The sequence below is a fragment of the Mustela putorius genome, unplaced genomic scaffold, assembly GCF_011764305.1.
Source record: "Mustela putorius furo isolate JIRA1106 unplaced genomic scaffold, ASM1176430v1.1 tig00000680_pilon_pilon_pilon, whole genome shotgun sequence".
NCBI classification, from domain to species: Eukaryota; Metazoa; Chordata; class Mammalia; order Carnivora; family Mustelidae; genus Mustela; species Mustela putorius.
The window spans coordinates 1436829-1561765 of NW_025421442.1; the positions used below are offsets into that span (position 1 = coordinate 1436829).

The 124937-nt window shown below is 55.5% G+C and overlaps 1 protein-coding gene across 4 annotated transcripts; it reads right to left on the minus strand.

Moving 5' to 3' along the window:
• Positions 1 to 3262: 3262 nt before the first annotated feature.
• SYK (spleen associated tyrosine kinase) lies at positions 3263 to 70887 on the minus strand. 4 transcript variants are annotated; one of them, XR_006607570.1, is made up of 14 exons: positions 69992 to 70305; positions 41954 to 42413; positions 40204 to 40364; positions 31022 to 31160; positions 29028 to 29109; positions 28638 to 28687; positions 27166 to 27234; positions 19686 to 19773; positions 19054 to 19231; positions 16465 to 16674; positions 15385 to 15574; positions 8980 to 9073; positions 8202 to 8314; positions 3263 to 5437 (listed from the first exon to the last, which is right to left on the minus strand). XR_006607570.1 is itself a non-coding variant. In XM_045083012.1 (14 exons), the coding sequence occupies exons 2-14, from the start codon at positions 42365 to 42367 to the stop codon at positions 5365 to 5367; spliced, it is 1908 nt and encodes a 635-aa protein (XP_044938947.1). In that variant the 5' UTR covers positions 42368 to 42413; positions 70739 to 70887; the 3' UTR covers positions 3263 to 5364. The 4 variants fall into 4 exon arrangements, 3 of the variants coding, with proteins under 3 accessions (XP_044938947.1, XP_044938946.1, XP_044938948.1); XM_045083012.1 differs by lacking the exon at positions 69992 to 70305 and adding an exon at positions 70739 to 70887 and having other exon boundaries at positions 8933 to 9073; XM_045083011.1 differs by having other exon boundaries at positions 8933 to 9073; positions 69992 to 70300.
• Positions 70888 to 124937: the final 54050 nt, after the last annotated feature.

Here is a 124937-nt window from a genome sequence, read left to right on the forward strand (position 1 = left end):
TTTCCAGTCTGATCCCTGACCTGCCGAGCCAGCACGAATAGGCCGGTCGTGACACTGAGCTTTCCGTACTGCAGGTTTCTTGTTCTTCCATGAAATGGTGGAAACTGAATCAGAGGGAGCGATGAGGTTTAGCAGCAAAACCAGGTGAGTCAGATTTCTATCATGGGAGAGCACTCAGGACCCTAACTCATCCCTGAGCCACTGTGGGACAGCTGGGCCCCCACTCAGTGACCCATCATGAAGATATTGGGGTTGACGCCACTCGGCCTCCAACAGGGAAGCCCAACCTGCCGGAACTCAGGTCTGGCCGCGACCCTCGCCTACTTGTCCCAGATTCTGAGCGGCTCCGTGTGCCCAGGGTCAGAGCCCCAAGGAGCAAACCTACCTCCGGGCACACCTGTACAGACCGTGAATGCCGGGGGCCCTCCAGGCCAGGAGGCCGTGCTCTGGGAATCAAGCCTGGGCACCTGCATTCTGAAAGCGCCATTGAAGATTCTCTAGGAGGTCAGGCCCAAGAGCCAGGGCATGAGGGAAGAAGCCGGGGACTGCCCCGTTTCTGCTGCTCTTTTCCGAATCCTGGCCTTCCGTTTGTAAAATGAGGCATTGATAATGACAGCTGTCTCAGAAGTTGCTCATTTTTAGACTTAAAATGGACTTAAAACAGCGTTTTATACCTGAAAACACGTTGCCAGCCTTGAAACGAGCAAGTGAACGATCGGCAGCAGAGCCCTCGATGCCGAGTCCCAGGGTCTGGCGTGCGAGGCCGGCTCGCTGTTTGCGCGTGTGGGCAACGCCGTGGCGTCCCACCGTGTGCGCTGGTGGCCGCATGCAGCCCTCTGCACGCCCGTCTGCCGGTCAGGGCAGGGCCGAAGCTGCCGGAGGGTATCACGTAGGCGTCCGCATTTCTGGGCCCTGAGGCTCAGCTGGGAGCTTTCCCGAGAGCCGAGAGCGGGGAGAGGGAGGAGGACCCCACGGAGCCTCGTGCTAGTCTCGTGTCGCGGACGTTCTCTCCTGCGGGCCTCCAAGAACCGCCGGTGGCCTAGGGCCCAGGGGCCCAGGCCGGGGAGGCCTCCCTCAGCAGTGCAGGGAGTCGCCTCGGGGATGAAGTGTTCGTTGTCAATCTTGCTCTGCCAGTTAGGCTCGTTTCTCAAGGGCAGGAGGACTGGTCTGGGTAGCAAAAATCCAATGCCACAATTCCACTCTACAGGTGTGCAGAGAACGGCCCAGATCTTGGGCCTCTGCTTCCGGCACCCTCCCTGGGAGCCAGGGCGGGCGGGCAGTCCCGGAGGGGCCCAGGACAGACAAACCCGTCATGGGGAGGTGAAGGAGGAAGGCGTGCCCCAGGCCCAGCCCCGCGCGGAGGACGTGGGGAGCAGGGTTAACTCTGGAGGGCCGGGGATGGGAGCCCAGGGTGCACACCGCGGGGGGATCTGGGAAGATGGTGACCAAGGAGGTGAATGACAGAATGTGGTTTTCATGTTGAAAGGAGTATTAGGACGACAGGAGGCTCAGGAACAAAGAGGCAGACACTGTTTAACAGGGTCACACACACACACACTCTCTCTCTACAGGACAGGGGGCCCCTGGGCCAGCTTGGGGCCCCGGGTTTGCCGACAGTGTGTGCAGCTGTAGGGACCGGCCGGCGCTCAGAGGCCCCCGGGGTGAGAGCCGTGAATCCTACTCACTTTCAGCAGAAGAGTGTCCCGGAGTGACAAATGACGACATGCTTTGAGGGCAGGAGTAAGTCGACTAAAACGGTACGTGCTCCCTGCCAGCCTGGAGCTGCGCCGCGCTTCTCTCCGGAGGAGTCTCCCCGGCGTAGTCCTGCCCGTCCCGGAGGCCGGCCTGGCAGCTGAGTCATCCCGGATGGCGGTGGGCTGAGAGCCTGTGTGTGCGTGTGTCCACATGTGTGTGCATGTCCACGCGTGTGCGTGTGCGTGTGCACGTGTGTGGGCTCAGTCCTTTCTGTCTGCACCCTCGCGCCGTGTGCACTGTTGCACACGCACAGAGATGACCAGCAAGCGTCTTGTTTCCTCCTCCTGTGGGGTGGGGGTGGTCGGTGGTGCACGTCCCGCAGCCGCGACAGTGGCCGGGGGACAGTGCGCAGCTGTGTGAGCCTGCGCACGCGGCAGCTCGGGGAACACGCGCGGTGAGCATGTGGGCCACTGTCTGTGCAGCCCCGGGAGCACGAAGGCCAGGAGACTCACAGCCTGGGGGCCGGTGACTCACCTCCTCTGTGAAAACCACTCTGACTGGCACAGACACGCGGCGAGGGCCCATGTAGCAAGAACAGTTCCCCTCCCGTCCCCGTGTGCGCGGCCACGGCCTCAGCGGTGCCCCCCGTCCTGAGGGAAGGCTTCCGGCAGCCGGGCCTGAGCGGGGAGTGGTCCCAGCCCCGATGTCCCCCGCGCTCCGGCATCGTCAGCGGCTCAGGGAAGCACCTGCTACCAGCCACGGACCGTGCCCAGCCCCAGACGTGGGCGCTTAATTTCCACGAACGAGGAAGAGCTGTTTATGAGCAACAGGGCTCTCTCCCCCACTGTTCCGCAGCGTCGTGACGTGCATGGAAAACTGAGTCATTCCGAGACCTCAGGGACGGCGAGGCCTTGGCTTGTGACTCACGGCTTTGGTCGAGTAAGAGCTCGCTGATGAGGTCGCTCCCGCAGCCGTCCCCGGCCGAGCGGTGTGTGCGCCAAGCGCGACCCGCAGTCCGCTGACCCCTGCAAGGGGGCTGTGACCGGCCATGACCGGCAGCCCCCGGCCAGACAGACGGCCGGCCGGCAAGCAGACGTGTGCCGTGGGCTCAGGGCGTGCCGGGCGACCAGGTGGATGTCACCAGTGGACGAGGCGGCTCCAGGGACGAGCTTTCACGAGGTGAGGCTCCCCTGACATGCTCAGAGTTGGGCCCCCAGCCTGGGAGTCCGCACGCACAGGCGTCCACACCGGTTGGTGGGCGAGCCTCCCCCCCCGCGTGGGGGACCCGCCACGGCTGGTGCCAGGGAGCAGCGGACCAGTGCACTCCACTGCCACTTGGCACTCCGTGCTGTGGGGGTTCCCAGCATCGTCACCCCCTTCGGAGGGTGTGAGGTGGGCTATCGGGCCCTCCCTGGGCAGACCCCCTGCCCCCGGAATTCCTCAGCAGGCCTTTGCCCAGGAGAAGCCCCAGACCCACTACCAGGTATCTCTGTGCAGCCGCTCTTAGGACTCAACGGGGCACTTAGCATTTTTTTTTTTTTTAAACACCACATTTCACATTTCACGATGCTGCTTCACACTGTTTATTTGACGTTACAACCTCCAGTATTCCGTGAAAATCATCACAAAGCTAGTTTGAAGTTTTTATTAAAAAGTCAGTTAAAGAAAAAAGAAAAGGCCAGTGACAAAAGGTCATTCTTCTGAAGTGGTGGCGTGTGCTCTGGGGTGGGGAGTGCCCAGCAGGAGGACCCACATCACCTGTGCGTGTGGACGTCCAGGCCGGGGCGGCCGTCGTGGGGCTGGGGCAACCGTGACGCTGCCGTCCAGTAGGAAAACCAAGGCCGGCGACGGCCCGCGTGGGGACACACTCACATGAGAGCCACAAGCGGTCCCGTCACCACAGACTGGGTTATGGTTGTTACGGAAACCCCCAGTCCCGTGGTGGGGACACGGGGTGTGCACGTGGCACCAGACGTGACTGGCTCTGCCCTGAGCCGTGTGTCTGTCCATGAAGCTGCCTTGTTCCCGCTGAACGAGGACCAGAAGGGCAGCACGAGGAGGGGCTCAGGCCTGGGGAGGGAGAACCGGGCGGAGGGCGGCCGCCCGTGAGGTCCAGCCCCGCAGGGCCTGGTGAGGACCCTCCCCTCCCAGACGGCGCGCGGCCGCCTCACGGAGCCTTCCACGCGCGGCCTCCTGCTCAGAGGGCCCCACGCTCCGTCCAGCCCTTCCAAATCCACGAGGGGCCCCACCGCTCGGTCGTGTCCCACAGCGTGTTGACGTCAGGGGCTCCGATGCGTGCTGCCCCTGTTCTGAGTATCTGCTCAGCACGCCAGGACCTGCTCTTCAACAACATGATTAATCCACCAGCGGCACAATTCCAAAAACAAAACAAAACAAAACAAAACAAAACAAACACAGCACAGGTGGGTTCTAAACGCATCTCCCTACCAGGTCGAAGAGGGGCTCCTGTCTGCTTCGGGCTGAGCAAGCGTGCCGACGGCTGCGTCCCCCGGGACTCCTCCCTGGTTACCGGAAGGGACAACCCTCCTGGCCAGACGCCAGACGGACACTCTAAAATGTCTCGGGGTCTTATGTCTTATGGGTCTCAGCTGACCTAGGAAGCACAGCTAATTCCCTCTGACTTCCGAACGGCACAGATGGGCTGATGATCTGCGTGAGCTCGCACGTGACTCCAGCACGACCAGAGAGCGAGCAGAGAATCCCCGGCGCCATGTCTCTGAGCCAAGGTCACACTCAGGCGTGCTTGTGGCGAGGCTCAGGGTCTGGCTTTATTCTGAATTAATACAATCTTGGGAAACTCATGCGTAGATGACCTTGGCCCCCGCATTGTCCCCACCCCCTCCACGCCATGAACACAGAGAAAGTCAGGGCTTCTGGGGGCTCCATCTCTCTAGGGGAGGGGGGCTCGGACCTCCCTGCGGAGAGGACAGCCCCTGCACACCGCCGTCTGTCCTCGCTCAGGCCCAAGGGGACAGGCACCCGCCATCTCCATGTAAGCAGCCTCTCGGGATGGTGTGCAGGGGAGAGGCTCACGGGGGGCGAGGGGCAGCCGGGTCAGCTCATGCCGCAGCCCTGCCTTTCCCGAGGATCTGGGTCTCGTGTCTCCGAACGCACAGAGCAAATAGAACATACAGACTTTTTTTCCCCCTTAACTGGCTACAAGCTTAGGAGCTAGACTGGTCCAGCTTGATTTTTTTTCTTCTTCCTTTTGTAAAGCCTCGAAGCACACTCATCGCCGGGAAAGCTTTTCCGGGCAGGGCCCAGTCTGGGGACCTGTGGGAGCCAGGTTCTGGAGGCAGCAGAGCCCCGGGCCGTGCGGGGCCGCCTCCGGGCTGCTGGACGGTCGGAGGCCGACCCGGGTGCTGGCGGGACCTGCCCCACACGCTGCGCAGACGGGAAACACGAAGGAACCCGCGGCCCCCGAGCCTGCGGTCCTTCTCCCGGGCTCTGGGGGAGGGTGCGCTCTGCGGAGGGCGTGTTCTCAGGCGGGCTCCGGGGGACAGCCACGCGGGGGACAGTCGCAGCACGGCCTGCGCGAGGCTGGCTCCCCGACGGCGGAGAGAGGCGGACGCTGTCCCGATCCAGGCGCTGGGGGGGCTTCGTGGCCCGGCTCCCCAGTCCCCCGGAGGCCGCGGAGGGCCCGGGGCCTTAGTTCACCACGTCGTAGTAATAATTGCGCAGCCGCAGCTCCACGTTTTCGAAACTCGGCCTCTTCTCCACCCTGCGAAGGGGAGACCCGTTACTGTTTGTCCCGCGCGCCCGTCCCGGGACAGGTGCCTGTGGCCGCGCCCCCCGGGGCCCTCCCCCACCGCCGTCCGACTGCCCGGGACTTTGTGAACACCTGCCGTTGATGTGCGTTAAACTCCAAGCGTGTCCTAGACCTCTCTTCCCCCGACACGGCAGCATCAGCAGGAAGGAAGCTTTCTGAGAACTGTGGGAACCTGCCCCGAAGCAGAACTTATTTTGCTTCCATTTGGGGCTGCCCTGCCTGCAGGCAGAGTCGCCCCGGAAGTGAACTTGAGGTCACCTGGGTGACGTGTCCACGTTCAGACTGGAATTTCGAGAAGTTCCCTGCGGGTCTGGCGGGGCAGGCTCCCAGGGACCCAGAATCACTGACCCCCACAAGAGAGCACAGTTTCCACAGAACCCGCACAGGTTTTGTCAGCCGGCACCCGAGTAAACGGCTTCTCCTACAGCCTTCAAGACAAGGAAAAGCTGTAATGGACTCCTGGAATTCAGCGGCCGTCTGTGCTCATGGCTGGGGACACAGGCCACCTCGGGGGTCATGGTAAGAGCCACGTCTCTGGCTCCAAGCCACGGTCAAGGAGGCTGGCGGCCAAGCCCGGGTGCAGGAGTGTGGGTTGAGTGTCTGTGACGTAGACGGACAGCCCCCTCCTTCTACATGGAGCACACCTCCTCGTCTTTCCAAAACCCAACCTTCTCCTCCAGCTCTGGACACCCAAATGCTTGGAGCCCCCGAGTCTCTGTCCACCGGCAGCCGGGCACTCGGGAAGTATTCGAAGACCCCAGTCCCTCGTACAACACCCCCTGGGCCGTGTCATCAGCACTGAAATGCCATCGGACTCCTCACCTTCTGAGAGCACACGGGTTCCTAACCTTGGTTATAGCCTGTCTGCCCCTCCCCCGGGCCTATGGGCTCTTGCTGGGCAGGGTCTGGGCCTTCCGTGTGGGTCCCCGATCCCTGCCCCGGGTGTTGGGATGGAGGCTTGCACACAGCACCTCTAGTGGTGAGTGCGGGCCGTGTGAATCCTGGGGCGCTCAGGACGGGGCGCCCAGAGGGAGCAGACCTGGTACTAAGCAGGGAGCCGGGGGTAGGCGTGGAGATGGTCCAGGCAACGTCACCCCGTTGCTCAGGTTTAATGATTTTTTTTTTAAAGATTTTATTTACTTATTTGACAGACAGAGATTACAAGCAGGCAGAGAGGCAGGCAGAGAGAGAGAGAGGAGGAAGCAGGCTCCCCACTGAGCAGAGAGCCCGATGCGGGACTCGATCCCAGGACCCTGGGACCATGACCTGAGCCAAAGGCAGAGGCCACCCAGGCGCCCCTGTTTAATGATCTTAAGAAGCACCTTGAGCTCCTCTAGATCGTTCCCGACAGCAGGGATCCTCAGTATCCTGGGCTCTTCTCCATCAGGCAGAAGCCCATTTTTCAGGGTGCAGAGACCCCAGTTCTCCTAATTCGCAAGTGTTTTTCCCATCGGCATCCCTAATTACAGGCAGGCACTGACTGTAAACACACTGAGGCCCCCAGCCCCCGCTCCCCATCTTCCTCAGGGACCATCTTCTAGAAGCTTGCTTACTTCTAGTGAGTGCCCTCCCCAGGACTGCGCCTCGCCCTGCTGCTGGGGGTCACCTGACCCAGTGTCCTTGGGAAGAGGTTGCACAGACCAGAGCCTGGGACCCAAGTGCACGGAGGGAAGGCACCAACCTGGGGGCTCAGCTCCCAGTGAGTCCTCACCGCCTGGGGGGTCTCCAGAGCCAAGCGGGGAGCGCGGTGCCTGCTGGAGGCCGGGACGAGCCTGCGCTGTTCCCAGCGGCTCCACTGGACCCCCGCCAAAGGCCCTTTCCTTGGGCCGTGTCCATGGCGTCAGCATGACAGCATTCTTCCCCTCCCAGCCGTGGGGGACGATGGCCCTCCGGGAGTTACAGCATCCCGAGGGGCATCTGAAAGCACCTGGAGTATTCCTCACCCTCCAGATGCTCTGCTGCCTCAGCCCATGTCGCTGACCACAAACCGGACCGCGAGTGTTACAGCCACGGTCGGGCAAGCACGCGGCTCCCATAGATCACAGGTCCACGGCACCTCGGAGCTCCGAGGGCTCACAGACACACCCCTGGGTCAGGGTATCCCCACAGCCCACTCACAGGCCTCCGATCCGGGCAAGGTCAGAGGCCGCGTCCCTGCCTGTCCGCAGTGATGCATGTCTCTGGTCTGGGGAGCTGCCCTGAACACCATCCCCTACAGCACCTCGTGCATGCTCAGGCACAATGCCTGACGGCACTCGGCCAACGCTGAGAGCCACAGTCCCGGGTCTGAGTCCCTTCTGGGGAAGTGCTTCCTGCGGCCTGGACAACGCCCCTGGTCTTGCCAGGAAAGGTGGTTGGGAATCAGGCAAGTATGACATCCATGGCCCTGCTGAGTACTTCCGCTGTCCAGTACTGCCAAAGAGGGGACACAGCGCCAGCCCGGACTCCCACCGACACCTTCTACACCGGCCACCCTTCCCCCCAGATGACAGCATCTACACTTAAATTCTGACACCTGGATTAGAGCTCATTGTCTAAACTGCTTCTTTATACCGAAGAGTACGAGAGCCTGGCCCAGGAAGCCAGCCACTCACAGCTCTTCGGTTAGAAGGGAGCACAGCCCCGGTTCATGGAAAGGCAGAGGGGCTGCTTCTCTCCAGGGCCTTCCCATGTGCCTCAGGGCCTTTGCATAAACTGGGGCATGCAGGGTACTCACTCGTACGTCCAGCACAGCTTCATGAGCTCGTACATCTCCCTCGGGCACCCCGCGGGGCACCCCATCCTCTCTCCTTTCTCCAGCATAGCCGAGACTTCACTCCCTTTCATGCCCTAAAATGCAAAACATGCCCAGACTCACTAAAGACGGCATCTGGCAAAACACAGCGCAACAACAGGTTAAGTCCTACCCCGGCCCAAAGAGGTAAAAAGTACAGGTTGCACTATTTCATAACCCGTGGTCTACAAGTCCGACGGGGCTGTCCCTGGGGGACAGCTTGTGCCTTCGGAGGGCGCGGGGGCCTCCTGTTTCGTCATCTGGGGGCTCGTTTCACGGACACACCCACTTGTGAGAATTTATAAGCTGTATTCTAGCCCATGTGCCCTTCCTGGCATACATATTTTGACTTTAAAAAATCTAAAATATTTAACTGAACTGTCAGTTTAACCCTGGAGATAGCCAGGATTAAATATCTCTTTCCACTCCAATTACGATGTTGACGTGGGCGTCTCTCATGCGTACTTATTATGTGTAAAGCCCAGGAGACTAAGTCCGCTGCTCCGTCCATGTCACGTGTCCGGTCAGAGTGAACTGAGGTCGTCCCCGTGGCTCCCTGTCATTGACAGGAGCCCAGACTTTTAGAGTTCATGATTTTCACCGTCCTGTGACATCATCCGGGCCTTGTCTGTTCCGCGAGCCACGCAGCTAGAACCGAAACGGCAGGGGCTCACCCGGTAGGGCTTCTGCCCGTAGGAGAACGCCTCCCACATCAACACACCGAAGCTCCAGACGTCGCTCTTGCTGGAGAACTTGTAGTAGTTGATGCACTCGGGAGCGTACCACTTCACCGGCCACTTCCCGTGCGTCTGGGCCTGAAAGCAAAGCAGACGGAGACTCGGTAAAACAGGACGGAGGGCGCCTGGCGGGAGACGGTGTGCACCACGCAAGCGTCCGCGCCACGGAGGGTCGTCGGGCGTCGGACAGGAAGGCTCCGTGCACTCAGCCAGCCGAGTCCCTGCAGCAGCGACAGTGCGTGAACGCAGTCACCCGAGGCCCCGAGAGGGTTCGTGTCACAGAGGTGGCTGCCGGGGACGGGGGAGGCTGTGTAAGGAAGACTGAGTTTCGGAGAATCCGAGGGAGCTTGTGCACACTCAAAAATGGTTCAGACGGGGATTTCTGTCGACAAAGAAAAGTAACGTGTGTTCGCCAAAGTAAAAAAAAAAAAAAAAAGGAATGAAAGGACGTGTGCGCGTGTGTGCGTGTGCGTGTGTGTGCGTGCGCGCGCGCGTGTGTGTGCGTGTGTGTGCGTGCGTGTGCGCGCGCGCGTGTGTGCGTGTGCGTGCGTGCGCGTGTGTGCGTGTGTGTGCGTGCGTGTGCGCGTGCGCGTGTGTGCGTGCGTGTGCGCGCGTGTGTGTGTGCGTGTGTGTGTGCGTACGTACATATTTGGTCTGAATCTTAAAAAAATAGGTCTTAAATCTTAAAGAATTAAAACATTCAAGATTTAACCACAGTTTTAAGATTCAGGCTGTATTTCTTGTATCCTTTTGTCTTTTTCTACTCACAGCTTCATGGAGCTTCTTGTGACAATGCAAGAGTCAAGCCTGAGTTTTTAGCTTCCTGGATGTGCTCCAAGTTCTGGGCTATTCCCGAGAACAGTTAACTTTTACTAGGTGCCTAGCTATGGCTTTAAGCCAATGTTAATCATTTTGTCACAGACCGCTAGTATTGGTCAAAAAATGTTTTAAACAGTTCTTTTTTTTAAGATTTTATTTTTAAGTGATCTCTACACCCAACATGAGGCTCAAACTCACAACCCTGAGATCAAGTGTCACGCTCTCCACCGACTGAGACAGCCAAGTGCTCCAAAAATGTTTTCAACTTTCTAATTTAAAAAAGTAAGGGGGTAGTAAAGAGATCAAAATTGTGCCCAATGGAAACCCCTTCCTCTGGGGCTTGGTGTTCAATGCGTAAGTCAGTCCTGCTGCCTCCTGGGTGAGTGGTCACCCTAACAAGCACCCTTGTGGGGAGGGAGGGAGATGCGCTGCCCTACAGTGGGTCAGCAGGGGGCCAGCCCGGGACATCGCTGTGAGACCAAAGGCACCGTGGGTGTCTCTAAGACACTCTGATTACACTTCCGACTCAGTCATGTGATGCATTACTTCGAGATTCGGATTTCCAAAGCTCGGAACAATATAGTTACAGGTGTTATTTCCATTAGAATTTGAATTTCGAGGTGATACAAAGATAACCCTTTGACGTATCTTAAATATGTCGAAAAGTGAGGTCTCTCTCCACCAACTTCAAATCTTCCTCCATAGAGATGGGCACATTTGATCATTTTTCCAGAATCTTTGCAGAAAATCTACATCCAAGTACAGATGGATAATATATCCTCCCTTTGGGTAGGTAGAAGAGCTCAGGACATATGTTCTGCACTTTACACTTTAAGTCTCTCCTTAACCCCATGCTGTGGGCATCACTGCTATAAATATGCGGGTGCAGGTGCCCCTTTGAATCACTATTTTTGTGTCCTTTGGATAAACACTCAGTAGTGCAACATGCTGGCTCGTGGAGTAGCTCCATCTCTAACTTTCTGAGGAACCTCCATGCCGTAGGAGGGTATGAGTGGACATCCTTCCCTTGTTCCTGATCTTAGACCAAGAGCTTTTGATCTTTCTCCATTGAGTCCGGTGGGAGAAGTGGGCTTGTCCTCATGGCTCTGCGGGTTGAGGCCTGTTCCTTCTATACCCACTTTGTTGAAAGTACTCATCACGAAAGGATGCCGAAATTTGTCAAATGCTTTTCCTGCATCCATTGAGATGACCATGTGACTGTTTCCGCTCATCCAATCAGTGCAGCGCACCGCGTGAACCGCTTTGTGGAGCTTGAACCATTGTTGCATGTGGGGGTAAATCCCACTTGATCGTGGTGTATGATCCTTGTAATGCGTTGTTGGATTCAGTTTGCTAGTACTTTTATTTTAAGATTTTTAAATTTATTTGACAGAGAGAGAGCATGAGAGAGCATGAGCAGGGGCAGATGGAGAGGGAGAAGCAGGCCTCTCGCAGAGCAGGGAGCCCAAGGTGGGGCTCAATCCCAGGACCCTGGGATCATGACCTGAGCTGAAGGCGGATGATTAATGACTGAGCCACCCAGGCACCTCTCGTTTGCTAGAATTTTATCGAGAATTTCTGCATGTATGTTCATCAGGGATTTGGGCCTATAGTTTTATTTTGTGATACTATCTTTATCTGGCCTTGGGATCAGAGTAATGCTGGCTTTATAAAATGTGTTGGAGCATATTTCCTCTTCTTCCATTTTTTGGAAGAGCCTGAGAAGGACTGGTGTTAATTCTCCTGTAAATGGTAGAATCACCTGCAAGTTCCGTTAAGGTGCATTTGGCCTAAAGTTTAGTTCAAGTCCAATGTTTCTTTATCCATTTTCTGTCTGGTCGACTTATCCGTCCTGAAAACCCTTAGTACCACTGTATAATGGTTAGTTCTCCCTTCAGATGTGTTGGTACCTGTTTACTCAGTTATATTCAGAAAGTTCCCCAATGTTGGGTACATATATATTTAGAATTGTTAAATCCTCTTAATGAATCGACTCCATCATTAATACAATGATGTTCTTTGTTTCTTATTGCAGATTTTGACCTAAAGTCTGTTTCATCTGACTAAATATAGCTACATCTGCTACTATTTGGTTTCCATTTTCAAAGGAATATCTTTATCCCTTCGTCTTAAAGTATGTGTGTTCTTAAAGCTAAAGTGAGTCTCTTGCAGGCAGCATGTAGTTTGGGTCATTTTTAAAAAAAAATTTTTCTGCCACCCTGTATTTCTGGTTGAAGAATTTAATCCATTTGCAATTAATTATTGATAGGTAAAAACTTACAAATGCCCTCTTATTGTATTCTGGCTGCTTTATAGTTCCTTTCTTCTTTTATTCCTCTCTTGCTGTCTTCCTTTGTGATTTGATGGTTTTCCAAAACAGTTTGCCTAGAATCTCTTCCATCCTGAGTGTATTTCCTGTAGGCTTTTGCTTTCTGATTACCCTGAGGCTTACATAAAACATCTAGTAAATATAAGTTTGTTTTAAGGTGATAACTTCACTTTGTATACAAAAATTCTACCCTTTCATTTCTTCCCAACATATTTTATGGTTTTGATGTCACAATTCATATCTTTTTACACTATTATCCGCTACAAGTTATTGTAGCTATGGGGATCTTTAATACCCCGTCCTTTAATCTTTCTACTAGTTAAGCGATCAACACAACACTGTGTTGTGGGACTGGGATATTTTGGATCTGACCGTAGACTTACTTCCACCAGTGTGCCGCATATTGTCGTTTTACTAAACTGTATCCTTCCATTTCAGCCTGAAGAACTTTCAGCTTTCTTCTAAGTGAGGTCTAGCGGTGATGGACTCCCTCCACTTCTGTTTATCTAGAAACGTCTGTATTTTATTCACTTCTAGAGGACAACTTTGATGCATGAAAGTAACCTTTGCCGGATCTTTCTTTTCAGCAGGTGGAATACATCCTCCCGCCCCCTCCTGGCCTGTACGGTTTCTGCATAATCTTTGCAGAAGATCCATCTGAACTTAATTTGTTTGGAGACCAATGAGCTTCATGAACCTGGATGTCCAGATCTCTCCCCAGATTTGGGAATTCTCAGTCATTATTTCTTAAAAGTAAGGTTTTGCCTCTCTCTCCCTCTCTCCTCCCCTTGGGAATCCAATCATGTGGGACTTTTTTCTCTTAATGGCGTCCCATAGGTCGTGGAGGCTTTCCCCATCTCATTTTCTGTGTGCACCTCTGACGGGATCATATCAAATGACCTGTCCTTGGGTTCACTGATGCTTCCTTGTGCTTGGTCTAGTCTGCAACTGAAACTCTCCATGGTCTTCTTCAGTTCGATGGTCGTATTTTCTAGCTCCAAAATTTCTTTTGATTTTTTATGATCTTCATCTCTTTGTTGAACTTCTCTTTTTGTTCTTGTATCATTTTCCTGATTTTTAAAAAAAATTGTTTATCTGTGTTCTGTGCAGCTCTCTGCTCATTTTTAGAAGACGCTTTTGAATTTCTTGTCAGTTCATGCATCTCCACTTCTTTGGGGTCAGTTACTGGCAGTTTACTGCGATGCTCTCGAGTTTCCCTGATCCTTCATGATCCTTGAGTTGGCCGTCCGTGTGCGCTCCCACAGCTGCACAGGCTCATTCCAAGCACAGGCACAGTGGGGAGGGCAGCGAGGGGAGGCGGGCTGGCAGCGTGCAGGGGTGCAGAGGCGGGCGAGAGCAACGAGGGTGAGCCTGGGGGTGCAGGTCAGCTGTGGGTGTCTGGGCTGGTGTTCTGCGTAGCTGCTGTCCTGGGTTCTAGGAAGTGGGGGTGGGGAGCAGGGAGGGACTCAGGCCTCCGCTCTCTGTGAGCGTGGAATCATCTGTGGTGAAAACCTATAAAATGCAGTTGGCAAAGAGTCTGCAAAGACCGTGCTTTTGGTGGTTTGCACAGCACTGAACACCTCGGGTTCTCTGTGGTGCAGTCCACGGGGGTCCATAGCAGGATGTTCGGTGACAGAAGCTGGGGGCGTCCACAGCAGCCACAGGTCCTCAGTGGCGAAGGCTGCCAGGGGGCCTCTGCACAGGAGGTCACTGGGAACCATGGTGGCTCCCGCCGAGGGGCCGACAGTGGCAGCCCCAGCATTCCTCCTGGTTCTTAGCTGTCTCTAGGTGTCCAAGCTTTGCTGATCTCTTGGGGGTCCCATGCAGTGGATCCTTCGTGCCGTGTCCCGTAGCAGGCGGTGGGTGTGACTCTAGCCAGCTCGTGGGTCCTGGCCTTAGGAGCCCGGCAGCCTCTCTTCCTGCCTCCTGAGTCACCTGCCCTCAGGACCCATCTGCTGTGAGCAAGCCAAGGCCACACGGAGAGGCCATGTGCAGGGGAACCAGGCTGCCTGGGTACGCCCCAGTGGAGGTCCCGGACCCCAGCCCACAGGAGATCAGGCTCTAGCCGTGCAAGTGAGCAGAGTGGGAGCCGATCCTCCCGCCCGCTGGGGACCGCCCCTGAGGCACCGTGAGCAGCAGAGACGCGCCAACCCCCACGCCCCACCCGCAGCGCAGAACTGCGGGTCAATTAACACTTGGTATTGTGTTAACGCACTAAGTTTGGGGACGATTTGTTAAGCCAACTTCCCCGCATCCTCCTCGAGTCCTGGTCTCAGTCTCGATTTTCTTCTCTCTTTAATCATCACAACAAAATGTATGTTCCAAAGTGCCTCCGATGGAAGGCCTGCTTTTCTCTGGCGTGTGCGTGGGGCTCTCCCTCCGGGCGGCTGCTTCCTCCGAGTCACTTTCCATCCGTGTCCGTAAAGGGCTCACTCGGTGCTTTTTGAACGGTGGCTCTTCTCTGAAGGGGCTCTGCTCTGGCACCGGCTTCTGCGGGGCAGCTCCGCTCCTGCTGCCTGTCCTTTGTGCCGACCCCTCGCTGACCAAGACGCGCTGTGCCCATCTGCCACCCGCAGGGTGGCCGTGCCAGAGAGAAGCGAGTGGGTGGGTGGGGGACCAGGCGCTCCAGGGTGTGGAGCTCAGGGCAACCCCGAGGCCCCCACCGTGCCACCCACAAGTGCGAACTCGGACGCGCTGTCTGTTTCCGAGAACGCTGAACACCGCCGGGCACCCGGAGCGTTGGAGATCTGGTTTTGGCCGCTCTTTCGCTATCTGGGTTCCATTTCCGTGCGTTTTCCAGTTGATCAGCCTAGACTGTACATCCACAGTGTGGCTGAGTTCACATGAGGCTTTCTTGTGTGTTTCCCTTCCTCGAGCTGCTATCAGTTCATCTGGGGGGTCGGGGACGGGCTCTGAGAAATTCTACAAGAATCAACCTGTCCAACACGTTTTCTGAAGTAAGCTAAGGAGGCAAGTCTATGCTGTTTTGTTTTTTAATGAGTTATCAATTAATACCTTGATTCCTTTTGGTTCTCAGGAATATAGTTTGGAAGTTACTATTTGGAATAAAGTCAAGTTGTGATATATAAATATTTCCATTTTTTAAAACAATACAATCAAAGCTTAACAAGAACATTTCTTAAATAGGGAAGTTGCTTCCTGAAACCCTGAAACATAATCAAATAAAGGACACAAACACTTGCATTTCAGATTCTCACCATACGGGTGAAGTCATTCCTACCTTATAGTAGTTTTCGTCAGCGCGGAGTGCTTTGGAAAGCCCGAAATCACTGATCTTGGCGTAATGTTGCGTCACCAGCAGTACGTTTCTTGCTGCCAGATCCCTGTGCACGAAGTTGCACTCCTCCAAGTACTTCATCCCCATAGAAACCTGGTGAACCAGTTCTATGATGTTCTTGTCCTTGACGTGCCTGAAAGTCACACACGGGTCATTAGTGACGGCGGACCACAGTGCACCGGGGACCGGCCAGCCGGGCTCTCAGGCAGGCAGAGATCCCCTCATGTCCGACTCTTCCTAAGAGCAGCAGGTGGCGGCAGACACCCTTGTTCACTTACAGCCGCTCCCCACCGAGCCCCGTGAGCCTGGTGTTGCACAACCAGGACGTTCAAGGTGCGCTGCGACTGGGGTGGACAGGCCAGGTTTGCCTGGAATCCTCGTTCCCACACTGGACAGGGAACAAAACCAAATCTGACTGTTTGTCACCTGCAAAGTGGGGTAATGGCACCTTCCTCCTGTGCTGATCAGAGACACAATCAAAGCAGAGCACACGTGTAACGTAACGTACGGGACAATGTACCCAGAGGCTCCGGTTAGGACTTATTCCATGGGAGTCCCTCGGCCTCAGCAGCGGCTTCAGACGGACACAGTGTCAGTCCCCCACCTGCGGCCGCAGCCCGTCAGCAGCAACAGTTTTCAGCGTTACTCGTGGGGACACAGAGCTCGGTCAGACGTGTAAGACGTCAATCACTGGTACCTTCTCTTAAAATGTTTGTTTTAATATTTCTCTGCCTCGGTAGGGCGTGCTCTGCCGAGTGAGCAGAGACGGACGGCCGAGGTATTGTAAGGCTGATTCTACAGCTGGGCCGTACAGCGTGGGAAAGCAGAAGGGGAACCAAACCGTTCGGCCGGAGTCCTGAGCACCGGAGGAGCCGCAGGAGCATCCGACGCAAAGACTACAGCTCTCTTCCCTCCTCCCTCAAGGGCCCCGAGCGTGGGGCCAGCAGAGCCCCGAGGCGACGACGTACACTGGGCGGGCGGGCCCTGCCCGGCACAGTGTCAGCTGCCGGGACCTCAAGGTACCTGTTCTGCTGTAAGTATTTGTTGAGCGGACCGAGCTCGGCCATCTCCATGACCAGCATCCAGGACTCGGCCTCACATATCCCGATCATGCGCACGATGTACGGGTTATCCAGCTGCTGCATGACGTTCGCTTCTGCTAACAGCTCGTCTTTAAGGGCGGGATCGTTAGCCTCGTTCTTGAGAATCTTCACAGCCACCGTCTTCACGACTCTGCGGAAGAAACCAGAGCGCATAAGAAACTCGGAGCGGCTGTGTTCTACGGACTCACCTTCCGGGAAGCACAACTGCTGCGCCAGAAACCGTGTAATCGCGATGTCCGCAGCCGTGTTCTCCCATGTTGTAGACAGGGCAGCCCCGCGTTAGCTACAGATCATGAGGAGCTGCTGGAAGACGCCCGGCCAAGCAGAGCCTGAACAGTACAAGACACGCAAATAATTTTCAAATAAACCTCAGAAACCGCAACACGCACGGATTCCTGCAACCTCTGCGGGTCCATCTCCGACATCTGTAACGTGGGTGAGTAGAATGTTCCTTTGATACATGTCAAAGCGAATCTCCGGAGGCAGAACTAAAAAGGCTACACTGTTAAAGCTCGTGGTTTACAAAACACCTTTTAAAATGGAGCATTGATAATTTTAAGCAAGCTGCAACAAGTTTGCAAAAAAAACGCCCCGATTTTCACTTGCTCATAAAAGCATCCCATAGATCCTGTCTGACCTGAAAGTTTTCGGATAGCGCGGGATGTAAACAAATGGACGACGTTCACTCTGCATGATCTGAAAAAGGGCATTTCTCTGGCATGGGACCCCCCTCCCCACAGGAAGTACTTCTTTGCTGAACTCCGAAAGTGGAGAATAAAAGCAGAACCGTCCAATAAGACGGTGAAATAAGAGAACGGTGGAGTAAATCCAACCTCCGTTCACAAAAACCCAGACCACGTCGGTGTAGAGTTTACCAAGTGTTTCCGCGCAGACTGCAAGCTGTCGGTCCTGCACGAGTGCCCCCGGAGCCTTCCTGCACCTCCTGCTGTCCTGGAATGCTTCCCTGTGCTTCTCTCGTCAGGCCTCGTGGTGCCTTTCCACGGCTCCGTCTACCGTCCCCCCGGAACTGCTCGGTGCACGGCGCGAGGTCGGGGCCGAGACGAACAAGAGAATCCTCGCGATCCTTCACAGTAGTGAAGGACGAAAGAACACCCGCCGCCTCTTCCAGAGAACAGAAGCGGTGGGAACCCTCCCACGTTACTCTGAGGCCAGCAGTAACCCCGATGCCAAAACCGGACAAAGAAACTTCCGAGAAAATCATTTACGGGTATTGCTCGTGAACATAAATGCAAATATTCTAAGAGAAGTATAAGTAAATTCAGTTCGGTGATTTATGAAAAAGGATGAATTCTGATTCATGAGCAAGAGGGGTTTATCCCAGGAAGTCGCGGTGGCTTTTAACATCTAAGAGTCAGTGGCCTTCACCACATAAACGCAAGAAAGGAGAAAAAACATAAGGTCATCTTAGCAGAAGAAAACGAGAACTCAGTAAATAGTAATCAGAACATCTATCCTCTCCCCAAACCCTCCCGCTGACATTACATATCCGTAGTTATGTCTCCTTTAATATATGTACTTAATTAAGTGAGGAATTTAAGTGTCATGAACGAGTTGAAGAAATTCCTGCTTTAATACAGAGTAATTTATATTCACTTCACAACCGACTGTGACGTGCCTGCATGGATTTTCAAACGAGCCCATCGGTCGGTCACATGCATCCAGAGACACGGGACGGCAAGCGCGGGTTTCTGTGCAGGTTCTTCCTATGTTCTTGACACTTGAGTCCCATAAATTCACCCACTCAGGACAAAACATCTATAAAATGTCGTAACTCAAAATGACACCAAACAACTAAACCCAACTCTACTCGTATCAGTAATGTACTCATTCAAACACACACACTCAGAGACAGGGTCTGTTTCGAAGGACTATACTGACTCTGCTGACCCTTGTACTGGACACTCTTCGGGACCCCTTCTACAGAGCAAGTGAGGGGCAGAAATTTCAGTGACATGGGAATTGTAGTTATTGTACAGTATGGATTATTATCTGAAATTATAGGAAAAAGCAGATAAATAGTTACACTGATGATGTCTGTAATCAGGAATTTTCTGGGCGAAAGAAATGATTTGAAAAATAAAATACTTAAAAATGCTGTGTTGTTGTCACAGCTGAGTAATTTAACTGAACAGTACCTGCGTGTATGTATGCTTAAAAAGGCCCCAAAGTAAGACACTACTGTTGGTTACGGGTGGTAACAAGAGGATGTTCTCGTTTTACGACGTTTCGCGGATTCCTACGTTCTAATGCACACCTCCCACGAGCGGACTATATCGCCAGCATCTGCAGAGTTAACGTACACAAGGAATGCCTTCGCCGTAGCCGCACCGGGGAGGGAGAACCACACACCGTTCACGAAGAAGGATCCGGCCCTGCTGGGTTAGACTCTGTGTTTGGGGCCGAATGCCCGGGATGCGTGTTGTGTGGCAGTTTCTAGAACGTCAGCTGGGGGGAGGGCGAGCCGTGCGGAGGCGTCGCCGTGACTTACTTTTTCATTTGGTAGTAGCCCTTCTTCACGGTCCCGAAGTTGCCGGAGCCCAGCTCACTGTCCTCCAGGGTCAGCAGCTTGCGGTCCAGGTAGACCTCCTTGGGCCGGATCTCCTCAGGGTCCGCGTAGGGGCTCTCGTACACCTCGGTGTCCATGGGCATGGCTTCTCTCTGGGCATCTGCGGTGCAGTCAAGCAACAGGAGACCCGGGGCTGGGTCCCTGCTGAAAATCCCAGCATCACTTGCTCCTGCCCCCCACGGTCACACCTCGCCTTTTCCAGACCTTGGTCTCCCCTGACGGCTGTGACGCCGCTGAGCACTCAGGGTACAGTGTCTCCCGGTGTGTTGGGGGTTAGCAAACACGCCCCTGTCCCCAGGGGACTCACCCCCGGTCTTGCATGGGTGTGCCCAGAAAGGGGCCTTCCGTGCCAGAGGTGAAGATGGAGGCCGCAAAGACCACGTCAGGCCCAAGGGCACCGTGGCACACACAGGGGACCTCTGCCACCTGTCCCCAAGAGCAGCGGCACCCACCAGGCACCTTCTAGGCCTCCGTGTGGGGCTGAGTTAGCGAGCCCGCTCCGGGCGGTGCTGCTGTGCGGCAAATGGCCCGGGATGGAAGCGCGCGTGTCTCACCTCTGTCCGTGGCCCAGGGTCCCCGGTCTGGCTCGTAAGGATTGAAGGTCACGGAGCTCTCGGGCCGGCTCCCGGCGGACGAGGAGGCCTGAAGCACACAGAGGACAGCGGGTCACTTGCCTTCCCAGACACACTGCCGGGCTGATCTGCACAATGACTTTTGTTTTCAGACAATCACATTACGAGGGACGCGGGAAGACAAAGGAAAGCATCAGGAGAGACAAAAAAGCCCCCGTGGCTTCTCTCATGCTTCAGGCGACTGCTTGGACCCTGTGGGGGCTAGACGGAGCTCGGGCCCCTGTGGTTTGAGGGGCTGCCGGGTCTCAGAGAGGCCCCGGACACAGACCCGTTCAAACCCCATTTCTGCCTACACACGACCCCCCGACTTCTCCCTCCGTCAACCCTCTCTGCTCAGTTTAATGTCATATGAAGTTATGCAAGAAAAACACGGAGTGCCCACTGGCTGCTGCCCCATCCCGACTCCAGAACGTCTGTGTGGTCCTGGTTTCCGCCTGAACTTAACCTTCCCTGTAGATCTAGCTCCGTGGATGGGGTGCCCGAGGGCGGCGACCTTCCTGATGACTGATCTGATTCACACCCATTTGCACGATGAGCTGACGGAGTGGGGGACGGATGTCCTCCTCACGTCCCTACAACCTACAACCTTGCCCTTCTGGAAGTCTCTGTCTCGAGTCTTCCCGCCTACCTTCGCCCCTTCCTCTTAAAACGAGGGTGTGGCTACACTTGGTTTGTGAAAAAGAATCACAATCAAACCTTCGGTGTGTTTGTTAGTTCGTATAGTTGACCGGAAGGGTCAGCCGGCCGTTTCCCATAGCAGGGCCCAAGCACTGGCCAGGAAGCCACGAGATACCGCCAGGGTTTGGACGAATGTGAAGACGCAGAGACATCAAGCTTCGCCGCACACATGACCTAACTCACGGCACACACGGGGTCCCCGTCTGCCTGCCTGACGTCCCCGGCTCTGGAACCAGAAGGACAATGATAGGTCACACGGCACCACGGCCACCACCATCTCCACACAGCACCACGGCCGCCACCATCTCCAGAACCTGGCCCTCCGTCTTCACCCGACTGCGGAGCGCCACCGAGCTGCTGCTCCCGGCGTGACAACCCCGGGGTTGGGGCCACGGACGTCCGCTCTCCCGGTGCGCTCGCTCCGCGCTCTCCGCCTCTCCTGGCTCCCCTTCCCCCTTCCTCCCCCGCGCCATCCGAGGGGCCGGACGCACCAGGAGCAAAAACCGCGTCAGGCCCGGGGCCCAGTGGCGCCCTCCCTGTGTCTGAACTTCGCCTGGCCCACCGCCGGACCGCGATGAAATCGTGCCGAACAGACCGGCGAGTGACTGAATGAATGATCGTGAATGAACGAATGGAGATCGTGTCTCAGCACCGGCAGCTCTCTCCAGCCTTACGCTAACGGAGGGAAACAGGCGTGGGTAATCCCAGGGACGACCCGGTGGCGACCCGCCTCTGTTAAGAACTGGCCTGAGATTGCAGGTGACGGGGCGTCCTGTGGGCCCACTTGTCTAGGCCACAACCACCCTGTCTCGACAGAACTGTCCTCGGAGAGACGGGGGACCCCAGGCCTCCCATTAGCCCTGGGCTCAGCTGCAGTCGAACTCCAGAGTGGAAACAGTATTCAATAAAAAAATAAAAAATAAAAAGAAGCCTGTGGGGAGATTCTAAAGCAGAGGGACAAGTGTACAAATGGACAAGGGCACATATACAGTCATGTCACTGTCTCTGATCTTCCCTGTAGGCAGGAAACTCCGAGATCCAAAGACATGACTTCAGGACGCCAGGGCCGGCTGTCCCAGACAAGGAGACACCAGGACGCCTCCTCCTGACCCCGAGATCTGCCTCTCCACGGGCCGGCGCTCCGTCCTGAGCTAACGCTCTTCGGAACAGCACAACGTCACAGACCAGGCCGGAGTGCACGGAGCTGCCACCGCGAGCCTAATGCAGAGGGACAAGCGCACAAATGCAAGACAAGGATGCCAGGGCATCAGGAGTGAGGGAGAGCTGGTGGTCCTGGACACACCGAGCCCACGCCCACCCGGGTGGGCAGAAGGTCACGCAGGCCCCGGGGCATTGCTAGCCTTCCCAGCCTGGCCGAGCCCCGCGAGTCCCTCAGTCACTGCATCCGCCCCCTGCCCGGGCCCTGGATCACCTCCCTGGGACAGAGGTCGGCACGGCCCTGGAGGGAATGTTCTTCCGAAGAAATGGGACATTTCCTGTCGTGTCGGTTGTTGGGGCATGTGAGGAGATGATGAAGGTCGAGTCACAACACAGCCCCATCTTTCCTGCGGCGGCCGATGGGTATGCCGCGGAGCAGGACACCCAACACCCTCTGGGATCGAGTGCTCGGCCAGAAAGAATTCGGACTTTGCAGAGAACAATGCTAACTTACAAACGTACAGATTCGCGTTAGAACTTGGAGGAAAACACACTGCTGGCCCCTTCTCTCCGCGTTACATCTGGTGATTCTTCTCTGCCCTGATCAAGACCATCACCTGGGTCCCGCCTAGAGCACGAGGTGTCCCGGCCAGCCCGCCGGCCACCACTAGGTGGCACTCGCTACCTGCGTGTTCGCCCTCCGAGGACCTAGGTGTGCTCGTCAAGTTAGGAAAGGAGGTCAGACACGGGTCGCTCCCCAGTCATAACAACTAGGCCAGATTAGGCCTTAAATTACCATCCCTGACCTCTTACCGGCCAGGCTTAGCTGCAGACCGACCTGTGTTGGCCCGCGATCCTCTGGGGGCAGAAGCGCACGCGGTGCACGTGCACTGCTCTCCCGGTGACCTGGGAGCATCACGCCGTGTCCTAACGTCCATTCCTAGACCTTCACGTTTAGGCTTCCGGACAGGCGTCTCCCGATCAGGCACGGCATTAGGAAAGAGGACCACAGACGTGTCCCAGCCGCTTCGGAATGCGGGCTTCTGTGGCGGGCACGGCTCCGGTCTCTGTGGGAGCAGCCGTGGTCCCAAGGGGGATCAAGACCCCAGAGCCCAGGGCAGCCCCTCCCCGGCCGTGTGACCACATCTGCTTCGGGTGCCCGCAAACCAACCCCTGACCTCCCCCATCCATCCTCCCGACCGCAGGAGCGGAGGGCTGCGGGGTGGCCCCTGATAACCCCAGGGCAACACGTCTTCTCCAGGGTCTGTCCCCGCACCTCACCGTGACCTCCTGCCGGGGGGACTTCACAGCCGTTTCCCTGTTTGGCTCTTCTAGCTCAACCCTAGTGAACTGCGTATTCTAACAGAGCCTTCCAGGGGTCCAGTCACCAGGGCAGGTGCTGGAATAAAGCATGAGCAAAGGGTCTGAACGCACGTCCACCTCGGAGCCACAGGTGACGGCTAGGTCGTGTGTGGGGAGCTGGAGGCCGGCCCGTGAGGACGCTGTTGTCACAGTCAGCCCGTTCACAAAGCACGGGCATCTGTGCCTAAAGCACCAGGCAAATATTTTGGCTCTAGGTGCGGGAAGGACTTCACTCGTTTAAGGACATCCAGCCTTTCTGGCGGGGAGGGGAGAGGGTCAATCATACTGACACTCGCCCGTTAGCTTCATCTTTAGATTTGCAACGGCCAAGTGTCTCTAATATCGAAGGAAACTATAAAACAGTTTTGATTATGGAGGACAAAGAGAAGGATGAATCATATCTACATTTGTACTTAATTTCATTTGCATTTTTTAGGACGAAAGTATTCCCAGTCTCTAAGGAAAAAATTTAAATTAGACTGTTCTTAAGTTTTTATTATGGAATCTCTAATATCTAATTAACAGTCCTCTTCAAGTCAAAGCATACTTTTCAGTAACTACCCACATGCCTGAATTAATTCAAGTTCTGACATGTCCTTTTGGGGCTAGAATTATTAAAAAGAAAAACACAACTGTGTATACTGATCAAATTAACAAACTCAAGAAAGTCATGTGTACCTTATCTAAACAGATGGGATATCTGACATAATTCCTGTAAGTCCTTCCCCGTGACTGCCTAATTAATAGAAAATTCTTCCTCCATTTGCGAAAACATAAATACCAGCTCTTCTAGAAATATTTCTGATGAGCAATTAAAATACATTTAATCCATAACTTAAACCACCCAATCCTTCTTTATTGATATTTTTGGCATCTATGAAAATTCAATGCCTATTTCCAAGTTGTTATAAATTTAAATAGGCAATAGCTTTTTTTTTTTTTTTTTTTGCCAGAAAAGTATTTTCACAGTCTTTATCAGATTCATTACTTTATAATATTTAATTCTTTTTTAAAAAATTGATTAAATTGGAGAGGTATGAATTTACCCAGGCACACGGGGTTTACGGTGGAACGGGAGTCTCCCTGACATCCCTATTTTGTGCTCCCACAGTAACTACTTCCACGGCTGTGTTTCTGTATTTCTTCCAGAATATTTTACTTTCTATCAGCACATATCCCTTGTTTGTCATTTACACTGGATTTTGGAAGTAATTCTAGACCTCAGCTGCCTCTCACCCTATGGCTTTGGTTGTAACTGGTTTATTTCCCAAAGCCAGACTTCTAGTTTGTTTCCAGACTGTGTCAGTTACACTGTGCTGGAATAGACACTTTCATGGACACATAGTTACACCTAGAGGGAAGGATAATACATACCTAGAAACAAAATTGCAAGTAAGAAGCCCTATGTGGTTTTATTTTGGATGGATGTTGTGAACTTGCCTTCTTTGAAGGCCTCATATCTCACACTTCTCCAGTTGTGTGGGAGGGCTTACTCACCCACTGCACATCCTGTCCGTTTTTACGTGGGTCCATTTCACAGGTGAACTTAACAGAGCACCCAGTTTTCACTTGCATTTCTCTTTTTATGAAACAGAACAGCTTTTTCTACGTTTATGTTTTCCTAAGTAGGTACTCTATCTGCTTTACTACAAACTACCTCCTGACATCCTTTGCCATGTGCCCACTAGTTCAAACTTTTACTGACTTACAGAATTTCTTTATATATTAAATATCTTAACCTTGCCAGTGTATCATCATGACTCATATGGATTCCCAGTTTATTATTTCCTTTGATGACACGTCTTTATTTTCAGGTAGTCTTACTGATATTTTGGTGGTCTTTCTGATATTTCGATAGTGTAAGATACAGACACATGCTCTCCCTTGGGCTTCTTTTCTGGGAATTTCCTTAGTTGCTGCAAGTGAAACAAGCTGGCTCCAACCTACTTAGCTGTGAGTCTCGCCTTCTCACCAGGCTGGGTTCCTGGCTTTTTGACGGGTCCGCATGACTAGTCTGAGCTCCAGTCCTCCGTGATCTGATCAAAGTGTCATTTGGCTTCTGCTGTGGAGGGATTCTGTAGATATAACTGCAATCCCTAATTAGCTGACTTAAATTCATGAGATTACGCTGGGGGGTCCTGGCTTAATCAGTCGAGAACCCTCTTTCCTGATGGTCTGCCCTGCAGATACGGGATTTGCCTAGTTAGCCTCTCTCACTGTGTAAGGCCAGTCCTTGTGCTACACCTGTACGTGTGTGTGCAGGTACATGCACGCAGAGGTGTGTGTGTTTCTAAACATGTACATGTGACTGACATATGTGTACTTAGATAAGTCTGTGTGTGTGTGTTTTACATACAAATCTCTCAGTGGTCACACTTCCTCAAAGGATCCTGGAATGCTGCACTGAGAGCCCCAGAACTAAGCCACACACGGCATGTGGTCCGTGCACAGTGAGACCGTCCATCTCTGGGCCCGCACGTGGGTGGGAGGCTGTGTGTTGGCACGTCATAAAGGGAATAGCGACTGAACGGTCAGTGGCAATCAGTGGCGTGGCCCACATCCACAGGGCTTCCTCCACGGCTGCCATGCAGGCCCTGGGCGTGGGAAGGCCACGGGAGCCGGCAAGTAAGGGTTCCTGGCACTGTGGAGGCCACATGTCCCACACTGAGCTGTTCCCTAAAGGGCTGTCCATGCTGCGTTTGGCCAAACGCCCTTGTGTCCCATGTTTGACCGCCAAAACACAGCCGCGCAGTCGCTAGCTGGAGCTCAGTCCGTGATTACGGCCTCAAAAAGAGGCCTCTGGATTGGAAAGCTCCCTGAATCCGAAGACGCTTTGTATCCCTGTGGCTATTTCCTGCTGGGCTACGGGCCCGTGCGATGCTGTCCCAGTGGTCCCTGCGGAGCCCTCTCCCAAGAGAAGGGACGCATGTCCACAGGGGTCCCAGGCCACGTGGGTCGGAAAGGGGGCAGCTGGACAGACTGTTCTGCATTGGTGGCCGCTGACCTTTTCCACGCCACAGCCTCAGTCACCTGCTGGGTCTGGTGGTTTCTGGCCAACCCCAAGCAGTGGGACAAAGAGGCACCAGACACAGAGAATGTGTCCCCTTAACAACCTGGTCACCATCTCCTCACACGCCCACCCTGGTATGGGCAGCCCTGACTGTAGCTCCCACAAAACAATGCCACATCCTAGCTGAGGCTCCGTGGGCTGGTCCGCAGCGCCTGGCCTGCGGCGTTCAGACGGACAGCCACTCCGTTCCGTTTATCAGAGAACTCGTTCCCCGACCATCCCACGAAACTCTCTTCTCTGATCTATCGTCAGCAGGACTGGGAGCACCTGGGGTCTGACTGCCCACCTGGAAAATTCTCCCTAAACAAAACCTCAGATTTTATGCTTTTTTATTTCCATTGTTTCTAGAAAGTCCTTTCAGCAACTTGCTTCACGAGTCTAGACCCACCTGTACGGTTGAAAGGTTTGGAAAAAAATTGGTAAGAAAGTGAAAAGAATTATTAACAAAAGAATCAACTTTCTACCACCAATGAAAAAATACAAACAAAAATAAGGAAACAAAAAAAAGTCATACACCCATTCATATATGGAGATGATTCATTATAAATAAAAATCATTAAAAAACAAAACAAAACAAAAAAAAAAAACTTCGCTTTTACCCTTGCAATTCAATCACGCAACCAAACCCCAAAATACACCCCAGGTTGAACTGAACTGCCTCATGAAGAAACAGGAACTTCTAACCCTTGAATTCCAGACTTTTTCTACGTGTTCTACAGCCTCGATGCAGGGGCCGTGGCCCTGGGAAGCCACGCCATAAACAGCCCGAGACGCTCCCTGTCCGGCCCCCACAAGCCCCCGGCCCCCCTTCTTCCATCAGCACATACTTGACACAATCGACCACCGTGCTCCGCAGCTCGCGATTTCGGCAACAGATCCCTCGGCTTGCTCGGAGCAGGTTCTGGACACGAGGCTCCCCCTCCCGGGCCGACCGCAGGACGTTCAAGCGCACACGGAGCGGGGAGGGCACGCTCGCAGGGGCGCCCGGGGCGGCAGGGCTGCGACCCACACACGGCAGGCGGGAGAGCACAGCAGCGGGACGGGGGGCGCAGCACACACGGAGGGCAGCGGGGAGGGAGCGCGCGGCTCCGTCCCGCCACGTCGGGGGGTAGCAAGCAGGGGACACGTCAGCACCTTTCTGTGGCCAGGCTTGGGGAAGGAGTACGATTTGATTCTGGAAATTATTCCTCCCGCCGACCACGTCTAGAAACCATAACGGCAAAGAGGGGAGAGTCAATGTTTCAGAAACCAAACACACGACATGCTGTTCCGTCCGGCTTTGGGTCCACACCACCAGCCCCCGCCGTGCCCCGCAGGGGTGCTGCCAGCCACACCTGGTCATGGGGGAGGTAAGAGGGAAAGCCTGCACCCTGAGCGGAAGGATCTGGAAAAATACCTTGGTTCGTATTTCCCATGGAAAGCTCTAGAACCAGGGCTGTCCCATTCAGCAGCCCCGTCTCCTATAGATACTACATCTCGAATGAGACAGATCATTCTAAAGAAACCAGAAGCAAGTGCCCAATTGTGTTATACATCCGCGGGGGCTGGTCCCGTGGTTGGTGGGAATTCCCTGATTTGGACACGTGGGGCAGGCGCATTTTTCCTGTCTGCGTCGACACGCAGTCAGTAAAAGATTTTTCGAGATATCCAACTTCTTGAAGCTACTGGGGGTGACGCACAGCTCCACGCAGGGGCTCCATTTGAGGCGCTGGTGCTGAAGTTGTCTGGTATTTTAGCAACTTCCATCCCTCCCTGCCAATCTGGGGACAGGGGCTGCCCCAAGAGCCTCCCTGCTTTTATGTGGGTGCGGCCCGGGGGCGGTCAACCATGCTTACTGTGGGCAGGAGAGACGTTCTGCTTTCTGCCGGTGGTTTTTTAAGGATTAACAGGCAAAAAGGGGGATGTGATGCACACAGCTCGTGGGAGGGGGTTTTTATGCTTTAGAGACGGCATTAAAGGACACTGAAGGTCCACACCGAGCTCCCCGGAAAGGAGCAGGAGCTGATTCCTCCTCTGGGTATAAACCTGTGTGTCGGCTTGGAAGAGTCGGGAGGGGCCGGAAGGCGGGATTCTCCCCGCAGGTGCGTGTGCTGGGCAAGCCCACGTGGAGATGCGGGGACCGGCCACACTCACCTCCTACGGATGCAGACAGAGAGGTGCCTTCTGGCCTTTCTAGAGGCTTCTCTCCGCTGATGCTGCTGAACACCCCGTCCCCACCCAAGCCTCCATTAAGCTACTGCCAAACCAGCTCTCAGGAAAGGTCGAGGCCTCTGCTAACGATGATCTCACCAAAAGAGCCGGGCGGACAAGCTCAGTGAGACATCTTGGGCGGCAGACCGTGTGCACGGTCTCCTGCGTCCTGCCCCTCATTTCCCAAAGGCGCCAGGAGGCATATTTCCGATTTAATACAGGCGTCCCGGTCTAACCTACGAAGAAATGAACCTGGCCGGCCCAGAGCTAGAAGTCGGCCAAGTCCAGCTGACGTCCCCAGCCCTAGGCTATCAAGGGTGGCAGGAACAGTCACGGCTGATCCCGTGGGCTGACCCACGCCTCTCCTGGCGCTAGCATCCGGCCGCTCCCCCGCGGGCCCCGCTCTCGTCACTTACGGCAGGATGGGCTCCCGGGAGGGGCGCGCGGGCTCCGAAGTTGATGTTTCCTGGGTGGAAAGAGCGTGGACAGTTACGGCTACGACCCCCACACCCAGCGGCTCCCACCTCCCCCTGGGGGGAGGGCGCTCAGCCTGACCATCAGCCAGCCTGGCCCCGAGGCAGTGTCTCCTGCTTCACTGGGCGTCCTCACCCACGAAGTAGGACCAACCCGCTTTCTCCAGTGAAAGCTACCGGCTACGTGCGATTCGCTGGAGTGACCCGAGCTCATCTGTTATCAACCAGGAAGAAGCAGCCCACTCCCCACCGTGACGGGGGACAGGCCGACCGTGAAGCCTGCCCGGTCGCTGTCGAGATCGTAGGGACTGAGGCTCCCGGGCAGGGACCCACCTGTCTGCCCGCCGATCTTCTGGCACGGAACTGTGAGAACTCTCAGCAGTCCATCGGGTTTGTAAGAGTAATGCTCCACCAGCTGAAAGAGAGGAGGACAGAGCCATAAACACCAGACGCAGGAGATGGGGGAATCCTTCCTGGAACAGCCGACGCCCCCTGCATCCCTGAAACGCGCCTGGAGGACAGCCCTGGACAGCGAAATGTGCTTCCTTGGGAGGTCGTCCTGGTCCGTCCTCACGCCTCCCCCTCAGAACACTCCCATCCTGGACAGGAGCCCACCCACCACCGTCCCTCTGGACTGCGGCACCCCCATCCACACCCCCCGTCCCTTCCGTTTTTGGTACCAAGTTCCATTTATTTGTTTGTTTTTCTTACACTTAAGTAATGTTATAAAAACATATTCAGCATGTCAATACTTATTCCTTCATATAGTCATTCAACAAACAGCCTGGGCCCCAAGACAGGACTGAAGGCAAAGTAAGGTGAACAAGACACATTTCCTACCCCCGAGGCACTTCCTCTCTTGAAGGAGGGGCAGGTCAAGGAATCCCAATCTGCTATTACTATCAATTTCTGCTCTGTGAGGGCTGTGGGCAACGGCTTTGGAGGGACCAAGTCACTGACCCCAAGACTTCTGGGGAGAAGACAGCGGAGCTGGGACGTGGGGAGGGGGCAGGAGGCCTGCGGACAGAATGCAGCCGTCCTTGGCTAATGGCTCCCGGAAACTGTGACTCACGGCGTCCAACTGGCCCATTAGAAAATTAATGAACAGCAAGTAGACCCTGAGATCAAGGTCATGTGCTCTACGTACTGAGCTGGCAGGCGCCCTTGAATGAATCTATTTTATCTTTCCTGCAGCGCCGTCTTCTTTACGGTGTCTTTTACTGTGTGAGATCGACCCGCTGACCAGACGCTGCCGTGGGACGAGCCCTACCACGCTTGATGCAGGAGCTGCACCTGCTCTGGTGAACGCAAGAGCTGCTCTCGGGCTGGGGGACCGGGGTCGCTAAGGCAGGGACGTTGGGGGACCGGGGTCCCTAAGGCAGGGAGGCATCCCCCCCCAGCTCTCCAGTGTCACTCCAATATCTGGTGCTTCCTGACAATGTGCTGGACGAAGGTGCCCGCAGGTGGGGATACCTGTCAGGGTTCTCTCTCGGGCAGGGGTGAGCAAACTTATTCTAGAATGGGCCGGAAGGCAGTATTTCAGGCTTGCACATCCTTTGCTTTTTTTTTTTTTTTTCTTCTTTAAAGGACTCTTCGAGTCTTTGAAGTGGCGGGGGGGAACCCACTTCTTGAAGAATTGCACAAAAACAGGCAGGGGCCAGGCTGGGCTCAGGGTTCATGGACTCCCCCAGAACAGGCAATCCACTGAGCGCAGCGATGGGGAACGGGAAACCGGCCCCGCTGGGCCCAGCTGTTTAAAGGGGCTTGGCTGAGAGGGTGCGAACACACAGCCCCGGCACGGCCACGTGGGGCTGTGAGGCACGTGAAGGTGCGTGGCGTGTGCCCACCTCGGTCCACGAGGGAGTCTGACGGCATTTGTTTCCTGCCTATGTGCCCCCGGATTAGGTGCCACTTGGGGGGTTTCCTGACAGTGGGGTCAAGAATAAACCCTTCTCAGACCAGAGCTGGAAACATCCTGAGCACGGGCAGCGGGTGCCGACCCGCTTTCTACGCCGCCTTAATTTCGCGGGGATTCCTTCCGCGGTGGCCGAGGCACTGGCCCCTTGGTGCTCAGTGTGGACGGCAGACAAAAGTGCTCCCCGTGCCCCTGCAGGGCTGTCTGTGCACCTGCCAGTGCCGCTGTCCCCAGACACTGGGGTGCGGACAGCTGAGCGGCCCTGGACCTTCCGGAGCCTCGGCCCGTCCCGCCCTGTCCGTGTCCCCGCCTGGGGCTGACTTCAGGGCACCTGAGGGCTGAGAGGGCCCTGCTGGGCGGGCATCGGGCAGGGACCTGGGTGGGCTTTCTCCGCCCCGCGGACGGCCCCTACCTGCCAGAGCGTGTCGAACTTCTTCCCGTCGGGGATGGACAGCTTGCCCGTCTTGTCTTTGTCGATCCGGTAGTGAAGCACTTTCCCCTCATGCAGCACGCACAGGGCGTACGACCCGTTGTCGTTCCTGTCCCTGATCCTGTGAGAGGACACCACGCATCATGTTCGCACCCCGCAGGTAGCAGCGGCCTTCCTGACCTGGGCTCTGAGGCTCAGCCCCTGGGTCCCGACAGGCCCAACTGGCAGCTCGGTGACCCTGGCAGCTCCTGACGAGGAAATGCTGTGTGGCGGGTGGGCCACAGCCACGGCCCGGGGGTACCCCTGGGTGGACAGCGGGGGAGCCCGGGCTCAGCTCACCCAGAGAGGCTGCACGGTCAGGCCACCAGCACAGGGACCCACAGCACAGGGACAGTCTCTGCACTCACCTCTCTTCCCCGAGGTCACAATCCAGCCACTACGGCTCCACTGGCTGCCAGAGCGTGGTGTGGGGCATTTGGTAAGCACTCTACTCAGGAAATGCCAGACCACAGGTGGACCACGGACCGCAGCCCTGCTCCCCAGGGCCCGACTGCATCCGCTCACACTCTCCCATTGCCTGGAGGACAGGGCTGCCCTGGGCCGTGCCGACCCCCAGGCTCTGCTTTCGTGCTCCCGGGGGCTCTCCACCCCTGCCCTGTGAACAGGACTTCAGAGACCAATAGCGAGCCGAGTGCTTGCCCGCTGCCCCACAGGGAGGAGTGGGCCTGTGGGATTTTGGGGGGGGCAGATCCAGGCGGTGGGGACTGCAAAGCAAGACCTGGCCACAAGCCCCTCCCCCAGTGCAGCTCCTTAGATCTCCCCCAACTCTCCCCTGCAGCAACTCAATCCGTCGGAATCAGGAGCTCGGGGAGCCAGTGAGGCAGGAGGCTTCCCGAAAGCCTTTCTGGCCCTGAGGAAACGGAGACGCCCAGATGTTTAGCATGGGCCCCGATGCACCACATTTTGGAGAGCATTCAGAAGTGCCAAGCTACACTGAATTTCCATGTTTGGGGGATTTCTGAGGAGTCCTCCGTGTGGCAAGAGGTCACACCCCCGAGATGTGTCCGTGCTGCCCCTGCCTGTGGATTCGTCTCCAAAGGCCGCCTGACATTGAGGGCTGAGCTGGGTCCTGTGGGACTGGGACTGTTTTAAGAATAAATTTCCTGGGGTGCCTCAGAGGCTCTGTGGGGGAAGCCTCTGCCTTCGGCTCAGGTCCCGATCTCGGGGTCCTGGGATCAAGTCCTGCATTGGGTTCTCTGCTCAGCGGGGAGCCTGCTTCTCCCTCTGCCTGCTGCTCCCCCTGCTTGTGTGCGTGCGCGTGCTCTCTCTCTGACAAATAAGTAAGTAAAATCTTCAAAAATAAGAATAAAGTTCTTGTGGGGTCACGCTTGGATGGGTCCCTTGTCCAGACCCCTGCTCTGGCAGCTGGTGCTGGTGGATCGACATGCCCAGACCCTCAGCGTCCTTGGCATGACCACTTCTGAAACCGTCCGCACCTTGCAAACAGCTCCCTCCTCCCCACCCAGGCCACCAGCACCCCAGGCGTGAACCTGTCTTCACAGTCCAACCACCCATTGAGGCCTGCTGCTTGCCATCAAATAAAAAACCACCACCCAGAAAAGGTAAAACCTATTTTCAGAGAGGAGGGGAACTCGGCCTACTGGATAGGAAGCTGTCTTATAATGCGGGACGTGGGGCTACTTGTATTTCGCTTATCTCATAAGCATCAATACTGCCCACAAGGTGCAGTTAGGAGATATGAGAACTGCACAAAACGGAGACTGAGCATTGAGAATTTGGACGGCGAGACAATGCTATCCGGGGGCTGTTCCAAAGGGTCACTCTCCATGATTGACAGCCTTTCCCCTCTTTGACCTCATGGTCCTGGAAACAAGGAAAAGTAATCCAAATTGAGGTTTTCTGAATTCCTGTCTAACCCCCCCCCCACTCTACCTTGCGTTAGCCCCCATGGACCTTTTCTTGTTAAGACAGACCGAGGACTGCAGGTGGCCCCGCGAGCTCCTGCCACGAGCTCTTCAGAAAGCTGAGAAAGGTCCAAGTATGACCGCAGTGCAAACACCCTCCGCACCAGCAAGAATCCAAAAGGCCGCTAGTGCTCTCGGGCGGCAGGGCGACGGGTCCCTCTGCGCTGCGCCAAGAGTGTGAGTCGGACCATTTCGGGAGACCGTCTGGAATTCTCTGGGGAGAGCACACCACGGAGAGCACACCACTTCGATCCTGGTGAGGCAGAAATCCACACTCTGCCTGCATCTGTCTCTGCGTCTGTTGTAAGACACACGCGCTTACGCCCTCCGCGCCCAGAAAGGGGCGTGTTAACCAGCAGCTTTATCTGTGACTGCAGGAAACCCGCACAGAGCGGCCTGTGAATCATAGATGCTGGGACACGGGTGTGACAGCACAGCACAGAACCAGGACGCACAGACAGCCGCGACACAGATCCAGGACGCACAGACACAGTTCCACGATTTCATGTGCGCAGGGTCCTGAGCAGGCGAAAGCAAAGGGTTTGTTTAGAGAGGAGCACCGAGGTCCTAGGTGATAAAACCAAAACAGAAGAAAAACACCCAAAGCGTCCGCCGGACAGGAGCACCCAGGAAGTGGTGTCCTGGGGTGTGAGTGGGCGGGCGTCCTGCGGGGGGGCTTGCTGTCTCCACCCCGCGGCTGCCGCCTCCCTCGCACGTGTCAGATTTCACGACAAGGGCGGGATAAGGAGAATCTGGTGCAAGGCGGAAAGACAGTGTGTCTGGCCTCTGGACACGGGACGTCCGCGACAGCGCACGCCTCCGTCGGCTCTCCCTGTCCCCGGGGCTCAGGTACCGGAGGGGAGCCCCTCTCTCCTGGGGCTCCAGCCGGGCAGCCGGCAGGAAACGAGGGGAGAGAAGAGAAAGCCACGGGCCCAGCCTCTGTAGGTGGCGAAGACCAAAGCCCTGGTGACATGAACGGCCAGCCGCGGGGACCGGTCTGCTGGCTTCAGGTGGCTCCCGGGCAGAGGGGCTGTTCTTAAACCAGCGCACTAGGAATACAGCTCTGGAAGCCGAGGTGACCTCCTCCTGGCCCCCTCCTGCCCCTCCGAGTGCTCCCTGGGCCCTGGCACGCCACCACACAGACCCCAGCAAGGGGAAGAGGCAGTCTTTTTCCTGCCCCCAGGCTCAGCCAGCCTCGGGAACGCTCACAGAAGCCCTCGCGGAGTTCTTCTCCGTGAGGCTCTTGGATGGCGCAAGCTCACAGCGCGGTGTGGTTTGCTATCACGGAGGATGAGATTTCTGTGCTTTGGACCACGGCTGCGCCTCGATGCTGCAAGGCACAGCGGCTCTGCAGGGTCAGTGGGCAGCCACCGGCCACCGCGGGTGGAGGTCTTGGGCTCATGGCCTTGCACCGCACAGATGCCGAAGCCCTTGGCCTGTGAGGTGAGGGAGCGTCCGTCCTGCCATGCCCAGCCTGCAGGACCTGAACCCTGGTCTACACTCCTCCCGGGCCTCCTAGGTCAGAGCTACTGTGCACGGGTGAGGCCCAGGCCCTGGTGGGGCAGGGAGACCCGGGTGGTAGAGGCGTTCTCACGTCCCCCCACCTCCTCCCCGGTCCTGGGACACTGGGCGAGGTGTGCTGCAGACAGGACACAGGAGCAGGGCCCAGGCCCGCCACCCCGCCCTTCTCACGGTCCCGGGTGTGGTTTCCGCGGCGCCACAGAGCCTGGCTGGCCAGAGCGGAACGAGGGCTGGGGGGGCAAGGGACAGTCACCGCGGCTGGGTGGGCTGGACGGATACACCCGAGGGCTCCCACGGGCCTGCCCTTCCCGTCCAGGGTGGACATTGCCCTGCATGGGGCCTTGGGCCAGTCCTCGGCCAACCGTCTGTAGAAGGATGGCTTCTGGGGAGCAGAGCTGCAGGGCCGGGAGGGAACGTATGTAGGGTCCCTAAAGATCCATGAAAGAGAAAAGGAAACCCCTCCTGGGCCCCACTGCAAAGCGTGATCAGCACAGAACACGGGTCCCCACCCGAGGCCTTGGTCTCTGCTCTGGTTCACGAAGTGGAGCTGGGCTACATGTGCCCTCGTCTGGCCTCACGGGGGCCTCAGGCAGGTCACTGAGCTCATACTGACATCAGTCCACAAGCACCTCAAACTCTCACTTCAGACAGGCTGTGCCTCAGCCTGACCCGGGCCCCCAGAACCACACACGTCCGATAACGTGGCATCCTCTGACCAGCGATGGCGCCGGTGGCCTTCATCGCGGCACAAAGGGCTCCGGCCAGCCACACGTCATCTCACACGCCAGTGAGCACCGGGAAGGGCTTTTCTAAACCCACACTTTGCTTTTGGAATTTAAGTATATTTAAAAAAGGGAGTTGATGCTGGAGCAGGGGGAAAGCGAGTGGAAAATAAGAACCAAGAAATAGCGTCCGTCCGGTCTCACGAGAGACACCTGATCTCCACGGGAGAACACGGCTCTCCCGCTCCGACGCCCCCACGCCGGCAAGGACTCGGAAAACATGCGTGCGCCACTGCTGCCGAGTGCGGAGCCCAGAGGGAGGACCAGGTTTTCTTTTCTCCGTACGTAGGAAGTCATATCACCACGTCACTGTCCGTGGAAGAGGTGGTCAAGCGTCACAGTTGAAAAATAGAGAAAATAAAAGGTCCTGTTGGGAAGGCTCGGGCAGTTCGCTCAAAGATCACGCCACTGCTTTCTGAATGTTGTGTGCTTGTTACCTTATTTCCCAGCTTTAAAAAAGTATATGTTGCAATTCTTTTCTTATCCTAAAAATATACTTTGCACATAACTTTGTGTTATTTTAAAAAAAAGGGTCTCCAAGCTGTGTGTTTTGGAGCCCACCAATCCTGGGTCCTTCCTCGGGAGGGGGATACGTAACTTTTGGAAAATAAGTTGTTTACCTTTTCTAAGAAATTCACTTTTCAGCCCCACCTGACCTAGTTTCTCAAGGTTGCACACCGTGTCACTGTGGGGGGCTTTGGGGAGTCAAGCGGCTGCCCCCCAGCAGAGCCCAGGTCCCTGGGGTCACCAGGAAGGCAGAGCTCGGACCCCCACCTGCAGGACCGTGGCTGGGGGTGTCCGGGCGAGTCCCTGTCCTCACGTGTGGCTGGCCAGACCCCAGACCTGCACAGGTGTCTTAGTCAAAATACCAGCTTCAATGCTGACATCGCTTCCTCACGGCGGTGGAGGCCAGAAGTCCCAGATCAAGGTGCGGTGGATTCCAAGTCCGGTGAGAGCCCGATTCCCGGGCGGTCGGTGCCCTCATCTGGCTGTGCGCTCACAGGGCCAGGCCCGGTGCCAGCTCACACGGACGCCTCCAGCCTCCTGCTCCCACTACCCCATCACGTCGCCCTCATGACCTCCTCTGACCCCGCCCACCCTCAGAGGCCCACCTCAGAGGGTTTACCGTAGGAATTTGGGGAGGACATGAACATCCAGCCCGTGACAGCAGGTGGGGAGTAATCATCTCTAGAAACACCGCAGACGACACGCCGAGGGTCTGTCGACCCACCCCGTCCATCTCCGCGGTAAAGACCCTTCACGCCTGCACGCTTCATTCTTCCAGCATAGTATGAAGACCCTGATACCTGCCTCTTCCAGCTCACCGCCGTGTGGTCCTGGCAGGCTGTGTGGACGGGAGACAGACGGGGGATAGCGGACACTTCCCAAGGACATGCCCTGGCGCCATGCCCGGCGTGGGGAGCTGCGGGTGGGCACGCCCTGCCCTGGTCTAAGCCCGGACCCCTCAGGACCCTGGGTCCAGGCTCTCATCTCCTAGTTCCCTGAACATTGTGAGCAAGCTCCCTTGTGCCTGAGTCCCCCTTAGAAAGTCCCCCTTAGAACGAGCCATAAGGTCCCTTTTGGCCCAAGGCTTCTGCCTCCACACGTGGACTTCACACCCCAATCCACGAGTGGGCCGGAGTCGGCCAGCATCCCCCGACGCAACCCTGGTGGCTGGGGGTTTCTTGATTTACGTCCTGCATCTTGAGCCGTACGGGTGAAGATTCACAGCCTCACGCGGGTCTCGCACATTTCGAGATAGGCCGACCTTCCTTCCATGTCCTCTGCGGTGGCAGGGGCGTGTGCTCGCCCCAGAGAGGGGCCTTGCCACACTGAACCGTAAATGCAAATCAGAGGTTCCGGAATGAACGCGCACAACGTCCCCATTCGGTCCTCCACGTTGTTCTCTGCACGGAAACAGCCAAGCCTCCCGCGCTGCCCAACGGTGTCCCCTGGGCTCCAGGACCCCAAACCAGCTTGCACACGGAGTCCCCGTTCACGATTCGGTTCGCCTTGTGATTTTCCAACGTCGCGGCCGTGGAGAGAAAGCGCTACGCGTTCCGTAGAAGCTGAACTTCGGGTATGAACGTGGACCCTCTCCCGGGTGGGCGATGTGTGTCATGCGACCCCCGCCACGACGCCGGGCAGGGCGGCCGCAGCCCCCAGGCAGCCACGCCGTCGGGGGCAGAAAACGGACCGTTTCGTCGCTTCCCACGCAGCGTTTCATGACTCAACGTGAGAGAGTCAACACTTGACTCTCAGACAGGCTTCGCGGCGATGATTTAGCCTGACCGTACGCCCAAGTGAGGGGCTCTGAGTGCATTCGTGGGGCTGGGCTCAGTCATGCTGTCTGTCCCAGAGTGCTGGGGCATGAGCGTCTGTCCCGGGGTGCAGGGGCATGACATGCATCTTTGACTTGTGATATTTCCCACCTACTTGGGTTTGTCGGAACGTAACCCCATCGCATGTCAAGGAAGATCTGTATTAAGCATCTGCGGGGCACTGGACATGATGCTGGCATGCGACACGCATCGGATTATCTCAAACCGAGTCCACGAAGCCCAGAATTCGGAACCACAAAGATGAGGCTCTTTTCCGGATCTGAGAGCCTCCTTGGTTCTTATCATTCTGACGGGGGCTCTGGGGGGCCTGGGGAGGGCAGGCTGGCCTTGACGGGTCTCAGACAGGGTCATGCCGGAAACAAGTGCCCTGCGAGAGGCAATGCAGAGGGATCGGGGGTGGGGAGCACACAGCAGGCCGCCGACTGCAGCCACACCGTGTCCTAGAAGGGCTGGGACCAGACCAGTGTAGGAAACCCGCAGTGCAGACCGAGAAACCCACATGGCTGTCCCCACCCCAAATCCTGCTTTCCTCCTCAGCGGAGCATGTGCCAGGGATCCCAGAAGACACAGAGGAGCGACGGCACATCTGCAGCGAAGAGACCCAGAGCCCTGGCCCCGACCAGAGCCAGGTGCACAGAGCACAGCGCAGGGCCACAGTGTAGGGCCACGGTGCAGGACCACGGAGCAGAGCCATAGTACAAAGCCATGCAGCAGGACCACGGAGCAGAGCCACGATACAGAGCCCTGGGGCTGGGCCACGAAAGCACAGGGCCACGGAGCAGAGCCATGAGGCACGGGGCCATGAGGCAGGAAGACAGCACAAGAGCTACACGCCAGCACCACGCCACTCGGTCTTCCAACAAGCATCCCACACAGCTCCTGCACTCAGGCTCGAGAAGGCGGAGGCCCTGAAATGTGCAGAAAGCACACACGGCGCTTTGGTTCCAGTGTGCATGAACGCACCCCGTGTGGCCTCCGAGCGTGCTCACTCTGGCAGGCCTGCAGGACTCTCCGACGCCAGACGAGCCCACGAACAGCAGCTCTCTCTGCCCTGACACCTTCCCCAGGTGCACGGACTGACTGCCCAGCGCACACGCCCTTCCCCGCCGGAGGCTTCCCATGGTCCTCAAGTTCTTCTGCTCAGCGTCTCCCTGAAGAAAGGCCCCTCGTCTCGGCACAGAACAGAACCTGCTACCCCCACTGCGGCGTGTCCATCCCTTTCCTTCTGTGCCCGTGGCCACTGTACGGCTTCTGTTCAATTCCTCAGTGTCCCCCAGAGATGTTAGCTCAGGAAGCAACCGGCCGTGTGGCTTGGTCTCTACTGTGCAGAATGGTGCTGGCAGCCCTCACAGTGTGGGTTCTAGGGGACACTGGGTCAGGGACCAGTGAGCCAACTCCCGTGACCGGAAAGAGTGCAGGAGGGACATTCTACAGGACAGCGGGGACGAGGCGTGAGAACGCTGCTGGGGAAGGAGCCTGTGGCTGAGCCTTCGGCTGCCCGGGGTCCCCGTGTGAGCGGGGAGCAGGCTCTGACCACAGCTGGTCCCCAGCGAGCCTGGGAGCAGGTGTCTGAACCATCGAGAAGGCAAGAGGCCTCGATCACTCTTTGGAATAGACCACTCGGGGCTGACTTCACGCACCAAGATGCTACGTGCACAGGACCGTGACTTTTGTGTTGGGAATTAGTCCTAAGAAGACAGTAAAAGTCTGAACCTCAGGGGCAGACGAGCAGACAGGTGCCCCAAGAGGAAAACCGTCCCCGCTGCGGGATTTCTGTTGGAGGCTGCGCTGTGCCCTTTAAATCCCCACCTGGGCTCCCACCATGGGCTGACCCACTACTCTCCGGAGCGTCACCGAGCAGGGACGAACGGAGGCCCGCGCCCCCTGCCGGCCACACTGGGGTGTCAGCTGGGCCACAGCTCCGGGGGTACGGCCCACACCCGCCCGAGACAGCCGGTGCCATCCGCGACCATGGACCTGCCCCGAGGGGGCCGGCATCCCCAAGATCTCGAGGACTGAGGTCCATTGGGCGTCGGGTGACAGTGAGCAGAGCGGGACCCATGCTTCCTTTCTGAGTTTGTAAGGCCGACGTCCACACACCCGCATGGGATCCCGTCACAGGAAACCGCTCTAACACTCAGCACATTTTGTTATCTGTCCTGCTGGCACTTGGTTCCCAGTGACACAAGAGACGGTAAAGCCCGACATCTGGGGGGCTGTGAGTGAACGGGCCGCGGTGCTGACAGCCACAGGGACCGCTACGCGTTCGTCTTTGCCACGAAAAGCAAAACACGTGGCGGAATAACATTTCTTTAAAGGTTATGTCCCTCAGTCCCCGAAAAGAGGGTTGACCTTGGGGTTGGACTGGGCAAGACACAAGGTGAATGACAAGGAACAGCTTTGGCACGTCCGGCCTTCACGGCAGGCCCACGGGCGTGTGGGCTCATGAAGCTCCGTGACGGGGAAGCTGAGTCACCCCGTCCCTCCGAGCGGGCCCGGCCGTGGCAGGTGAGGGGGAGAGATCCCATACTTACAAAAACTTTCCATTTGTCTTGGATCCTATCATGACGATCTGCTCAGATTCAACCCTTGAGATTTTCCCGTGGAACCAAGGCATCTTCTCGTGGGCCGTGGTGGCGATCAGCTTCTCCAGCTGCGGCTTCTGGCTGATGATGGCCTGCTCCAGGGCCTGGCCCTGCCACGAGAAGGGAGCAGAGAGGGACAATGCACGAGTGAGAACAAGACGCAGGAACCTTCCTCGTCTGTCCCGGGTCCTGGCGTGCGAATTCATTCATCACAGATAAAGCCGTAACATCCGTACATGTGATCTAGTACCATCCGGTAGATATCTACCCGTGCAGGCTCCAGAGGCCTTCTGAAGCTGGCACGACCCCCAGGTCCTGAGACCAGGCCTCCTGGCCCCTGTGGATCACGGCCCTGCACCAACCCGACAGATCTGGATCAGAACCCGACTCCTCGCCCCAGTGACTCCGCAGCCCCGGGTGCAGGCCACGAAGGAGACGCGGTTTTCCCGGCTGCCCACCGAGGCCACCTCCCAGCGCTCACGCTGCTGCCTGTACGTGTAAATGTGGCCACGGGACACGGAGGACATGAGCTGTGACAATGTGGAAAACAAAATCGGGGGGGGCGGTGCTGGCAGCCGGCTGAGTTCCCTTCCCAGACTCGTTTAGTGGGAGACACAGTGGTGTTCTCTGTAGCCGTAAATGGGGACCCCACGCTGGGTTACTGGACGGTGTAAAGAGGGCAAGAAAAAGTAAAAATAAAAATATAATGAATCCAAATGAGGGGACGTGTGGGTCCCTTCACATAGGACGTTCTGGAAGAGGCAGCACTGTAGGAACAGAATGCAGGTGGGGGCTGCTGGGGGCCGGGGTAGGGGCTGCTCATCTTGGTTTTAGTGGGACCTACGGGGTGCTCTGTGTTGGTCAAAAATCACAGAACTGTAGGCCTAAAAAGCTTAGTTTTACTGTGTGTAAAGTACAGCTCCACACGTCTGATCGGGTTCAAAACCGTAAGAAGATGGTCTGAGGCGTAGCTCGCGCTGCTAACAACCGGCGCTGACCAGGGAGCTGCTCTCTGTCTGCGAGGCCGGATCCACAGAGATCCCATTCGAGGACAGAAAGCAGTCACCGTGTAGAGTCCCCCAAAACCCTGTCCCGTCACACGTCCGTGGGCGTCGGAGGCCGCTGCCACCCGTGGTGCAAGGCCCCGGGAAACGCAAGAGAGATGTCCCGACACCCATATCTGAGCGGGAGACCCTCAGCCAGCCCGCTAGCTCCGGACACCGGGGGCTGGGAAGAGCGTGGCGGGAGCTGAGCTGTGTCCCTGCCCCGCCCTGGGGCCTTTGTGGACGGCGTGTCACTGCGTACTCATTAAACACACACATGTCCCTGTGGACGACCCGACTGGCTGGGGGTCTTCCTTCCCAGAAGCTGGGAACAACAGGCAGAGGGAAGTTCCGAGTGGTACTGAGGGCCCGTCACTAGGCACAGGATTGGGGCAGGACAGGGCGCTCGGGGAACGCCAGGCGGCCAGCCAGGGCCGCTGCACCCCCGCCTGCTCGCCTGGAATGTTCTGCCCGAGACACCTGGGAAGCTACAGAATCACGAGCCCAACCGCTTGAACAGGGTGACCCCCTGCTGACTCCCGGGCGGACTGGGGGCGGGGAGCATGCGGGCAGCTGGGTGACCCGTGCGGCCGGCAGACGGGGCGCCCTCCCCACGGGACCCCCAGGGAGTCGGCTGCCAGCCGGCCCGGACGCACCTGCAGGTTCCAGGTCTGCTTCACGTACTCGCGGATGAGGCTCTCCTTCAGGTCCTCGAAGGGGCCGGTCTTGGGCTGCACCCCGGGCGGCCGGTGGAAGGGCTTGGTGAGGAGGCAGACCAGGCCGTCGGACTCCTGCGAGTGGTAGTGGCAGAGCTCGGCCGGGCTGCCGTGCGTCCTGCCGCCGGCGATGGCGTAGGTGCCGTTCATCTCGCGCTCGATGGTGTAGTGGTGCGCCTTCCTGCCGTGCGCCACTGACAGCGCGAAGCCGCCCAGGTAGTTGCGGCTCTGCCGCAGCAGGTACAGCCCGTCGCTCATGCCACCCTGGACCAGGTAGTCCTCCGCCTCCTCCCGCGTGATGTTGCCGAAGAAGAAGGGCAGGTGGTTGGCGCTGTCGGCCGCGCTCCCCGCCATGCCGGCGCCTCCCCGTCAGCGACCACGGCACACGGCGCGGGGCTTCCTGGCAGGGGGAGAGAGGACGGGACGTGGGTCAGGCCCCGGGCCGCGAGCGCAGGGGCTGGACCGCTGACCCTCGGAACGCCGGACCAGGTCCGCCGACCGGCCAGAAGCCCCCGGCAAGGACAGGGAGGGCTCAGTGGGGGCTATTTGGTTTGGGGCGTGAACACTGTGAGGCCGGGTCGTGCTCCCTCCAGCACCCTGCCAGGGGGCCTTCTGCCGGGTGTCCCCCGGCTCATCACCACACGCCGTCCTCCCCTGCCTTCCAGACACCAGCGCCGGCTCGCCATGGTGAGTCCCGGGCGGTGGGGCCTCCGTCTGGGCCGCTCCCGCCCTGACCCAGGGACCCAGGGCACTGCTGTGCCCTCTGTGCCCCTCCTTCCCCATGCCCGTGGACGCAGCCCCACTCCGTCCCCACCTGCCACTTGCCTTCAGGCCAGCTCTGCCTTCTCCTCCGACCCCGGGGAAAGTCTGTTGCTTGCACTGGGCTTAACACCCACGGGGAGAATGTGCTGCCTGAGTTTGGCCTATTTGAACATTCCCTGTGATTTTTCTCCACGCCGAAAACCACTTTATTCAAAAGCTCGAAACTGACAAACAGAGGGGTCCCCTGGACCCCACAGAGTGGACCCACGCCCCGCACCTCGGCCGGAATGTGCGTGCACAGCCCGCTTTCCAGGGAGCTGGGGCTGCGGGACGGTGCGGGCTGAGCTCCTCCAGGCAGGCAGCGTCCCTGCCTCCTCCGGGGCCTTCTTACAACCCAGGTTTGATGCGCAGCTCATAACAGAACACGTTTTAGGACACGGAATCGTGTTTTGTGACACCTGGGGCAGCGTCTCGCGTTCGCTGTCTCTCTCACGCCCCTACACACCCCACCAAGCTCATCGCCACAGACCACAGGCCCTTCCTACGCGGGGACCTCCGGAGAGCGCGATGCCCGCCTCGGACCCCACCCTCAGGCCGCCTTTGGGACCAACACGGAGATGCCGGCACCCACGGCCCCATGTGGGTGCCCAGAACGGTTCCGGGCACGCGGCAGGCGCCCACAGACACCGGCTGATGAATAAAAGCGTATTTCAAAGTAAGGCATCCAGAAGGAGGTTCTGTTCTCAGAAGCTGATGCCACGCACATAGGTTCAACGTGCCCTCGTCAGGCTGGTGCAGAGAGACGGGCTGTGGCCCACGGGCACCTTACCCCCCTGGGCTCCGTAGCTGCCGAAACCCCGCTCCGTCTCGGCTCTGCCACCGGTGATCTCTGTACGCTCTTGCCCGTCACCAATGGCCAAACCCAAGGCCAGCCCCTACCCACCTTATCCGGCTTGAGCATTGGGAGCACTGGACGCATCCCAGCGGCCCTGCCTCGGTGGGTCAGTCTCTCTTCGGCCGTGGCTCCTTCCTCACTTACTCTGCAAGCTGGGGCTGGGGCCGGGGCTCCAGCCTCATCCGCCCCCTGCACACGCCCCTCCCCGCCACGGGCAATGCTCGCCGACCCCACACCCTGCCGTGCCCACTGAGCTCCTGACGAAACGCTGCTCACCTGAGGTTCCCACCTGGCTGTCCAACAGGCACATCAATGTCACGTGCCTGCAGGTGCCTCCCTCTGTCCTAACTCGGGAAGGATGAGACCCCAGGGTTGGCGGACCCCTCCCTGTCACAGCTCACTAACCTCCGCAGTCAGCAGACCGCACGCCCGCTCTTGGGGGCATCTGAGCTCCGTGCAGGAGACGGGACCAGGAGCTCTCCCGGGATCTCTCATGAGTTTCGTCCAAGTATGTCCCAAAGCCGTGGCGTCTCGCCATCTGCCCCGATGTCACCCTCTCGCACACGTCGATGCGTCTTACCCAGCTCTCCCTGCCTACCGCCCCCCACGGCCCCTCCCTACTCGGCAGGCAGGCGATGTCCGCCAGCCCCTCCTTGTCCCCGTCACACTATTTCTAGAGCATTCCCCATCCTGGGCACTTTGCCCACACGGTTCCATTTCACCCAAGACCTTCTCCAAAGTGAGGTCAGCTTCAGTGCCACCAGAGTGGGGACCTAAACAAGCAGGGGCACAGGCCACTCCTGGATCTGCACTTGGTGTCCCCCAGTCGTGACCGTGAGTGGTCTCAGCACCCCGGTATTCACGTTGGGCTTCTAGCTAATGAATGCTGCCTTTTCCACGGTGGCCAACGCATGTCCCCGCCTCGCTGTGCACAGAAACACTGCGGCTCACCTTCCTTCTGTCGCCCCCGCCCCCCGTTATCACCCGACATTACCCTAGCTCAGGGTTTCCCAACGTCTGGGCTGCACCTTCTGTCACGGGGGCTGTCTTGTCCATGACCAGTCGGCCTCTACTGACCACCCCCCAAATCTCCACGGGGACAGCGCGAACCATCTCCAGATGTTTTCAAACCCCCCCGGAGGCAACAACCCCCAGGCTGCCTGATCGGAAACCGCCGTGCTCACGGTCCAGCTGCCCGCAAATCTGACACGTTCCTCCCACTGCATTCAAGCAGGACAATGTCAGCACCAGATTTGACGCTCCAATGTCCCCCGGTGAAATTCAGTATCGCCGTCACTGTGAGCGAAGGGTGGGGAGGGTCGGAAGTGAGCCGAGTCCCGTGGAGGGAACCGGACCCCGTCACCACGTCACCGCGGCTGGCTGGCACTAAGCCTGGGCACATTCTCAACACTGTCACCAGCCAAAGCACAAAGAAGCATAAAAAACCCGGCAGTAAGTAGACCCCGGAGAGGACACCTGTTTGCAGTGTGAGCCCGGACGGGACAAGGAGGCCGAGTGCAGCCCCCGGGGCCCCGGCTGGCCAGGAACGGGCGTGGGAGCAGACGACCGCTTCGCTGCTCTGCGCACGTCCACAGCTGACCACACGGGCCAGGTGAGCGCTGGCTGTGGGCTGCGGAAACATTTTGGCGAGAAGGTGACTTCATAATCGTGACATCTGTGGATAAGGGGGGTGGACCACCGACGTGGCCCCCTGTCCCAGGCAGAGACCCTCCCTCGTGGCTGGAGATGCACGACCCTGCCTTGGGTAAGACACGTTCTCGACAGTGTTATTCTGGTTCCCGAGATCCTTGTCTGTTTCTGTGCTTTAACCTCAGCCGTGAAGGGGGCCGGCTGTGTCTTTGTACTTCCGTTTCTGCTTAAGCCCTGTCTGTCCCTGTTGTCAGAGGCCGTGACCGGTGCTTGGAGACTTCTGCTTTTCTTACGAGCCGCGAAGCGTGGTTCCTGCAGGTGCGGCCCCTTCACTTCCTGCAGAGGACCTCTCCGTCCGCGCTCAGCAGGCTAAGGGGGCTGACACTGGGTCACTGGGCCCCAGAGCCTCCCCACAGAATCCGGACCGAGGTGACAGTGGCAGAAATGAATGGGACTCTGGGCAAAATCTGGGGATGCTCTCTGCCAGAGCCCTGCCACTGAGGGGAACTAAAGATACCTTGGCTTAGGACCCTTGGAGCCACACAGCCATGTCGATGCAAAGCAGCCCTGATAAAAATTCACGTGGGAATTCCCTCCGCAGCTCGAAGACGAGAGACATCCGTGTGGGGCTGTTGTGAACGGAACCGCCCAGTCTGTGGGTTTCACTCATTTTCATAAGAAAGAGGAAAGAGCCCGGTCTACAGGGGCCATAAGGTTTCCTGGGCTGGTCAGGGGCCGGCCGGCTGGTTACAGTGACGAGGTCAGGGCCGGCGCAGGGGGCCCGCCCCAGCATCCCCCGTACTCAGATGACCACCCTGGGCCACTCTGCAGAGGACGGCAGGCACTGTCTCCCGCAGGGGACCCGCTGCTTGGGAGGTACCACGTGGACACAGATGCTGCTGGGCCGCCCATGGAGACCCAAGTCGCCCGGCACCTGGCCTAAGCCAGCCCTGTGTCCACCGGCTTCCTGAGCGATACGGGGTTGTCCTCCGGGAGACACGCCTCCCCTGGCGCTGTCCCCAGCCTCCGAGAGGCCACCGGCAGGCCATGCCGCTGCGGACCCGGCCCCCCGGGGAAGATCGTACAACCCCATCTCTACCTAGCGTCCCCCCTTCTGCATTTGGGGGAAAGCACAGCTTCTCAGAAGACGGAGACACATGTTTCAGAAACAAACAGTAAATCTAAGGCCAGAGAAAGTGATTTTTTTTTTTTCACTAACACTTAGAATTAGAGGAGAAGTTTCAATACTTGAACCTATCCCTGAACCTTCAGACCTGAGTTCTTCCGATGCTTCCAGAACTCGGGGGCCCGGACAGCGCACCGAGGACAGACAGACGCCTCTCAGGCAGCGCCTGGATTTTCAGACTCCACAGAATCCTGCTTCGTACCTGCCTGATCTCTCTCCCGTGCGTATCAGCACAGATCACAGATACTAAGCTTTGATGTCAACATAAATGTTCGCTCTCAACATACTTGCTTACGAGTAAGTGACCAGCCCATCCTAAGCGAAGTCAACATGAAAACAGCCATGCATTCCTCACGCTCCCTGAGCAGCTACTATGTGCAAGTGATTTTGCTCGGTGCCGTGTGGGAAGGAGAGTGAGTGCCTTTCCTCCAGGAAAGAGCAACGGGCGAGGCTCAGGGGAGGGTCCGCGGCAGGGGCCCAGCGTTTACCACAGGGCTGTGACCCCAGGGCCTCTGCTGTCTACACCACTCCTGCCTCCCGGTGGGACTGGCAAAGCGGCTGCCGGTCCTGCTTCTCACCAGCAGCTCCTGCTCACTTACACCCTGAGCCTGCCCAGTGTGGCCCTCAGGCCCGGCCCAGACTCGGCCCCGGGAGGTGGGGTCCCAGGGGACCCGCCCAGCTCAGGACTCGCACAGAGAGGGTGAGTCTGGATTGCAAACAGCTTCCCTGTGGAGAGTGTTGGGGACGAACCAGCATTTCATCCTGCACGTGGGGTGAGCAGAGAGATGAGCAGGCCGCGTCCTCCCCCGGGGCCGGGGAGGATGGGAGGTGGCCAGCGGGCCGAGACAGGACTGGGGACACAGGGCTGCATCTGCACGGCCACTCCCGGGGGTCCCGGCGCACACGAACATGCACAGCCCCGGCAGGACTGAGGCGCGAAGACGTGCTTGCGACGTGAGCTGGGTTAGCGGAGACTCCGTGAGCACAGGATGACATCCAAGGCATCACCGGGTCACGTCCCCATCCTGCTGTCCTGGAGGGGATGGGGCTGCTGCCAGCAGGGCCCCGGACACCCAGCCACGGAGTCCCCAAAGCAGGAGAAATGAAGACAATGATGTGACAAACGAGAACACACTGAGCGTGACCGGTGCTTCTCTCTGGGCTCCTCACGGGGCAGACCACGCAGGGAAGCAGGACGGGCCACAAAACAGCCTTGTTTCCTTTGTCCTGCTCTAGGCGACACTCCAGGGAAGACCTGGTCACCCCACGGAGACTCGGCTCCTCCTGTGCCATCCCGAGAGGCCTGGCTGAAATTTCCAGCTTCTGGATACTATTTTTGGGGTCCCCGTCCCTGCCCCTCATTTACACAAACCACAGGGAGCCAGTGCCTGCAGGAGAAGCCAAACCACCGGATTTCAACCTGTAGGGACATGCTCGTGTGGGTTGAGACATCGACAGCAAGCGTTGCTCCGTGTCAGTTAAAAGTCACTACCCCGCACCGTCTCCTCGTCCGTGCAAGCGCGTTTGTGGGGGACTCGGGACGGCGTCACATGCCGGAAGCTGAGGACGGTGCTCGTGGATGTCATAAACCCGTGACACAAGCACGCCCCATGCTTGAGTCGGGGGCCAAAGTTATATGACGGGAAGAAGGGTGGTGTGGCCACGTGACGGCCACAGGCGAGCAGCGGCGTTGGGCTGGACGGTGCTGGGCAGGAGAGCGTGGGCTGCGGCAGGAAGACGGCACAGACCTGGCCTTGCTGAAACCCGAGTGCAGCCCCTTCCTGCAGACCCCGCAGGAGACTGGAAAGCGGGAGGCCGGGCTGCCGGACGTGCTTGCGTCCACACGCTCGACCTTCCTCCCTTTCCTGGACTCAAACGCGCGTCTGGAATCAGGAGCCCGGGACAGCGAGGGCGTGGGCGAGCTGGAAAAGCCCCCAAAGCCGGAGAGAAGCTCTGCGAGGGAGAACAGCGGAAGCCACGCAGAGCAGAGGACAAGCCCCCACGAGCCGAGTCCTTCCTGCGGCTGCACGGTGTCTGGCAGTAGGGAAGTGGGCCCACGCCTCCAGCCTCAGCACCAAGCCAGCGGAGAGCCGAAGTGCCGATCACCCTGGCCGCGGGCTCCCTTCAGGGGCGCCTTCAGATGAATTCAACCCCAAGGACACGGACCCGCTGGACAGACTCAGCACCGCGAACCTGTCCCCAAGTCCCAGGGACCTAAGTGCCGAGCGGCGTCTACCAAAAAATTCACGGGTATTTTATATATATTAAAAAAAACCCTAGACATTATAAGTATCAAACTCTCTTATAAAACTATATCAAGTAGAGAGAGACCCTAGAGAATCTTCTCAGCAGCTCCTGGCCGGGGCTGGCGAGGCTGAGCAGACACGCTCTTCATGTCTACGTGCCAAGCTGGGTCGACCAAAACTTTTGTGGCGCTCACACTCCGGGCACCGCTGTCCCCCACACTTGGGAGAGCCGGGAGAGGCCAGACTCCACGCGGAAACACCACAGGAGGCACAACACGGAGAGACACCCTCTCCACGCACTGAAGCTTCCAGAACTCTGGCGGAAGGTCTACTTCGATGTGTCCAGGAGACTCGCAAGGATGTGTTCCGGGAAGTAACGGACGGCATCCTGCATCCTGCCTCCCGGGCCCACAGAAGAGACGGGTCTGTGCAAGCTCCACACCATCTTACGGACGACAGACCGAGCCGCCAGGAGGACAGGTGCACCTTCAGGGCCCGCCTGGCGACAGTGGATGGTGACCCGGATGACGGAATGACAGAGGGGAGCTCCCAGGCGCTGGCTCCCAGGGCATCAGCTGACTTGCCCGCATCCCTGAAGGTGGTGGTACCCAGGTTCATCAGGCCTGGCACTGAGCCCAGGACATCGGTTACCTCCCAAAGGACACACAGGCAGTCGTGGGACAAGCAGTGCTAGAGGCCAGCCCTTCCTTAGCTACAGCCTTCGGAGGCCCTCGGGGGCATGGCGACAGGTCCCTCAGCCCGCACATCCTAATGCAAGCACAGGCCTTTCTGACCAAACTCGGAGCTCCCTCCTTGGTCCCGCGCAGCCGAGGCTGGCCATGTGCGACCCTAAGACCGGCAACACCGGCATCACACGGAGCTTTCGAGATATGCGAATGGAAACCTCCAGGCCCCACGTGGCTTGCAGAATCAGAAGCCGTGGGGGTGGGGTCCGGCCGTCTGTGATTTCCCGGGCTCAGGTCGGAGGACGTGCACCCACAATGTCATCTGTGTGGCTCTTCGAGACAAGTCTATGTCCTCCTAGGAAGCTCTCTTCTCCGCGCTGCTGGGTCTCCAGTCCTACCCATCTTAGCTCCACCCTTCCAACAAAGCCTGGTCACACCGCTTCTCTGCTAACGGGACTTCCGCCCTCTGATCTCAGGGTCACTCGCCACCCGCCCCACCGCTCCCCGTGGGCTCTCTGAGCACAGCACCCTCGGATGCTTCCAGACCAGCGAGGGCCCCTCGAGGTACCCTGCTCCTTCCTTCGCACCACTGACCAGAGTTCTGACTTAATTTTAATGTATCTCTACTTGGATGAGTGTGTTTGACGCACGCTTGCCTCCAGGAGGGCAGAGAGGGCATCGATCCTTCTCTTTCTCTTTTAGTTTGTAAATGAACTTAACATTTTAGGATATACTTAGATTTTCAGAAAAATCGCAGCGATAGTACAGAACGTCCATACACTCCATGCTCAGTTTCCCTGTTCGTAACATCCTACAGGACATGGTACGTCCCTCATAACTAGTGAACCAACAGTGACCCACTATTCTTAACTAAAGCCCCTCATTTATTACTTTGTCTGGATTTCCTTAGTTTTTTACCTAATGCCTTCTTTTTATGTCCCTAAACCCCAGCCCAGATACCACACGGTACTGAGCTCTCACGCCTCCTTGGGCACCTGCTGGTTGTGACGGGTCCTCAGACTTTCCTTGTCCTGCACGGCCTCGACGGTTCTGAAGGAGACTGTTCTGGCCGTTTGTAGAAGGTCCCTCACCCGGGTTGTCTGATGTCTTTCCCATGGTTAGACTGAAGCTACGTGTTTGGGGGAGAAAGACCCCCCAGGGAAAGTGCCATCTGCCTCACATCAGATCAAGGGTGTGCGCTCTCGACGTGACTTACCACCGTTAGGGTTCCTCTTCGACACGGGCCGAGCTGGCGTTTGGCGGGCTTCTCCACTGTGAAGGTGATCTCCCCCATCCCCGCCTCTTCCCGTCCGCCCCGTCTGGAAGGAAGAAACTCGGTGCCGTCCATCCATCAGGAGAGGGGAGGAGTGTCCCGGCCGCTGGAGCGCAGAGATCTACATACATTGTCTGGAATTCTTCCGCAGAGTCGATGGGTCTGTCCCCTCCTCTTATTTATGGGTTCAGTCCTATTTTATCTAAGTATGGATTCAAGGTTATTTCATTCATGCATCAGGTTTTAATGAAATATTGCTTTACTCTGTTGCTCTGACAGTGCTTGTGTGGCCACTGGGATCCCTTCCAGCGGTTCCTGTGCCCTGGGCTACTGGCCCCGTCATTGTGGTTTGCGTCGTGTTTGGGGGTCACTGCCCTGAAGATGCTGAGGGTGTCTCAGGTATGCGCCTCGGTCTACTCCTCCACACTCTCGTTTCCCTGTTCCCTGTGATGGGCGGTGGGTGGTATCAGAGACCAGGATCTGAGCACAAGGTGCGTTCGCGGCTAGCAGATGCCACTGCCTCTAGACCCCTCCGACGACGGAGAACGTGTGCATACAAGCACACTTCAGCTGTGTGTGCGGCACCTGACATCTCTCTCTGTCCGTCTGGGTCTACAGTAACCTGAACGTGAGGGCGCGCTCATGTCTCCATCCCTCTGCCCCTATTTTCTGGAAGAGAAAATTATTGAAAATTGCTAACTTCCTCCTTCAATGAATGTTATAATCCATCAGTGAAACCGTTGGAGCATGGACCTCCCCCGGCCCTGGCAGGGAGGAGCTTATTACATTATTGACTTAAACTGAGGAGACAAGACGATTCAGGCTCTTTTTCCTTCTGCGAGTCCTGGTGGTTTGTGTCTTTCAGGAACTAGTCTGGTTCACGTTTGCCATCACATTTGTGAGGACAGAGTCTTCCACACTATCTGGTCACTGGTTTGTGAGGTCATGGTATCGGCACCGATGTCTCCTACTTCTGATACCAGTGATTGTCTCTTCTCTGGCGTTTCCCTGTTTTCAACTTCAAGGATTTCTACTCTCATTTTAATTATGTCTTTTCTTCTTGCTTTAGGCTTTTTCTGCTCTTTTAGTTTGCAGCTTTCTAAGGTGGAACACAGGTTATGGATTTTATAAATATTCCTTTTATCTAATATTTGCACTTAACTCCATAAATTCCCTTTAAAGCACAATTTTTGCTAAATCCCATAAATTTGTTGTTGTATTTTTATTCTGTTCAACATACTTTTGTAGTTCTCTTCACACTTCTTTGACCTACAGTGTATTTAGAACTCTGTTGTTTAATTTTAAAAATTGGGGGGAATTTAGCTATCCTTCTGTTACTGATTTCTAGGTTAATTCCCTTATATTCTGAGAACATAATTTATGTTATTTTTTATTCATGTAAGTATGGGTACCTACGTTTTCCAAGAATGTGCTGTCTTGATGAGCGTTCTAGGTGAGTCTGAGAAGAACGTGTGTTTTCCTGTTGTTGGGCCGAACAGTTTACGAGTGTCGAGCAGACCAGTGGGGTCGACGGTGCTGCTCCGGTCTCGCGACCCCGTCAGCCCTCGGTCTACTTGGTCAGTGACCGACAGGAGGCGGTGGGGTCTCCAGCTGCAGCCGTGGGTGTGCCCACTCTCCCTCCAGTCCCATCCGTGTTCGCGTTGTGTATTCTGACGCTGACATGCGCCGACGTGCCGAAGGCTGTTCCGTCTCCTTGGGCAACTGATCCCTTTACGGCCACGTAACACTCTTCTTTATCCCTGATAGTCTTCTACTTTTCTCAAGTCTGTTTTAGCTAAAATTGATGTACCTATTCCATCTTTTATTTTGATTGGTGGGGCTATCTTTCTGCATTCCTGTATTGATCTGTAGGTGTCTTTACATCTGACATAGGTCTTTTGTAGACAATATAGGTTTGGGTCATGTTTTTGGTCCGCTCCTATAAACGCCGTACTTTAACTGGTATAGTTAGACCATCTGCTTTGAAAGTGATTATTTAGGGGTGCCTGGGTGGCTCAGTGGGTTAAAGCCTCTGCCTTCGGCTCAGGTCATGATCCCAGGGTCCTGGGATCGAGTCCCGCATCAGGCTCTCTGCTCAGCAGGGAGCCTGCTTCCCATCCCCCACTCCCTCTCTCTGCCTGCAGCTCCGCCTACTTGTGATCTCTCTCTTTCTTGTCAAATGAGTAGGTAAAATCTTAAAAAAAAAGAAAGTAATTATTTAGTTGGATTGATATCTGATACATTTGTAACTTTTTTTTCATTGCATTTGTTCTTTCTCTCTCTGTTCTCTGCTTTTTCTGCTTTCTCTGGTTTTACTCAAGCATCTTATTACATTTTGCTTTTCTGTTTTTCTCTGGTTTTACTACAAGCATTCCATTATAGATCTTTCCAGCATAACTTTAAAAAATTTTTAGTGGTTTCCTTGGAGTTTACAATATACATTTAAAATCTAAATTTTCTTTTTTTAAAAAAAGATTATAATTATTTATTTGACAGACAGAGCTCACAAGGATGCAGAGCAATAGGCAGAGAGGGCAGGGAAGCAGACTTCCTGCTGTGCAGAGAGCCCGATGCGGGACTCGATCCCAGGACCCTGAGATCATGACCTGAGCCAAAGGCAGCGGCTTAATCCACTGAGCCACCCAGGCGCCCCAAAACCCAAGTTTTCAATCGAACTTTCAAATGACAGTACCCACTCCACATACAATACTCTGCCTCCTCAGTGTTCCTATCTTCCATTTCAGCATCTGTGACAGCCCTGCCTTCTTTCCACGTACAGACACGTAAGAATCACTAGTACACTGTTACTTCTATTGATTTAAATGAACGATTGCCTTTTGGAGCAATTAAAAATAAGAAAAGTGGGACGCCTGGGTGGCTCAGTTGGTTAAGCAGCTGCCTTCGGCTCAGGTCATGATCCCAGCGTCCTGGGATCGAGTCCCACATCGGGCTCCTTGCTCCGCAGGGGGCCTGCTTCTCCCGCTGCCTCTGCCTGCCACTTTGTCTGCCTGTGCTCACTCTCTCTCCCTCTCTTTCTCTCTGATAAATAAATAAAATCTTAAAAAAGAAGATTTAAAAATAAGAAAAGTGAAGTATCTTATTTTACCTTCCCTTTTTCCTTCTCTGATGTTCTTCCTTTCTTCAGGCAGATCCGAGATCACTCTTCCTTCTGAGAAACTTCTTTTAATACTTTCTGTAGGGCCAGGCAGCTAGTGGGAAATGTTCCTTGTATGTGTTTGTTCAAGAAAGTCTTGATTTCTCCTTCACATTTGAAGGACACTTGAGTGAGACAGAGGATTCTAGGTCAGCACTTGTGTCTTCTTCCCCCTCAGTTCTTCAGATATTTCACAACTTCAGTTCTGGTTTGCAGTTCATGACGGGAAGTCTGCCAACAATAACTCCTCTCGTTCCTCTGTGCGTGGGGTCTCCATCCCTCTCTGGCTTTCTCTTCTTTCTCTGGGTTTCCTGGATCCTTGCTGCGTTGACTGTATTTTCGCTTCCCCTTTAGCACGCTTGTCATTCTTTCTATCGAAACCTGGAAGGGTTTGGTTTTCTTGTTTTGTTTTTGGTTTTTGTTGTTGTTGCTGTTGGAAACATGGCCGGGTTGAACCAGACAGAAGGAACCGAGGACTGAGGTTTTCCTTCACTGCACTAGGATCCCACGTTTTCTGTAGCCACAGGGGCAAGACTTCACGGTCTTCTGGTCTCATTCCGTGTCCTTCCCCAGCTACTCCTTCTCAGAGGCGTGTTTGGGTAGCTGCCGCCGCGGCTACCCTGTGCCTATCCCTGTGCAGGCGAGACATGCGGAAGGCGCACTTCCCGTACGTTGCCATTAACTCTCGGGCTCTCAGTGCCCCGCGGTCACAGAGCGTTGACCTTCCCAGTGTTTATCCAGTGGTCCAGCTTGTTTTTCTCCCAGACCCACACTCCCTTTCCTGTCTGCTGTGTTCCAATCCGTTTACTTGAAGCCTTACCCCCATTAATGATGGGTCTGTATCGTCCCCTCCACAAGGAGGGGAACAGAATACGAGGAATCTTTTTGCTGGGACACGGCGGTGACCAGGTCCTCTCCCTGGAGGGGAGCCTCTTGTGGAGAAGGCCCCGGGTGCATTCCGCCCACTACCAGTCATGAGGGGCTCGTTCCCAGCCGTCACCATGAGAACCGCGTGAGGCTCGTATACATCATTTCTCTCATTACTTCTTCTTATTTTCTGTATTTCTGATGTTTTGTTGTCTGGATCTAGTGGATCCCAGGGAGACTGCCCCTCGCAGCGTTGGACAGTTTCTGTCGACAGTAAAGGCTCTCCTACGAGGGACCCTTTCTCATCCCAACCAACCAACCAACCAACCCCCATCCACCTCCTCCCCTGGGCTCTCACACCCCCGGGCCAGGAATCAGGCCATGGTGAACAGCGCTGACACCCGAGAACCTAATGAAATTTTCCAGAGGAACGGACCTCAGGCCTGTATACCCTGCCTCCCCTTTCCTGCAGAAACCACAAGGCGTGCTCTGTTTTCCCATTTCCCTCTGCCTCCTGACAGGCCCCAGTGCTTCCTCCCTGGGGGAGGGGGTGTGTACAGTCCCGCCTGTTTCTAGGGATCTGTGAGCGCAAACACTTCTTCCTTCACGACAATCATTTCCGCATCTGCGTGTCTTACCACACCTGAGCAAAATGCTTTCCAGGTATCCTCAGAATGAGACTTTTATAGATACGAGCCAAACAAGTGAAGGCCTTAAGACTACAACCCATGGCGGTTTCTCTATCAAATGAGTCCTCACTCAGTTCCGGAAGTTCACCAAAATGGCCTTTACGAGCTCCTGTCCTGACCCCTAGTTTATAAATTGCATGTGCATTGCAGGAACTCAAAAACATGTTAAAAAACAAAGCTTTGGTTCAGTGTCTGGTGGGGTCGTGGGCCTGTGGCAGGGGCCGACCCCTCCCCTTGCATCCAAGCTGGACGACGCAGTCCACAGCCACCGAAGGCTAATGCTCACTGCCTTCCTCACGCGCCCCGAGGATCTCTGCCCTCCGCCTTCCAAGTCAGCCTGTGTGGAACGTGAGCTCCGAGGACCGGGGGGTCTGAACGGTGGGAGCCATAGGGACCCCCCCAGGGGCTGTGCGTGTTACGACATCACCGGTCACCGCTTGTACATCTGGAAGTCAGTCTGCCATAAAGTCACTCCCTGGTTATAAGAAACACATTTCCTTAGAGATACTGGCTGTGAGGGCGCCTGGGGGCTCCGTCGCTTAAGCGTCTGCCTTCAGCCCAGGTCGTGATCCCAGGGTCCCAGGATCGAGCCCCAGGTGGGACTCCATGCTTAGCAAGGAGCCTGCTTCTCTCACTTCTCCTTAGCTCGCTCTCTAGCTCAGATAAATAAAATCTTTAAAAGCACTATTTCCCTGCTTTGTACAAGAAGGAAACAAAATACAATCAGTTGTGCCCGTGTGTGGTATTCACTTCCTGAAGCGTTACCTTGAAGACAGAGTTAGTGAATACGGGACCGCTGCTTTGAGGGGAAGCACAGGCTTGTTTGGGGGGAGGGGGGTGCGGTGATCCCACACGTCCAAGCACCAGTTAATGCAGTCTTGACCCTGGGGTGTTTCTGTTTAAAAATACCTGATTTAACGTATATCGTTGATTAATTAACACAGAGCCTGTGAGCAGCAACGTCGCAACTCCTGCCCAAGGAAAGCCCATCGAACATGGCGTTCCTCCAGAAGGGGCCGCGCAGCCTCGTGCACCGCGGGACCCCACACCATACTCTAGCTTCAAACTCCAAAGTCACCCACAAAAAGCAGAAAAATTAAAAAAAGAGAAAAGATGTGGGACTTGCTCGACGCCAAGATGACACGTGGGCAGAGGGCGTCCGTCCACCGGAGCCGGAGGCAAGCACAGCCCATTGAGTCGACCCCTGCCGCTCTCGGCACGTCAAGGCCCGTGAGGGCACCACGAGCTCCGGGCTTACGGTCTCAAATGAATTTCAGCAAGTGGGTGGGTGAATTCGCAGACACAGACCCCGCGGGCCCTGGGGACAGAGAGCACGTCGTCTCGGAGAAGGAGCTGAAGGCAAGTCGCAGGTTCATCCCCCTCCCCCTCCGAGAGGCCTCCTGAGTATTTACACGGGCTTCCGTGCCGCAGGAATGAGACGGGGACAGTTACCGTGACACGCATACCGCGGTAAGTGGACCGTCGTAGGGGCCAGACTCACGCCTGGATTCGTCTCAGCCCCTGACAGCCCCGCCTTGCCGTGTCTGCAGGCTCTGCAAACGTTCCTGGCACCCGCGAAAACACAGGCTTTACATACGCGCATCAGACATCAGTCCACTGCGAACGAGTCAGTCTGCGCCACTACTGCGGACGCCGACACCTGCCGTGGGCGAGCCACTCAACGTCGTGTGCGTAAAACAGCGCGGCCGCGTGCAAAGTAAACCAGACGAAGAGAGACTTTGCCCCCACAGGGACCTGACCTTGAGCGTCAGTCCGGCTGCTCTCCGGCTCTCTGGTGTTGGGCAAATTGCTCTCCGCAAAATGGATGTAGCTTTCACTCTATTCAGAATGTTCTTTTAGGAGAAATAGGGGCAAAAAGAAAAAAAAAGAAAAGAAGAAAAAAGGTAAAGTGGTGATATTTGTTAATTATGAGAATGGTTGCACTTTTCTGTATTTTTAAAACTTCCCTTAAAAAGACGGCTGCCATGAGGAACAAATGAGGTCCTGTGCGATCGCCCCTGCTCTTCCTCAGTCTGGCCGGAAGCAGGCGGCGCGCGGGGAAGGATCTTGGCTACTGCTAAAGCCCCAGCACCCAGCACTATTCTGGCTGGTGGAACTTGGCCCATAAATCAAGGTACTGAAGAGAACAGAGAGCCAGTGAGGAGACAGCCCTGCCTGCCCGCATGGATCGGGGCGGCCGGCAGAAGCAGAGTGCCTGACCATGAACTTTCCTGGTCATTCTGACTGTATTTTGTTTATTCTTAACTGTTCCTCAAGAAATTTAGTTGTTTAATGAAAATGACAAATGCTCTTCAAGGTAAATACCAAAACCTCAGATAGCTTGCGTGTTGGCAGATAAAGATGTCACGACTGCGTCCTCTCTGAAGTGACCTCGCAAGAACCAGAAAGAGAAGTGCCAGGAATCACCCAGACAGGCTGTGGGAGCAGAACCCAACGCAGCAAAGCTCCCCCTGGCAGGAAACATGGGGGCCGCTGCAGACCTCGGGCCAAGCCCACAGAGCTGGGGTCCCACTGAGAAGTGGGGAATCAACCATATTTTGAGGTCAGAGAAGATTCTGAATGGCAGGGAGGCTCCTCAGGGAGAAATAAATATTAACGCAATTCCCTCTCTCTCTCTCTCTCTCTCTGACACACACACACACACACACACACACACACTGCGTTACTGAGAATGAGGAAAGCACTGTGCAGGCCGAGACCCACCCTGGGCCACTCCCTAGCATGACTCATGTCCGAGAGGAGGGGCCTGCCCTGGGTCTGTGCAGGGACACGAACACAATCCAAGGAGAGAAGTGGTGACAGAGACAGGTGGGACCTAGGGACCGTCACCAGAAGCCTGTCCCGAGGGGCAGATGAGGCCAAGGCCACACACACACACACACACACGCACACACACACTCGCACACACACGCACACACACACTCACACACACAGCCGTGGGATCCAAGCACTCACCAGATCCACCGCTTGGTAGAAACAGCAGCTCCAACCGCAGCACGGCGTGAACGGGAGGGGAGGGGAGTCGTGAGCAGGCGGCAGAGGTGGGGGGGGGGCAGAGAGCGAGCAAGTGCTCAGGCATGGAGCACGGGGTGGACGGAGGAGCTTTAGGACCATGGGAGGGAATCCACCAGGGATTCAGCCCAGAAACACGAGGAAGACAAAGGAGACCCCGGTCTACGAGGTCCCCGAGGCAGAGAAGTTCAAGGCAGGAACGGACAGGTGATCAGAGCTTCGGTGAAAGTCGCTTTTCAGAAGCCAGAGGACTTCTCCCCTGGATTCTCTAGCCCGGGAGCCTGTCGGGGAGCGCGAATGACAGACCTCAGACTTGTCCCCGGCCACCCGCCAGGACGGGAGCCCGTCGACCCAGGGCCCAGCATGAGCCAGACCGTCCAGCGGGCTCAGGCCGGCAGGGGGCAGTGCCATTTCAGCTCGGGGACCACAGTGCTACGGGGGGTGGGAAGGCTCGGACTGTCGGCCAAGAATCGGCAGGCTGGAGCAGGGCTATCCCCCTTCCCGACGCTCAGCAGCCCCGCAGACCCCGTGACTGTGCCCACCCCCACCACCGTGTCGGGGCCCAGGCCACCTGCTGCTGGAGGCAGGCATCCTCAGAGGTCTGCATTCCTGAGCAAGCTCAATGAGCAAGCAGAAGAAAGTTCTAGAGCGCAGCAACGCCCCATCCCCATGCCTACAGCTTAGAAGAGCCTGGGTGATGCACTGTTCAGAGTGCTGGGTGATGGGGTTCCAGCCCCAAAGGGCTCAAAGCCTCCCAGGGCGTGGCCGGCCCTGTGGGGGTTTGGAGGCTCTCCAGGCGACAGGTACGGCCCAGGGGGGCTTGGGGGCTGCAGAACCGCTGCTGCGCGCTGGCCACCCTGCACCAAAGGTTCTGGGCCTCTCTGTCGACCCAGACAGAGCTGGCTCCGGGCGGCGGGCAGTCACCCGGCTGCGGAAGAAGCCGCAGTGTTCCGGGAACCCCCATCCTGACGGGACCCTCACGCCGGATCCTCAGACGCAGTCCTGCAGGTGAGAGCGTCGCGCCCCTGCTGCCTTGTCAGTGCTGCCGGCGGGCCCCCAGCTACGCGTAGGAAGCCCGTGTTGCCACACTTCCTGACAACGGGCTGAATCATGAAAGAAAGTTCCAGAATTCCCAAACCCTTCAGCACTGTTGCTCTTGGGCTGCCTTATCTCTCGCCCAAATAAGCAGCACAGAAATTCCAGAAACAGGCAAACTGCAGGCTGCAGGGAGAGGTAGGGCTGGAGCCTCAGGGAGAGGGACGCTTGCCCAGCTGGGGGTCCCACCTGGCGACATGGGCCTCTGTGTCCGGTGTCACAGGCCCCCACAGCCATGGCCTCTCCGGGACACCCTCCCCTCCGTTCCCCGCACGGGAGCCCACGGTGCGCCCTCCAGGACCGCACAGCGGGGACACAGCACGTCATGAAATCTGCGTGATTTCCTTCCTTCTGCCTCCGTAGGAGCGTTCCCGCTTCAGACGGCCCTTTCTACATGGACAGGATCTCAGATCCCAAATATCTTGAGAAAACGATGTTGGATTTATTTTTATTATTGCAGAGAAATGAACAAGTATTAACTTTTTCTCCATGACCTCAAAATCCTCCTGAACGAGACACTAGCTGATTCTTCCAGAAACCAAACCGAACCAAGTAGCTAACCCAAGACTAACTCTCTCCAAGGCTGCTCCCTCGGGACCACCGCCGGGCGACACCTGGACACCACTCCAGTGTCTCAGGCTCACCCCTGACCCGTCACTGGGCTGGACCACCCTGGTGTGTGTGGCGTGTGTGCACGTGCCCCTGGGTGTGGTGTGCACATTTACACACACGTGTGTGATGGGTGTGACGTGTGCACATGCGTGCGTCGGGGAAGGCTGTCGTGTTGAGTCGGTGTCACGACTGCAGATGAAAGCGCTGAGCCAGTTTCCGTCGACAAGACTTGGGTCTCCTCTGACCTTGAGGCCAGACCCCTTTAAGGAAACGGGAGGCACCCGGGTCCACGTGCGGAAAAGCACCAAGCGTTAAAGGCCACTCTCCACAGATGGGGTTTTGGGGGCAGGGGTAGAAGCCCGTGTCTCCTGACTCCGGGAGGGAACCCGTGGGACTAGACTGTGCCACCACGAGGGAAAGGCTGTTCCACTCTCCGTCCCACACGGAGCCACGAGCCACAGGTGGCCTTGAATGTGTGGCTTGAAGTGTGGCAGAGAACCGACTTTGAAATTTGTTTCCCTTTAAGTACCAGGAATGTACATGACCACACGTGGCTGCTGGCCCTATACAGAACCACACGGTTCTCGATCCTTGCCCCTGAAGGACCCTCTTTTTCACTCCCTGGACGAACAGGGGCTAACATGCAAGCTCCTGGATTTCATGCACGAGCCACGACCACGCTGCAGGCGGCCTCTTCTTTGCAAGCCAGACCGCTGGTGCTCTGCGGGGTGCGTCTGTGAACCCCAGACGTGCACCTGCGGGCCCCCGAGCTCTGCACCGGACCAGCACTTCCAGCCTCGCCCTGCAGATGAGCAAGAAAGAGGGTGGACGCCAGACTCTGTGCGGGCTCTGTCTCTGCCCCCCATGCCGACCCCAGACAGGGGCTGGAGGAGCACTTCTGGGAACTGGGCATTCATGGGTGAAAACCGTGGTCCTAAAAGTTCTGTTACAAAGGACAAGAAGCTTGGGCATGTCGGAGGAGTCCTGGGGGCTCCCCGGGCGAGCACAGCGCTCTGCCCTGTGTGGGTGCGTGGATGGACAGGGTCAGCACTGTGGAGGGCACAGCCACAGATGGTCCCCAAATGGCCCACAGCGACAGCAGTCCCCATGTCACCATCCACAGCAACCGGCGAGGCCCCAAGCCATAGACACCAAGAAACGATGGCCCAGCTCTCAACCCGGAGCAACATGTGTGTGTCCTTCTCATGAGAAAATAACCATCTCACGTGTGTACGGGGGAGCCAGAGTCAACTACAGATGGGAATGCCCTCGGGTGGAAAACGCGACAGGCCAGTCTTTCTATCAGACGACGCTGCACATTCTGTCCCGGAGAATCATTCCGCGTGCTCGTACCCGCTAGCAGTCGGCCGCTGGTGCAGAGAACGCGCTGACGTCGGCCTCACAGTCCTTCTTCCCCAACTTCAGACATCCAGACCTCATGACGCAAGTGCAAAAGGAGGGCGTGAAGACGAGTGAACCCTCTCAGTTTCTCACATCCATGCATGCACGCACGCACGTCCGTGCACCGTGGGGATGGATCAGAGTCTTTGCAAAGAAAGGCATGCGTGGCTGCCATGATGCCCAGTGCCCCAGTACAGTCCACCTTGATGGCAACGGGGCCAGGCTTTAAAGACGTGCCATGTGCTCTGCAGTCCCGCTCACCTGTTCTCAGCCTCAGCTGCTGCACTTGTGGGGAAAGTCCAGAGGCGAGCCGCCCGCCAGACCACATCCGAACGTGTGGAGACAGCCTGAGCATGTGGGGGCGCACCAAGCCTGGGCGGTGGCCAGGGGCACGCGGGAGGACCCCAGCCGAAGCACCTCGGGCAAGCCGGCTAACCTCTGGAGGACCCCCTCCCCCTGCGGGGACCAACGTCCAGTCACAGGATGCTGTCCTGCCCAGCTCTCCTCCGGTCTCAGCCCAGCAAACCTCCCCATTCCCCCCTGCTCACTCTAAATCCAGAAACGTCTCTGGGCAGAGTCCAAAGGTGCATCTCGCTTTTTCTCTAAACTGAAGTTACTGCCCCTCCACCACCCCCCCCAACCCCCCCGCCGCCCGCCAGGGAAATGCTGCTCATAGTCGGTGACTTGGCTTCCGGACCCGGCTGCGTGTTTGCACGTGGGCCGCGCACCCCCACCTGCAGACGGTGAGTTCTCAGTGTGGCCCTGTTGTCGCGTGCACGCATGTGTTTTAGCAAACGCATGGAGATACACTACATCTCACTGTTTCACCAACTATAGCTTGGACCTCCTTCCACTGTGGTTACAAAGAGCCCACATTTTTTGAAAAGACCACCGCGTGGGATTCGGCCGTGCGGACAGAACACGCGTGAGTCGACCAAGCCCTCTCCTGATATGCGCTTCCTTTTTCCTGTGCTTTCCTGTCGCTCCCCCGCTCCGGGGTATTACAAAGTGAAATGTTGCAGTGAATTACCATATGCATATACATTGTTTCACTTTTGTGACTCTATAGGTGTAAGGAGTTCCTGAAAGTGAAACTATCTAGGGAAAGCGCATGCGCGTTTTAAATTCCAGAAGACGACCCTGCCAGTGCCCACCGCGTGAGGGTCCGCCTTCCCCAGGCCTGGTCACAGAGCCGGCGCTGCGACCAACGCGCACTGCACAGACGCAGGCCGTGTCCACGCACGGGGGCTCGTTCGCCTTCTCAGCACTTGTCCGTGTGCTCCGTGGAGGCTTCTATCGGCTGTGTTCATGTTTCTCACCGATCTGAAAATAGTCCCTGCACGTCAAGACCGAGTCCTCACTACGGACGCTGAAAGTAAGCGTCTTTCACGGGGGTTTGCCACTTGTTTATACATTCTTTATCCTTTGTATAGAGACTTGCTTAAAATGCTGGGACATGATACTCGCCTCTCTATTTCTTGGTTTTGTATTGTCTGTTATATTTAAGAAAGGCCTTCTTCACACCGTAATTCCTTAAAAACTCACCTGAGCTTTTCTTGTATGATCTTGCTGTTACGTTTTCATTTTCTGCTCAGCCTGGAGCTTATTGCGGTCTAAGAAGTAAAGCTTTTCCGAGGTGGCTAATAGCCCACGCCTGTTCCCTGACGGACGGGAGCGTCCCCGCCTGGCTCGTGCTGACGTTCCGCACGTGGGGCCGGTTTCTGCACGACCCGCTGCATTTCTGCTTCAAGGTCCCGGGGGTCCTGTCTCCCCTCACCTGCCCTGTGTTCCATCATGTCCCCGGGTCTTTCGTGGTGAGGCCCAGAGAGTCCCCTCATGCTCTGGATGGCAGTGCAGACGGCCACCACGAGGAGGGGACAGGCTGACCCACCATGTCCCACAGATTCCTGTGTTGAAGTCCTAACTTCTCAGGCCCTCAGAATGCGATTTTATGTGGAAAGAGAGTTTTCACCGAGGTGATTAAGCTTAAACGAGGCCATTATGGTGGGTCCTAATCCAGCACGACGGCCACCCGCGTGGGAAGGGGGAAGACACGACACCGAGACGCACACAGACGGAAGAAGGTGTGAGGACAGAGGGAGGAGACCACAAGCCGGAGAGAGTGGCCTCCCTGCGGACAGCTGATCTCAGACCTCCGGCCTCCAGAACCATTAGTTAACCCCCGAGTCTCTGGTCCTCCGTTCCAGCACTCCTGGCAAACCAGTACCATTCCTCTGCGGAAGGATATGCACGCGGTTTCCAGAGTTTCCAGAAGAGACGAGTGGGAAGGGTTAACTGCCAGGTGTGTCTCTGCCAACACCGGGGCAACTTGGTGGGGAGCCCGCGTGGCTTTCTGCCTTCCTTCCAGAGCACGGCCTTTCCCGGCAGCGCTCGACTGGCCTTCCTCCGGCCGGACCACTCTAGTCCCACGGGAAAATTCTCCATTCCATGGGTTCCCTCCCAGCCCTGGTGGCAGGAACGCCCATGGGGAGCAACCACTCTTCCCCTCACGGGGCAGCCTGTGGTGTAGACAGTGCCTTGGGGCACCCTCTCCAACTAGCTTGCAAGTGGCTCTGCTTCGCTCTGGTGGTGAGCTTGGAAGTAAGCTTAACGTGTGTTGAAAGGAGACAAAAACATGAAAGCATTGATGTTCTCATATTAACCTGTCATTGATTCAAGACTGGTTGTCCAATTCCGACTGAATTAGCTAGATTTCCCCAGACAAAGCTATAAAGATAGTAACCACACGGTGCACGGAGCTCATGCCCGGTCCCCCTGCCTCCTTGGGCCTCCCTGTGTCGCGGGCAGGACTCTGCACCTCCTGGCCACCCACTCCTTGTCAGAGCGGAAGCTAAGAATCATGGGTCCAGATGAGCCACACAGGTCTGAGGCTTTGGGACCCTGCCACACCCTTTAGCTGCTGGACAAGTCACTTGACCTTCTCAGGAGGTGAACTGGAAGGTCCCCGGGGTCCCTTCCACACACGTGCTTCTGAGCAAGTTATGCTCCTGGGCTGGCCACGTCCCAATTGTCAGCACGGACACGGCAGGGCAGCCCTTTCCTCGGACACACGTCCTGCCCGAGCCCCAGGGCGGCCGGCACAGCTGCCAGGACCCAGCGAACCCCAAAGCAGCTCCCGGCCTGTAATCCAGCCTGCTCCGGCGGGCTCACCCCCCTTCCTCCTCGCTGTCACAACCTCACACAGCCATGACCATCAGCTGATCGGGTTGGTAAGAAAAGGAAGTGGTGGCGTTCCTCTCCAAGCCTGTGCAGCAGCTATAAATGCAGAGAAAGGCCGGAGGAGGCATTCCAACAGGAGACAGACTGTGAGTCCGTAACCGTGACGGGAAGCGAGGGAGGCTGTGGCCCAGGGGCTGCAAACTGCTGCCGACCCGGGAAGACAAAGGGATGGGCTCAGCCCGGTGAGGGGGACAGGGTGGCGCTGAGAGGTGGGAGTGGGCTCCAGGGAGTGGTGCCCTGGGAACGCCAGAGGCCTGGGGGGCGTTCACCGCAGCTTAGTTCATACAAAGTAGGTGGCTGGTTAGCTCGCTTGGTGAGAGGCGTGCGTTAGCATAGTAACAGAAATTGGCGGGGCGGGGGCCGGGGAGAGCTGAATGTCCGTGGGTTAATGAGCTTATTTTCGAGTCTGCAGAACAGAACGCAGTGACCTCGGGTGGGAAGACCTCCCTCCATTCCAGGCTTGTGGTTGATTAGAAAAAGAAAGTCGCAGAATGATAGTGGTGTTAAGGAAACACACACACAGGCGCTGAGGTGAAAGAAACACACCTTCCTGCCACAGAGGGTGGGCTGGGGCACGGGGGCCGGCCACGGAGAGTGCCAGGGTGCCCATCAAATCCGAATTCTTCCTTAATGGACACGTACCAGGGCATGCCATGCATTTAACACATTAAAAAAAAAAACAAAAAACAAATGGTACAAGGTTCTTCCAAATTGGAGGTTAGAGAAACTTGCTTTAGAAATAGTACTTACTGGCCTGTGACCTGTTTGGGAGTGCGAATACCAGCCTCCCCCAAGACTGCGGGAGCAGACTCCCAGAGCCACTCGTGTAGGGGAGGCAGAGATGGCCATAGGCCAGGAGTGGGCACTGCACGCGGGGTCCCTGTGGTGAGTCTCCGTGGAACCCCGTGGACGTTCCATTCCCAAAGACAGAAATGGAAACTTCAATACAGAATGGGACTTGAACCCAAAGGAGCTCTGGGCCCCTACTCGCAACCACTGCTGATGAAGATACTCAGGAGCCTTCCTGAGTATCTTCACGTAGCAATCAAACCACTCAAATTTCCTTAGCATTTAAGATGAAAATACCTCCACCCAAGCAGCACCCAACGGTCTCACACAGGGGCCGCAGGAGGTCACCGCTCATTCCACAAAGTGGACTTCAGGATCCCTATCCCAAGACGCTCTAAGAACCTACACACCTCATGGCCATGGACGTGGGAGTGCTTTGACAGGTCCACACCCCATCTCCCCCTGTCACCTGCCCCCCGGGTCCCCCCCAAACCCCCACCAGCAACTACCTGCTCACACAACCTGATTCCCTCTAGCACCTTGTGATTTGGGCAAGGAAAGCTTCCCTGGAATATGACTTAAAAATCACACAGCACATGCTTCAGGACCAAGAGATCCAGGCCAGGCATCCTGAAAAAAAGCACCATGGGCTCCCCATTCCCGGGAAAATATGCATCCCCATTGACTGGATAAGAAAACACAGGGTCACAGCAAATACAGAGGCGACACTTAAACTGGTATAAAATGCAGCGGCCAAAACTGGAGTCACTACACTGTATCTAATGTAGTATAATATCATACACGGTACAGTAAGTTTATACATAATGTATTTATTATATTATGTAATTGATACAATTAGTATAGTAAAAATGTAAGTAACACGTGTATGTGTATATAATATACATATAATACCTAACAGAAATAAAAAGGTTTGAGGGAACGTTCTCAAAATATTACCGTGGCCTTACAATGGGCGCACCGCACGTGTGCGCTGCTGATCAGACGTATGTTAAGACTCCAACGGGTAGAGCAACTCTGAGAGGCACTTTGCAAAAGCATCTTTAGTGAAGCCGTTCCCCTGGACGGGCTTCCCTCACTAATACGTGGGCAGTAAGACAGGGAAAGGCATCAGACTTGAGCAAGGAGACAAGGGTTCCAGAAAAAGAAGGGAAAATCGGAACAGATCGATCTCCTGGTGTATCTGGTGCAGCGGGAAAGTTGGGGAGTTGGTTTTGCGTCAGAGAGTTAGGGAGATGTCGTCACAGGCGCAGAAGCCAGTGTTTACCCAGGAAAAACAGCAGAAGTCTCCCAGAAGTAAACTGGAACCACATGACACCCCTCGCTCTACAATCACTAACATCACGATCAACACCACACGGCTTCCCAGCCCCAAAGGACGTCATGATGGCCGTGGGGGGTGCGGGTCTGGGACTGCCAAGGGCTCCTTTGTCAGAGCAGGAAGTTGACAGACACGGTTGAACGCGGACACATCAAAACCCACAAACGAGCACATTACCAGCAATAAGGTGGAGAATTCCACAAGAAGCAGCTAAAAGGAGGCAAAGGTGGCTTAGGGGAGCAGCCCCGGAGCGTGGGAAGGCATTGCTATAAATGAGAATGTCATAAAAGCAAAACTCAACTCTGGCCACAGCAGAACGCTTCCCCGACAAGTCAGCAGAAGCAGGCAGCTTAAAAAGTTATCAGACTGGCCAGAACGCAATGCAGATTTATCAGTTAAGACAAACAGCTGTCGTGGGAAAGCAGAAGGTCACGTGCTGGACAATTAAATGCTCTTTGGAGCCCCCACAGAACATAGATAAACAAGCCAATATCTAAGTTGTGGGTTTTCCTAAAACTGGGTCCTGGGCCCACGGCCATCCTTCCCCACCCCCACTCTCGCTGTTGACCATGCCGGGGCCGTGCCTCACTCACCCTCCCGCCCTGGGTCCCCTCCTGTCCTCCGGCACAGCCCTGAGAAGGGGGTAGCGCCCTCTCGAGCCTCAGGAGCCTGGACCCCAGTGTCAGAGGGAGGACCCCAGGACAGAGGATGCTCGGACCAGATACCATCCGTCATGAAAGCTGCCAGTTCACCCTCCGTAGTAACTGGGGTGTCGCTGCTCTTTGTTCAATCCTCACTTCCTCCCCTCACCATCAGCCTTTGGCGGCCTCCGGAGCCCATTTCTGGTGGTTTCCAGAAATGGACAGATCAAGAGAGAGCCGTTCTTGATTCTTTAAGCCTACCGTAATGCAACCTCAATATTCTTTCCTGTACTGGTGTCTTTGGCCTGCATGTAAGATTCTAATTCAACCCCCTTTTAAGACCCATAGGGCAAAGCCGACATACTCAATTTTTAAAGGCAAACAATTTCCAAATGGAAACTGTAAGCTCATAGGAAGTGAGCCACTTACAGGACGCCCAAATGAATGAATGAGCTTCTCCTTTCAAAACCACTCAGTCTAGCTTCGTCCTGGCCTCAGCCCCACACAAAACAAAACAAAACAAAACAAAAAAAAAATGGCTTTTCTAAGTGAAAAAGAACCAGCTTGTTGAAATGCAAGGCAGAAGAGCAAGAGAAGAGACACAGTTAATTCAGGGAGCTTGATTCCAGTCTCTCAGGAAGACTCTGCCTTTTGATCTCAGTCAATTTGAAAGAAAATAAATTAATGTTCAGTGCAGGACTATTTAAAAAATAACTCTCCCCCAAGGGCCCAACTCCACTGTATACCGAAACCAATCCAAAAAGGGAAGAAAATGTTAAAACTTGCAAATAGGGATCAGGGGGGAGAAGGGGCGAGGAGGAAGCAAAAGTAGCTGGGATTGTAGCAAGTGCTCTGCCGCTCCTTAGACCCCGAGGACGGAGGACGGACAGATGGACAGACGGCAAGCCAGGCGTGGAGGGAGCAGGAAGCAGTACTTCTTCCAAAGCCGCACTGCAGCGGTGAGGAAGAGCAATGCCCTGCCTGTGTTCTCCGTGTCAGGCCATCCACCTCGAAGCCCTGCGGCTGGAGGGCACCGCTTATCCCGAGGGGCGAGGCATCCTGTTCTCACTGGGATCTGGACTGGGACTGGGATCACTAAAATTTCAGTTGAAGTCTTGCTACTTCAGACTCCCAGAAAAGAGACAACTGCCCTTTTAATCACAGAGGGTGTGAGCTACTGTGAAGCAGAAATGCAATTTATTTCCGGAAAGTAAACAACAGCCCCCGACGGGTCTTAAAGGGTCCCTTAAATCCTAATGCGCAAAAGCTCAGAAACCAGGTTTTGAGGTGAGTTTTAGGGAACTCACTTGGTGACAACATCTGCCCTAAACGGACACACAGCTATTTTTAGTCTGTTTATTCTACTGAGCAAGACGAGTCACACTGTGGGTGCAGGCATATGGACGGTGCGATTGCAGGAGCGTGCCTGGGGCAGTGCCTTTCTAGATTCGGAGAAATGTTTTTTTCAGTGTTGAAATTCAGATTCTCAATTTAAGTTCTAAATTGTGAAAAACCCACAGTTCCAAAACATATCAGCACCAGGGTTTTGGAAAATAATTATGGACATGGCATGTGCTGCTTAAGTATTAATGAACCAAGAAGTCTTTGGTGTAAAAACAGAAAAATCAAAAAAAGGACAAGACGATTAAAATAAAATAAATAAATAAAATAAAAACAGAGAAATCAGACCTACGCTTAGAATATTGAGTATGAACCCGTAGAAGGCTAAAGTGAGTTATTTCTCAAATACAGGTCTAGCACTAAAATTATCTGCCAACTTCATTCCTCCGGGCAGGTGAAGACCTCCAGGACACGCTTCAACTTTTACCCTCGCTTAGAACCTTACAAACGTTCTAGTTATTAAGCCTATTTATAAAATCCTACATATGAAAACACTCCACATATAGAGACTCCAAATCCATTTCTATTTTACTGCAAAAGTTCTGTAAACACATGGAAGCAAAAGTATAATGGAGACGGAACAAAACGGTTTGATAAAATATTTCTAACAGACAACATTTCTCATAGAAAACATGTAACACTTTACCAGTTTTTCAACTTTTTAGCTCAAGGATATATATATATTCGTGCCCTAGATGGACTTTTTTGGGGGGGTTGGGTGGACAGCACATTGATGCATTTAGTTGCTTTTAACTAAAACGCTGCCTTCCTAAAAGATTTGAATTTGTTCTTACTAAAACAAAGACTTCAAACGCTAGAATCATTTGCATTTCTTCCAGGAATTCCAAGTCATCACAAGATGAACTCCTTTTTAACTAGAAAATTCAGATGTGGAGCATCTCCAACTCCTAACTAAGGCCGACATGCTTCCAGGGTTTAAGGAAAAGAACCCTGGCTAGTCAGGGTTTGCTAGAAAACAGTGGCATCTTTGGTGATTCAGGCAAACTGATAAAACTAACCTGCAACACTGTTTCCAGCGCAAGAAAGAGTCCAACGGCAACTTCTCCAATGGCGCTCCTTCTAGTTCTCGAACATTCTAGGGAACCAAAAACCCAACTGCCTTTGTACAGTTATGTAGGTGGGCTTAACGTTTTGGAGCCATATTGCCGAAACAACATTTAACTCCAACTTACAAGCGACTACACTCGGCTCTCCAAGTTCCTTACGGCCTAATTAAGTTACTTTACCACGAAAACGGGTCACCACGCGCAATCCTGCTACATTTTAGTAATGGCTCCGAAAGTGTGGTGCTTTCCTGCAACTGCTCTTTCTTTCTGTAGGAAAAGGCGGGGATATGTTAGGCCCTCCGCAGGCGCCGGAACATCTGCATCTCGATAAAGCCCGTAGAATTTTCCAGCGGATCTATAAAATAGCCAAATGACAACGCGCGCTTTCTGGCACCACGGAGCCCTGCCCGCGCCTCTCCGCTCCGGGGGCTCCCGCACCCACAAGCCGGGCCCCTTGCTGCCCAGGCAGGTCTGACCCGAGATCACTCGGTTTAGGACAAAAGCTGGCAGCACCTTCCTGAGAGTCCATCAGATTGTCCCTCCTTTGTCAGGGGAGGCCCCGAGCACAGGCATAGACCCGGGCCCAGGGGTGGGGGGTGGGCGCGGCTGCCGCATCTCCGCCGCCGCTTTCCCCCGCAGGAGGGGGCCCGCGGGCTCCGGGTCGCCGCTGCCGCGTGGAGGGCGCGCGCGCACACCTACCTGTGCCAGGTGAGCCGAGGGCGGGGCGCTGGACGCCGGGCCGGGACAGGTCGGGGCGCAGCGCAGGACCGCCCGCTCCTTCTCGCTCCTCCGGGGGCTGGAGTCGCCTCAGCCGCCGGGCGCGAGGCGCTTCCTCATTTTGGGCAACTTCCTTAACGCGCCCGGGCAGGCCCCGCACTTCCTCCCGGCCGCCGCGCCCCAGTGCCCCGGGCCCGCCCCCCGCCGGTGCGCCCCCGTGCCCCGCGCCCCGGGCCTGCCCGGAGGACCCCTGGCGCCCCGGCGCCCCCGCGCCCCTGGCCCGCCCTGCCTCCCTTGCGCCCCAGTGCCCCTGCGGCCAGGACAGGCTCCGAGCGCCGCTAGCGCCCCCGCGCCCTGCCTCCCAGACCTGCCTCCCAGCCGCAGCAGGCCCCAGCCAGGGGCCTTCCTCTACAGACAAGGGACAACTGCCAAAAAGGACCCCCCAGCCACCTCGCCAGCTGCCACCTGGTCCTTTGAAGCTCCGACAACCCTAAGGGCCGTGGCTTGGGAAGATAATCTGGCTCAGGGCGCGCTGTATTCCCAATCACCAGTCCTAGGCCCTCCTGGGGACCTGTGACCACAGGACCCCAGGCAACCCTGCCCCAGGCTCTCGGTGAACACCAGACTTCCCCGCGCACGTGTGGATGGGCCCGGCTTCCCCAGCGCCGTGTTTCCCGGGGGCTCTCTTTATTTCAGGGTTCATGACAGTGGGTTTAACTGGATTCCTTGTACCACAGCCAGTCGTCCTGCCCGGAGGTAAATAAAGGAAGTCTAATATTTACTGTGGTATTTAAAAAATATTTTAAAAAACACCTACCTGGGCCCCTGTCCCTACCCTGTTGCCTCGTTCTTCTGTGGAACAGCCCTCTTTACATTTTTCCCATAAGCCAGTGCCGGCCCCTGGGATTCTTGGTGACAGCGGTTGGCAGTGGGTGTTTTAAAAGATTGTATCCTAAGCACCACCCCCCCCCCATCAAAGTAAAGTCTACAGTGTGTTAGATTATAACTGCCACGGAGAAGTGCAAGGTGATGGACATAGAGACACTCCCCAACCCCTCTTTCTCTCTCTGCCCCCCACCCCAACTTCTCTCCCATTCCCTTCCATAACCCCAGTGAGGGATTTTTCTTAGGGTCTGTCTGTTAAGCACTGGACTTGATGGTGCTTCAAACAGCCAGTGGAACAGCCAGGACACTCTCTAAACAGAGGCTGCGGAGCCGGGACACGGAGGTTTCCAGAGTTGGCCAGTTGTTGGAAACGGACCAGCAGGACCTGTTTTAAGTCTGCATGAGAAGGGCAAGCGGATGTGGAAGAAGATGATGTGTTTCCCCAGGGGCAGCTCACGGCGATGAGGTTCTAGATCATTCTCATGCACCGCTGGTCTGCACCCCTGCGGGCCCTCTCACCTCGGGGGCGTTTTAAAGTTACTTTGCATGCTTACGACGATTTTGAAAAAAGTGTGAAAATCATCACACAAATACCTAAGGTAAAAACCTTTCTAAAAAGACAACTTAAAAATAAAATACATTTTTTAAAAAGATTTTATGTCTTTACATGCCAGAGGGAGAGGGAGAGAGCGCAAGCAGGGGGAGTGGCAGAGCCAGAGGGAGGAGCGAGCCCCCCGCTGAGCAGACTGGTCTGCCCCAGTCCAGCTTAGCCAGGGACCCCCTTCCCCAGTCTGCTCCGGGCAGCTCACTCCCCCATAGAGACACAGGTGCATTCAGCGTTTTCCTTCCAAGGGGAATGCGTTGAGAATCTGAGAAGTGTGGGACCCAGGCGTCCCCAAAATAAAATCTTAAAAAGCAAATAAAAGTCAACATGTTTCTGCCAGCTTGTCTTCCCCCCCAACCCCTGGTGGGTCTTCTCCCTCTGTCCACTTTTCTTTTAACCTTCACCTAGAATATCTAAGCTGTGAATATGTTCTGAGTGCTGGAGACCCCCCTAGTGAAACCCTGTACCCTAATGGTCTTGGGGACTCCCCACACTGTCACGTTTTAAAGTCTCCTGTTCCTGCACATGTTTTATTTCTCTTCTTTAAGGATAGTAAATGCTGCCGCATTCATCGGCGCCTGGGGTCTCGGTGTGTGTTTGCCTTGTGTGTTTCCGCTGGTTCTCACTCATGGTGCCTGACTTCCCTGTGGGCTCGGGCGCAGTCGCTGCCAGTCCCTCACCATCCGGGAGGGGGGTCATTTGCAGAGAGTCCGTGAGGCAGAGGAAGAAGACGTTTTCTTTTGGAGACGATTTGCCGTTGCTCCTGCCAGAAGCCCAGGGTAAGACTAGTGTTGGGACAGCTGAAGGTGAATTCTCCACTTCAGGTTTCTTTAGACGACCCAGACGGTCAGAATTCGGGCTGGAAATTCCGGCTGCGGTTCTTCAAGGATTCATTCTGTTTCTGCTCTCGGCTTCCTTTCCTTTTTCTCGTATCTTGGAGTCCATGTTTCTCGGATTCTGTGCCTTTCTCTTCCTTAGAAGCTTGTTTCCTCACTTTGGAGGGGGCGCGCTCTCGGTTTGTGTCCCGAGACACGGAAGGAGGTATTTTAAGGAGCTTCCCCATCTCCCCAGAGAGGCTCCACCCTCGGGGTCAGCGGTTTGGGTTGTGACGAATTCTAGTTCAGAAATTATTTTCCTTCCTATGTTTTAAGTCATTCTGTCGGCTTCTTGCTTCAAGCATTGATGTCCGGGGATCCCAACCATTCTGATTCTTCGTCCTTCATTCTTTGTCTTTTTATTCGACTCTTCATCCTCGTGAGCATAACGAGGATAACGTCAGCCTTGCCCCGGCTTGGCAGGATTTTCCCGGGATTCCTCTGGCTCCGCTCCTCTGGGGTGACAGCTGCTTGATCCTTTCTCTTCTGGGGCTGTAGTCTGAGGGCTTCATATTCCTTTCATGCCTAATTTTCTAGAGCCTTTGAGCATGGGGGGATGATGGGCTCGGCAGAGGACAAGGTGGACTACGGGGTCCCCCCAGGCTGGACGCAGGCGGGCCCGCCCTCGCCGGCAGAGGGAACGTTGGGCATCAGCTCAGTTCCCCAATTCCGGTGGGACCCGGCGTGTTCACCCTCGTGACAAAGCCGTGCCCGACCGTGCTGACCTTTCTCTTTTTCCGCTCATCCCCGCTGTGGCCGTTCTCACTAGCCCAGAGTCAGAAGCAGGAAAAACCAACAATATGCAATGACTCCTCTTTACCCCCTCAAGATCTGAGTGAGAACTGCCCGGATTCTGCAGGCTCACAACGTAGGGGCACAGGGAGGCGGGCTGTGACCTCACCGTGACTCTCGCCAACTTCCGGTTTTCACATGAGCCAGCACCTTTCCCGGCCGGTCTCGCGGAGCGCTTCTCCTTTTCTTGTTTGGCGACTCTTGGCGACCGTTTGGGTTTTGTGTTCTGCCCCTGCCTTTTCCCCTGGGGAGGCGGTGGGGGAGGGGCGGGCTCTCCTTCCTTTCCCGACACAGCCGGGCCCTGAGGGCTCCTGTCACCACCTTCACCCACACGCGGCGACACGCGTCTTTAAACCAGACAGGTACGGGATGCGTTCAGTGTTCGGAATGCGAGCTCCGCGTTTTTCTTCTCTTCTGGATTCAAAGACACAAGTGACACGTGGTCGAAGATGCTCGAGGCTGCGGTGAAGACTTCAGTGCCAGCCACGGAAACAGTGAAATTTTACTGGTGCCCCAAAAGGCCGACGCCCCAGGGAGGACAGCACTGGGGGAACTTTAATACAAACTGTTTTCAGTTGAAAGAAAAGCCACGCCACGTGAATGCCGCCATTTCCGCTGTAGGAGGGAGGAGGGGCACGTCCGTGGAATGCAAGCGCGGCCCTGGCTTGGCTCACGCAGCCGGCGTCCGTCAGCCAGGACGGCCGCGTCCGGGGATTCCCACCTGCAGTCCATGGAGCTGTCACCAAAAACGCTGCCGAGCGAGGCAGGAGGAAAGAGCTCCTTCTGCTGGACAGCCGTTCCTCAGTCAGCTGGGATTCAGAAGTGACCCTTTAGCTGCAGATGGTGGGCTTCCTAACGTTTCTGTGGTCAGGGAGGTTTTGAGCAAAAAAAGGGGGGTGTAGACATAACTCAAGGACTAAGGGTAGCCCTTGAACTTGGAGGGCGGTGGGTTACGCCCAGCGCTGATGGCACTGGTGGGGGCGAGAAAGCGCAGGCTATTGTCCCTGCACTTTCCTAGGCGTGTGTGGCTCCTCTGTGCACCCCTGACTTCTTAGTTTTAGTGAAATTCAAGTCAACAAACCATTAGTCGTGTGTCTATTTTTGCCGGGCATGACCCTAAGCACTGGAGATTAAAAAGGATCGACTACCCCAACAGGCGACCAGCTATTTGCCTAAAAGGTGACTCTTCCAAATACAATTACTTAATTGGAATTCATAGTTAGGTATAAAGAAGCTTGACCAACAACATAACCTTGTTTTAGGCTAGTCGTCTTTGGAAAGCGTTCAGTGTGTTGGTGTGTGGTCCTATGAACTAGAACTACCCTGGGAGTCCTAATCGCTTTTATACCCCGAAAAAAATGGAGCGTGATGTTTCCTGATTCAAAATATTTTCATTTTACCATCGGACATTTCCCTCTTGTTCTGTCAACAAGGTTGGAAAACGTGACTGAAATGCATGTTCAGGCTTGACCCAGGGTGGAGGTCGCTACCTTGAAACTCAGTTAAGAATGCACAATTTTCATTCTTTTTGCTTATACAGAGGGTCAACGGGTCCATGAAAAGACGCTCTGCATCACGTGGCCTCAGGGAAACGCACACCAAGCCACAGCGAAGAGCCACCTCACTCCCCTCGGGAAGGCTCGCATCAAACGACCAGAAGCGACGGGTGCCGGCGGGCGTACAGGCTGGTGCAGCCACTGTGGGAAACTGTACGGAGGTTCCTGAAAATATGAAAACTAGAGCTGCCCTAGGATCTTGAAATTGCACTTCCGGGTGCTTAGCCAAGGGCATGCAAACACTAACCCAGAAAGAGAGAAGCGTCCTCGTGTTTCTTGGAGCATAATTTACTGTAGAGATACGATAAGAGACCGTGGGGAAAAATAGTGATACCGCCTAAGTGTCCCTTAGCCAGTGACTGGAGAAAGTGTAGTGACGTCCGCACCCAGGCGAGTGCTGCTCGGCCGTGAAAATAATGAAATCTTGCCATTTGCGACAAGGTGGACGGACCTCAAGGACATTACGTTAAGCGAAACGAGTCGGACGGAGAAAGACAATTACCATATTTATCAAATACCAAATCGTATCAACACTTGGGTCTGTTTCTGGCCCTAGATGCTCCCAGCACAGATTCTCGAATTCAGTTTGGAGGAGACAGAGGAGGAGCCAGAACGATGCTGTCCTCCCGTTCACGGCCGTCGAGCAGAAAACGGAGTCAGGCGCCGCGCGGCGGTTCTCCAGCGGTTTATCTGCTCGCAGTGCTGCGTCCTTCCGACATTTCTGGTGACTCACACGAGGCCGAGCGTCTGAACTCCAGGTACAGGCCGCTCTGTACTTCGCTGTCCTCGCACGGATGCGGCCGGGCACGCGTGCGTGTGTCAGAAGTTTGTGGAGCTGTGACTGGTGATACAGAACGGGTTTGTGTTAGTCTCCCTCCTCATCCGGAGGCCCACGGCTGCTGTCTTCTCGAGTAGCCAGTTTGACGACGTCTCCCCTTCCGGTGTTCGTGTGCCGTGATGCAGACTCCTCGGTAGGACGTGTAGACGGGGACAAGCTTTCTGTGAAACCCAGCAGCCACGCCAGCTGCCCAGAACCGAGCACTTAGAGGTCCTGTTTGTCTTCTTGCGTTTGAGGGCATGACAGGCGGTGCCGTGTCCACACCTTCCCCGCTCTAACCCTCTGTAGTGGAGAAGGTTGGTTCGGAGTGCGGCTAGACCCCGGAGGCTGTAAGAGGGCAAAGGCCTGCGGTCACAGGAGAGGACAGACACGTCCGCACCCGGCGTTCTCGCCCCGTGCCTGGGAGCCGCCCCGGCATCCGCCTCGGTCCCCGTAAGCTGCGGTGAGGGACGTCCCAAACCCGTCCTGCGCTCTGCATTCTCCTGTTGTCAGAGGCTGTGCTGAGCGCTGAAAACGTGCCGGGCATCAGAACCGCTCACCATCAGGGCTCAGGGACGGGGGATGAAGGTTCTCTTGGGACGGGACGGGACGGTCCTGTGCTGTCCAGCTGGTCTCAGCATCCTTGCTGTCCGGGGAGGAGGTCACAGCGGAGAAGCAGCCAGGAGAGCTCTGAAGGTCCTTCCTGAGCGTGCCACTGCTGCTGGCAAGAGAGGCAGGGCACGCAGTCGGGGCGCAGCTGGCCCTGGGGCTTAGGGGAGGGGGCGTGAGGCGAGCACCGTCAGAGTCCTGGCAGCGCCCGAGAGAGGAGGCTGCGGGGCCTCCAGCCTCAGGGCCCGGGAAGCTCTCGGGTCCCTCTGGGCCTCCGTGGAGGTCCTTGGCCCACGTCTGTGTGAGGCTCGGGCTCTCTGTGCAAACCCCACAAAGCCACAGCCTTCCTGCCGGAACCCAGAGGCCGCGGCGGAGGAAGGCCTGGCCCGGGAAATGGTCCTGCCGGCTCATCTCTCGGGAAGGGTGTTCGCAGGGACTTGTACTTTTTCTTTTCCCTTGAGACAGTTCGGTAAAACACACATTTACAGGTGGTGTCCACAGGCATTGAGAATCCGGAGCCACAGGCTGACTCTGGCCAGCGGCCCCTGTGTCTGGCCGCCCACGGCAAGAACGCTGTTTGTGCTTGTAAAGAGTTGCTGGAGACACTCGGGGACACGGGACAAAGGAGACCAGGCTCCAGAGAGTGTACGCGGCCCCCAGAGCCTCACGTTTTTACTCTCAGGCTCCGTACACAGCAAGCGTGCCGACCTCTGAGTGGAAGATCCACAGTATTCGAGGGGCCTCCGCGGAGTCCCAGGCGGGCGACGGTGCGGGGTCAGGCCACCGGAAGGGAGGCTCCGGTTTGACAAGCACATTCAAGACACTTGGGACGGAGCCCCTCTCCTGAGCTGGCTTGGCTGGCGGGTCCCAGTCAGGGAGAAGAAACACGGGTCTCACGATCCTCAGAGCCCACCGGGGCTGCCTGTGGTCAGACACCCGCCACCCCAGCCTGAAGCATCAGAAGGGAGAGACGCTCTCTGGGGCTGCGTCCAATCTCCCGTTAAACCCGAGGCGCTTCCCACAGGCTGGTCCAGCACCCTCTTTCCCGTAGAATAACGGAGGAAGGAGACAGAGATGTGAGAGGCCGACAGCTCAGTTCCCTTCCCTGGAGGGCTGCTACAGAAACTTGTTAAAAAGATGGCTCTGGGGTGCCGGGCGGGGGCGGGGTAGCTCAGTCGTTAAGTGTCACCTTCTGCTCAGGTCGTGAAGCTGGGGTCCTGGGATCGAGTCCTGCATCGGGCTCCCTGCTCGGTGGGGAGTCTGCTGCTCCCTCTCCCGCTCCCCCTGCTCGTGTACGTTTTTTTTTTAGAGGATCGTTCTGTTCAAAACATGGTACCAACGTGCTTACAGAGCAGGATCAGGTTCCAACGTTATTTTTTGTTTCAATGTCTGATTCTCACTTTAAGTTCTTCTTGCGTTATATTAAGATTTTAAGTGTTTTGAACTTTTTGTTTTATCTCACGGTTGACAGTGAGGAAGAAGTTTGTTCATTTATCGAACCTTCTGAGATCTTGGCTGGGGGTTCTGATTTACGTGCACATTAAGGGGTTAAGCCTGTATTATTACTCTGTACAGAAAATAAATTGGATTCAGAAGTCGGCAAAGAAATGGAAATCTGCCCTTTGTTTTTTTAGAAAGGTTTTGTTTTTAAGTTTTCTCTATGCCTGACGTGGGGCTCAAACCCATGACCCCAAGATCTAGAGTCCGTGCTCTGCTGACTGAGCCACCCAGGCGCAGCTCCCCCGCCCCGTCCTTATTTTTAATAAACTTTTGGTTCCGGAGTAATCTCGTTCATAGGAGCGCGGCAGCGACGGTTCCCGCTGTGGCCGTGCTTCCCTGTCCCGGCTTCGCCACGTTCGCGGGCGTCTGATGACCGCCGGGCACGGTTCAGCACGGCGCGGGGACCCGTCCCACAGGCTCTGCTCACCTGTCACCGGCTTTTCCAGCACGTTCTCCCTCCTGTCTCCACGGCCCGACCCGGACCCCACGCCCATTCAGCGTCCTGCCGTGTTTACACTGCACGAGGACCGTATGACCTTCATCCCCGGGTTTGAAGCAGACAGACGGACCTTCTGCCCTCGAAGCTCTCTTTCAGAGCGGTTTTCTTTGATTCTCATACAGGGAAAATACCATGCGAGAGAAGGAGACAGAAGGTTCCCCTGCATCGTTTAAGCCACCAAGGATCGCTGGACAGGTGTCCGTCCGTACCGACAGAAGGAAACCCTCAGTTATCTTTCCTGGGGAAGCAAAATCCCACCACTGCAAAGTTCTTCCTGAATTTCAAATTAAACCCCTCCTGTGGCTGTCTAATTGCGCAGAAACGGCAGAGTTTATCATCATAATGTTAAAAAATGTAATCACAGGTTCGGTTTGACCCGTCCCGAGGATCGGAGACCTGGTGACAAGCTTGCAGGCCGTTGGAGGCGAGGACAAGGGCCACAGGCAGGCACCGCCAGCCCGCGCCAGGGGAGAGCCCGGCACTGGCTCCCAGAGCACCCCTTCTTCTCACCCGGCAGGGGTGAGGCCCTGCGGCTGGCCGCGTCTCTGCTTCTGATCAGCCTCAGGCCGTGAGTAAACCTTGTTTCGTGACAGATGCCTGGAAACTGAAGTCAGGAGCCTGCAACCTAAGAACTTGCTGAAAATCCCCCCCAAAACGACTTCTCAGAAAAAGCGGCCGTTACACCACAGGGAACACATCAGCTTCCTTGTGCTGCTGGAGCCTCCACAGCGGGCACGTGCTTTTACACGCGCAATTGTTTCCCTTTGTACATCAGTGGAGGAAACTGGGTTTGGAGAAAGCACTCGGGTCCCGGACAGCATCGCTCTGTCCACGACCTCGGGGACGGCATGTGGGAAGCACCCACAGCCCAGCAGGGTCCCGGGAAATGCCAGGCCAGGGAATGGGCTCAGCCCCGCCGCTGCCTTCAGACCGTGCTCCCCTCCTGGGGAGGCCTGGGCTTAGCCAGGAGCCCCCTTCCCCGAGTCTGCCCCGCCTGGGCTTCACCGGGGACCCCCTTCCCGAGTCTGCTCCGGGCAGCTCACTCCCCACACAGACACAGGCGCGTCAGGCATTTTCCTTCCAAGGGGGCTGCGTCGAGCATCTGAGAAGCCCTGGAAGCTCCGTTCCGTTCTGGGGAGCTCCGACTTCTGCAGTCCTCCCCTGTCTTCTCCCAACACTTTCCTTCCCTAAGACGCGTCTCCTCTGGGGTCTGAGCTGCCTCTGGGACTGGGACCTGGCCCTGTGTGGGGAGGACACGGGAGCGCGGAGGCGGCAGCCGGGCTCTCCCGCAGGCGCTCCCGCAGGCGCTCCGCTGCTTTCTCATCAGCGGTGCCGCTCTTCTCTCATTCCGACTTACTGACTTGTCTCCGCCCCTTCTCTCCTGGTCTAGCTAAGGGCGGGTGGATGTTGTTGATTCTTGTTTCCATTCTTATTTGTGTCGTCTGTTTCCGCTGTTAGGTTCCCTCTTCCCTCCTTTCCCGGTCCCTGGGCTCATGGGGCAGCCCACGCGGTGGCGGACCAGCGCCGGCCTGGAGCTCAGGGCCCCCGTGGATGCTCCTCCACAGGGGCCAGCGGAGCTCCGGGGAAGGCAGGGTCTCCCTCCTGCGGGCAGACGGCTCTGCGGGCCCAGCCCTCCCTCTCCGGGAAGAGAAGAAGGCAGCTGCGGGAGCTCGGGAGAGAGGGAGACCCCAGGGGCAGCCAGCCGGGGTCCTGCAGCTGTGCCCCGGGCAGCCTCCACCCTCTGCGCCGGCTGCGCAAGCCGCGGGCCTCCCCCGTCCCTCTGGTTCCCCCCCCCCTTTCTTGAACTTTATTTAATAAAAATTATACATTTATACACTCTCGTGTGTCTGGCTTCATTTCACCCATGCCAGGTTCTTAAAATTCACCCATGTTGGTATTTCATTTATTATCAAACATATATTTATTTGTCCATTTATTTTATCTTTTAGGTATCCGTTTTCATTCGAGTTGTGCCCAGCGTTTGGCTATTCTGAATAAAGCTGCTACAAGCATTCTTGTCTGAGTCTTTTTTTAGGGACTTACATCTTCCTTTATCTGAGGCAAATTTCTAGGATCTAGAGTGAAATTGCCAAGTCATAGAGTCTGTTGCCCTTTAACGGAAACTCCCGACAGGGTTTCTAGCCCGTGCTCTTGCCTGAGCGAGTTCCCTTGTTACTGTCAGGAGTAGCTTCTCCACGAGGTCTTGGCATCTATTTTGAGTTGAAAGGTTTTAAAATAGCCGCAAAGTCCAAAGTATCATGTCACAAATGGCAGTGACGATACCCTACTCTCTAGGTATCAACTGGTTCACTCCTACAATGCGGTTGGGGCACCGTCATCTCCGCTTCACAGCAAAGGACACTGAGGCACAGGCTGGCGAGGAACTCGCCCAAGGTCAGAGCGCTGGGAAGTGCCAGAGCCGCGGTTTGTTTCCTGAGGACAGAGGCTGGCGTCCCTGCGTCGACGTTGCTGTCATCCTAACTCCCTCCTGCGGTCATTGTCCCTCCGAAAGCAGCAGGTGCTCCCGCACGACGCCTTCCCGTGGGGGTGGGGAGGCAGTGACCCGAGTGCCTCAGGAGGAGAGCGTTTCCACAGCCGGACTGTCACTTCCTGCACCGCGAAATGTCCGTCAGTCGGCCCAGCTACAGCCCGCACACGAGGTCTCTCTTACTTCCTCAGGATACTTAAGAAGACAAGTGAGGGGAAAGCCTGATTTCCTCCCTTTACACAAGGTTAAATCTCGTTTTTCTTCGTGGCGATCTCCACAGCTTTCCATAAAAGACACTTGCTTTGCCTCGAGAGACGGAGGAAGCAGCGGCCTTCCCGGCCCAAAGCGGCGTCTGTTCCATTTTCCATTCGGCTGAGTAAACCTACTGACCCCTTACAATTTCAACTGTGCATTCGTTCCTTTTCTCCAGCATCAGTAAGTATTTTATAAATAAATCGGAAACCAGCGTGCATGTTTTTATCTGCGCTGACGCGTGAACGGGACCTTGCGTCCAGTCCCCCGGCGTCTCCTGCCTTGGACGGAAATGACCATGGGCGGCTCCATCTCCTCGTGCCCTTTCCAAGTGTGCGACGGCGCACTCGCTGTCTCTGGTCTGTACAACCATTTTGCGAGATAGAAGCGATCCTTCTCATGATCTGGAGAGACAGGAAAGATGAAACGTGGAGGAAGGTGTCCCGGCTGGGAGTTTTCCGGAATTCCTATCCAAACCGCGAGCGGTGGTGATTTCGATCCATCCCGTGCCGTGTCGGGTGCTGGGGGGGCCCGAAGTACCGGTGTCGCTGTGCCCATGGGGTCTACTTGAAAGCAGAACCTAGTGTTGGGACGATGCACGGATGGTCCCGGCTGGTCCCGGCAGGAGCATAGGCGGCCTTGGGGACTTATGGCTTAAGTCAACGTGAGCCCTTGGCTGCTTCACTTGTTTACGGCGGGGCTGTTCCCCCGGCAGGGTCTTCTGAGCATGTCCCCGTCGGGGTTTCAGACCGTCCTGGGGGTGTGACAAACCGCATGAAAAGGGAACCAGTCCACCCACCAGGTGTGCGAGGGTGTGGCGGAAAGCCATCTGGAACCCCGTCCCCACGAGGGCTGAGAAGGTTTGCTTGGCAAGTGGTGTTAATCAGTACGGAGGGTAAGTGAGTATGGAGTGAATGAACGAACTTCCGTGCGGCCCAGTGGGCTCCCCCGGCGGACGGTCCTCGTTCTCGGACCCACTGCCCAACCCAAGTGGGCACGGCGCATGGGAATGTCTCCCCACCTTGAGAACTGTGCTGGCTTCACACTCATCTCTGTGGGACAGAGCCTGTAGCGCGCGCCCCCCAGCACCATGCCCTGCCCTGCCCTGCCGGGGAGAGGTGACATTTCTTTGTTGGAGGGACAGGGCTGCTCAGACAGATGGTCCAGGTCAGGTGTCCCCCGAGGCAGCAGCTGGGGAGAGCCGAGGACTGGAGACCAGGGGAAGGTGGAAGGTTCTGGCCTGGACTTCCCCCTCCTCTGTCCTGAAGCAAACACATGACCTTGGGACCTTTGGCCAAGTCTGAGTCTCTGCCCTTTTAAGGAGGAGGTTGGAGGAATGATACCCCATGCTCGCTGGAAAACACTCTGCCGACGAAAGACTGCATGGATTTCCTTCCGGAGTCCTGGGGTGCCCTCACGGATGAACCCCTGTCCAAGATGAGAAGCAGAGACGTAGAGCAGGAGACCAACGTGCCCGAGACAGACCCCCGGAGCCCAGCTGTCCCCACAACCCTACGGTCCCTCTAGCTCCCGATGCGACACCGACCTCCCACGTTTGCCGCCCAAGAGTAGAGCCTCTGCAGCCGGGACAGTCCCCTCCGCTCCTGGGTGCTTTTCACGAGGCCGCCTTGGCCTCCGCAGTCCAGCAGAGGGCAGTGGAGGCTCGCACCGGCCCAGACCCTGGGCTTCAGCAGGAGCCAGCTGCGCAGGAAGGGGGGCGGGATCCGCGGCGCACGGGGAAGGGCCGCGGGGGTCCCGACGAGGTCCTATCTTGTTCGGACGTTGGGACATCGTTCCTTGGAAGACATTAAAGAGACATGAGGAAGACGTTAAAAAAAGCCCAGCCCCAGAGCGCTCTTGCTTCCGTCCGAGCGTGAGAAGCGCCGGGCGTCCTGCTTCCCGCTGGCCTGTCCGCGGCGTGGCTGACATGCCGTGGCCTTCGCTGGAGCGGACGGTGCCGGACGACGGAGCAGACGGCAGCCCCGTCCCCCAGCGTGACAGGGCGTCCGTGTCCCCAAGCCGGGTGGGCAGAGCGCATGCGTGTCACGGGCTGTTTTGCTCGACCCTACTTTTTTGTCGGTTATTTTCACGCCTGCCCACGCGCTACTAGGATTCAGAACTGCAGCTCAGGTGACCCTAACAAAACAAGACAGGGCTGTTCGGGTGACCGGCGGCCTGCGTGGCCCGCTCACGGGCCTCACACGCACACGCATGTGCACACGCCCACACACGCCTGCCCCTGCTCTCCGCAGACGAGCTCGGGGAGCCAGACGCCTCGTTCTCACTGGGGCTCCGCACGATCGGAGCGTTCATTAAGCAAGACCAACTCACGAAGGACTGGGAGTAGAAACCGTGCTGGGCCCTCCGGGGGGCTTTGTGTATGGGACACGTGAGACGCTCCAAGGCCCTTCCCAGGGAAGCGGGAGCATCAGGCCCACGTTACCGCAGGGGAGACTGAGGCACAGGGACGCCACGCCGCTAGCTGGAGGTCACAGAGCTCCTGGGCGGCAGAGCAGGGGCTGGTCCCAGACGTCGCCCCTCGCTCCCACCACGTGCTCGGCGGCTTGCTTTGTCCAGGAACCTACTGGAAGGGACCGTCTTTACCGGAATCTGCCTTTGGTGACTTCTAGAAGCTTCTCCCTAAATGCAAATGTCGCAGGCGTTATTAATAGGTCCCAACACAGCCATCCAGCCGGTGGGATCTGCACTGATTCTGCCTTTTTGCCCAGAATCACCTCCGGAACCTTGGGAGGTTTCTCTGTCCACGTCCATGTGGATGTGGGAATTCGCGGCTGACAGAGCCTCCCCGTGGACGGGCCGCTCGCTGGATACAGGCCCATCTCCCCGGCCCCTGCTGAGGGAGGGCCGCATTTGCGGGAGGGGCGGAGCTCCGGCGGCCTGCAGAGATGCCAGCCTGGTCGTGCCCCTCTCCTGCTGCCCTCGGGTCCCTTCCCTTCCCTGTCATGCCCCTGCTGGGTGCGCTGCACCTGCCTGATGGCCTCCTCCCAGGGGTCTGGCCTCTGGGTGTGCTCCTGGGGGGAAGGAGGGTGGCCAGCAGTGGGTCTCCCCATGGAACAGGGCCTTGGCACTTTCTGGAGGGAAGGCTCCTGCTTGGATGCAGAGCTGGAAAGTGTGCTCCGGCCGAGGACCGGTCTGCTGCCCCAGCCGGCCGCGCTATCCCTAGGGAGAGTTAACTCACGGGTTCTGAGCCGTGGTCCCTGCGGTGATGGGGGTGGCGGTCTCCCGTGTGCTAGGCATCAGCACAAACACTGGACTCACATTACTGATGGTGTGGGAGACACACCTGCCGGGGCCACACGCACAGGCTGCTGTGTGAGACCCTGCGTGTGCAAAGCCACCCACACCCGCGGCCCTGCTGCTGTGGCCAGCCACTGGATGACAGCAGAAGGCAGAAGAGGCTCCCGAGTTCCTCTTGTTCATGCTTGACCCCCTCCCAGGAACACGCCCGTCTCTCTCCAGCGAGACAGCTGTGCCTCGCAGTTTTAAAATAGGGAAATTGGTGCATCCGATGGTAAACCATTTGGAGGGGGTAGAGTCTCAGGGCTGCTTCCCTGAGCTGGGGCTCCTGTGCCCCCCGGGGGCACCAGGCATGAAGGTGTTAGGGACAGCTGCTGTCACAAGGCTCACGCCTTAGGTTTCGGGAAAGCAGAACAGGCCTGCTCAGATGCGCCCCCAAAATTCCGGTTCAGTGCCTCTGTCTAAGCACCTGCACTCCCCCGCCCCTCCCTCCCCTGCTCCGCAGAGACCCACCCCCCCGACCCCAATGATGGGGCTTGAAGCGTGGGACCAAACATCACAGCCGGGAGCACGGCGGAGCATCGTCTGCAGATTTCCAGAAGACGCACCTTGCTCTGGGAGAGCCAGACGAGGCAGGGACCCCAGAGACGTCTCTGTGTCGGTTTTAAACCTGCTACTTGCTTGTCCTCACGGCCTGTTACTTCTGGCAGAAACTCTTCAGTGTCTCTGCCAGTCTCCTAGTCGCCGTTCCGGACCCTGCTTCTTGTTTGGTCCACTTCGACGGGACCACAGACGCCCCTCACGGACCCCCGCTGCCCCCATGTCGGAACAGGGGCTCGCCCCTTCAGTCCGTCTCAGCTCTGCGCAGCCAGCCCTTTCTCCTCCCTCAGCAAGCCTCGGGATGCCCGCTGAGGACAAGATGACCCCAAGAGCGTCCCCACGAATTCTTGGAACAGGGCCCAGAGTCAGCCGGGAGCAGAGGTCCGTGCAGGGCGCCAGGCACCAGGGTGGCCTGAGGCTTCGGAAGCCAGAAAGGCCAGGGAACAGGTTCCCCCGCGAGGCCTCTTCGCCCTTTCCGTTAAAGCACACACGTGCCGGGGAGGCAGGGGCCAGGCTGGGGCATGCAGGCTTCTCCGCACACGGGTGAGCCGGGCACGGGGCGTCGAGGACTCGCTCTCGGAGGCTGGGGAAGGCTGATGTCTCCTTGCTCTGCTGCTTTACTGGTTCGGGGTGCTGGGGACACTGGGACCCTCCGTGAGGAGGGGGCTCTGCCTGGACCCTACGTGTCAGGCCCCGCCCAGCATCACCAGACCGCCAACCGGTCCGGAGTCTGGCGACAGCCCGTGGCCACGGCCTAGCCAGGCCGTCCTGGGGCTGTGCTGGGGAGGGGCCGCCGCTGGGCGCGGGCGCGGCTGGTCTTCCTCCTCCTCCTCGTCTCCGTCCGGCCGTTCCGTCCGCTTCGCTCTGACCCAGTATTTGTCTTCCGTCTCCTCGCCGTCCGGCTGCGGATCCCCAGACCCCGCACTTTCTCTCTGAAATACCCTCCTTCCTGACCTTTCCCCCCTCTGGGTCACCCCTGAAATGCCTGGGCACCCCCTGCCCTCACCGACAGACACGGAGCCCCCCTCCGCCTCACAGGGAGCGCGGTCTCCTCGGCCCAAGAATCCCGGTAAAGCGACCCGCGAGCACATCCAGGGACGCCACAGCCTCCGATTTCCCCTCACGCCCCCCATTTTCTCTCTCAACCCACAGGGGCTCGCGTGGTCCTTCCTGCCTTTGTGTTCAGACGTTTGGGGAAAGGCCCTCAAACTCCCGGAGTCAACTACATGTCGCGTCAGAAGCTGTTTTGGCTCTTCCCCCCGACGTCTGCCGAGTTCCCGTGATGAGCGAGGGTGGAAAGCAGCCCTTTCAGACGCTCTGGAGTTCTAGAACCGTCCGCCCTGCCCTGGTCATAGCAAGGCTGTCACCCTCCCCCCACGATGCAGCTTTTTCCCATCTCGGGGGAGTAAACACCTCTTCTCTGCCCACTGGCCTATCTGAATCCCGGGACGGGGGTGGAGGGAGCAGGCGTCCCCTGGGTCAGCTCAAGGCTTCTCACCAAGCCGTGGTCCGAGCACAGCACAGTGGGGACTGTCCCTGGGGGCTCAGGGCCTGGCCCCGCAGAAGCATGAGGTGCTTTGAAGCAAAATCCAGTTTTGTCTTTTGGCAGAAAGAGGAAGACTGTGACCTTGACACTTGCGCCTCTAAACTCGTTCTGCTTTTTTCAAGCATAGTTTAGAAACGAAGACACTGAAACCAGCGCATCACAAGCCCCTGCGTGTGTTGGAAACCGAAGCCAGACGGACAGCGGCGAGCCCCGTTCCCGCCCCCGTTCCGAGCCCGCAGCTTCTGCACGGGACGGTTCGGACATCCGACGTGGGGCACAACAGCTGAAAGCAAAGTGTAGGCGAGACGGCATTGCTTTCCAGAGTGTCTGTGGGAGACTCTGTGTCCTTCCAGAAGCTGCCTGTGTCCTTGCTTGTGGGCCAGGGCTCTCTCTTCAAGGGCAGCAGCCGGTCGAACCCGCCTCACCCGGCTTCTTGGGCTCACGGACACCCTCAGGGAGGCGAGGGCAGGGCACGTTCCCGCGTGGACCTCCGGGGAGAGGGATCTGCAGGACTGTCAGGGTCTTAGGCACGGGAGCCCGAGGGGCCTGCGCCTGCCAGCGCTGTGTGGACGTCTACACCGACGGCTAGCACCCTGGCATGCGTTAGTGGGACGCCCACCACACAGATGTGGCCTAGGAGAGTTCTAAGGCTCACAAACAGCTTCAGCCGAGGAGACTTGGAGATCTAAGCGGCTTTATGGAGCGAGTCACTTTTGAGTCGGGCAGCACCCCTTCCCGACGCGCCGAGACGGGCTCCAGCCAGCTGCTCGGAAATGAAGGTTTATAGGGGCCGAGAGGGAGCAGAGAACAGAGAGCACAGCACGTACGGTGCTGGGCAAGGTCGCCCCATCAAGGGGCCTGGAAGGGCTGTATCAGGGTGGATGTCCTCCAGTGCTGACCAGGTAAGTCCAGACTGGCTGGTTACAGGTCCCATTTCGGGGAGGGGGAGGCGTTTCAACTGTCCCCGGCGTGAGTGGCTGTTCTGGTCCGAGGGTTCGCTTTTTACTAATCCCCCTTTGGATCAGAGTCTCCGCCTACCTGAGAGACGGGATCAAAATAAGGCATCGGAGCCCCATCCTCTCTGCTCCGGGTTCTTGCCCTGTCTGTCCCCCGCCTCCCGTGCGCGTGGGGCTCCCAGGCTGCGGCGTATGTTCACTCTCTGTGGAAGTCACAGCTCAGGACCTCAGGCTCGTGACCCTGCAGTCGGGGGCCCGCGTCGTCTTTTCCTGAGGTTGCAGTCTCGGGGGGACCGTGTGCTTGGTGGTGCGTGGTCACGAACACGGGTCACGAACATCCCAGGGGGTGATGGTGATGCTCCGAGGAGGGTAATTCTGTGTCTGGGGTGCACTTTGGAGCCATGGCCCCGAGACCCAAACCAATCACGATCACGCCGAAGAAAGCCCTTGCTGAAGGAGCCAGGTCTCCGGTCCCATTCTTACTTCTGTCCGTGTCTAACCCAGGAAGCAGGGCCGAAGGAAGGGGATCCCGAGTCATGCATGCCTTCCGGCAGGTTTTCTGTCTAACTCGGGGCTGCATGTCAGGGGGATGTCTTGCTGCATCTGCCTGGTTAGCGGCACAGCTGGACAGCGGAGGAGGCATTGCCCGGCCGTGTGCCGACCCCGAGATGTCACAGTGTGCAAGGAGAGGGTGGCCCTGCAGACAGGCCGGGTCGGGCCTGAGCCCCGTCCAGCAGGTGGCGCTGTGAACGGACAGCCGGGGGCTCTGGAGGACGCATCCAGGAGGCTGCCAGGGGAGTGACCCCCTTAGCAGCGGTCTGGGGGACCAGAGGATGGGGTCACCTTTCCTGGCCGGCACCACGTCATGGAGAGAAAGAGAGGAGGCGAGCGCGTCCCGCCTGACCCAGGGTCCTGGGGGGCTGCCATCTACCTCGATGGCCATTTGGCTGGCAGGCCTCCAGCCTCTGCAGATGGCGGCGGAGCCTCCTTCTGCGTCAGGTGCGAGGCTGGGCCCCTCGAGTCTGGCTGCTGGGACTGGGCAGAGTCCCTTCAAGGACCTGCGGGGCGGTCTGTGCTCCCCAGCTCCGCTGTGCCGTCGGCCAGTTCTCAGATGCGCGCAGACGACGGCCGCCTCCTGTCCCGCGGTTTCCCCGAAGATGAGACGCGTTTGCAGGAAGCTGCTGTGAGACCTCAGTGACAGCAAGTGTCTGCCCACGACGGAGACCGCGGCGAGCGCTCGGACGGGATGAGAGTTCGCTGAGGACGTTCGGTCCTGGGGGGGCACACATTTGGAGACAGTAGCCGCAATTACAACGGTTGACATTACATGCGACGTCCGGGTTTCCAGGAGTTTTGCATGGTTTCTGGAACAGCTGTCCAGACACAACATAAAGAAGGCTTAGTGTTGTTTCCCGCTGGACCGAGTTTTCCGTGTGATTTAACGTATCAGATAAGCCGGCCTCTTTGAATAGCTCCTTTTTCATAAGGAGCCAAAAGAAATCTTTGAGCTGTTGCAGGAAATTCCTGGAAAAAACCAAAGTTAAAGGTCAAAAAGACTTTATTTAGAACTTCAGTTTTGGATAGTTTGTCAAAAACTATCAGTACGGTTTTATAAACACATAGGATCGTAGGTCACCATGACACACTACTTTGTTACCCATCTAACCACAGCGACAAGTAAAGACTTTGCAGGCAAATACAGAAGATTAAATAGCCGTAAAAAAAAAATCTTTATTGGGACGCCTGGGTGGCTCAATCGTTGGACGTCTGCCTTCAGCTCCGGTCATGATCCTGGGCATCCTGGGATCGAGCCCCGCGTCCGGCTCCCTGCTCGGGGGGAAGCCTGCTTTCCCTCTCTTAGTCCCCCGGCTTGGGTTTCCTCTCTCGCTGTGTCTCCCTCTGTCAAATAAATAAATAACATCTTAAAAAAAAATAAGAAAGAATCTTTATTTTTCTAGGCGGATTAAATTAAAGGTAAGGAAAAACTTTTGTTTACAATTTCTTACTAAGACCTGGTCAATAATCTAAGAAAGTTTTATCCTTTTAACAGAGGAAAAAATCAAATTCTAATTTTGTACTAATGTTCTTTTAATATTAAAGCTCATTTTTAAATAAATCTGTTAAAAAATAAATTTGTTCTAATCTGAGCTTGATCACACATTAGGATTTCTTTTCAAAGGTTTCTTTTGCACAAACCTTCTACAAATTTTTCTCTTTTTGCATTTGGATTTTTTCCTCATATTTTCTCTCTTTAAATAAATAGCAGTGTTCTAAGACAAAACTCTTTTCTTTTTTTAAATAATAATTCTCTGTACTTCATACTTTCCTTACAGAGTTGATTCCCTTTTAAGTACAGTAGCTTTAGCCCCATGCAGAAATGAGAATTCTTAACCCTCAGAAATGAATTCCTAGTGAAAACAGAGTAGTAAGCCATTGTGAACTCTTTGCACACCAGCATTCTTTAGATTGGCAGCCTTATAAATACACTTCATAATCTCTAGAAACATATACTTCTTCATCGCACAATCTTTCAATAAAGCAGGGAAAAAGTTTACTAATAGACCCAAATTGATCTTTAGCCTCTGCGTTATAAGGAACCCCAAGTAGATAAACGTAGCTTGAGGAACTCACATTTCATCATTTTATCCTCCTTGGAACTGATCAAGACACTCGGGGACTTTCCATCATTGAACTTAGCAAAGCTCTAGAGTTTCAGATCCCCACAAAGGTCCTGGAGACGATCTTCACGTCGGCCGCGGCAGAGGGTAGTCCCCGCTACAAGTTCACCTACAAACTGCCTCCAGGTCAGTCAGGTGCTTCCAGTGATTATGTTCGAATCACAAAAGCGTCAGAAGACATCAGACCGAATCGGCATCATTCTAGGGTATTCTTTGGTTGGCAAATCTGCAGCACGGATGGCGTGAACTCATTTGGCTGATGAACCCGGTGGAACGAACAGGGCGTGTGTCGGCATTCCACCCAAAGTTGATGACTCTGCCTGTTTTAATCAAACTAGCGACCCTCAAATTCGCTTTCATCCTATTTCCTAGATCGTGGGAACCTGAAATTCATTTGGATTAAATTCCTTTTTTTTATTTTTGAGAATTTTTATGAATACCGAATTTGCGGAACACTGGATTCTCTTTAAGCCAGTGAAAGCGCTCTTCTACGCGTTAACTCCGGTAATACCATGGGGAGGTACAGAAGGTCCCTCATTACAACGACCACAGGAAAATGCCATCAGGCTTGTTGTTTAACACATTCTAGCTGTGAGACGGGTGTGATAATGCAAGACCCAGTAGCTTATAAAGAACACTTGGATCCGAGGCATTTTTCTGGCAAATGGGGGGAGTTGAGGTCAGCTGCTGAGAGGCTCCGTTTTTCTACTAATATTTGTGGCAAAGCCATGGGGTTTTTCATTTGTCTTAATTTCAAACAACCTCTCCCCCTTTGTTCCACTTCTGATAAGAACGGCCTCCCTGGGGTCTGTACTTACAATATTTTAATCTCAAAGTCACAGGGAAAGAACCTAAGTTCCTCTGAGAAGGACTTGGGTTTCCCAGGACTAAGGATTTACGAGCTTTTCGAGATAAATGCGGGAGGTCTGGGAGAGGGCAAGAGGACGAGGTGAACTTTGAATTCCCTCTCCAGCTGCTAGTTCCCAGTTTCCACTTCCCTAAAGATCTGTAAGATCCTCAGCTTTCACTTCCTCAAAGAAGTAGGTTCTAGTCTAAACGTTAAAGGACTGATATACCCCGCCCCGCCCCCACCTATGTGGGACTCTATCGGTCTCTCAATTTTAGCTTTCCCTTGGCTGTCGAAGGGAACAACTAGCAGTTTCCTAGAGAATCCTGCAGAGTCGGGTCCGCTCCGGGCAGGGCTCACGGAGGCCTCCTTCCAAGGTCGACATGGGGATGTGTGCGCGGTCATTAACTCGACGGACTGCCGGTTAGGGTTGTGTGAAGATGGCTTAGACGGCGGGGAGGTGCACTGCGGGCTCAAGCGTAGAGACAGGGGAGGCAGCCGGCATGGCCAGTCCTATGGTCTTCTGCGTCGGGGACCTGTTGTGTCTCTTCATTTATTCATTTATTTATTTTGTAAGCCAGCTGTTAGAAGAGAAACTTTCCATGGAGCTGGTTTTGGAATTTTGAGGATTTTGCTTTTCAGTACACTTTTTAAACACTCTGAGCTCTCCCTGAATGCTCCTCATAAGGGCCGTGGGGATTCTGGGTGGTTCCGCTGAGGCCCGGAGGTCCTGTGTGGGGCGGGGGAGGGGGACCGAGCTATTTAGGGCAAAACACAAATTTAGTGAGGTTTTGCTGTCTGGGCGGATACTTACAAATTGTTTCCAGACCGTAGTTCTTAGACCTAAAATAAGCCGATGTGGAGGCAGGAGGTGGCGGGTCTCACTTGTTTTAAGAACCAGCTTCCTCGCTCCCTTCCTCTGCTCATCCGACCATTGATTTATCGTTTTCTTATGAGGTGGCTGGAGAGAAGGAACTCGGGTTGGTGTGGAGGAGCCGGGGGGCTCCCCCGTACCTGTCCTGGCTCCGTCTCCTGGGGGAGGGTCGTGCCCGGGCTCCGCTCGCCCGTCCTGACGGCTGCAGGTCTGATTCACGGAGGGGCCTCTCACCCGCGGAGCAGACTTGACGGATGGACGTCTCACCCGACGTGAAGCATGCGTGCCGGCTCCCCGGCCATGACCCGCCCCAGAGCAGAGGCGTCCAGGGGACTGGCCCACGGCAGGAGGCCGCACCTCTACCTTTCCCAGGGCAGCAAGCGGGGGCCAAGTGCAGGGCGCCAGGCCCTCCCTTAGAGCTGCCACCTGTGAGCTTGAATCCGGGTTCTTGCTTCTGTCACTTTGGCTTGTGATGTCCTCTCCCTACTGAGGCCTCCGTGATGGGTCCTTTGTTAAATTACGGGAACCAGTTTCGAGGTGGGGGGAAAGGTACGAAGGCCACGATTTGGACAGAGAAACCCTGTTCGTTGCAGGCAGGTTTCGGACGAGCCAGCTCTCCCCAGGGACTGTGGGGAGCGAGTCCTGGCCTCTGCGGGACACGCGTGCAGGCGGGACACTGCCAGGCCGGGCCCACGGGCTCCACGGGCCTTCGAGTTGGCCTGGTTCTTACTCTGCAAGGGGAGGACAGAGCCCAGAGGAAGGCAGCGGCTTGACATCTGTGCTAGAGAAGGACGTTGCGGTGAGCGCGCGCACACACACACACACTCACACACGCACACACACACGCGCGCACACGCGCACACACGCGCACACGCACACACACGCGCACACACGCGCACACGCACACACACAGAGACACACGCACACACGCACCCATGCTGCAAAGAGCGTACACATGATTGTGCACCCATGTGCAAAGCAGATTGCTTTCGCCTCATTTAGTTTTAATGTTCCTCGAAGCCCAACCCCGTCTCCTTCCCGAATTCCTTCGCAGAGAACACGCAGAGCCGTCGCCTTGTTCTCCGGACCAACACCCTCACCCAGGAGCTCCACAGCCATTTCCACGGAGCAGCTCGAATCAGGCCGAGTGATACCTCGTTTGCCACCGACCCACCGCGGGGGGCGAGCAGCAGTTATGGAACCTTGGTTCCCGCTTTAAATAAAGATCGAAGATGGGAAACAACAGAGCGTCAGCGGGCGGAGGCAGCTGGGACAGATCCTGGGGGCTGTGGCACGTTTGCTGGCTCCACGCGTGTGACGCACTCGAGCCAGGCTCCCCTTGGCCTGCCTGGGTCCCAGCCACAGCCGGCAGCTTGGCTTGCCAGTCTGCACCCCGCCCTGTCCCCTCACGGGGAGCTCCACCTGCTGCTTTATCCCCACCACCAACTCCTTCCCCTGCCGCCCTGTTAACATTTTGTCAATGGGTTTGCATAAGTGACGAATGCTTCATCACCTCCTAATAATAGCCCAGATTTCACACTTCTTTTCATCTCTACTTTGAAAAACAAGATTTTTTAAAAAGCGGATTAGCTCTGAGACTCCACCTTCATGGGAAGAACTTGTGCGACAGAACCCGACAGCCCTCAGGGACCTGGTCGGTCCCACTGGTGTGTTGCTCGGCCGCCTTAGCAGAGAGAATGTGGTTGGTTCGTGGCGCCTGGGAGCAGTGCCTGGACCTGGAAGATGGCCAGACCCGGGTTCTTCCTCCTTGTCCTGTGTGTGCGGTTCACTTTCGAATACGTGCGTTTGGCGTTGCCCTGTAGTTAACATGTTATGTCCTGAAGCTTTTCCTGTCCCAATCTGTGTCCTTTGCACAGGTGGCTCCGAGAGCCGTCACTGACCGGAGTGGGACGCATGGTGAGGTGTGCTACTGATGGTCATGGACACAGGGGAGCCTGGCAGCCCCACAGCCCTCCTTCCGTGCACCACAGCGGCCGCTGGACGGCCCACTTGCCATCCACATAAGTGAGCTTCACCCCGGTCAGTGATGCACCCCGGTCAGTGAACCAGGGGCCCGGGGACAGGGCTGGTGCCAGCTGCTCCCGCTTCAGGAGATCTTTCCTGAGAGCCGTGGTGCGGAATGGAGAGAGAAGACCGATCTCTCCAGCTCTTTCTGTTCATGTGCCTTATTCTAAGCGTCTGTGCTCCCTCCGTTAGGTTTCACACGCAGCGTGGGGAAGCTGCGGTTGCCGTCCTGTCTGACGAGGGAGCCCGGCAGGGAGGTGAGGTGAGCTGCCCGGAGCCCCCCAGCTCTCAAGAGGCAGAGCCCAACAGCTGCGCTGACACGTCCTCGAAGCGCGGCTGATCTCACGTCAGGACAACGTCGTTCAAAACACCGACTTCCTCCTGTCCTGTCCCCCGTGAGCTACAGGACAGGTGATGGGACCCGGAAAATGTACACAGTTCAAAGGGTCCAGCAGCAGACGCGTAGGGAGGCCCGGTAAGATTAACAAGAGTATCTAGAAGTATCTAGAAGACTCCAGAAACAGAGGGATTTAGCCCTCAGTTTTCATGTCTTTCTTGTTAGGTTCACTTCCCCAGGGCAGGGGTTCCGAGGGGAGAAACGCGTAGCATTACAGGACATTCACGTGCGGAAAGCAGAAGGTATTTTCGTTGAACAGTTAGTCTCACTCTGGTCCCTTTAGGAGAAGGAGTCTCCCAGACGCATACATGACTGCAGGATGTCCCTGACGTTGAAAAGCTCAGGCCACAACTCCCTCTTTCTTTCTTCCTTTCTCTCTTTTTTAAGATCTTATTTGTTTCTTTAGGGAGAGAGAGAGTAGGGGACGGACAGAAGGAGAGAAACACTCTCCAGCGGAGCAGTCACTCCACTCACCGAGCGTGGAGCAGACGTGGTTCTCAATCTTGAAACCTGAGATCATGACCGGAGCTGAACTCAAGCGTCGGACGCTCGAGTCCCGCAGGCACCCCTGCGATCCCTTATTTCTAGTCCCTCGTGTTGCAGACAAAGGGGTCAGCTGGACGGCAGGACACTGCTCATCGTTGACAATGAAAACGTGACTTGATGTTTAAAGCCCCCACGTGCCTCCAACCCAAGGTGCAGGCAGCCCCCGTGGTCCTGGGCTGCGTGGGCAGCGCTGGGCAGTGAGCTGGAACTCGGGCAGGCCAGACACGACCGACCTACTCACTGCAACCGCGGACCAGTGAGGAACACAGAGCACCCCTGACCCCTCATCTCCTAACAACCGGGAAGAGAAATGGTTGTTTTCGTTTTGTTTTGTTTTTTTAAGATTTTATTTTTATTTATTTATTTGAGAGAAAGAGAATGAGAGAGAGAGAGAGAGAGAGAGAGAGCGTGAGAAGGAAGAGATTGAAGGGAGAAGCAGACTCCCCGCGGAGCAGGGAGCCCCATGCGGGATTCGATGCCAGGACCCTGAGATCATGACCGGAGCCGACGGCAGTCGCCCAATCAACTGAGCCACCCAGCGGCCCTGGTCTGTTTTTTTAAGAAGATATAAAAGCTTTTGATTAAGGATGAAGGGGAACCGATCTCAGGTATAAGACCATTGTTCAAAAGCTATTTTTTTTTTCTTACCAGCTTCCAAACTACTGGTAGTTTCATACTGAAAAAACCCAATTTGGTGAAAGTAAGAATTAAATCAGTTAATTTATATCATTCAAGTATTTTCAAATTAAATGATGACGCTAAAAATATTACAGTACGCAGTCACCCGGGGTAAGACCGTGTTCAGGGTGTGTGTGTGTGCACGTGCATGCATTCGCACACATTTCATTCTAGGAGAATCTACACGCGCACACCTTGCTCGGTCTTTCTTGGGAAAACAATCTTCCATGTCTCTTAGAAGTTATAGTAAATTATTTTACATACCGGATAGAAAAAGGCTTTCTATATAGTAGCTGATTCCTTGCCGCTCTACGGTTACACTAAGATTTAGGACCTAACTCAACTGAAATACCCGTTACCCTAAATCTGCCAGCTTCAACGTCTTACTAGTCGTTGTTATTCTTTAAATAAAAGAAAATTCGCCCCTGTTCAAGGTAACGTAACTGGGTGTAGAACTTTGGTCGTCTGGGCAGAGAAGCGTGTTCCAGGGTCTCTGACCCCGTGACTTTTCTAGAATAGATGACAGCCGACACTCAGGTCATTTTTGTTAAGGAAGCAACGTCGGTCCATTCCTTCAGACGATGCTTAGCACTCAGACCTTCAGTGACACAAATCCAGAGGCTGTATGAATTCCCTCAACTCCCAGGACTCACTTCCTCGATGGTGGAGCCGCTGAGGGCAGGGTGGGCGAGAACGTGTGGTTCTTCCCCACGAACGTTTTCCAAAATGGGATAACTGAACGCAGTTTAGACGGAGTATGTGCACACTGGATACACCGTGCGTGTGCGTGTGCGTGTGCATGTGCGTGCGCCTCTGATGGGACGTCACGCTCTGGGCTCCGTCCCGCAGCCTCTGGAAACGCGCGCCGGTGTGGGCGGTGATCACGGCAACGTTTATTTTGGCCCAGCAGCCAAGGGGTTGCACAAAAACGCTCTTGGGCCCGGGTCTTTGCAGAGTCGGCCTCCCCGGGCCCTGGGGCCGGCTCTCTCCTTCGCCCTCCAGCGCCTGTGCCGTCAGCCCCCACGGACACCCGGGCCAGCGCATGCACCACACCCCCTGGGACACCTGCTCAAACCCCCAGCGAGCCCCGAGTCTCTGATTTGGGAGGTGCACGCAGGGCCCGAGAACGGGCATTCCTGCCAGAGTCCCCGGGGAGGCTGGTGCTGGCTGTGTGCACACCCCACGCCGGGACCAGGGGTCCTGCCACAGAGGAGCCCGAGGATGTGTCTTGTGCAGAGGAGAGCCGGTTCCTCCGTCAGGCCCTTCAGGGAAAAGGCCCCCAAACCCCACACCTGCTCCTGCCACGCGAGTGCTCTCTCCAGGCAAGCCGGGCCGGCGTGGGGCACCGAGAGCCAGCAGGGGCAAGGGCACCTCCCGCAGCAGAGTCAGAAATTAGAGGAGCTTTCTCCAGCGCCTGGCTCCCAGCTGCTGCCTCCCCGTGGAGCTTCTCCCAGGAACATTGAGGGATTTGAGGCCAACGGAGAGGCAGGCTCCATTAGCGCTCCCCCTGCGGCCTCCCGGGAACCAGAGTCTGAAGCATCACATCACAGCTGACCTGCTTTCCATCCCTGTCCTGCTCTTGAGAAGCAGAAACACGTACAGATCACGGCTTCGCAGCGGCCTGTGAGACAGAGCTTCCCGCTGAGCTCCCTGCTCCGTGGCCTGGGGACACCCGGCACGTCCCGTCGGGAGCCGTCCCACTTCGGCCAGGGCCTCACGGGGCAGGGATGCACTGGGCAGGACCTCTCCGTGCAGGTGACCCTCTCCTGACCTTGTGCCACTCATGTGACTCGTGGAGCCTCTGTTCCCTCAGCTGTGGAAGGGGCGCAGTGCCGGGGTTCGCGGGATGGGGGCCGAGCTGGAGGCACCCGCAGGCCCGCAGGCAGACCCTGCAGAGTTGGTCGGGTCCGACCCACAGTCTGGGACCAGCAGGTGTGGTTTGGGGGACACTCGTGTGGCCGACCAGCTCAGCTCTCCCGATGAGGCCGAGCTCCGTCCTGGCTGCGTTCCCGTGTCCCTGTGCCGCACCCCAGCGGCGGGAGCCTCCTTTCTGGACCTCTCTCTGCCTCGACGGTCTCTCTGGGGTCTGAGCCGCCCCAGCCTGTCCCATGGGCCCCAAATCCACAGCTCGGTCCCAGCCCCCCCGCGGTTGTCGCGTACCCACGACGTCGGTGCCCTCTGTGTGCCGATGTTCCTCAGGCGGCTCCGACTCCCTGCCCGGGCCTCCTCTTTCCTCGGATCTCCCCAGCCCCCCCACGCCCACTCACCCAGGGGTGCCACACGGACAGCTGGGGTCAGCTCGGCTGAGATGTCCTTGATGGATCCCATCAGCTCCAGCTTCCAAATGCGCCCTGGCCATGTCCACCTCCCCTGCTCTGCGGCCACACCTTCCTCCTCCTGCCCTCAGCATCTCTCTTCTCTTGGCCCCGCAGGACTCCTCTGCCCGAGGTCACGCTCAGGCCCCTCTGATCCACTATTTACTCAGCACTCGGGTAACCTTTGAAAACGCACCAGACCGGTCGTGGCGATACGAGCTGCACTGACTTCCCTTCCGCCCCCACTCCTGCTCGGTCGGTCTCCAGGGACGCGGCCCAGCTCCGCCGGGAGCCGGCTGCAGGACCTGGGGCAGCGGCTTAACCTCTCTGAGCCTCCGTGCTTCCATTTGTAGAATGGGGATGATTTCGTGACGATCCCACGAGGTGACGTCAGTAAGAGCTCAGCAGCAGCGCCAGCGTGAGTCCTCTGCAGGGTCTTCCTGCCCAGCGCGCCCCCGGAACAAAGGGGGTGGGGAGACAGATCGGAGACCCGGGACCGGTTCAGACACACCCGGTGCTGTGACGTGCACCTGGTCTCTAACCACCTGAGGCTTTTCCTGTTTTATCTTAAACGTGAACAACAGGGTGCCTGGGTGGCTCCGTGGGTTAAGCCTCTTCCTTCGGCTCAGGTCATGATCTCAGGGTCCTGGGATCGAGTGTCACAGAGGCTCCCTGCTCGGCGGGGAATCTGCTTCTCCCTCTGCCCCTCCCCCCGCCTGTGCGCTCTCTCTCTCTCTCTCTCTCTTAAAAATAAACACAATCTTTACAAAATAAATGCAAACAAAATTATAAGTACTCAGGCTTCTTTTGAGGCATCAGTGAATCAACACAGTCGAAGCACGTCCGACAGTGAGCGTCTCCTGGTAGATGCTCGTACGTGCGAACCCTTTAACCCATCCAGACCCGCCCGTGGAAGAGAGGACTCGCCTTCCTCACATCCCCTCTACACACGAAACTTCCTTTTCATGGGAGCCTTCGTGCTGCAGGATGTACGTGTACTTAGGTGCCACGTAACACCCACACGTGTCATCAGACCGGCTGTGGGGGGTCAGCAAATGGGGGGTCTTCTTAAGGCCTGAAGGGCCCGGGCTTCCGGCTGGTCCAGGGCAGGGCTCACGGCAGCGGCCAGCGAGATGGATGCAGGTGCGGGAAGTTAGGGGTCGGGGAGACTGCGGGGGGCTCTCCTCCACGCGGGGGCCCCCACCGCCCTGTGGGAGTTCCGTGCTCGCCTCCTGACCCACAGGGTCGGGCTGTGGCTGGGGAACGGGATCCTGGGCCCGGAGGGTGCGGTGCGGCGTGACTTTCCCGAGTGCTTGACATTCTTCCCCGGCTCCCTCACAGCCACCTGGACGCGGAGCCCACCCTGCACGCCTGACATTTGGGGCAAAGCCCATCTTGCACCCTCAGTGTTCGGGTTCCCTGCCCTGTCTGCTCCCTGGGCTGCGTCCCCGGGGGCTGCTGTCACTCTCAGCCGCAGTGACAGTGGGCCGAGGCCACAGCGACCTGCTCTCCCCTGCCCAGGGCTCTCCCTCGCAGAAGACAGCCCGCATTCTCTCCTCCTGCTCACAAACCCACCACAAACCCACCACAAACCACCCCGACGGAAGCCGCTGCTGTAAGAAGCACTTCTGGAAAGCTGTGTCTGGGCCCTGGCGGTCACCAGGACGCAGGGGGAAAAGGCCGGTCAACGTCCTTGTGCTGTAGCTTCAGATCCTGCCTGTTCACGAGCTGAGCTCCACCTAGACCACATTTTATTTCTGTCTCTGGGGTCTTTAGGAGCCTTTCCAAGTACCGGGACCCGACCTCCATGCGTCCGTGCGGAGGGGAGGGTGCCCGCTGACTTGCAAGTTTCCACACGTGACCTCTCGCTCCCCTTTTTATTCTGTTAACGATTCAATCAGTTAACATTTAAATTTCCTTGACAGATAAAGATGCAGGATTTAGGGAAACAGAACAGTTGGACTCAAAATGACAGCGTCAGCTCGGCCTCTCGGACTGAGTATCTGTGTCACCTGGAAAGCCTCGCTTGTTGCTTCCTGGTCCCCAGATGGCTCCCATGCAACGACAGAATTGAAGTTTATTACCTGATCAAATCCTGTGAGTGCGCACATGTGCGAAGGGGACGTGTGGAAGGGACGTGCGTTGCGTGTCCTTACGGGTGTTTACCTGCGCCTGCACCCGAACGTGACTCGCAGCGTCTCACAAGGAGGCAGCTTGTGACCAAGGAGGCTGGAGAGGTGATGGGTCTGGTCGGCGCGGGGGGGACGGTCGTCTGGTTCCAGCCCTTCAAGTGCCCACAGCTTCATCCTTCCGGCCAAGGCCACAGAGTAGCAGGAACCCGTGAGAACGGTGGATTCTCGGGGACTGGCGGAGACGCTCTGAGCTGCAGTCTGTCCTCCGGTCTGTCCTCGGAAACGCACTAAACCGTGTGAGCCGTGGGGTCCGAACGGGAAGAGCTCCCAGGGAAGAGCTGCGGGCTAGAGTCGTCGGCAGGACAGGAGAGAGGAATCCGGGGGGCGGGCGGGGTATTCTGCAGAGAACTTGGGTCACAGGTGGCAGGGACGGAGTCTGGGGTGCAGCAGCCGTGGACACGAGGGAGTGTCCTTCAGGGTCGCAGGGAGCCGGTGGGGCTGTGAGAATACGGAGCAGAAGCCTGCGGCAATGATAAAGGAGTAGCCCCGGGCTCCGCCGCAGCTCCTGTTCTCAAGCTAAGAACCGCGGGCTGCAGAATGAGCCTATGGACACGACAGGGCAAGAGCACAGCTCGGAGCCTCGGTCTTCGGGAGGCTCGAGGAGGCCGTGCTATCGTCCCGACAACGCCCTGACGGGGGCCTCGCTCCTTCCCGACGTCCCCGCCCGCACCCGCGGAGCCCCCCGTAACCTCTGCTGCGTCCGCCGTGGCACGTGGTGGCGAACTCGTCTGTGATCCCCCCAGAGGCCAGGACCCCAGAACTGACTGACGGCAACTCCCAGTGGACCTGTTTGCCCGCGTGTGCCCCGGGCTGGGCGTAGCGGGAGGGAAGCCTTGTGAAGGACAGGGGGAAACTTTGGGGGGTTGATGAATATGTTCATTTTCTTGATTATGCTGATGGTTCTAGAGTTCATTCAGAGGCCAAACCTCGCAAAGTGCACACTTCAAAGACACTCAGGTGACAGTCGCTCAGTCATTCGCGAAGCTCTTAGATATTGTATTATACCTTACTCTGTGGAATCAATGCATTCCTACCAACTGAGTAAAATATATCCAACCCAAGAGAAAAACAGGAAAGAGTTTGAAGAAGCCCTTCACGAGAGAGAGTATCCACGTGTCCTGCGAACGTATCTCCTCTGCAAATCGCAAGTCCGAATTCCACTACCACACGTGTCCGCGGTCTGTGCCCCACGGCTGCAGACGTCTAACCGCGCCCCGTGTGGCGACGCGTGGTGACCCGGAGCTCCCGCGCGCACTGGCGGGGATGCGAGATGCTGCAAACCCTGTAAACCGGCCAGGTCAGCTCAAGTCGGGGATAAACCCACCCCGTGCGCCAGCAATCCACCCTCTCAGTACACACCCAGCAAAAGTCCACACGTGCACAGAACAGTGCGTGCGGAGATGTTTCTACTCGTTGTAAAAGGCCCTGCTTGTGAACGCCAAACTCTGGGGCAAGTGTGAGTGTTGGAAGCGAGGAGAGGTGACCCTGGTACATCCCCGCAGCGTTCGGTTTCTTGGAACGAACAGCAGGTCCTTTTCCTTGAACACTGATGAGAAACTAAAGGTCACAGGCATGAGGAAGCCCAAGGTCACAGGCACGAGGAAGCCCAAGGTCACAGGCACGAGGAAGCCCAAGGTCACAGGGTAGCAAGCGGTCAGGTTACGACACAGAGCGGCAGCCCTCACATTCCCAAGACTCTGCCTTAAACGGGGGGGCGGGGGGGGGCGTGTCAAGTGTTTCCAAGAAGCAGAATGTTAACATTGACGAAATCCGTCCCCTTCTGGTCCCACGTCCGCTGTGTCATCATGAACGCCCCCAGCCCAACCTCAGCAGACAGCAGACAGTACCAGAGCCTTTGTTTGTCCTTATGGAAACAATATACATTTGGACTCAAACTTGTCTCCATAAAAATACAGAAAAATAAACTCGACAGGGATTACCAACCGAAATACGGAAGGCACGACTTCCAGTTACTCACGGGAGCATCCGAGGAATGTCAGAGTGGTGTGGACGTTCACTAAAAAGACATAGAAAGGGAAGAAAATTATAGGTTCAAGAACATTAAATTTTAAAATTGCTGTTTGCTAAAACAACATAAAATTAAAGACAACCCAGAAGAAAATATTTTCCCTGCACTAAGCCAAAGTTTAGCAGCGAACACATACTGTCAAAAAGTAAACAAGATCTTTTTAAGAAGAAGCAACATGTGCAAATAGCCTGAGTCAATTCACGAGAAAAGCAAATGACTAGTAAACATATTTTTGAAATGTTCAGCCTCACTGGTAATCGATGAAATGATTTAAATAACCAGACGCCCTTTCTCCCTGGTCTTACTGAAACCAGTGAAAAGTCAGAGACTCCCAGGTGTCGGAGAGGAGGCGGAACAGCCCGAACTCCTACACATCCCACGCAGGCCCGTGGCCCGGTGCCACACAGAGACAGAGCGCCTGGCCCCGTAGGCAGAGCTAAGGGTATGGGGCCAGCAAAGTCATTCCCGCTGCGGACCTCGATGCTCACTCTCGTTGACGAGGCACCACACATACAGCATATTGACGCAGTCGTCTGAGACAGCAGAGTGATAACAGATACTCATAATGTATATACACAGAGAGGAGTAGCCCTCCCAAGTACAGTGACCCGTCCACTCTGCACTGCAGGGGCGTCTCAGATGCCCCCGCAGGTGAGCGGCAGCCGTCCCAGAGGAGTGTTCCCAGGGAGGTGTCGTGTGTGGGTGCTGCAAACGGAGAGGACCCCAGTGTTCAGGAGTTCGCGGTGCTCGGGACATAGGAGCGGGGCCAAGGGCAAGCATCCAGCTTGGGAACGTGGCCACCTGTGAGTGGGCAGCAGGGGAGGACAGGGAAGACCCCGGCATCTGCTCGGTCTGCCTCCGGGGCTGTAGGACCGTGAGCGGCCCGGCCCGGCTGACACCGAGAACCTTCCGAGCTCTGGGCTACGGCGCGGTCTCAGCTACTGAGTTGGATGGCGGCGAAGGATACAAAGTAACTGGGGACGTGTCCCTTGTTCCGAGCGCTGGGTGGCCCAGGAGGCACGGGGAGTGGCGGCTGAGACAGGTGCGTGCCACAGGTGGTGAGACAGGTGCAGAGACGGCCTCTCGCCTCGGCGCTCTCGGGAACGGGAGGCGTGGGTGGGCGGGACGGGTCAGGTGGAGTGAGCGGCAGGGGTGGATGGGGTTTCTGGGGTCAGGGCGAGGATGCAAAGGGGGCGCTCCCAGGTGCGGACGGGGGACGGCGGTGCTCCCGCTCACCCCGCAGCAGACGGAAGAGCAGGACCTCAGTAAACGCCACGGGCCAGCAGCAGGTGTCTCTCCCCCGGCCGTGCGACCGCCCGAAGCCCCCACACCTAACTGGTATGGGAAAGCTCAGGCCCGGGGGCGCAGAAGCATCCGTGGCAGCCAGGCCACCGACAGAGGCATACGGTTTCCTTGCTGGGGGACGACTGCGCCGTTGTCATTCCTAGCGTCGATGTCGAGCTCCTGGGCCGACCTCTGGGCGCGGTGGTCACCAAGAAGTCGTTGTTATTAGTGGTATTAGTGGGAGGCTTCACCCACCAATGTGGCGCTTCTGTGGTTCTCCCGGGTCTGCATCAGCTTCTCGAGAGCGCTGGCTGCGGCTCCCTGACTGTGGGCCGGCGGGGAGCCCCCAGGCCCCTGGACGCAGGCTGGGCTCCCCCTCCACAGGAGCGGACTCCAGGAGGCGGGTGCTCGGGGCTCTCGCCGTGTGACTCCCGTCTCCTTCCAGGGACATCATGTCACTTTCCTAGGGATCGTTCCTGTGCTTCCGTCCTGGGGTCGAGCTCGCAGCTTCACCAGCACACGGGGTGCACGATTTTTCACCTCTTCTGCAGAGAGCATTTTTCTGCTTTTGTCACTAATCCTTTTGGCTTGTGCTTCTCTCGTGCCCCTTCTCCCTTGGGCCCCTCGACCTGGGAGGTAGCTCGGGGAGAAACTTCTCCTCATCCCGCGGCCACCTCCTTCCTGCGGATTTTGTCTGCACGGGTCACCCCGCCCTGCAGCCAACACTCACGCGCGGGACTCTGGTCTCCCCCGCTCTGCCTTTGTCCCTCTGGCCGTGGATCATTTCATGAGCCCAGACACGCGGGCACGCATTACTCTGGGTGCCTCTGTCGGGGTGTTTCTGGATGGGATTCACGTCTGAATCAGTAGACTGAGTAGAGCAGATGTGTGGGGGGGTCCTATGATGACTTGACCCTTCCCCAGGGACAGGGGATCCCTCCCGCCTGCCCGCCTTCCCGGGAGGACAGCAGCTTTCTCCCGCCTTCGGACTCCAGCACAAACACTGAGCCTCCCCGGGTCCGGAGCCTGCGGGTCTTCAGAGGGCATCCCTGTCCTTGCTGTCCGGGGCCTGTGGCTTGCCCAGTGCCCGCGTTAGGTGTGTCAGCCTCTGTGATTCCACGAGCCAATTCCGTACAAAGCACACACATGCGCATGTGGGCACAGGCACGGGCACACCCCTGTAGTCTCTAGTTCCCCGGAGAACCCTGACTGACACAGGAAGATTTGGGGAGAAACACATTTCTGTCAGAGCAACCTATTCCATCACGTTGAACTGAAAGGAAGCCTCATCTTCCGTCACCCCCAAAGCCTACATCTGGAACAAAAGAGGACACATTCTCTTTCAGAGAAGGCACATGGCCCTCCGTTGTCGTGGTGGTGGTGGTGGCCAGACGCGCAGAGCACCGACAGGGCGACCCTCCATCAGCAGAGAGAAACGTCCCGTGCATCCACCGCTGGTTTTGGGATATTGTCGTAGGAGCCCGTTGCTGGAAGGAAGGATTCGGGGAAGAGACCTTGGTGTTGATTCGCTTCTGTCCCTGGGTTTGCTGGGGGGTGAGGGGCCAAGGTCACCTGCACGTGGAGAAGCCGGCGGCGCGAGCACCGTGAGGACACACCGGGTCCAGGAACTGGTGGCGCCGGGCACCTTCCCGGCCGGTCATAGGAGACTGGCCATTTCCAGCGCACTGCGGTGGGTTTCTGATCGAGAAACTACTTAGGGATGTCACATGCGGCCCGTTTCCTGTTCAAACGGCCCAGAGTGAGGGCCATCTGGGGACGTGCAGCGGAGGAGACATCCTTGCCCTTGAATCATTAATTACTTCATCTTCCTTCCCCCAAATTGGTTTATTATCTCAAATGGAACTCCTTCAATACTCATTACCCCGTGCATAAGTGACATTTAAATAAATGTCTTGCGGCGTGCGGCTCCGCTTCTTTGTTCTGCAGGAGGCTCTCCTGCGTGCAGGACCGAGAGGCTGGTGAAAACCGCCCTTTGAAAAGGACGCAGCTGGACAGCGAGCTGTTTGTCATTCCTTTGTCCGCTTGTTCCCGGGGTAACGGCAGCCTGAACTTCGTTGTTTCAGCAAAAATGACCGGCCAGCTGAAAAAGGCTTTCCCAACATTTTGCTATATCAAGACAAGTTAGGATTGTTTTCTGGGGGGAGAGAGCCCCCGTCCTGCACCTGTCTCTCCTGACACACTCTTGAAGCTCAGATTTAGTCACACAGATATATATATATATATTTTTGCAAGTCGTGTATGATATGACTCTAAACCTCACATGTTATGGCCATCAGCATATTTCTCTTGAGTTATCTAGAACATTGGGACTGGGAGTCCAGCTTCCTTAGTTTGCAGACCATGGGGTTAAGAAATACAGAATTAGCCTTAAAAATAAGAATGCGTCTGAGAAAGGAGGAAGTGGAGGGAATATATGGACAGGGTTGTTGTGGAAAAGAAAAAAAAAGAAATTAATTTTATTTTTTTAAAGATTTTATTTGTTTATTTGACAGAGAGAGATCACAAGCAGGCAGAGAGGCAGGCAGAGAGAGAGAGAGGAGGAAGCAGGCTCGCCGCTGAGCAGAGAGCCCGATGCGGGGCTCGATCCCAGGACCCTGGGACCATGACCTGAGCCGAAGGCAGCGGCTTAACCCACTGAGCCACCCAGGCGCCCTGAGAAGAAAATAATAATTTTAAATTTGACCGAATCTGACTTGAGTTAACAGGTGACAACAGTAAAGATTTGCAAATATCAACCTGTAGGAAACTTAATAGTGACTATCTGAATTTGTTTTCATCTTCTGGAAGGTCTCCGACTTCTCTGTCCCCAAGGCGATGCCTGTGGACTGTCTTTAGGAGTGGTTCTCTGCCTGTGCTCTTCTCGTATGGTCTGCATAAGTTTTTAAGAGTGCGGTTTGTAATTAAAACTGTCTGAGCTTAGAAAGTTATAATTTAAGGCCAGTGGGCGAGTGTTCCTCGAACGCAGGAACCAAAACACATCAGCTTCAGCAGGTCCGGCTAATTTCAGCAAACAGGACCCTCCCTCGTGGGTCCCTGGTGATGCACAGGGAATGCCAAACAGGGTCCCACGGTCCTTCAAGGAACTGAGGCTCCACAAAGACCAGAAAGCAATAAAACGGATAAAATGTTATGTCAAAACTTGTGGCAACTATTCTGCAGGCAAAATGCTTAATCTTAGATGCTTCCATTACTAAAAAAGGAAGATCAAAAATAAAGGAACTGGGGTGCCTGTGTGGCTCAGTGGGTTAAAGCCTCTGTCTTCGGCTCGGATCATGATCTCAGGGTCCTGGGATGGAGCCCCGCATCGGGCTCTCTGCTCAGCGGGGAGCCTGCTTCCTCCTCTCTCTCTGCCTGCCTCTCTGCCTACTTGTGGTCTCTGTCTGTCCAATAAATAATAAAACCTTTAAAAAAAAATAAAGGAACCTTGTACTTATCTGAAGAATGTAGAAATATGGAAATTAAAAAAATAGAGGAAAAAGGGGACCAGGGAGAGAGATTTCATAAAGACAAAAGCTAAAATTAATAAATTTGAAATCACGAACGGGACCTGTAGAGCTGAAAGCGAGGTGTTTGCTTTTCCCCTGCTGCGACATGCTGGTGATGTCCTTTCCAACAACAATAAAATGGTGACATCCTCATGAGCCTGTTAGGTAAGAAGAGGGAAAAAATGTTGCACGAGATTGGAAAAGGAAGACACACACACAAGGGGATCCGCAGAATTAGGAGAAAATGATCTGTATGATTCCGCAGTTATGCACGGACAACGTCCTATCAAAATGTCAATCAGAAGAAGAAAATACAATAATTTTCATAGACGGATCAGAAAAAGGAAGCAAGCTCATTATGTTTTTAAAAAGATGTGATGCACACATGACTCCAACATTAATTCTACCCAATCTTTAATTACTTGATCATTCCGGTGATAGCGAAATTATTCCGGAGCACAGGATAGAAAAATGAGGTTGCAAAATCACCCCATTTATTTGAGAAGTATCGTTGTCAGTTCTCTTACAATAATACAATTGCAAAAAGAAAGGTGTCCATCCCAGTTTTGAATAAAATGCTGAAAAATAGAACTTAGCAGTGTCTTTAAAAGCACTTAAAAAGATCTCCAGGAATAATCATTATAGAATGATGGTTCAAAAGCTGTCAAATGTTGACATTCGATTAAGACAGAAAAACCTGTGATTATGTCGATGCTAAAAGGTAACATTTGGCAATCATCTGTAATGAAGGTTACGGGCAGAAGGGAATGGCGGTCCAAGGGCAGAGCCTGGACTGATGGAATGTTTAATGTCTCCCTTGAAAGTCACTGCATCAGTGCAAGCATGTTACCTTTGCTTTCCAAATAGTGACGGCCACACCTGCAGAATGGGTGTCCCGGGCCTAGTGTGTCTTCTTTTCCCATCGGCCAGGGTGACCACCTACCTAGAGCTGTAGATCACATCCCACACCTTCTCCTTTCCAAACCCTCCGAGGAAGACGGGGGTCAGGGGAGGACAGAGACGCGGCCGGCGGGGACAGCAGGACACGGAACACAGCCTGGGCGGCCCACTGGCCTCGGAAGGACACGCGGCTTCACCAGGAGATCACATTCTGGCACTAAGGATGGGTCACTGCCCCTCGGAACAGCAGAGCTGAAGTGACCATCACGGTTATAGGTCAGGAGCGGGAGAGGCGCTCCTTCACGGCCGGGGACGCAGCGGTGGGGGACCGTGGGGCAAAGCTGAAGTTTCCACGATTTCCTGTTACCTTGAAGAAAGAATTGCAGAGAAGGATTTTCCTTTCATTTTAAAATGATTTCCTTCTGTAAAATAATTATTTTAAAACTTGGACCTGTCCTAGATGTGCAGGCACACATCTCTAAGCATTCGTTTGTGTGTAACTAGGTGAGCAACGAGAAAAGCGTGAGAAGATACTCACCCGGGTATTAATTTAGCGATTCTTACAGAGCACGAACTGGTCGTTGCTGGGCTGGGGGGAGGCCCGGGTGAAATGGGCACGAGATGTTAGGAGTAAACTTTCAGTCACAAGACGAAGAACGGGGCATAATCAATAATATTGTAACAACTCCGCACGGTGACCAAGGACCACCAGCGTCAGCCTGTGTGTGATGGTCAAATCACTATGTTGGACACTCGAAGTCATACAATCTTAAGATAATTTTGTGTGTCCACATACTTGAATTATAAAAATAAAAAAGGAAACTGGGTTCGTTTTTCAGAGAAACGACTGACTCTCAGATGCCAGAAGGAAGGACAAGAAGCTGACGCGAAGGAACTTCGAGGGCAAGACCGCGGTGGACAGCTGCCCCAGAAAGCGGGGGGGGGGGGCACGGCTGTGCCAGCTGCCCTCCGCCACCGCAGGCGCGCTCCGTGGCCAAAGCCGGACGAGGTTCAGCAGTGAAGTACAATAAAGTCATGTGGGATCACAACCCGAAGGACGCGATGATTATCCGTGAGCATACGCGGGTGTAAGTGATCTCACGAGCAGCGGATGAGCAGATGCACCTGTCCCTGTGGAGTTCCGAGGATTGGCGGGGACCTTGAACTCTGGAGGACGTGGAGGGGGTCACTGCGAGCCTCAGGAATGCGCTGCGGACAGACGCACCTACACCGTACAGCATGGGGAGTGGGAGCCGGAGTCCCTTTAGGGCACAAAGGTTGGCCACGCCGTGTGTCAGCTGGGGCATGGCCGTCCCCGTCGGTGAGAGCAGGTCGGGTGCAGACTGCGTACCTTGATGTGACCGAAAGACAATCTCCCGCTTTGTTCTTTTGTCCAGAATCCGTCACTCTAGTCTACACGTGAAAGAAAGACAAATCCAAGTTGAAGAATATTTTATGAAACACCAACTGGGGGTCCTCCCAGCTGTCAAGTCCTTCGAAAGCAGCAAACCTGAAGACTGTGCCCAGTCTGCGGAGGCCGGGACAGCAGGAGGACTGAGGGCCCGCTGGGGGAGTGGACAGAGAGCTGGCGGAGCAGAGAGTGGGAACCCGCCTTGGGGACTCTGTCCGCGGTCGAGGTGTTGTTTTATAAATGTGCACCAGTTGAAAAAAGTTCAGTAAAATTTTAAAATTTATATATGTATTATATGCACATCCATATATCCACATCCTCATTAGCATGTAACCATGTGAGCATCCGTGATCCTCATTAGCATATGACCATCCACACATCCTCATGAGCGTCTAACCGTGTGGGCAGAGGAAGTCAGGAGAAGATACTTAGCAGTATCTGGTCCGGGAAGGGGCGAGAGGGAGGGAAGATACGATCAGTGAGTAAAAAATTAACCTGCGTGTTTCCAAACAATATAAGTGACATGGTATTTGGGACTATAAACTCTTTCCATTTGTTGTTACATGTATCATAAATGTATAGCATGTGGAGTATGAAATGCAGCATATATATTATGCATGGATATATAAATGCATAGTATAACCAGAACATAAATGTGTAGCTTAAGTATATAGTGTATATAGTACAAATATATGTTATAAATACTATGTAATAAATATATGAATATATAGTATAAAACACTATAAATATATAGCATAAGTATATATATAAATACATTGAATATAGAGTATAAATTTATATGTACATATATGCACATATATGTAGATGTGCACATACATATGCACATATACGTGTGTATACACACATATATGTATACACATGTGTGCATGCACACACATACATATACATATGTGTGTGTAGACGCACACGTGTGTGTGTGTTATGTGTGTGTGTGTGTGTATACACACAGGATATAAATTACATGAATGCCAGTTGTCCTGGGGCAGAGAAATTCCAGAAAGGTGTCATTTCTTCCTCACACTTGCCTTGCTCCAACTGTTGTGTACCGACAGTGATTTCTGACTATGTCAAGAAAGGAACAGCAAAGGCCTTCCCCACTCGGCCTCTGGTGGGCAGCAAGACCCCTCCCTGGCTGGAGTGGGGGCTACCCCAGAACTGTTGGATCCAAAGCTGGTATTTGGATCCCAGTGGACCTGGTTAGGGCAGACGCAGAGGCAGCAGCAGAAACCCGTTCCCTTGGAGGTTCCCACGGAACTGACTTGTGGGCAATCAGCCTTGCTCGTGTGCCTTCCTCCGTGTTGCCGGTGTGTGTGCCACACACGCTCCCCCTGCCGGAGTGGGCTGGGCGGGCATCCCGTTGTCCCTCCCCGCCACACGCCCCGCCCGGGGTCCCGGTTGGTGGGGGGTCACTGCTGGATCAGCCCCCTCCCGAGATTGCACGGTGGAGGCTGTGATGGCTGGTTTTCTGCGTCAACGTGACAAGCAGTCAGCTTGCACGACTTACTCCTGGGGGTGCCCATGAGATTACGTTTTGGTGTGTAGACCGAGTCCAGAAGGTCTCAGTGCCGGAGCAGGTGGCATCACCGAGTCCCGAGGGCCGGACTAGAGCAAAAAGGCAGAGCCCGGCGAGTTTGCCCTCTGCTTCGGTGGAGCCTCTCCTCCTCCTGCCCTGGAGCGTGGGCGCGCTGGTTCTTGAACTTTCGGATCCAGTGTGGGACTTACACCACCACCGTCCCTGGGTCTCAGGCCTCGGGGTTGGGGCAGGACCTACACCCCCCGGCCTCCTCAGGTGGTGGACGCTGGGACCTCAACCTCCAGGACCACACGAGCCAGACCCTCGTGACAAGCCCTCTCTAGAGCTATAAACGTGGGGCTGTTTCTGTTCGCCAGGACAGCCTGGCTGGTGCGGAGGCAGCCCAGGGTTCTAGAACTGTCCGCCAGCCCCCCTGCGGCCTGGGTACAGATGCTCCAGCTCCTTCTCAGCCCAAGCCGTGCCCGGTCATAGCCCCACTGTCACAGCCCCACGTGGACCCTTGTTCCTCGTCTCTATGGTCTGTGTCCACAGCGTCCAACCCACAGCCTCCAGGTCTGCCACCAGAACCCCCTTCCTGTTCTAGCTGGGGAAGCCAGGAGGCACCGCGAGGGGTCATGCAGGCGACAGTAGGAGGTGTGCAGGAGGGCCGGGGCGTGTGGGGAGGTGACTCGGACAGATGATGATCGAGGAAGAAGAAGGGAGCGGAGATCCGGGGCCAGGCCTTCCCCGCGACGGGAGCAGCGTGTTCCTGCTTTGCCGGGCACACTAGGAGCAGACGGGGCAAGTGTGGCCGGGGGCCGGGCAACCCGGGGCGGGGTGGAGGGACTGGTTCCTGGAGTCCCGCCCTCACGCTAGTGAAAGGCCACCATGGGGTGGATGGACAGTAAAGGGTGAGTAGAGGTGGAAACACGATGAGACGGTATTTATTTTTTCGTTTTATTTTTTAAGATTCTATTTATTTATTTGACAGAAAGATAGAGAAAGAGGCCAAGTAAGCAGAGGGGCAGACAGAGGAGAGAGAAGCAGGCTCTCTGCTGAGCAGGGAGCCCGACGCAGGACTCGATCCCAGGACCCGGGAATTATGACCTGAGCTGCAGGCATCCCACAATGAGAAAGGATTTACAAAGTAGCTGCAAGTTCTTCAGGACCCGCTCCCACAGACAGAGGTGGGACCTGCATCCCCTTGACTGGATTCAGGTGGGTTTGGGGTCGGTTCTACCGTTAGAATCTGGTACAAGTGACACCGGGTGACTTCTGAAGCCAGACCACAGAAGGCCAGGAAACCTTGGCCTGGCCGTCTTGGAAAACTTACCCTTACGCAGCTTCCTCCTTGGGGTTCCCCCGCTTGGAGCAACTTCTGAGAAGCCAGAGTCCCGTGGAGACACCATCAGCATCCAGGGTCCCGGCCCAGACTCCAGACTCCTGAGCCACCGGCTCGCCCCAGCTTAGGCCCGGAGGTCACACAGCCGACAAGTTGCCTTCGGGTTCGTGTGAAGTCAGAGCCCCAGGTCCACGGCACGCTATAGGGGTGCACGTTTGGTGCCCCAGGTGTGGACTGGTTTGTTTCACGGTGATAATGACAGGGGGAGCCGGAGAGGCCACGTGGACAGTGAGTGTCCGAGCAAGGGGTCAGGACTGGGGTGTTAGCGGAATCAGCAGACACGAGGCATTGCCCGCTGTGAGGGGAGGCGCGCTGGCCCAGGGAGCGTGCGGTCAGCCCGGCGCTCGGAGAAGACCAGCCTCTGGAGGGGGGAGGCCAGCCTTCTGCGGATGCTGGAAAGCAGGTAAGATGCCTTGATGGGATCAGCCCCGTGGGTGGTCCCAGGAATCCCAGTGGTGGAGCCTCAGGCCCGAGTGAGGCCAGGATTTGAGAGACGGGCCGACGCAGAGTGCACAGTCCACAGCGGCTGGCGGGCGGGGGGGCATCCCCAGAAAGAGGTTTCCCACGAGGAACAAGGGTGGGTGAGAGCGGACTGGGAGCGAGGGCCTGGGAGGACTTGGGGTCAGCGCGGAGGGCTGGACCGGCCGCAGCTTCCGCCCAGCAGAACCGGGGGGCACGCGTGTGCAGTCCTGTTGGGCCGAGCGGGCCGCGCCCCCTCCTGCAGGCTGTGCTCTGGGGCTGGGCTACAGGGACCGACGCGGTGCCCCTGGCTTTCCGGGGACAACCTGCAGGTGGGCGCCCCCTCTGTGGTCGGGTTGTGCCCGTCTCTGCAGCGCCCAGCTCTCCCCTGCTACCGGAGAGAACGAAGCCCTCCCCAGCTCTCGCCCGCGGATGGGGGAGAGTTCAGGGCTCCAGGGCCCTCTGCCGCCAGCACGCCAGCCCCCATGTTGAACGACTTTCTGAAACTGGGGGTGCCGTGCCGAATGGAGCTGCGCTCAGGCTGCAGAACTCTCCAGAATTCCTGAGGGGTCTTCCTGTACCTCGTGGATCTTTTGCACTTGCATTCCTCCTTCCTAAGGAGCCTTCTGGAGCTACCTCGAGAGCAGCCTCTCCAAGGCCTGGGTTCCTCTCCACTCCTGGCCGTCGCCCCAAAACCCTCTGCCGCCTCCTCATAGCATGCGTCCCGTCTCCTCGCTGTCACACCGCCGTCAAGGCAGCTGAACGCGGCCAAGGGCAGAGTGGGCGTGCAGAGCCAGCGCCCCCGATCCCAGGAGCCCTGGAGGCCCCATCTCCCACCCGCACCCGCGCAGAGGCGCTGCTTGGAGCCACAGACCATCTGGCCGTTGGCACCTGCTCCTGTCTGTCTGTCCTCACCTCCCCTTCCTCCCCGCCCACCGCCCAGCTCAGAGATTTCTACTTGAGGCGCCACGTCTCCCTTATATCACACCCTGACTTCCTTCCTCCTCAGAGCTTACGAGAAAATCCAAATTCAGCCTTTCATGATGAAAAGGCAGCTTTTGCAGTTCAAAATCCCTTTCTTTCTGTCTCAAAACTTTGTGGGGCCAAAGAGCTAGTTACTAAGAAGAGCCAAGCTGAGGACCCGCTCCGTCCACTGTGAGTTTGGGGACCTTATGAACATCATCCAATTTCTCTGGACGCTTCCTCTCTTTGTAAACTCCCACACCTGTATTCATGTGGAAGTCACTGAGCAAACCAAGTGTGTAAATCTGTGGTGACCTATAGCTGCGCAAGACGCCACGTAACTCTTCTCAGACCTTGTAGCTTTTCCTTCTATTTAACCAGAACCCGAGGAACACTTCCGACAGTAAATCAATGTTCGTTTGAGAGAAGACAGGGAAGCTGTTCTAAGTTAGGAGAAATTTGAATTATTGAAGAATTTTATAGAAATAGGGTGAGGATACAGATAGCGGATGTTAAGAAAGATACAAATTTTGGTGTTAGTTTAAAAAAAGAATCCTTTTAACGGTCAGCTGTGTCCAGAAATGGAATGAGCTGTCCCCATGGGGGGTCGAGGGCCCCCCAACTCAAGACAGACTGTCCTAATGTTTGCACACAGTGGGCCAGAGCACAGAGGCCCCCAAGGCGTATCTTCACACTTAAATATTTAAAAGACATAAATCAAGCTGACAAACTATTAAATAAAACCTTGAAAAATAAACCCCTCTAGGCTTCCAGATTTGTGCCGAGTGAGAAATTCTTTTGGGTCCCGCTCGGTGGATTTTCGGCTCAGGGAGTGTCGTGGGTCCCCACTCGCAGCCGTGTCCCTCTCCACACACTCCCTCGCCCGGGGAGTGGGTCATGGGGCCGGCCCCCCGGACATGCCGGCCCCTCCGTCCAAACTCTGCACAGACGCCCCCGAGAAGCTGCTTGAAAGATCACAGACGCTTGTCAAAGTTCTCACAGGAGAGCCTCGAGCGCGAAAGAAGGGGCTCGAATAATTAATTGACCTTCCGTGGCCTCTTCCAGCTCCGGTTTTCTACGAGTCTGTTATTTGCAAACATTGTACAAAATGTGAGCTTAAAAAAAATGAGCTAAGGCATAAGTGGGTACCTAAGAACTAAACGAGTTCCATTTTCAATTTACAGCTCGGAGTCGCCCCGTTATCAAGTCACTGGGTCGTCACGCAGGACAGGCGTTAAAACACCTCCTAGCTGAAGCACCGCCCTCTTGGAAAGACGAGGCCTGAATCCTACCAGATACGAGGGATCGGGACAGAACATCTAAAATTCATGCTAATATTGATCTGAAAATCATCGTGAGTAGATCCGAGTGTCCCCAGGACATTTCTGGGTTTCGCCTCCTGTCCTGTTGTTAATATCACTCTTTTTCAGCCTCAGAAGTGTCCCAGTTTGATGATAAATTATGTGTTCGTCTTACTCATGGGCAGCAAGGCATACCTTCTAGCTATCTTTTCACTGCGTGAAGACGCATGGCAACCAGAAATAAAGATCCGCATATAATCAAAGGATTGCTTTCAAGGAGACCGTTTCTAAGATCAGCCTATAGGAGCTGCCACCTGGCCCTAAATGAGGGTTCTCAGGCCCAGGGAAGTTACCCAAAGCCTGAAGGGCTCAAGTAGTGGGTCCTCAGAAAGTCCCGGCCAAGTCCCAGGAGGCCTCCAGGAGAGTGGGGTGCTGTCGATGGTCAGGAACCTGGGCTTGCCGAGCAGCCGGCACCCGTGGAAGCCAGCGGGGACAAGGCCAGAAGAAGAAGTCACACATCAGTGGGGTCTAGTCCCCATCCCAGACCCGACCTCAACCTCTCTGTCTCCACGACTAGGGGGACCTGAGCAGACACCTCCATGGAGCCCGGCGGTCATCGGAGCACATCTGTAACTTCCCCGGAAACCACATGGGAAAGAATGGTTTCTAGAAATGAATCCACGCTTCTCCCCCAGCTCCGGAAGCATCTTTCCTTCACTATTCCTAATCTTTCGCACGACCAGAGTTTTCCATCTGAGAGCCCAGATTCACACAGGTTCTTGGCTGGGCTCTGTTGATGGTTCTGGGGGCTGGGATTGGAGGCTGCTCAGGGTCACTCTTCCAATCCCCTGGTGATGTGGGGCCAGACTATATGCTTCAGAGCTGGGCTGTTCCCCGCTAGGTGGGCCCTAGGACGGACTCCCGGGGCTGCTGGCTATCTCTGACTCCTCTCCCGGGAGGGGCGGCCTTGGAGGCTCTGCAGGGAGGTTGGTTGGGCTGTGTTTGTGGCCCAGGTAGGTTGGCGGGGCTGTGGTGCAGCTGCCACAGTGCTGTGGCCATGTTTCCCAAAAGGGCGAGACAGAAGGCTATCCTCCAAGGTTGAGGGGGGTGCGGGTTTGTCCCCCTGCCTGGGCAGGGCTGCAGGATGGACTTCATACCAGTACGGGCCATTGACTGAGGATTCAAATCAAGCAGAATTGCCAACCAGGCCCTCTGTGCAGGTGCTGGGGTCCCTGATCGGTCACGGCTGAAAGCCACAACATGTGGTCCCCCAAGATCTGAGCACGGATTTCTATAACTCGGTCTCCCTGCTGCTGCGGTCCGATCCTAATGCTTGAACTTGGCACATTCCCCCAGTGATCCTGGTGAGGTGAGACCCCACGGAGCCTCCAGGAAGAATCCCATAATGCTGGGGAAGCCAAATGGACATGGGGTTCTCTTTTTCCTGTTGGAGAAACCAGAGGCCAGGGGAGCCCTCTCTGTCTGTCCCAGGGCCAACCCCAGGCAGGAGCGTTGTGGTGAGAGGGTGGCTATTTCTCCTCCTTCTACCAGGTTTGTCTTGGTCTCTGTCCTCCAGAGGGAAGCTTCAGCCTTAGCCACAGCTTCTGAAATGTTCACAGTCTTGCCTAGTGGCTAGCTGGTCTCCGGAGAGGCACTGTACTTGGCAATGTCCTGTGCCACCATGTTGGTGATGCCCCTCCCCCATCTCTGAAGTTGACTCACGTCCGGTACCTCAGATAACTGGGATCGTGCCACATATGCTTCTGTGTCTGACGTGCTTCCCATAACGTGAAGCATGACGTGCTCAAAGTTCGTCCATGCCGTAGCATAGAACCCCCTTCCTTTTCAAGGACGCGTAGCACTCCATTGCATGTATATATCATGCCTTGTTTATTCATTTATTTGTCATGGATATTTGCATTCTTCTACCTTTGGCTACTGTGAATAACATGGTGTGAATGTCAGATACAAACATCTGCTTGCGTCCCTGCCTTCAAATGTTTGGGGCATATAGCGGAGGTGGAACTCAGAGATTATGTAATAATTTTGTTTCTAATTTTTTGAGGATCTGTTAATACTGTTTTCTGCAGGAGCTGCTGTGGGTTCCCACAAACACTTGCCCACCTTTTCACTAACTTGTTACTTCTGCTACTAGCCATGTTAACACGTGTGAGGTCATATCTCTCTGTGGTTTGATCTGCGTTTCCCTAATGACTAGGGATGTTGAACATCTTTTCATGCGGATGCTGGCCCTTTGTATAATAGGTGGTTATCCAAATCCTTGGCCCATTTCTTAATTAGGTTGTTTTGTTTTTGTTTTTGATTTGTAGGATTTCCTTATATTTTAGATAGTAACCCCTTATCAGGTATAAGGTTTGGAAATATTTTCTTCCATTTGATAGGCTGCATTTTTACTACGCTGATTGTGTCCTTTGATGCACAGAGATTTTTAATTCTGATGTAATCATCTTTCCTGTGCTTTTGATGTCATATCTATTCATGTATTGGTAAGTCCAATGTCATGACAGTTTTCCCTATATTTTCTTCTAAGGGTTTTTTTTTTTTTTTTTTTTTTAGATACCCTGTTTAGATTTTTGATCCATTTAGAGTTGATTCTTACATATGGTGTAAGTTAAGGTACAAACTTCATACTTCTGCAACTGGATGTCTAGTTTTTCCAACACTATTTATTATAAAGACTCATTTCCCCAATGCGTGATCTTGGTACTTTTGTTTAAAATCATTTGACCCCACCTCTGAGGTCTATTCCATTCTCTTCGCCCGTGTGTCTATCTTTATGGCAGTGCTACGTTCTTTTGATTGTGGTAGCTTTTGGAATAAGTTTTGCAATTAAGAAATGTGAGACCTCCAATTCTGTTCTTTTTTGTTTTTTTTAACGTTGTTCTGCTTATTCAGGGAAACTTGAGATCCATACATATTTTAGGACTGATTTTTATATCTGCAAAAACATTGTATTTTGAAAAGAACTGTACTGAAGCAGTGGATTCCTTTGGGTTAGTATCAGCATCTTATAATATTCATTCATCCAACCAGGACCATTTCAATTTTTGTGTCTTTAAAAATTTCTGCAGCAATGTTTCATAGTTTTCAGGGCATAAGCCTTGCCTCCTTGGTTAAGTTTATTCATTAATATTTCGTTCTTTCATATGCTATTGTGAATAGAATGGTCTTCTGTAATTTTCCTTTATAGACTTTTTATCCTTAGTGTATAAAAACGCAACTGAATTTTTTAAACTGAAATATAGAAAATGTAACTTTGTGTATTGATTTTGTATCCTGAACTTTGCTTTATTCATTTAATTTTCATTTATTTATTTAATTACTTATTTATATTCTTTATAAGCAAGCTTCATTCCCAGCGTGGGGTTTGAACGCATGATCCCGAGACCAAAAGTAGCATGCTCGACTGACCAAGCCAGCCAGGCACCTTGGCTGAAGTCATTTATTAATTCTAACAGGTTTTGTCTGTGTGTGTGTGTGTGTGTGTGTAATTTTTAGTTTTATTTTGTCTTTATAGAAAAGATCATATTTTCTGTAAAAAGAAACAATTTTACTTCTCCCTTTCAAATTTGTGTTTGATTTCATTCTCTTGCCTGACTGCTCTGGACAGGACTTCCAGTACTATCTTGATAGAAGTCATCAAAACTGGTATCCTTTTCCTGATCTTAGAGGAAAATCTTCCAGTCTTTCCCCCATTAAGAATGATGTTAGCTGTGGGCTTTCTGTGTCTGGTCTTTGCTACGTTGAATTATCAGGGGAATGTTGGCCTCGTAGAATTATAATTTGTCTCAGTGTAACTTTCTGGATTTATTCTACTTAGAGTTTGTTTTGCTTCTTGTGTTTATATATGCATGTGTTTTCCCAAATTTGGGAAATCGTCATTATTTCTTCGAATAATCTCTCTGCCTCTTTCTGTCCTTGCTCCGTCTGGGTCTTCTCTCACGAATATATCAATCTGCTTCATTGGCTTCCTGGCTCCTATAGGCTCTGTTCACTTTCCATTTTTTTTTTTTTTTTTATTTTTACTCCTCGGTCGTGTTAACTTGCAATGACACCTCTTCAGGTTTGCTAATTCTTTCTCTTGTCTATTTGAGTCTGTAGTTGAAGCTCTGCCATGAAGCTCTGACATGAGCTTTCAATTTTGTCAATTTTTCAGGTCCAGAGTTGTTTGGTTCTTTTTATAATTTTGATCTCTTTGGTGATATTCTCATTTCGTTCATATGTAGTTTTTGTGATTTCCTTTAATTCTTCAATTCTTTGTCCATCTTGTGCTTTAGTTCTGCGAGTATTACAAGGCAATAATTTAAAAGTCTTTGTCCACTAAATCTGAAGCCTTATTTCTTTAGAGTCTATGTCTGGAGATTTGCTTCAGTTCTCTAAATGGGCCATCTTTTATGCTTTGTGAAGTTTTGTTGAAAATGAGCATTTGAAAAAAAAATAGCTATCGTTCCCACTCTTTGCAAACTGGCTACGTGCAGCATAAGGCCTTTACTAATTAGCCTGGTGTAGGCTTAACACCTTCTCGGGCCTTTCCTGGGCATGTGTCTTTCCTGGGACCGTGCATGTGCTTTTTTTCTGAGTCCACCCTATGCCTGACTGCTTTTAAATGCCCCAATTTCCCTGAGAGATTTATCCCAGCTTTTTCACAAGGCCATACATGTTCTACCATGTTCCTCTGCCTCTGATCTCAGCTCCCAGGCACTCTGTATCTGTAGTGTCCCTGCAGTTTCCAGGTGCTGTGACACCTGCCATGAATTTCAGCATCCTCAGACCTGACGTATGAACTCCGCTGCTGCAGGGGATGAAATTTTCCTCCTACCCTTCTACGCTCTGCAGCTGGTCTGAGTATTACATGAAAAGAAGCCAGATTCATGGAAGGAAAAAAAAAAAGTTTTCATTATGCATGTGTGCATAGGAGTTTCACGAAAATATGAAATTTGACATGGAAGCCAGATGGCTGAGACTTCTCTATCTAAGATTAGGGAAGGCAGGGGTTCGGAGTGTCGAGGTGGCAGTGAGGAGAGGCAAATTATGGGAATGTGAGGGAAGAAAATGTAAGTGATGAATGCTGCATTTTTATGCAGACAAGACTCTCTCAGGGAAAAGAATTCTCTGAGAATAGCTCTCCGCCTGGTACAGGCACTTTTTCTACTTTTTCTAATGGGAATTTCCTTTATAGATTTTCTTTGCAAAAAGGGGAAGTTTAGACCTTACTTCAGGCAGGTAAGGGGCAGGTAAAGATGTTTTCTTGAGTTTTCTAGTTCTTGATGGCCTTCAGTTCAAAATAATCCCTATGCCAAAGTGGCCTGTTTTGGGGTGCTCTGAACCCTTCCACCATAATTCCTGTATGAGTCAGGCCAGACAGAAGCCTTGTCCTTCAGGCAGCCTGCCAACAGTTGGGAACACACCCACCAAACAACACTCATCCTTCTGTCCCAGGGGAGGTACTAGGAATTGGGTGGCTTCCTCTGGACCACAGCCTGCTCAGAGGAGCTGGGGTCAGGGTGATTGAAACAACAATTCCTGGTGTTTTTAGTGTGGCATTTTCTTGATCGGCCGTTCACCGGGTTGCCAGGATCCTTGACTGGTTTCCAGAGTTCTCACGGAGATATTTCTCTCAGACTGCTGTCGCTCACTTGGTGTTTCTGAGCGGAACAAGGGCTGGCGCTTCCCGGTTTGCCGTCTTGCTTGAGTCTTTGGACTCATGATCGTCCTCACCGGTTGAGAACACGGGTGCGGCGGGGGGGCCTTTCGGCACTTGCCCACTCAGGTACTGGGACGGTGATGAATGAGGCGAGCTGCTTCCCTCCTTCGTCTCGCTTACGAGCTCGGGGCAAGGGGAGAGGAACAAGCACAGAGAGCTAATAAACACAAAACGGAGACTCGTTCTGCTCTAGGCTGCGGAGGAAGCAGCATCTGGGGGCTCGGCGATGGGAGGTGTCAGAGTTTACCCTAACCAAGTGCTCTAGACCGAGGGACCAAGAAAGAGAAATCTGTTGCCTCCCAGCTCCGGAGGCTAGAATTCTGGAAACTGGAGTGCAAAGGTCTGGGGGCTTCATGCCGTTGTCAGGACCAGGCTCCCATTGAAACCCCGCGGAATTGTCTTGCTTCTGGCATTTGCTAGAAATTCTTGGCATCCTCTGACGTGTCGATGTGTCACTCCTGTCTCTGGCTTCGCTGCCCCACAGCTGTCCTCTCCCTGTGCACCCTCCTCTCCTTAGAAGAACACGAGTCAAATGGAAGTAAACGCCTGCCCTCCTCCAGGACGAGCTCAACTTAACTATTTCTGCAATGAACCCATTTCCAAGTAAGGTCACATTTTGGGTTATTAGTAGCTAGTATGTCACTTGTATTTGGGGGGGAGGGCACAATTCAACACTTAGCAGGGGCTGCAAGTTTAAATCGGGTGGCAAGGAAGGCCTCCTTTGGGAACACATTTCGCCGTGGCTTTGAGTGGAATGGCCTGAGCCTGATGAGCTCACAGAGCCGATGAGCGCCCATGCAGCAGCCTTCATGGGACGAAGGCCTCGAAGCATTTGGGGAACAGGGAGGAGACCAATCAAGCTGACCCCGAGAGCAGAGGGGACGGGTAGGAGAGGAAGCTGGAGGGCCTTGTGAGCCAACACCAAACCTGGGCTAGAGTCTCAAAGCTCTGGGATGCCAGTCCAGGGTCTGCCTGCTTCACTCCGCCTGGCTGCTGGCAGAACAAACTGGAAATTGTGACCAGCGATGAGAGGAGTGGCCCAGGGTCATCAGGGCCGTCTTCAGTCTTTTCGGTTCTTCAGAGAGGACAATGGTGAGGGGGACAGGAAACCTGTTCCTCTACATGTTCCGAGGGTAGAAAAGGGAGCCGCGAGCACATGGGAAAGGCAGACACGGACAAGGAAGGTGATCCTGAGCTCAGGGCCGGACGCAGCCTCCCGGGGAGGAGGTAGGGCTGACCGTGGCAGAGGGGGCGCGCTGGAAGCCACTTTCCTGTTGTCCTGCAATTCACCACCACGCCCTCGGACCGGATGTGGGAGAGAAGAAAGCCACTGGACACAAGGAGACCAGGGACACAAGAGAGCAGAGAGCAGGGTGACCGGATGGCCCTGGATCCACACGGAGAGGAAGCCCACTAGACCCAAAGGATGACAGGTGACCCAAAGGACAGCAAGACGAAGAGAAAAGGCTGGTACCGCCCAGAAGGAGGTGGGATCCTGCAGGTGCAAAGCTGCGGCTTGGGAGACACAGCTCTGAGGTTACGGACTTAGCGGAGCACGGGAGGAGAGACTGTCTCGCTCGAGAGGCTGCAGGAGATGCGGGGACGGGCCCACAGTCAGGGCTTCAGGAGGCAAAGGCTGGCCGGCTTCTACAAAGAAGTTTGGAATGCAGAGAAGTTGGTGGGTAAGACTCAGGTGTCCCAAAAGAGGCGGTGGAGGGTTTGCGGGGGAGGTAGAGCAGGGGTGTTGGTGGGCTGCATCAGGGACAGGCAGAGCAGGTTAAGAGCACAGAGCTGCATTTCATGGCTGCCCTCATCTGTATGTGCTCACTAATATTTCAGGAGACGCAGAGAACCAGGTCAACCTTAGATAAGGCAGCGATGAGAAACTCTCGAGATTACAGGGAACAGATGTCAGCTTTGGCATCTGTGTAGCTCGGGAGGCTGAAAAGATTAAGAGCAGATAGGAAGCATGATGCCTGGGCCTTGTCATAACAGCACTGGGGGTGGGAGGAAGCACAGAGGTGAAACCTCCTTAGACTTAGACGCACCCAGGACAGCTGCATAGAGCCTAAAGGATGATGGAATAGAGAGAACCAAGGTGAAAGCCAAGGGAATAATGAAGGAGCCTCACCCTCTGTAAAAAAGACCTGCCTTCAAGATTCTTCACTCACAGAAAGGGGACGCCCATCTCTGGACATCATCCCTGGATGCTGAGGGACTGTTGCAGTGCACAACAATAGCCACCGTCCAGGACTGAAGCCTGGTGCTCCTGGGTTCGGCGTCTTGCTCCCGAAGGCTCTCAGCTGACTCCCTTCCTGGGAATGGACTCAGGAAGGGCCCGGAGGAGGACAGCCTGTGACGACTAACCCCACGGCAGTTCTGGATGTGGGACATCTCTCTGAAGGGCCAACCCAGTGTCAGGGCCAATGAACTCACTGACAAAAATCAAAAGAAAACTTCATTTTCTTCTTGCCTATTGTGGGAAGATTTTATTTTCTGGGGCCTGGGCTTTCTTTTCTACGAGTAGATGTACAAGGCTTTTTACACTTTAGGGCTAAGGACTTAGTAGGTAAGGTCTGGCCCGCCCAGGGATCAGGCTTCATGGGAGGAAGTCTGGATTGGAGAAGGCCAGGTCAGCAGGTGGACGTCCTGACCACTAGCACGGCCGCTGGGAGACATGCTGTCCCCCCGGCAGTGTCCTGCACCCCCCCTTACGTGCTAAGCCCTTAGAAAGGACAGCTGCGTGGACGGGGCCGTGAGGGCTGCGACCCTGGGAGACCCCTGCAGGATCAGAAACATTGGGGCGGAGGGCGCTGAGCTAGCACGTTCCATCCAGGCGGTGCCCTTTCTACATTCCTAAGGAGACCGGTTGACATGGCATTTGTTAAAAATATGATTGAAGAGCGAATGTTAGTGCCGTAGGTTCCACACCCTACACGTGGCACCAGGACCCCGGCTTGTCTGGTAAGCACGCGCTGCCGCCCCCCACCTCTAGTTTCTGAGTCTGGGCGGGGCTGAGATGCCCGTGACCTTCCCAGCGGCTGCCCACACTGCTGCGGCCTGGGGCCCAGACCCGTGTCTCAGAGAAAGCAGGAGGAAAGTGAGCCAGTGACACACGGAAGGAGCAGAGTCCCACCGTGTGTCTTTTCATTATGTGTGCTTGCCCAGCAGCCAACCAGAGCGTCTCCTGCCTTAGTGCCCGGCTCCTGCCCCAGCGTTAGGCTCTGGCTCTGCCTCTGTGGACCTGTGACATCAGGTCCTAAATGGAGCCATGCAGGCCTGGGGGAGGAGCGAGGGGGTGTGGCCCCTGGGGCAGTTTGTGTAATACACAAAGGTGACCAGCAGAGGGCGACAGTGAGGTTGGGGTTCTGCAGGTGCCCAGCACCCACCTTGCTGGGAACCTGGCATGGCTAGCACCTGCTGCAGGAAGGTTCTTTGCAGAAAGAGTCTTCTGTCCCTCGAGTCCTGCACTGTCTCGGGGGCAAGGGGAGAGTGTCCATCCAGAGAGAGGGTTAGCCACGTCCTAGGTGCAGAGTGCAAAGTGGGACCATAGCTGAAGAAGCTCCTTTCACAGCCTCCCAAAAGGTCCTGGGGGCTCACGTGTGATTTTGGGAGAAGGACAAGGCTTCTGCTAACTGAGGGATGCTGGACCGACTGACCTGGTTTCAGTTTGCTTTAGAAAATAGACGTATGTGTGTTTCTCTGACCCGAACGCATCACCAACTGTCGTCAGTCTCTGCATTTAGATGGCTGAGCTCAGGGGTCCCTGCTTGAAACAGTCTCAGCACGACCAGGGAACCTGTTAGAATTGCAGGCTGTGGAACCCCAGGCCACTGACTCGGAAAACCTGGGCTGAGGCTCCGCTGGCCGCGCTGAAC

What these genes read in the sequence shown, in the direction of transcription:
- SYK (XM_045083012.1), bottom strand. Translation starts at nt 42,367, where the DNA reads ATGGCGGGGAGCGCGGCCGACAGCGCCAACCACCTGCCCTTCTTCTTC. An exon ending in ACCCTGGGCCACGGACAGAG is followed by an intron (nt 19,232 to 19,685) that starts GTGAGACACGCG and finishes ACTGCACCGCAG; the next exon opens with ATGCCCAGAGAGAAGCCATG. An exon ending in CTGACGAAAACTACTATAAG is followed by an intron (nt 9,074 to 15,384) that starts GTAGGAATGACT and finishes CTTTGCTTTCAG; the next exon opens with GCCCAGACGCACGGGAAGTG.